Source organism: Gobius niger, assembly GCF_951799975.1.
Source record: "Gobius niger genome assembly, chromosome: 8".
Lineage (NCBI taxonomy): Eukaryota > Metazoa > Chordata > Actinopteri > Gobiiformes > Gobiidae > Gobius > Gobius niger.
Genome location: NC_136859.1, coordinates 14,570,315 through 14,691,511, shown reverse-complemented (window position 1 = coordinate 14,691,511; position 121,197 = coordinate 14,570,315). Strand labels below are relative to the sequence as shown.

Sequence of the window (121,197 nt, the reverse complement as noted above, 5' to 3'; positions counted from 1 at the left end):
TAAAAAAATGTTGCCACTTTTTTGTGGCTTTTTTGGGGGGGTCACTTTTGATTTGCAGTTTCATCGTTGTTTTCTCCTAAAGGGATATTTAAAGGGATATTTCAGGATTTTTGACATAGTGCCTCATTTCCCAGTTATGCAGAGTGTTGCAGTCCTTATATTTGAAGAGTTTAGTGATGCTAGGCTAGTGCTAGGCTAGCGCATGTCTATGGTAACTAGTAGCCTGCAAAAAAAGGTCTTCTAAGTCATCGGGTCGTCCTCCAAACATTGCCATATCTTATTTGTAAAAAGCTCCTTTGTGAATTCCATGTGTAGTAGTAATGCCGGCCGCAGGTAAACAAACTACTGTAGATTTGGTAAACTAGCAGATCACCTCACCGCTGCGTAGCTTACAACCAGGAAGCTGATGCTGCTCAGATATAAGTTCTTTTAAATGCAAAATGGTTATATTTCAAACATTATTCAGGCAACACACACATTTATATCGGTAGTTTGGTGTTATAAGTGATTTGCCTCAGGTGCACTGTACTTGAGTCAGACTGTTTTTAATGCAGGCTACTAGTTACCATAGACATGTACTAGCCTAGCACTAGCATAGCACTAGCCTAGCACCACTAAACTCTTCAAATGGATGATAAAAAAGAAAAAGAAAAATCCAGAAATCAACAACACTCTGGATAACTAGGAAATGAGGCCCTATGTCAAAAATCCTGAAATATCCCTTTAAGAGGTTAAAGCTCTTGTAAACAAATTCTCTCGTTTTAAAATTCATTTCTAGCTTTTACTGATCATGAAACGGTCACAGCAACACAAAATCTACCTCATATGGATTTGCGATTGAAAAGAAAGCTGCACTACACACAGCACATGTCTAGTATAGCCATTAAAACAGTCATGAGTATAAAATTATGCTATGACAAATAAAAAAGGAACAAGGCTTTCAAAGGGATATAAATGAATTTGTGATGCCGATTTCACGGCAAAATCCCAGCCACTGTGGGTCATGAGCCAACAAGAGAGGATTGCATCAGAAAGGACATCCCGGGAAAGCAATGCCAAATCAATATGTAAATCTCTGCACACGTTGAGGCAGAGGGTTCTCTCTGGAGACTCTGCAGAGGGAAAACAAACAGGGGAGAATATTAAAAATGTGGAAGATATAATATAATATAAAGTCTGTACTTTGATTGCACCAGCAGGGCATAAACCAGCTTTTAGAAACGGGTTTAGGATTTTGATTATTGGTTTATATTATTGTTTTATATTCTTTATTATTTCATTTGTCTGTTTATTACTTGATGATGAACAAATATAACAGAATAATGATTAAAAGACTCCCACAGTGTGAGGGTAAATCCCTTCTAACAACTCCCAGATCCAGTGATGTAGAGATTGAATGCTTCTAAAACTGTGGTATGATCAGTGGTGATACACGGGCTGAAATAGGCTCTGACAAATGCTTTTAATATTTTTTCACGACACACGGGCTACGATACATGACATCCTTTTTGTTTTTCACCCTCCTTCCCTCCAGAAGAGTGAGTCAGCACGGCAGAGTTGTCTCATAAGATAATCCATCCTTATGAAGAACACCAAACATGCAACGTCCAGGATTGTTATGCCTTGCAAGAGTGCAACAGTTTGTTTGGAAATGCAGTTAACTTGTCCCAAAAGAATGTTCACTTTGTCACATTCATACAACATTATTGTATTAGTAGTTTGGTTACATAAGTTTTTGTCTAGCCATTCTGCCTGGGGTCCAGTGCATCGATTTGAAACTTTATAATCGATTAGTTGAGTTAACCTCAAAGGTGAACATTAGTACTACTGTAAATATTGAATATCTTATCATCATACAAGTAAATTGGGTCTCTGACAATGTGAGTTTTCTGTTACCGGCCATCTGGAGTTAGGTTTAGGTTTAGGGTTACAGTTAGGATTAGCAATTATGCATATCCAAATCTCAAAGCGTATTGACTGGAGAGTTAACAGCCTATATATAACCAGACATGGAAACTGAGGGCACATGTTGGCTCTGGGGCATTTTGAGTTATTCACAGATTCTGCAAGTATAGTCTACAAAGTTTCCAACATTGTGTAACACTTGGAAATCAGATAATATTTGGAGAAGTTGTAGCCATTTGAATGCAGGTACATCTTCTGCACTGCATATTATGTAGCCACCGAGCCTAGTCGCTGTTCCATTCGAGGGCAGGGGCAAAAACTAAAGGTTAAACCCTCAACTCAACTAACTCAACTAATCTCAACTTAAAGAATCTGCAAAAAAGCGAACATTTGTGACGGGTCACATATGCTGGTGTGATACCTCATTTGAAAGCCAAGACCTTCTAGTTTCTAACCCTAATCATAACCTTAATCCCTGGATCCCAAAGATTCGGCTCCTTTTCAAGGAACAGGCCACCGTTTTTCAACACTGAGATATGTTCTTACCTGAGCTTAGACGAGTTGATGCGTACCTTTCTGGTCTTTACGTGCCCGCTCAGTCATGCTAAAAGACCAAAGATGTTGTTAGCATTTAGCATCTCCTCCTCTACTCTATGGACCCAAATGGGAGTGAAGTTAGAAGCGACCAAGCTCTTCCACACTTTCCCTATTTAAATCCGGTTATGTTAGTTACACGATCCAAGTATAGTTGCACAAAATTAAACATGCCGATTTTCTAAGTGGAGAAAAATGGGTACTATATTGTAAGGCGTAATAGAGAGTTGTTGATCTGCAACCGGAGTCAATCACCAGCTGCTCAAGTGAAGCAGATTTTTCCAGGAAATGCTCCGGGATTCGCTTCAAGTGGACCAACTGTGAGCCCGAGTTTCGATGCGGCGGTGTAAGCAGAAAGCCTTTTTGATTGATACTTGGTGCGAACATTTCGAGCACCGCCAACCTCAACCCCTTTTTTTATTTCTATATTCACTTTCTTTTCCCTGAATGAGTGAATAGTTAAGAAAAGCTGAATTGGTTTCTGCATGAGCACGAGCCTCTACGCCAGTAATAAAGACGTTTGAATACTGAGCAGTCAATTATAACGCAACAAGCTCCTTTTGCGCCCCTGCAGCCAGCCTCACAGTTCAGCAAATCACCTCTCATGAGACGTGCCACCGAGGAGCGACTGACTCTCCTCCTTTAACACGTGGGCGGCTTCCCCCGTGATCAAAACAGAAACAGAAGCCGCATATCAAAGCCGATTCGGGGCGGAAAGGCACTCGGGGGCAGAAGAGGTGACGATTGGTCCGCGCTCGTGCCCTGGCCGCGGCCGCCATTACCGTGATTGGCTCCACTCCGGTGCGATATCTGATAGTCTAAGCAAAAACGCAGGGTGCATTAAGGCCACTTGTGAATGCTAATGAATTCCGCTGCTTCAAACATAGATACAGTACCGTATAAGATCGCGCTTTCCACTGCATAATGCGGTTGATTGATTTCTCAGCTGCACTTGGCGATGTTTAAACGCACTACTGCTATGTTTACCGAGGCCTGGTCCTTTAGACTTGAAAGCAGGAACAAATAGCAACACCGCGAAGATTATCGGCCTTTGGTTTGATTTTCCAAAAGATAAGACGAAAGAAAAGGCCTGTGATGTGTTGGAGGTTATCAGAGAGCGTGCTCCTCGGGTAATGCGCTCTCAAGTACATGAATAACTGCAGCAATTATTCAGGGAGACGCCCGGTGTGGAGGGATAAAATATTAATAATCCACGGTGGAGAGATTTGTTGTACGACATGATTTACTGTCACAGATAAGCGATGGCGCAGATGCTGTCAGATAGGCTTTATGCCGGAGTTTTGAGGACCCAAAGCTGCGGCCGAAAGTGAGTTCTGCTTTTGCCGCAGGGTAAAATGAAAGAGCAAAAAAACATCAGAGGCCCAAGTGCGTTGCAGACACTTACTCTCAGTCTCCTTCACACGCCATATGGTGCTGTGTTTTTACTTGAGGCAATACACGAGCAGCAAGAAGCCCCCGGGCTGTCTATTAGGACATGTTAAGCCCACATCATGAAAGTGTCATGGTAGCTACAGCACATTAACTATGTCTGTGAAGGGCACTTTTTTACCACTTGTGAGGTAAAAGAAAAGAGATATTGGCCACAACCCTCAAGCAAAAAAAAAGGTTGGACTTTAACGAGACTTTTAATCGAATGAATATTTTTTAAATCCACAACCTCTATGCGTAAAAAAGAAAAGTTGCCTCCTGAATTTACTAACTGTGATGATCTGGCGTTGCTGCAGTTGGTCAGGTCAAGGTTCAGCTGACGACCTGAACATCCTGAATGACCAGGTTATTCCATCAATGGATTTCTTCTTCCCTGATGGCACAGGCATATTCCAACTTGACAATGCCAGGACCCATCGGGCTCACATTGTGAAAGAGCAGTTCAAGGAGCATCATTTTCACACATGGATTGGCCACAGAGCCCAGGTCTTAACCCCATTGAGCATCTTTGGGATGTGCTGGAGAAGGCTTTGTGCAGTGATCACACTCTCCCATCATCAATACAAGATAGTGGAGAAAAAATTAACGCAACACTGAATCTTTTGATAAGGCAGAAGCTTATTGAAACAAAGCCAAAGCTAAAGCGGTCCAGCAGAATATTAGAGCAGCGTGTGATGACCTTTTCTTTTGTGTCGACTTTGTTTGTTTTACTTTTTGTGAAAAGCAAAATGCAAGTCAAAAGTGTTTGTGAAAATCAATCCAAAATACAAAGAGCAAGGTTAAAGAGCAGTTATTAATGCATAATGAACTAGTGAAGAAGCAAAGTGCATTTAAAGCAAAGTAAATCATTACTGACTGTGAAGTTTTTAGTAAAAGTGACCAGTGAAAGTCTAAAGTGGACTCAACTTCAAACAACAAAAAGTGATTCAAATAGTATTTTATGAACATCTAAAACAGCAAATGGAGTCGGCCCCTTCGGAAAGTTGGCCACAGTGACTTGTGCTCTTCATGTCTGAGCAGGACGGGCTCTTGCTAGTTTTTCTGTCTGTGCCTGATCTATGACCGCAACGGCAGCAGCAGATTTACAGTGGACCCCGTGCACTGACCTCTACAGCTCTGGAGCTCAATGAGAGGCCTGTAAAGTTAATGGGTCAGATCCAATCTTCACTGTAACAGTGCACTGCCCTCACAGCAGCACTGACAACACTCTCCTTTTTCTATGGCATTTAATTTCATCTCTTTGGGCACTAATTGCAATGATTAAACTAACCGAATCCTGAAAAGGCTGTAAGACTATTGTCATTTCTTGGTTCAAAGATTTTACAATTACAAATGTTGGTTTTGTTAAACATTTTTGCCACAGTTCATTTTAGAAGGAGCATTAAGTGTTTCTGCAAAACCCCTTGGTGCAAAAAGAACAAAACAAATTTGTTCACACTTTATGGAGATGAATATCCAAAATATATACAGTAAATAACTACAGGCATGATGGGGCGACAGTGGTAGAGTCATGATCGGGGGTTAGAATCTCGCCTCCTGCACACTGTTGTTGTGTTCTTGGGCAAGAAACTTCACCCACCTTGCCTCCAATGTGTCTGCGTACAATGGTGTGAGAATGGGTGAGTGGAGCCTAATGTAGGTGGAAAAGCGCTATATAAGTTGAGACCATTTACCATCAGAGGGAGGGAAGGGGAGAGTCCAGCTCCCTGACACGCTGGTGTTCAAAGTCAGTTGGACCTGGCCCACATCGAGACTCCACAGTTATCACCTCCACCTCTCTGCCAACAGGACCGGCACCAGCTATAACATTTGAAAGAAGAAATATAATGTAAAATAAAGATCCTCATAATACTTTGCACATATCAGTGAAACCGTTCCCAGACGTTTCTGACAGTGCAGTTGGTGTAACGCACTGTAAGTCCTGACCTCCGTCTGGCTTTCAAACACATTACACTCGACCGCGTATAGTCCACTGAGCACAGTGCCATATGTCCAGTGCAAAGACATGTGCGGCTGTTTAAAGGTCCATTCATCTGGTTCAAGTGTGGACTCAGGTCAATGATGACACACAACAGCAGTGAATGTGGGCAGAAACTGAGCTCAAAATTTTTACAAGAAATCTCAAACCAGGAACTACAAATCTGAAACTTTTTTTTTTCTTCTTCTTCTTTTTGAAGGGTGGGGATGGTGGTTCACAACATAGTTCATTTTGTCTTCTACCAACAAGCACATTTACAGAGCAATACTACCAGATTTAGACAAGATATAGAATAATTAGTTGAGAAATCTTAATAGCAAAGACGATGTTCCTCCTCACTTTGGACGCACACACGTTTGTGTTGGCAAGCTTGGGTTTGTTTTCCCCATTTCATCTGATACAGTGCCGTGACTGTAAAACATAGCAGTGTAATTGCCCAACACTTCTTCTCTTTTTCCAAACACTAAAAGAAGAAGTGAAATCTGGAAGCAGCACGCCCTGTTCAGCACTTTCCCGTCATGAATCATTATAACGCACAAAATCACTCTTGGCAAGTACCACTTCACTGACCTCAATTAAATGTGCAATTATTACAAATAAGACACAAGTGTGCCGGCTATGCTTTTTCCTCTCTTTTACTTACTTTTTTAAAATTATCTTCTATATCTGATGGCACTTAGTCTCACTAAAGTCCATCAACATGAATTTCTCTCATCATGTTGTGAGGTCAGAAAGCTTTCACACCACTTTTAATCATTGCTATTTTATTATGTAGCAATCTGGTGCTTAACCTCTGACCTCCCGCCTGAATCGAGTGCATAGTCTGACCTCTTCTGTTGGAGAGCAACTGTGAAACATTGGAAAGAAAATTGATTGCAACTTTTTTGTAACATTTGTGAAGCACTTTAGTTTTTTTTTTCTACCCCTTTTCATGACACTTTTTGGTTGTTATTTTGTAGTTTTTGGCTGTTGCTTTTTGTTTTGTTTTCACCACATTTTTGCAACATTTATGTTTCTCTTTTGTTGCCGCTTTGTTGGATTTTTCTCACTTTTTTGTTTCTTTTTTGTTTCTTTTTTGTTGCCGCTTTGTTGGATTTTTCTCACTTTTTAGTTACTCTTTTGTTGCTTTTTTGTTGCTTTTTTGTGGCTTTTTTGTTGCCGCTTTGTTGGATTTTTCTCACTTTTTAGTTACTCTTTTGTTGCTTTTTTATGCTTTTTTTGTCGCTTTTTTGTTGCCGCTTTGTTGGATTTTTCTCACTTTTTTGTTTCTTTTTTGTTTCTTTTTTGTTGCCGCTTTGTTGGATTTTTCTCACTTTTTAGTTACTCTTTTGTTGCTTTTTTGTTGCTTTTTTGTGGCTTTTTTGTTGCCGCTTTGTTGGATTTTTCTCACTTTTTAGTTACTCTTTTGTTGCTTTTTTATGCTTTTTTTGTCGCTTTTTTGTTGTCGCTTTGTTGGATTTTTCTCACTTTTTTGTTGCTCTTTTGAGGCTTTTTTGTGGCTTTTTCGTTGCTTTTTTGTTGTGTTTTCATCCAATTTTTGTCACTTTTTTATCGCTCTTTTGTCACTTTTCTGTGTTGTTACTGTTGCTTTTCCGGCATGTTTTTGTCGTTCTTTTGTTGCGTTTTCATCCTCGTTTTTGCGTAGGAAAAAAAGCCAGAACAATAGTAGGGATAGAAGGCTTGTGTAGCTTAGCTGTGAGTCTTGCCCGGATACCTCCTTGTTTGCCCGTTCTTTTTTTGTTTTGTTTTTACTGCAATCATATTTGTGGAGAAAAGTGATCAAAAAAATGTCAAAAAAGCATCGAAAATGCAACAAAAGAGACAACAAAAGAGACAACAAAAGAGCAACAGAAAAGTGACAGAAATGTGTGATAAAACAGCAACAAAAAGTGATGGAAAAAAATGACAAAAAAGTGACGACACAACACGAGGGGAAAAAATCGGTTTAGATCAAGTTTCAAGTTCAAGTTCAAGTTTAATGGTTTTGAATAGCCCAATATCACAACAGAAGTCGCCTCACAGGGCTGCACCAAACATTAAGGCAATAAGACAGAGCAATAAATATGACAATTAAAAGTTCAGGTAAATATAATGGCAAATATAATGTCCAATAGGAGGTAGTTCCCTGTCCTTAGACTCTCCAGCACGGCAAGGAAAAACTCAAAAACCCGGCAGGAGAAAAGAGAAACCTTGGGGAGAACCACAGAAGGAGAGATCCACTCCCATGGACGGACAGGCTATAGAGACCCAGGGCCGAAGGATCCCTCAGCAGACGGGCCAAGATCACAGACCGTCCAGTCCTCAGATTCCAGAATGCAGGGAATCAGTTTTGTGGGTCTATACACTGGCCTATACTCTGTAATCTTTTAGATTTGGGTGAAGGTGAACTGGAAAAAATGCACTTGGTTAAGGCGGAGGTTAAGAGGTTAAGGTCTGTGAACAATCTGGGTTAATTTTATAAGAATAAAACTAAAATATTTGACCACTCACAGTGTCAGACTTCATATTAGCGCGTAATGAACAGGGTTAACAAAACTTCCTGAACCCACTGTTTAATTACGCCTGTGTCAGCTTGCCACTCCGCTCCCTCTCCCCGCTCCTTCAACAACACTTTTCCTGGCCCTGTTACGCCGCACATTTTTAAAAGCAAGACCAGATTGCTCAATTACTGTCATCCGCTTAGAGGGAAACACAACCCTAACTGTCCCCGCCCCTTATTAAACACACACCAATTAGGGAGGGAAAGTTGCTGAGCGCAGAATGCATGGTGTGGCGTTTGCACAATGAGATAAAGCAGCGGTAATGATCCTCACAAGGGCGATAATGAGACTTAATGGGAGTTAATGGGGTTACTCTGATCGGGAAAAGCGGGTGGACCTCGGGTTAATACACGGCTAACAGTGAGATATGGAGGCGGGGACACACCAGCGAGGCAGAAAGTCTCCTATTAAGGTTATAAAGGGGGGAGACGAGGAAAAACGCCTATCAATAACAAAGAAAGTACCAAAATAGATAATGGACGGTTTGGGAATAGTTTGACTGGACACACACACACACACACACACACACACACACACACACACACACACACACACACACACTGACACATCTGCTTACTCAGTGGAGTTTAGGAAAGGAGGAAAAGAAGCACGGGGAGACATATGATTGCTAATAATTTGGCAAATATGCTTGCTCCATCAACAAAACTCATCTCCACATAAATAAAATACTGCAGTGTGCTCTGGCCTAGCGGGTTTATGCTTCCGAACTTATGCTTTGGCCTTTCTCAATGCTGTGAGTTCACCGCCCTCGTCCTGCTCCCCTGTCCCATGAAGCTTCTGGGCCAAACAAATATTAAAAATGCAGTTGGATACAGTACGAGAAATCAGTCTGTTTGTGTTTTGCTGCTGGTTACTTTGCTGCTTCTTAGATATTTCCACAGGTTTCATTTCCCTAATCTTAACCATTAAGTCTCATTTTCTCCAATTCGGCTTTACTCAAATCTAAACACTGGAGCTCACAGTCTCGAGGTCAATGTAACTCAGGTGAAAGGCCAACAAAACGGATCTAAACTGATCTTTTTCCTGCCATTATTTTCATCACATTTTTGCTACTTTTTCCATCACTTTTTTGTTGCCATCACTTTTCGATCATTTTTTGTAATTTTCCTCACATTTTTGCCACTTTTTCCATCACTTTTTTGTTGCTCTTTAATCAGTTTTTTGCTGCTTTTTCATTACATTTTTCATGTTCTTTTTTGTGCTTCATCCTTGTTTTTGTCGCTATTTTGATTCTTTTTTTCCCAAGAAGCTGTTCGATTTGGATAAAGCCAAACTGGAGAAAATGTGCTTGGTTCACGCGGGGCTTAAGCAAGTAAGCAAGTAAGTAAGTAAGTAAGTAAGTAAGTAAGTAAGTAAGTAAGTAAGTAAGTAAGTAAGTAAGTAAGTAAGTAAGTAAGTCAACCTGACCCACATGACCTTGGAGAACGGGGAAACTGAGGCTCCCAGATGAAACCCGGCTGGCTGCCCTCTGTCTCCTCTGATCCTCTGAAACGGTGCAGCACCTCCTGGGCATGTCCCCGAGCGTGGTGTCCTGCACTGGTCAGCTCCACCAACAGTCTTTGACCATCTCCGCATTTGTCCCTTCTTTGTTTCCTGTAAGCTCCTCTTGTGACGCCTCCACTGTGCCACAGGTGTAGTTATGAGGTTAATACTGAAAGAACCGTTCCATAATGATAATAACAAAAAAAATCCATATACCTTTTTAGAGGTAATAAAAGCATAGTTATTTTCTGTTTTGATTTGCAGACCGGTTTCCTGGCATTGTGGCCGTTCATTCACAGCTGAAGGAAACCTGAGCGTATGGTGGAGCTCTCATGATTGCGGGGGTCTACACTGTTAGCCGTGTACATGCTGTGTGTGTCAGTGCCGTCTTTCAAGTCTCGCGCTCTTAGTGCCGGTTAATGAGATCAGGCCGCGCGTTACCTGCGAGGAGCGCCTTTGATGAAAAATGTTCAGAAAACCGAGGTGGGGATTGTGGGGTTGGGGGTCGCTCCGTGTGTGGAGAGAACGAGAGGGGAAGTGTCAATGTGACAAAAGCAAGTGTGGAAGGAGGGTTTGTGATGTATCGAGTCGGCTGATAGAAAATAGAGAGGGTATAGGAGTGAGGAAGTGGCGCGAGTATAGGTGACAGGGACCAGGGAGACATTCATTTTTAATCGGGAAAGGTAAGGCTCAGCGCTCGCACAGGAAGCCAGATAGATGAGGCCAATTCTCTTTACGCTCACCCACACAACGGCACCGAACAACACAAAACAGAACTTCAAACACTGCGAGTCAACAGGTCCGTCTTTTTGAAGCGAAGAAAAGCATTTGGACTGTTCTTTCATCTTAATCTGGCTCAAATCCTCCACTTTTTAAGCTCTAACTATTTAATTACTGCATGGGAGCTCTTAAAGGGGAGGAAATAAACACAGCGAAGAAGTAAAGACGGTTGAAAGTGGCTTTAACGCACACAGAGCGAAAAGACAAAGGGTTATACTGAGAAGGAGAAGCAGAGGTCACTGTAAAGTGTTGAGGAGCTCAGGACTGTGATGTGTTGTTTAGTTACAGGGAGAGCGGCCCCTGGGAGTGGAGCCCCCGCCTCAACCGAGCACATTTTCTCCAGTTCGGTTTTACCCAAATCTGAAAGTTTCTCGACTGGAGAGTAACAAGGTAATGCTTCATTTCATTTCATTTTCACGTTTTTGTGGCTCTTTTGTCACTTTTTTCTCATGTTTTTGTGGCTCTTTTGTCATTATATTGTCATGTTTTTGTGGCTCTTTTGTCACTTTTTTGTCTTTTAGATTTGGGTAAAACCAAACTGGAGGAAATGTGCTCGGTTCAGGTGGGGGTTAAGAGGTTAAACTGATTTGTTGTTGCTCTTTCCTCCAAACCTGAACTTGCTCTTTGTTTCTGGGTAATATTTCATTTCTGGGTGATATTTAGCCTGACTCCTGATGACATTGTGGTTTCTCTGTGTTTTGAAAATACTGGCAGCTATACTACAGTCGTTCTGATCATTTCAGTGCTCAAATGCCCTCCACCACGAATCAAATCTTGCATATCCTATAGGTTGCAGCAATAGTTATAGACTAATTCAACTAAAGTTTGACTCTATTGTGTGCCAGCAGAAGATGAGTAGAGTGAATACTGCAAAGTTTAAGGCCATTCACTGTACTGAACATCATTAGTCATTTAGTTTTAATGACGTTTGCCAACTTCACCATCTGTTATGCATCGAAGAGACAAATACTGCAGAGGTATATGACAGGAAAATGGTCTAGACTATGCTAACAAAAAGAGCATTGTGTTGTTTGTGAAGGGGAGGACAACTCCTCCACTGTTCAGACTCATTTCAGACATTATTTGAAATCTTTCATCAAAATCAAAAGTACATTTAAACTGCTTTAATGTTGCCCGTAGGTTAAGAGTGCAGTGCATGACGTGTGGTGGGTGCACACAAGTGGAGGTTTGGTTTTAGCTGAATTGGAGAGAATGCATAGAGAAAGAGAATGAGATCCAAGGCACACAAAATCAGCTACTAGTGAAATGTAATGAAGGCCAACACGTCGACTCGCTACTGAGTGTTCGTCAGGGCAGTGAGAGGAGAATGCACTTGGTTAAAGTGGGGGTTAAGAGGTTAAGGACATATTATTAATTGACCAAATCATCTTGAATGTTTTCAATAACATTGATCAAATTTCGTTGAGGAACTGTTGTGGCAGTCATGGCATCATAATTAAGGATGTGCTGATCCGATATTCAGTATCGGTATCGGTAGCCGATCCGGGCATTTTGAGAGGATCAGATCGGTTGTGAAGACTGGACTGGGTCCGATACAGAAGACGGCCGTGAATCTGCAGACTGGAGCCGCTGCAGATTCACGGCCTTCATACTATCGTTAAGCTAGGCTACTATCGCTAACCTGCCGCTAACACCTGCTTCATTCTAATTTAAAATACAAAGCGAAAGCCAAAACCCCTGAAAAAAAAAAGCCAGCTGGTGAAACTACTGTAATATCCATCGGCTATGATATATAATGATATACATTATATAAAAATATAATAATACAAAAAGGCTGTATCGGAGCAGTATCGGATTGGAATCAGTCAAAATATTGGATCGGTTGAACAGTCACCCACTAACCCAAAGGCCAGATATCAACAACAACTGGTATTGTATATAATGTGTCAATTTGTACCAGGTGTATTGTTTTAAATGTTGTAATCTGTAAAGCACTTTGCATTACCTTTATTTTGCAATTTTATAAATATAGTTTGATTGATTGAATGATTGATTGAATTATTCATTCTCTCCTCAGTCACTCAGAAAAAGTCAATCTGTTTCACAATCACTTTCAGCCTGATGTAAACAAGACATCGATCAATCACATAACGCACTATCTAGTGTCTTGCTCATGGACACAACTGTAATGGTGGTGAGGATCACCCTGTTTTGTATCACAATCTTAAAATATGGTTGGAAAAGTTCTTTGGCCAAATGTTTCGCACTGCGATGCAGGTTTTTTTCTGGCTAAAATGCATTAAAAAAATAATGATATATAACACTGTGATCTGATGATTGCTATTTCCATATTCGGTCAAAACCCAGGAGATGTTTTTCTCATATCTTATTTTCACAAACATGAAACCGAATTTGTCCCGCCTGTAATGGAAATCCAACTCAATACTCCGCGGCCGTACAGTTTGTCAGCAAAAGGAGCATGTAAAATAATTACCCACAGGTATTGCCATCTTTTACGCTGCACGCTCGGCAGCATCTAATAACAACTTCACTGACCAGCGGCCCCAGGAGAATCCAGTTTAGCTGGAGCTGGATGTACGACTCATTTCACCCAGACGCTCTGTCACTGTTTTAACATACTGCAGTTTTCTTCTGCAGCGGTGGGCGGCCACAAATATGTTGTACAGCTTCAAAAAGCCTTTCATTAATGACAAAGATGGTCAATGTACTGAAGTAAAGAAGGAAGGTCCCAGTCCCAGTAATCCCAATGTTATAAATCTGAACACATAACTCATCATTCTTTGTATTGTCATATGGCCTCCTTGCTGCACGTCAGTATAAGGTAAAGAAGCATGTTGTCCTCACTCAGCCAATCAGAAGAGATCACCCTACATCACAGACCCCACTACTGTGGCATTTGACCAATCAGCAGAGACTGGTCGCTCTCTCAACTTCCTGTTTTCTCTGAAGTCTGAAAAAGACCCAAGTCTGGCTAAATTCATGGTACATTTCTTTACATAACTTCAAAACTAACCATGGTAAGTTGATGAAACTCACACATTTCATTGGTGAATAATTGTGCTAAGTCATATATATGTGTTGGTTTTGGAGGACATTGTGAAATAAGTGAAGTTACAGAATTAAAAAGGTAGGCACCATATTTGATCATACTACTATGTTCACTTAAACCTCAAGTTAACCAGTTTTGTCCATATTTGGGAATGCCTGTTGCACCTATTATTCATACTGGCAGTATTTTCCTGGCAAAACAAACAAACAAAGGACCATAGGACTATGTTTTTATGTTGCCAAAGGTTAGTTTTAGTAAAATACTTAGTGAAGGAGGTGACTGACCCCGCCCACTGCACGTAAAGCATAATCACATGACAAAAGCTCTTGCGTCTGCTGAGTACCAGCCCGAGACCTGAAAGTACTTTTTGTGTCTTTGATACAAATACCTTAGTACTCTTTTTACCCCTGAAAGGGCAATGAACTAAATATGGTAACTTCGCTCACGTTGATTTTCTGCATGATAATGAAACATTTAAAAATATATATATATATATATATATATATATATATATATGCATTGGTTTTATATAGCGCTTTTCTGGACACTCAAAGACGCTTTACATTGCACTATTATTCGTTCACTCCATACTTGGTGGTGGTAAGCTACTATTGTAGCCACAGCTGCCCTGGGTTAGACTGACGGAAGCGAGGCAACCAGTCTGTGCCATCAGCCCCTTCAACCACCACCACTCACTCACTCACGCACTACATTCGCTAGGCTTCCTGGTGTTCTCAAACGGTCTCCCATCCAAGTCCTGCCAGGCCCCTCCCTGCTTAGCTTCCAAGGTCTGACGGGATTGGGCAAAGCAATATGCCCAATATTACAGATATAATATAATATATATATATATATATATATATATATATATATATATATATATATATATATATAATATAATATAACAGAAATAAACTTGTGTGATGTCCTCTAATAACCCTCTTCAGTTGAAGTGATTTATTTCAAGGTATTTCAATGAGAGCCTAAAGGGATAAAGAAGTAACTATGAACTACTTTTTTGTTTTAAATAGAGTGGAGAAGTGATGTCTTTGTTATGGTTTGTATAGGAACCCCAAAGCAGAGCCGGAGACAAAACAAAGTTCAAAATGTATTTCCGAACAGGAGGCAGGCAGGATGGGCAGTGGAGACAGGAGGCTGGCTGGCCGATAGGTGTTGTAGAAAAAGTCACTCCAGGAGAGGCACCTGAGAACAGGGAACAAAAATTAGAATCCAAAATTAGTTTTCACAAAGCTTTCACTGAACACTGCTCTCTACCAAGCAGACGGAATAATCTGGCAGAGAAGTGGTGTGCAGCCCAGGGTCTTGAAGAATGAATGAAGAATTAGTGGAGTTGATTCAGGTGTGCCTCATTCCCCTGGAGGAGCCAGCCACGCCCCCTGTCACACACGCCCTGCACAAAACAGAAAAAAGGGAGGGGGAGCAGAAAACAAAACAGATCCCTAACAGTCTTGCCTTATGTATTCATCTTTGCTTTAAGTCACGCTGTGGACCATTTCACCCATTGCTTCGACAAATAATGAGCATTTTGTAACATGATTTATTGGTGACAAATACCACAATATGTCTTTACAGTGAACCTTGACGTACTGTAACCTGGAATGTTCCGCATTGCAGCTTTAAGTATTTCCTGCATCTTCAAAGTCTCCGCAGGAAATCTGTGTGAACCCTTGAAATGCATTACTAAAGCAACTGTAACACAGGGAATCTAATTGTAACTCGTTTCAGGCCAGTTTTGGCTATCTCTTACTCTCTCAGCTTTTAAGTTTCAAAAGTCCCTCGCGCTCACACACACACTTATATACAGACGCACTGAGCCCTATTTCAGGAGGCTGACAGCGAGGGGACAGAGGCTAGCGGAAACACAGGATGAATTCTCCTCTGCCTCATTCTATCACGCCGCCATGACACCCCTATTTACCTCCCCCATCTATCTCCTCCCTGACTGTCTGTGGCTCGTCCCGGACCGGCTGTGTAGGTGCTGCAGCGTGCGCCCCTTGGTGTCTATGCGCGCGTGGGGCCTAAAGTGTATCGGAGCATGGGTCTTGATGGAGAGAGATGAATTGGGGACTGTATAGTGTAGTTTACGGTGTTCGAGCGTGCTGAACGGAGCAGAATCGGAGTGTTTTGTTAAGATGGCTAAAATGCACTCTCGGGCTGGTTAGACAAAGGCTGCAGGTAGAAGGACAACAGAGGTGTAAACAATAGGACAGTGTGGAAGTCATGCCAAGGTTCATGTTTATTTATGTTGATTGAAGGGTGTAATTCAGAAGAATGTTTATCTGCTTCTGGATCATCCCGACCGTACAGTCATATTTTTAGGCCCGGCGGCCATCAGGGCAGACTCAGGGCTCTTTATAGAGAACTTCCCATTCTGTTCTAATGGGAAAATGTTAAAATCGCATAACTTTTCTATCTCCTCCCAGGCAGTTTATCTGAATGAGGTAACACTTGGTGCAAATGATGTAAAGAAGTGTAGTAGAAGTTTGGATTTTTTTTCAAACCTAAAACAACAACAAAACAAAAAACATGTAGCAATACCATAATCTAAGATTGAGTTAGAAATAGGGCTCGAAGCACCCCCTTGCCCAGGGCAATCGGCGAGGGCCGATAATCGCCGCTTTGAAGCTATAATTGTGCTTTGTTTTGTTTTTGTTTGTTATTTTGCAAGTTGCACAGTGATCTACACTCTCTGGTCTCACAGCAAGAAGATCTTGAGTCTGATTTCAGACCATAGACAGCCTTTCTGTGTTGGTTTCATTCAAATGCTCTAAGAGGCTTCCTCATGAAGCCAAAAACAGGTGTGAAGTTGATCCACCGACGGTTCATTCATTGTGGCTCAAGACTAACCAAGCTACACACTTTTCATTGTACAACCTGTCGAATATATAATGACTAGTTAAAGCACTCGACCATATGTATTGATTTAGTATCTCTCGAGTCCACCGCTGTGTGAAGCAATATACAATAGGCTAAATATAGATAATACTATATAGGCTAATCTTCAAGATCTGTCCTGGTTTCTAAAGCACTAAATCTCAGAAAGAAATCAAACCTACTACTGAACGGGGATGAATAAAAGAAGTGAAGCATTTGATAGGTGACAAAAACAATTGGGGCATTTCTGAGCGAGAGAGCATGCACATAATGTTTTGACACCTGAGCTCCAATTTTTGCCTCACTATCCATCGTGGCGTGGACGTCTCTGACACACTCTCCTCCTGAATCCCGACTTTTTGTTCCTCCGTCAGCTCTTCATCCTCTTCCCACTCCCCCTTGTGTCCGGCCAATGGCTTGTCTTCACACTCCATATGTTCTGGTGCAAAAATGAAAGCGCTTTCACGGAGTGGAACCATAGAGTTGTGTCCAATTCCCCAACCTCATTTTAGCTGGAAGAAAAATTGACAGTTTTTGTGGTCTCATTCTCCTGCCCACTCTCACACACACGGACAGCTTCTCTCCCTCAAGCCGTGGTCATGCGTTTTCACTTCGTATTAAGTTTTTAGGTTTGTTTTCTCCAGCGCTGTGTGATCCGTGCACACAATGGACCACACTGCACACAGTCAGACAGCACATACAATAGCATTAGGTGTTTTTTACAGCATTATTTTAGTTACTTAACTAAACTAACGGATTCAAAAAGGGTTATTAATACTGCTATAATGTGTTTTTTAATCATCTTAATTTATAATGAATTTCAAAATATCAATAGGCAGTGTTGGTTGGTTACTCAATACACATTTACAATACTAACATGTGAGGGTATTTAGAGTTACTTTCCTAAAACCAAAGGAATAGGCTACATTGTGGTTCTCAATCATTAAATTTGATGCCTCCCTTTTAAAAATCAAAGACCTGTCTCTCCTCCCAAAAAAATTAATAAAGATTTAACCTCTAACTTTTCTCCAGTTCAGCTTTACCCAAATCTAAAAGCTAAACTGCCTCATTTGAAAGCTAAGATGTGCAAAAGTTTTTGATTTTTGTTGCGTTTTGTCTCATTTTTTACACTTTTTTGTTGCTCATTTGTCACTTTTTGTTGCGTTTTTGTAGTGATGTAGAGTTTCCATTATATTTTTTGTTACTTTTTGAATTTTGTCATGTTTTTGTCACTTTTTTTGCATCGTTTTTTGTTGCATTTTTGTAGTGGTTTCATCATGTTTTCGTCACATTATGTGGCTTTTTTGTTTTCATCTTCATTGTTGTCACTATGTTAAGGTTTTGTTTTTTAAGCTTTTAGATTTGGGTGATGCCGAACTGCCGAAAATTTGCTCTGTTTATGTGGGGGTTCAGAGGTCAAACTCCTTGTGTTGCAGTACATGCAAACACGTGAGCACTAGTGTGTGTCGTGTGCTGTGCTGCTCCTGGTGCATTTGCAAAACAAGACTTACTCAGACATATTATGCAAATCAATGTGAAAGTATTCAAAGTACATTCAGAATACAGTACTTTGACTGGACAAAGTAATGGAACATATTATAGAATACATTTTAAGTCCAGTATTCTGTCTGCTGTAACTAAATATAATTTTAAAGTATTGTTGTATGTATTGTGATGGGTACTGCAGTTTTCCTCATCATCCTAAACCATGCATGTGCTTGTTGACCTTAGTTAGTGAATAAACCTAGCAAGGGTTCTTTTACCAAAGTGGCAATGAAGGATGGGACAAGTTTCTCAACTAAAGCAACAAAATATGAAACAACAACACGTTACTGCTGCAACTTTCTTCAATAATTACGCAATGGGACTGTCTAACTTTAAATTCATATTTACGTAGAGCACAGGTTGGGATTAATAAACATTATTATTATAACACTCTTGCTTAAGGGTTCACTTGAAGGCTACACCTCCAGGTTATGTCTTTGTAATTGCGAACTTTATCGGCTTTTTTAATGCACACTTAAAATGGAAATACATGCTGTCAGCTGCCTTATCATAAAGGCGAATACTGTGCCGTATAAAATATTAAATGTATTGTCGGAAAGCACCATTGAAATGCCCATTTATCTTTTAGTGATCCGCCTGTGGTTTTAAATCTTACACCTGCCACATTCACCCAGTGTGACCTTGGAGTGAATGTTGTAATTGTAATTTGTGACAGTGTAAAAATGAAGGACATCGGACCTATATATAAGTAGTTCATACTAGCAAGGGAGCGATTGAATATGGATTGTGTTATTACGTTGTTGTTTTTTTTTATGTATTTGAAAAAGAGAGAGAAAAGAAAAATATCACCATTAGACGACTCACAGACACTTGACAGGTCGGTGCTTCTGCATGTGACTCAAGGACCCATCTGCTTTTATTTGGTTTATGGTCAGGACTCAGGAGTAGGATTTAGCCCATTGTGCATATTTTGGGTTGATGGGAGAAATCAGATCTCCAGAGCAAAAACAAAGCACCTAAAGCAGGGCTCAAAAGTGAGACCATTTTGCACAATAAAATGTCACTCGTGCGACTAAACATTTTTCCTGGGGTGCACCGGTGCAACTGTCCTGATCCTCACCACACGCCCTCATCAGACACCACTGATCCCTGTAAACACTGATCAGGATGTGCACAGCTCTAACGCAAAGCAGAATTTACTCAGATGAGCATTTTTAAGATCAATACAGCTCTGAAAAGAGACAGAGCTCCACCCCTCCTTGCAAAGCTTCAAACCGGCCTCAGAACTTGTCATACGGATTTCATGATTTAAAATAGTTTTCATCATTAGCTGCAGTTATAGGAGCGAGACATGTCATGTTTTGTATTTTTGTATTTTTAGTTTGTTTATTTGTATCGTCAATTTCAACAAAAGGATTCTGAGAGCCGCACCTCCGTAGCAGCCAATCATCGCCCTCGGTCCCGCTTTTAAGCCCCAGCAATCATGGGTTGTTTGCTTCCCAGCTGCGCTGCGACCCACCTCCACCCCGTCTCCACCTCTTCTGCCCACGGCTTCACCCTGCTGCATCTTCACGGGTCTCCTATACCACCACCAGTGTCCAGGCTCCGGGGGAGACATCCTTAACTCCAAACTGTTCATCCATACTGACTTTCATACATACATCGATGTCTACGACCGGGGTCTGATCGCCAAAACTAATATACATGTAAATCCAATATAATGGAAATCTTCCTAATCGCTGCTTTTGTCTGTTTGAGTCTATCCAGGTTGAAACATTTTGACAGTTGAAAACATCTTATTGCTCATTTATTCCTCGTAAAATGTCAGAAATTTTGAAAAACTACAGAAAGCTACAAAGTCTGGCTGGAAATACAGATATTATTTTGAGTTCATCTCGTCTAAAGCATTGTCGGTTTGTGGAATGTGAAACACGAAATGAAGCAGAACTAAACTGCCTCACTTGATCCTTTTTAAAACTAAAGTCACCTGTAATCAGATTACTTTTGAAAAGATCTTACTAGATTACATCAGTTGGATTATTTTTAGGGAGTAATCCCAACAACGCTGTTAATATAAGAGAAAGGATTGGCTCAGAAATAGTTTTAAGGCTGCTTTTTGTCAGTGCAAAAATAAAGCAGGAAAGAGCTTTGTTTTAGTTTGTAACCAAGAAGCAAACCTCAAACAAAAATAGCAAATTAGTGGAGGAAGGTGGCCTCACAGGGGTCTCCACACCCTCTTGTGGTTTCCTCCAGGGCGGATCACAATCTGCTCCACTGGGAGGACCCTGAGCTCATCTGTGAACACAGGGGCCACTAACACATTTCTGATTGTGTTATGGAGATCTATGGCTCTTTACTGTCATGATGCTTACATAAATCTGTATTATTAATAAACAGCCGCATCAGTAAATCACACTGTGGGAAAAGTCTTGCTCTGGAGACCGCTGCTCTTTGGATGAACTTCATTTGCTCACTCTATAGATATAGATATAGATATAGATATAGATATAGATATAGATATAGATATAGATATAGTTATAGATATAGATATAGATATAGATATATAGATACATATATATCTATATCTCCTTAGACTCATTCCATTCACGCACATGCTTTGAAACATGCTTCTTTGTTGGCTATTATAAAATATTCATCCGAGCATTCAGAAAAGCTCAGATTTCACACTGTAAATATAAAGGACATCATTGTTCTCACGTTTTATTTCCATGCAATTGCTTTTGATTGGATTATTTTTGCCGCACTTTGGTATTCACACCGGAGATAACCTGACAGCTTAAACACAGCAGAGTGACAAATAGTGGCTTATGTGGCAACAGACTCACAATGGGTCCCCGCAGACCACTGGTAGAAAATACACTTCCTGTCCCCGTCTTGGCATTAGGCGGCTGACAGCTATATTTTTTATCCGAGTGCGTGTCGGCAGTCTGGTGATGGGCGAACACCTCTCACTTGGAGACAGCCACTGCTCCTGTAGCCTCTCGAGCAGTGGACTACTTCCCTGGCATAGTAAACAATACGCCTCCCCTCCATGCATTCCAACCATCTGATGAACTAAACACGGTGCTGTTGTACTGACGTCACAGAGCAATATTACGGACAAGTGTTAATGTGTGGATTAAAATGGGTACTATATTGTAAAGAGTAATACCTTAGGAGTTCTTGACATTACTGCACAGACGTCAAAGTGCTCCTAAGGTGTTATTACGCTTTACAATATAGCACCCTTTTATCGGCTTTGTGTAACTACTCACGTAACCGTATTTAAATAGGGGAAACGTGGAAGAGCTTGGTCGCTTCTAACTTTACCCCCGTTCGGCCCCATAGAGGAGAGGAGGAGAGGCTGAATACTAACAACATCTTTGTATTTTTGCGTGACTGAGCGTACGCGTAAAGACCAGACAGGTACACATCAACTCATCTAAGCTCAGGTAAGAACATATCTCAGTATGGAAAACGGTGGCCTGCTCCTTTAAATAAAAAGAAATACATATAAGAACGTGTCAATGATTGGATTAACCTCTTATCTTAACGCCCACCTGAGACGAGCACATTTTCAATCAATCAATCAATGGTTTTGTATAAATAAATATAACAAAAATAAAACAAAACAGTACATAAGATAATGTAAAGTCCAGGCAAGGGAAGTATCCAGTCAAACATAAACATAATGTCCAATTAAATGTCAGCAGCAGGTGATGAGGAGTGGCGTGGGCGTCCCCCGTCCTTAGACTCTCCAGCACAGTGAGAAAAAACTCAAAAACCCAGGGGGAGAAAAGAGAAACCTCATGGAGAACCACAGACGAGACCCAGGGCCGACGGAGTTCCTCAGCAGGTGGGCCAAGACCAGAGAACATCCAGTCCATGTTGGAGCATATTCTCCTTGACCGATCCTTGAGTTCTCCTTGACTGGTCGGACCGATCTGACCAGTTCTCCGGTTTGGCTTTACCCAAATCTAAAAGATTCTTGAAGTGTCAAAAAAGCAACGAAAGTGAAAAAAAAAAAAAAAAAAGACAAAAAAGTTATAAAAATGTGGCAAAAATGTGACAAAGACCCAACAAAAAATGGCAAAAAGAGCATAGGTGATTTACAAAAAAGTGATGAAAATGTAATGGAACCCAACAAAAAAGTGATGAAAACAAAAAAATTGACTTTACTTAATGGAGTCAATATTTGACTAGGTTCGGGAGCAGGACTACGCCTCAACCTATCACACTTTGCACACCAACCACTCTTGCTTTCACCTAACCACGCCTCTAATTACTCACGAGCCATTATATGCCAAGCAAAGCCTCGTCATCTCAGTTTGTTTGAAACTGTGTCGACCCCACCCTCCCTCCCTTCATGTCTGTTCCATTTAAGCAATGATTCTCCTGCTTAGAAAGGGGGTCCCGAATAGCTGGGTTCATCCGAGACGGAGCCCCCACCCACAGTCTCACCCAGTTTCACTCTACACTATAACCTTGTGAATAAAGTCTTAATTGCACTTTGTTGTGGCGTGGTCCTTGCAAGTGAATGTGTGATAAATAAGTTCATGTTCCACCAGGAAATGGCTAAAAAGTGGAAATTGTTTCCCCCTCGGCGAAGCCACGTCCCCTTCTATGATGAGATGCCATCAGTATCTATCTGCAGTTCACCAGTTACCACAGTTACCATCATGGCATTTTCAGTTGCTCCACCTCAATTTTAAACTAAGGGTTCTTTATAATGTTGTGATGTCACATGAACGCAACCTATTAAACCTAGTAAACCAAACATGTGATCTATTAGCAAGAGAGGCTTTAAAACTGGAGGCAATTTGAGTGCTGAAGTGATCAAATAAGAGTCCTGTAAAGCTGCCTGGACATTAGCTTTACAGACACATATGGATACCACTTCATTACGGGGCTGAATGTCGCTCAAACAGAATAAAAACACTACAGGTATGTTGTTGTTTTTTAAGGCAGTAAACATTATGCCTTTACTGAAATGCAATGGGAGCAAGAAAAAAATATCCAGAATTAGTTCTTTGGCCTGGCCCTACTGCAGCTGGCCCAGTTGAGGAAAAATACATAAATAAATAAATTAAATGGGGGCTCCGTGGGATCATGCTAAAGGCTTGTTGGTTATTTTCAGAAGCGATAATTAGTGTCTACAGACGTCAACTATTTCTCCCCGGCTATGCAAATTACATCGTGCATGACAACTATTAAACAGCATCAAATCAGCTCAGAGAGTCCATTAGCTGCAATATTTGGACAAAGCTATTTAAAGGCACAGATAGGAGAACGGGGAGAGGAGCTTTCTCGAGCGTCAGCCAGGATTACCGGCTCCCCTGAGCGGCACTGCAAATTGTACGTTATTTTCCTGGAAATAAAAAATGCAAGAGGAACATTATAGTAGAGGATTAGTATAAGTATAGGTCTATTGTGGCCCATCATTTCTTAATAACAGTCTCCCACAATAGGAGCGTGCAATTTGGTATTATTACATGTAGCAGTGCGCTAATGAAAAAGTAGAACGTGCTTTGCGTGCCGATACAGGCTTCATGCTTCAAAAATAAAATAATTATGAATTCGCATCTAAAATACTAGTTCATTTTCTGGACGCTGAGAACACGCTGTTAAAGGGGAACAAACAGCAGAAACATTAGAGTTGTCATGTGGTGTTTTTAAATGATCACTCACTGCCCAGTAGGAAAGAGTGGAATTGCGGTTCTTAATGTAAAAAGGGTTTCAAGTTATTCATTAATATCAAACAGGAGTCGAATATGCTCATGAATAAAAAAAAATCAAAGGGAAGTGGCAATTTTTTTGTTTTGTTTTTTATTTTTTTTTGCAGTACTTTGACATACAATTAATTACAATGAAATTAAACACAAGTAAAATGAAATGTTCAGTAGATGAATGGGAGCTGTAGACCCAAAAAGCTCATTAAAGCAGTGGTTCTCAACTGGTGGGTCTGGACCCAAAATCGGATCATGGAAACATTTTCAGGGAACATTTCTTGAAAAAATGTTCCTTCTAAAACAGCATACAAACGCTACCAGAGTCTGTTCAAATGAATGTTATTGAGTTGTTTTGATCATAATTTCAGCGTTACATCTATTATATTATTATATATTATATTATTAATTATATCTATATATAAGTTTAGGCTTTCCATTCTAATAAAGGACTATTACATTTTTGCTCCCCCAGAGCAATAACAGGTATTTTTGCACGGACCCTCTGGAAGCACTCACTTTCTTCGTACTCTGGCATATCTAATGTTTGTTCAAGAAAAAACCTGATACAGTATTTCTCTCTCTCTCTCTCTCTCTCTCTCTCTCTCTCTCTTTGTCTCTCTCTCTCTTTGTCTCTCTCTCTTTCTTTCTTTCTTTCTCTCACTTTCTTTCTCTCTCTTTCTTTCTCTGTCTCTCTATCTCTATCTCTCTCTCTCTCAAATCAAAAACTCTCTCAATCAAAAAATCTCTCTCTCTGTCTCTCGTGACTTTTCATCCTGTAGGGTAAATTGAGTGTATCACTCTTAGACAATATTTACCAACAACACAATTGTGTTTATGTGACCAAAATAAATCTTACAATTTATTCAGTACAGTTTATATAAAATACTCATAATTGTGTTTGAACAGGTGCATCTTGAAGATGTTTCTCATTTCAAATGTTGCTGCTCCATGATATCTGCAAAGGCTCATAACATGATACTCTGTGGTAGATTCTGCAAGCCATATTTCTATTTGTCTATAGCTATAAATGTATATGTTTCGGTCACAGGGATTATACAGTACTAAAGTAGTGCTTCTCTTCATCTGAATCTGACTCTATCCCCAGTTTTGCCAGGTATTGTAGTGTATAGCTTTGTTTCATCTGCATATTGTTTAATATGGTGAGTTTGTGAGTTATGTCCGGATTGGTGCCAAAACGTTAACTGTGTCATCGATATTTGATCATCGCATTTCAATTGTAAGAAACCCATTGTCCAATCCATTTATGACTCCGTTTGTATGTGTCAAATTACTGTGACTTTTTTTTTCTTCAGGAAGCAGCTACTGGGGTTTAAAGAGAAAAAAACATGCTTTAGTCATGTCAGAAGGTAATATGCAATTCCCACTCAACATTGTCATCTGTTCAGAGAGAAAAGATTTGACTTTGATGTCTGTTTCATTTAGTCTATTCAAAAAAAAAAGAGAAAAAAATCCAATACTTCTCATTGTGATGAAATCGTGAGAAACGGAAATCCCCTGATACTGCAACTGCGTGGTCATTTACTGTCAAGATCCCGCAACACTTGGCTTGTGTTGTGAAAAGCATTTTATTTTCTCTTCTTCCGGCTGGACTCACTAAAACCAAACTTGAGCTTTGGAGCGTGTGTACAGTTTTCACCAGGGAGGATATTAGATAATTGAATTATGCAGTAGATAGAGCGGGTTACAGAGGTTAATATCCTGCATGCACTCTGCTCCTCTCCGGACGCTGTAATTGCTTTAAGCACATTAGAAACTTTATTGACTGTGATGGCCTTTTAAGACATTACATTTGTGCTGCTTAGTGTCAGACGAGAGTCAGCCTGTTACTGCTTACTGTCTACTCCTATCTTCGTCTGGTGCGGTTGTCATGCCCCTCGCTCCACCCGCCGCAGTCTCCCTCTCCTCTCTCTCCGCTTAATTAAAGTCTCCGGTAAATATGATGAGATTTGTATAGCTGCTCCAACCACAGAGAGGAGGGGGCATGATGCGCTGTGATTGGCAGGTGATTAACTCCTCTTAACCTGCAGATTCAATCCATCCTCTGTGGAGCAGACGAGCAAATGCTTCTGTATCAGCCTTCTTAATGTGTCAGAATCTGTAACAAGACAATGAGAAATGTAGTCGTGCGGTGATTCTCACATTTCCCTTCAACAACCCATGAAGACAGACCCAGGCGACATCTAAAGACCTGCTCCTCTTTGTTCTGTCGTCCTGTCATCACTTGTTTAGACCAGATTTAGTCTTGGTTTAGGCCTCATTTGCACAGTGAATGAAATAATCATTTATCACTCAATTAGTTTGTTGTTTATGAGTAAGAATTTACCGTAGTGATGTGACGTTCATGACCAACCAGCTCTTTAAAGGAATAGGCCACCGTTTTTATTTACTAAGATATGTTCTTACCTAACCTTAGTCGAGTTAATATATACCCGTCTGGTCTTTGTCCATGCGCTCTGTCACGCAAACGGAGCCCACTCTCCCACATGTCATATAGCTCCAAAAAAGCTCACGATAGAAGCTATCAAGCTCTTCCACGTGTTCCCTATTTAAATAAAGTTACGTGAAGTGTTTTCATTCGAAGTATATTTACACAGAAATGTAACATGTCGATTTTATAAGCAGATAAAAAGGGGGACTATAAAAAGAGGCGTAATGATACGAGGCTGCGTGTGTGCTTAGGTAAGAACATATCTTAGTATATAAAAACGGTGGCCTATTCCTTTAAAGCAGTACTAAGTAGCTCATGCCCCTAGAGGCCATAGGCGCCACTGCAGGTGTCCCAGCATGTTGCGTTTTCTACTCATTAATTGTGCGTGAGAGTAAATACTACACTGACAGAAAAGACAAAGAGAGAGAGGGATATTGTACATCCAATTACACAATGGAGATATTTTTTTTCACTCAAACTTGGCTGTAAATACTGTTTAAGTGGCAATAGCCCGCAGTTAGCTTTGCCCTTTAGCCTGTTAGCTTCTTCTTCATGATTCTATTAGTACGTATTGGTGGCTCCTACCTGGAGACAGCAAAATTGCAATTGTGGTTTTCTGGCCAGAGACGCAGGGGGAGATGAAAGACCCCCATTAAAACTTGTATTACCCCCAGAGGGACTATGAAAAGGATTACAAGTTACTTAGTTCTGCTTTAAGGTGAACGGTTCGAACTGAATCTCAGTTGTAAAAAAGAGGCGGATCTTTTCAGTCAATTTGACCCAGAAGTCCCCTGAACAAACACAAGAATCAGCCCGACAATGGAGCAGGCCACACAAGTGAAATCTTTAAGTACTAAAGCGGAAGCTAAAGGCACTAAAAATGGTTTGTCAGACCTTGCAGCCTCTTTTTGTTAGTTTTGGCGCAAGATTTCATTCACAAACATGTTTTTTTAAAGCATCAATATCAGTCCCATTGTCATTTTAGATTATTTAAATCCAAAAAAGTGCGCCTTTTAAAGTCACGTCTCGGATAATGTGAGTTATCTAGCATTATTAAAAATGTATGCTTAAAAGAGCCAGTCTTTTGAACGGCTCTTTGAAATGAACAAATCCCAAAGACCCAGTAAAGAGCCATCTATCCCATTAGGATAAGAGGATGAAACCAGGGCCGAACTTGGGCTTAACGGGATTGTATACGGAGTTTAAAAATGTTAAAAATGTTAAAATAAGTATTTTTATCCCCCTACATGTTCCAGCAAAGTCCTAATGTGTAGAATGAGCCCAGACCTGTTCACCACAACTGCCTCTAAAATCCTGCACCGTCACTCAAAAAGTTGTTACTTCGGGTCTGAAGTGCCATCATGCAAGAGCTTAAAATAGAGACTGCAGTTACACGTAAGACCTGAGGTGGCAGTAGTGAGCATAAAATGACCAATTTGCATCTAGTCTCTTTAATACAGTCTGAAATTAGGTATAACCATGAAATTCTAAACAAAGACCCAAAAAAAAGGACATAAAATTGTCTCTCAATTCAAACACCAAAATCTGCGAATGAGCTCTTCTCTCCCTTGTCTTTCGCAAAGATCAAATCAATCCCCTTCGGCCTTGCTAGATCACTCCCTTCTCAACTCCCCCAGACCTCTTAATAAGGATGGAGGTGAAGGCAAGGAGTTATTAAAAAGTCCTCACCCGTCCTCTCGAGAGCGCTAAAGAGGAATTATACGCAACTAAGTGCACTCACAGACCTCCGATTTGAGTCATTTTGCATGGCTCTTGTCGTAAATTCAGCTCGCTCGCAGAAGGGAAACCCAATGATTTTTCAGACAAAGAAAGTGCTGACCCCGTTTTGCTTGATTTTCAGGCCTAAAAGGGGGTCAAGAATTAGAGGAAGTGCATGAGCGGTGAGTATGGAGAAGTATGAGGAATGATCCGGTAAATGAAAAAGGAAGGGAGTTGGGAGTGTTTAGCCAATGGGCAGATGAATGATACCAGCATGGATCAATGTCTGCTGTCCCTCTAAAAGGAGCGGTGTTCATAAATTACAATAAAGCGTCCTGGCTCTTCCTTCTCACCCTCTGCACACATACTCTTGCCAGCCATCTCAATTAGCATGAATTGAGATGTATGGCTGTGAAGAGGGTGCGTCTTGAGAGCACTATGTAAATGTCTTCTTGCAGCTGTCCAGTCCCATCACGGGGCAGATGGTTGGGAGAGGAAAAAGAGGAAATCAATTTGTTAAGCTAGCACTATCCGGCTAATGAGAAATCAAGTGGCCAGACTTCTCACATGAATCCCATCATGTCCATTCCTGTTCAGAAAGAGATGTCATTAGACACTCTGACCACAGCTAAGAGTGGATGGAGATCACAGTCATTACAGCTGTTACAGTGGAGCCCCTGGCCTCGTGGTTCCACCTAGTGGCTGAAAGCGTTACTGCAATCAAGTTGAGGTTTCGATTTTAAGTTTTTGTTTTGTACCAGCAGAGTACTCGAGAGTACGGCAAGTTATTGCATTCATTTGAATAATAAAAAGTTCAGATTTTTTTTTGTCTTTCGAGAAAAGTAAACAAAAAACAAACGCTATTTTATAGACAGACAATTGCCTAGAGATGGCTGTTGCATTGAACAGGTCCATCTTTGCCCCAAATATTTCTGTTTCAGCAGATTCATCATTAGAGATAGACAGATAATAAACACAGGATATGTGGTTTTGTCTTGTTCCTCAGCTCCCCCTAACCAAAATATCTTCCCACGGCTCTGCATGTTTGATGCACTTGTGTCGCTGAGCTTGCACTGCTTATGCACAGTACACGTGTCTAACCCGTGCACATATATGCCTATACTTGTAGAATGGACATAGTAAGAGACTGATTGTGTAGGCTGATATTTAATCACTTTAATTCATAAATGCATCTCTCATAAACCATGTTCTTCATCAGTCATGGCTAATACCTACATTTCAGCAGAAACTTCCAAAGTGTGAAGCCTAAGGGTAATAGACAAACTGCATTTAATATGGGATATGTGCTGCACTTGCCAGTTCCTAAGTCTGCAAGTATTAAGTTACAAATAATAGTAATAAACACAACTTATTTCTGAAAACACAAACTTTTCTCATAAAAACAGAAACTTTCATTATTCAAATGAATGCAATAAGTTGCCGCAACTGGGCAACTTAAATGAAAATGTCTGTGATCGACCACTGTAGAATTTAAAAAAGGCTTACACTTACCTTTCAAGACTCAGACTGCTTCACATTGCCATATTTATTCATTCTGCTCACTTCGCTTCCGCCACAGTTGCCCCAGTGCAGACTCACAGAAAAGCAATCTGCAATGACCTCTTCCATCTCAAATCACTTAATCGCTCACTACATACAGGGCATGGTGACTGACTGCCTAAGGGCATCTGATTCCATGGACAGTTCATTGAAACCTGCACCTTGTGTCAGGAGAGGCTGGCGTTAAGTAATTCAATGATCAGAATGGGGATTATAAGAATAGCCTACAAGCTTTGCACATGTTCAAATTGATGGGCGGTCATTTACACACTATAACATTGAAAACGTATCTTACGATCTTTGGTCGAGCGAGTGCACTTATTTTGATTTATCCACTTCAGCCAAATGATAATAAAGTTTACAGCCTGGACTTGATCCAATTTGCTGCAGCTCTCAAACACTGAGTAGTTGCACACAGCACTTTGGCGCTAACTTGGATAATCACCAACACAATCTAAGAGCGCACTGGAAAAAAAGGGCATATTTTATTTGCAAGCCAGCACCAAAGTACACAGGCGGTTTGGGAGCAGTGACATGCGCAGTAAAATGAAAGGTTATCCATTGTGTGGTGTTTGCATAGAATTTTCAGAGTTTCATAAAAGTAATGACATCTATTTCCGTGATGAATGTGTCAGTCCGGAATCCTGTGAAAGTACCGTGGGTTACATAGCTCATACTGACAAAGTGAAACCTGCTTCAGAGCACAATGAATGATGCCTGTCTCCGTGTCTGCTGTAGTCGGGAAATTGTTCATCACTGTTTTCATCGCAGGAAGTACAGCCAGGGCTCCTGTACAAATGGCTTTGTGGAGGATTTATTGAACTATCTTAGTGAAGGGGGTTGTCTGGTGAAACACAGACATCGGGGTCCACTTTCAAAAGTTCAGACTGGAGAGGATTTAGAAGCTGAGGCTCTATACGAATTCTGCAAATTGTTACGGGGGTCATACGCAGGTAAAGCATGTGAAAAGGTGCATATGCTTTACCTGCATGCGAAGAATTAGGACAAATGAGTCAACACAAGGGGTCAGAACAGAACACAAGGTGAACACTTCAATAAAGGTTCTGTACCCATTTCTTTTACCCTTCAATCAGTGTGCATTTCTTCCATGATGACTTTGTGTCTCACTGGATTAAGCATTTACCCCTGAACTAGAACCATGTTTTGAGTAGGTTAGCCTATAGCCCTGGAAACGGCCATAACTGCGCAGAGAAAATAGATATAGCAAAGCTTGCCCTGTGGCTCCATCTGCTGGTGACAATGTTACAGCAATTCTCATTCATTAACTTGATTGCGGTCAACCTTTTTCGAGATGCACTATCATCGGATTAAAAAAAAATACTTTTCTGGCCTCGCTTTACATTATCTCTCACTCCACAGCTGCCCTGGGGTAGACTGACAGAAGGGACGCTGCCAAACTGGGCCATCGGACCCATCACAACAAACCACTTAGGCATGATGTGGGGAGTGTTTTGCTCAAGGACCAGAGGTGGGTATAAAAAAAAGTGCAATATAAGATAAACTATACTTTCAAAATACTTTTACTCAAGAAGAAGTAAAACAAAAGAATTACTAAAAAACAGTTTGAGCGTAAAAGTCTGATTTACCATTCATTATGAGAAACTGGAAAAATCTAAGTAGGCTACTGTATATCCAAAGGAAATGCCAGAAAAATATACAGCAGTGGGTCTGATCACAGCTAACCCTTCTCACCCTGGACATGGACTATTCACCTCTCTCCCCTCAGGCAGTTTTTCCTCACCGCCATCAGACTCATGAACGATAGAGAGACCTAACAACTCAGTACAGACTGTAATCTGCTTTATTGCACTATGTCCACACTTAGACCCGCTGCTATCACTTATCACTTTATACACCTACACAATATGTAAATCCAATTCCGTTGTTGTTCTATGTCAATTGTTGTCGTCTTACCATATTTTATTTTTTTCTATTTATTTTGTATCTTATTTATTTTAATATTCTTTATGCATGCCCTAAAGCCTTATAGTTTAAAGTTGTATAGCTTATTGTTATCTAAATTGTGTGTTATATGTTTTTATGTTTAATGTTGCACGTCTGACCAAAAAAAAAAATCTAGTTAGTGAACCTGTTTACAAACAATGGCAATAAAAACTATTCTGATTCTGATAAAGATTTTTTTAGTACATGAAACATAAACTACATCTACTTTATGTATTAAGGTGAAGTTTTCCCAGTTAGAGATTTACAGTACTCCCTGTTGTAAGAGTACAAGTGGTAATTTTACTCTAGTCATCGTGGTTGGCAATCAGCTGTTTGTAACTCCGCCCACCTCCACAGAGTGCCTTGAGGCTCCATTTTAATTGATATTTAAGTAGGCACGGTTCCAAACAGCTGATTGCCAACCAAAAGTCACATGACATGAACCATATGGTAAAACTACTCTAAGAAGTGCAATTACTTCAATAAAGTCACTTCATATAAGTACATATACTTAATAATGTACTTACTTAATATACGTAACTGAGTACTACCCACCTCTGCAAAGGACACAGCAGTCGGCACTTGAGCAGTTGTCTCCCTGGTCATCTTAATTTTGAACCACTTTTTTGTATTTTGCAGAATACTTAAGCTGCTTGTGTCCTCTCACTGTCTCCTATTGTGTCTTACAGTGCACCCTGACAGAGCAGATTGTGTGCCCCCCCTGCTGCTATGAGTAGCACAAGCCTTCTCTTCCATCTGTCACCGGTACAGCCGTATATGGGTTTACGTCTCGTAGATATGATGTCATCAGTGACCTCATGGGGACCCCCTCAGCAGTGGGTTGTCTTAAATATCTTCTCTTGGTTGTGAGCACAGATAGGCACAGCATGCTGCAGAATGAAACTAGTTCCTGGGGATCTTTGGTTATTAATCTAGTTGGGAAGGACTGAAATGAAAGCAGCTGTTTCAACATATCAGGAAGCAGAGGCAGCAAGGCAGAAAGAGAGAGAAGAAGGGTTTGCAGATCTAACACCCGCCCTCCTTGGTGGCAACAACAATGGGGAAGTCAGGTAAGGCAACAATTCACCCTTAGGACTTTGAGCTGAACAAGCTAAAACCAGCCACATGTGAAGCCTTTTCAAGTTTTGTTGCATAATAAACATCCAAACTCTTCACATTCGCTGGTTTGAGAGAAGTGTTGGTCGTCTTGTTTGGAGCAGTGTAAATAGGTTCATTGTTTCTGTGTGAGTGACAGGCACCAGTGGCAGACAGGGAGTCAGCGCGTGTCTCTATTGACAAATCCGTGTCATTTGTGTGTCACAGCCTCCAAGCAGTTTGCCGGGGAGCTGCTCCACTCCCATAATGAGTACAGGAAGAAACACCAGGCCCCTCCGCTGAAGCTGAGCAGCAAACTGAGCAAAGAGGCAACACGGTAGGTCCTTCAAATGCGCAAATACGGCTTTGTGAATGTCAGAAAAAAAGGAATGAATGCTAACATATTAAGTCACACTAAGTTATTTTCTGGTATTAGTATTTGTAGAGCAAGATAGGCCTTGATATCGGATCTGAACATGTTGAGCACAGGCAGGGACTCCACTGTCTTGCACAACAATAATCCATGTAATGTTCGGTTACCAATACCCACCATTTAAAAAGCAATGACATAAGCCTAGTTGAGTTCCCTGCCATATATATAACATCACATCTCTCTGTTTAGTTATGCAGAAAGTTTGGCAAGCACAAGAATCCTGAAGCACAGTGTTGACTCCGCCAGAGGGAGCTGTGGAGAGAACCTGGCCTGGGCGTCCTATGACCAGTCAGGTACAACATTTGCACCTTTAAACCGTGTGTCCAATGCTTTTACTGTGAGAACCTATAAAGTGAACAGCTGGGTCCGATTTCCTTGTTTCCACAAAAAAAAAAGAAGCTCTCAGACTGTATGAGTCATCGTGCAAATATGTTGACTCTAGACTTGAGTGTTGTGACCATAAAACCTCTCACTCTATGTGATGACAAGCACTCACGAGGTCTAAGCTATAACGGTGATATGAATGTGAGAGAAAGTTATTCAGTCTTTGTATGTTTCAGGTAAAGACGTATCAGAGCGCTGGTATGAGGAGGTTAATAAATACAACTTCAAACGCCCTGGATTTTCTTCAGGAACAGGTGAGGAACACTTTTTGAGATTTTGAGACACAATGTGAACATTTCTTCAGGAATTTGTCACTAAGACATTCCCGAGACACTTTAAGGAGAGTTCTGCTGCACCTTTTTTGGCACCGAAAAGAAAATACAGGTTCAAAAATGGGAAAGACAACAGACTTAACTGTAACTCCTGAGCTTCATTCAAGCACAAAAGCTATTACATGCACAACAGACTAATCCCCCAGATTCTATTAACAGACCTGTTGGGGGTTAGGGCAGAGGGTTTCAAATGCACCCCATCCCCATAAAGGAGCCCCTTTTCTGTTCAAAATAATGAAAATAATAAAGATTATTTCCCCACCTGTCACTCGCGAGACCTAACCAAGCCTAGCTCAAGATCTGAATATGGGCCCCTGAGAACTGCAATGCCACTGCTCCTGCACAGAGCACCGGCAACATAAAAACACTGGACAAATGCAGAGAACGAATATATTAATGGCAAAAAAACAAAAAAAAAGAAAACTTAATTTGTTCCACACCGCAATAAAAAAAAATTTAAAAAAAAGGACATTTGTCTTTGATTTCTGGAACTACTGTTCAAGAAATCTCTCCTTGAGTCAACTTTTTGACACTTAGATTAAGGAAAAAGACTAATTAATTAATATTTTTAATGACCGTTTTTTCCGGACTATAAGTCGCTCTGGATTATAAGTCACACCAGCCAAAGAATGCATAATGAAAAAGAAAAAAAAATATATAAGTTGCACCAGCCTTGGCAACTACCTGGGCATGGACGCGTAACTGTAACGTTGACAATCGGCAGCACGTTGCTCAAGCACCGATTTGTGAACTTGTTCCTCTAGCTGTAGCCATATAGCTTTTAGCCCGCAATTAGCTTTTTGTGTTTTCTTCATTACAGTAAGAGTAACCCCCGCTTTTTGCCAGTTCCCCAAAGTTTCTCGCTCACTCCAAACTTTCTTCCTGCCATTTAATTTTCAGTGGTGCAGGAGAAGCAGATACTGGCATAGATATATATAAAGGCTAGATGTCTCTTATGCGCTTCTGGCCAATGGAGGGCGACGTCCGCACACGACGGCCATCTTGCCACAGGGAGCTCGCTCACTCGTAACATAATGGTTTATGGCGCATATACTTATATATATATATATAACCATAACTTGCAAAATTTTCTACCGATTTTCAAATGGTTTGGTTTGTTATAAATGTCAGAGATGTAGTAATGACACTGCATACATATGAATAAAAAAGAAAATCTTTATTTCAACATGTTCCAGCATTCAGAATTATAGCCATGTTAATAACGTTTCTAAGAAACCAAACCGTTTGTAAATCCGTGAAGATTTCAGCGAGATAAGTGGATTTGTGTTAGTGCTAATCACTCACTTACTTGAGCTCGCCAGAAAGCTTCCCTGTGGCAAGATGGCCGCTGGTAATGTCGGAAGTGACTCTGCCTTAAGACATCTAGCCTTTATTATATGATATCTATGGCTACTGGTACACAAGCCGAGAGCGCCCTCTAGCGGCTGTCAATGTGAAAATAACAAACAAACTTCACACAGCCAAACTACAAAAAAAGTGCGACATATAGTCCAGTATATGTGTGCATCATTTATAATTTTTTCTTGTCACGTGTGGTTTAGATGATAAAAAATTAAACTCTGTCTTTAAATCTTCGGTCTTCAGAATTACCAAGTCACACATGTAAAACTATATTAAAAACTCTCCACTGGCATTACTCTATCCAACCTTATGACAAAAACATGAAACGCTGTCACATCTTATCTTGATTTCACCAGTCTCCCTTCATTTCATTCCAAGTGACATTCTTCTCAGTCTGTTTAGCTTTAGCTCCTTAAATTGACTCAACGCTGTTTCATTGAAACTCACGCAGACATAAGACTGAAACGGGTTCTTGAAAGTCTAAATATTTAAACAGCTGAGTGGGTTGAGCTCTAACTCCACTGGCTTGTCTGCAGGTCACTTCACGGCCATGGTGTGGAAGAGCACAAAGAAGCTGGGAGTGGGTAAAGCCACTGCTGAAGATGGGTCGACGTTTGTAGTTGCCAGATATTTTCCTGCGGGGAACATAACGAACCAGGGCCACTTTGAGAGTAATGTTCTGCCCGCAACACACACCGCCCCAACTCCTTTAGACGTGTAGCTGGCAACCACACTGTGAAACTACGAGTGACCTTCCAAAAAGGAGTTTGGGGGACTGCATTTTCTAACATTTCTAACGACGTTGAATAGATTTTACATTACAAGAAAAACCCTAAAATGCAGCTGCTTTTTGTATTTGCTCTTATTGTTCCTTTGAGTGTAGCAGTGGAATAGCAACTTGCAAGATAGGAAAAAGGTGGTCATGTAATTTCTTTGTCCTTTATAAATGTCACTTTTTTTTTCTTTTTTTTTTAAAGAACACACTTAGTTCCCTTGTAAAAAATGTGCATTCTTTTCATGGGTGGACTCTGAGTGAGTGTAACCATAAGTGTTTGTGTATCAAGTGTCATTAACATATTGCTTTAACGTTTTAAGATTTGTAATAATGTTTTCTTTCGTAATGTTTACACAGTGTCTACTATTAATTTAAGTATGCATACTTATGCTGTGAATGACTTTTTGACCCAACATTTTGTCTGAATTATTGCCACCACATGTTACAGCCGCACCCTGCACCAAACAGTTTTTGTATTCAAGGTCTAATTTAACTCGTTTTAAAGTTTTGCACAATAAAAAAGTACCAAAAGAAAAAGTGCGACTCAAACAAGTGATCACCCGCATTGTGAACCCAGTAAGAGTATTTATGACAACCCTGAGTTTCAAATAACTGAGCACAAAAATCATAATGGGTTGTCAATAATGTCAATAATATATCTATAATATGCTATGAAAATGAATTATACAAATTCTTCTTCTTCTTAAAGGTAACATGAAGCTTTTGTAATGTGGTATTAAGAGAATTACATTTTTGCTCTGGTATGAGTGCCATTGATACGCTAGTTAAAGTAACTGCTGTAAAACGACTTAAAGCTGCATTATGTAACTTTTTATGTGAAAAAAGAGTTGATATTTGTGTGTATATGACCTCGTAGTGACCCAGCAGCTGTATGCGGGGTCAGCATGGCGCCTTTATTTTCCATCGCAGTGGTCTCTAAGACGCTTAAGGATCAATTGTTTTTACTGCTGATGCCAGAAAATCTACAAATGAATTGATCCTGGAGCGTTGTAGAGACCAAATGATCAAAAGTAAATGTCTAGCTGACCACGTACACAGCCACTGGGTCACCATGAGGTCACAACTTTTTTTTTTTTCTCCACATAAAAAGTTGCATAATGCACCTTTTAAGGAAGTACAATTCCTTACTCAATAAAAGTCCTTAGATAAACGGAACTGATCACTACCCAACCCTGTCTTCAAATGAAAAGGTCTTTATAAAGAATACAAACAGAAAACAGTGTGTAATTCCTTTTTCCATTATTAACTGCAAACCTAAGTGAATAATAGGATAGAAATCTCAAAATTATCCACAATGAAACCAGTTTTATTAAGCAGATACTGAGGGTGCAACACACAATAGCAGCAGCAGCAGCAGCAGCAGTAATACCAAACAGAAGAGATGTGTTTAGGTTTTTGGCTCCAAGAGTCCTCACATGGTCAGCTCCTGTCAATCAAAGAAGAAAGTCCAGTCAATTTAAGCTTGGACCGTTTCATCAAATCTAAGTGTGTGCCGCCCTCTACTGGGGACAGGCAGTACAGCATGACTAAAAGGTTATGGAGGGATTTTCTACTTGTCATGTGCTCCTGTATGAATCACTACTTGACATCTCTGCCCTTCCTTTTGTCGGCCAGGGCTCGACAATAACTTTCTGTGCTCACTGGCATTGCAAGAAATAAGCAGGGGTTTATCATTTGTCGCCGCCAGCTGAATATTTACATCCTGTTATCCTATTAGTTTGATGGAACGGTGCATTGGGCACATTTATGCTGCATAGGGAAGGGTTGATAACGTGAAGCAGGTTAATTTGGTTGTATCAAAAGACTGATATTTTTGAGGTGTCTTTCAAGTCTTCTCAAGTCTCACGCTTTAGTCCATTTTATCACGTTCATTCTCAAGCGGTCAAATTAGTGACTTGAGTCTGACGTTCAAATTACCCACATTTGTCGGCTAAAATCTAGCCCTGTGTTTAGCCCTGCCTCGGCCCTCTGCGTCCGCCCCCCTCCTCCCGGCTCACCATGATGGCATTCACAATGTCATTCTTGTTGTGTTTGAGGGCGCGGACGGCTTTGGCTCGAGATACGTTCGCCTGAGCCATGACCAGCTCTATGTCCCTCTGCTCCAGACCGGTCTCATCCACCTGGTTAACACACACAAAAAAAACATTCATAACATCATGGCAGCAGCACACAGACTCAGGAGTTTATGCTACTCAGATAAAATGGGGACAGGAAGAATGCAGTTTTAAGAAGTAATAGAATCAATGTAACAGGGTTTCTACAGGTGGCAGCCAGTCAAATGTAATGCTTTTTAATGCCTAAATAATATTTTGTTTTTGCCACAAATTTGGCATATTCATTTTGTAAGCTTAACAGTCAATCAAACAGGGGAATGAGGGGAGATTTTGATATTTAAAACTAGAATGGCCACAACGGGCAACTTCTGAACAAAAGAGTGTTTAAAATTTCAGTCAGGACTTTTTGTTTTTGAAACATTTATATTTGAATCTGTTTGGCCCCGATTAAGTAGTTTTAAGTCCTCCCTTGAAACCCACCTGTTTGCACAGGCTTTTCAATAAGTTGTATTTTCTGCTTCATTGTTCATTGTTCCTGATGTTAAAGTTTTGTATTCCTAGATTGTATTATTATCTATTTTATGCGAAGCACTTTGGGCTGCTGTGGTTGTTGTAAATGTGCTATAGAAATAAAGTTGACCTTGTTCCAGTTTAATGCTTTTTAATGACTTTTAAAGCCTAAACTTTTGACATAATTAATTTACTTTTAGAAACCCTGTGTAAAGCAACCAAGTAATTCACAAAATGAAGTATCTCCTAGATTTGAACTTCATCCTTAAAGGGACTATACAGAGTTTAAAAATGTTTTAAAAATATGTATTTTCCTACATGTTCCAGCGATGTCCTAATGTGTAGCCCAGACCTGTTCACCACAACTGCCTCTAAAATCCTGCACTGTCACTAAAAAACGTGTTACTTGGGTCCGAAGTGCCTTCATGCACAAGCTTAATATAGAAGCTGCAGTTACACATAAGACCTGGTGTGGCAGTAGTGAGTATAAAATGACTAACTGGCATCTAGCCCCTTTAAACTTTCTACCTTTTTCATTTAAAAATATGTTATTATTTCTCTAGCATAGATAACATAGATCTCCTGTTCAACTGTAGATTTGGGATATGTTTTTGTTGTGTGTGTTTGTTTTTGCATTCAGTCAAACTGTTTGTTGTCTATTGTAAATAGAAACAGTAACTAGTCACCTCCTCTTCCTCCTCCTCATCACTCTCCTCTTTGATGCTGAGTCTGGGAGGGAGGGGCGGGGCCAAGGGAGTGGAGGTCACAGGGACTTTGAACTTCTCTGCTGCAGCTTTGTGAGCTTGTTGAGATAGGTCCTCAATCTGTAGGAAGAAGAAATGTTACTATTACTACACAGTATGAGGAAATTGGGACCATGGGGTAATGTGTGGCACATAAGAACTTGCCTTAGCTTCCCCAAAAACTATGTAGATGTCAGAGGCAGGACTTTTGAAAACGTCTGGTCTACTGATGACAAACAGGATACTTTTGGACTTCCTGATAGTGATCCTGGTGACGCCATGGACCGGCTTCAAACCAAGTTTAGACATCGCCTTTAGCGCAGACAAAGAAGCCTCAATTAACATGCTGGAAAAATGACAGTAAAAACAGTAATTTGTGCTGTGTTTGACCTTGCGCGCCTTCTTCTCACTGCGGCTCTGTTTGGGTCGGCTCAGCCCCTCACTCACAGACGAGTAAGACTGACAAAGAGCAAAGTGTTAATTGCCTTGATGGAATTACTAAGCCTTACAGTAGAAATGGTGTTTCCTGCATGCAGCAAAACTGTATTGGCAAAGAATAAGATAAAAAAAATCCAATTATGGGCAGAGTTTTGACAGGGGACTCACATGGTGCTCTGGTCTGAGTGGCTCTGCGTCCTCCAGCTCTGGAACAGACTCCTCACTCTCAGATTCATTACAGGACGCCAGGCCTCAACACATCAACACAATAATTATTTCAACAAGGACTCATTCATGTTCTTAAATTTGATATCAAAATCTTAAATGACCACCTGATCCCACTCCTCCCACCTCATTTCCATGCCCCCCAGCCAACCCCTCCGTCACTACATTCTCATTTCTTCAGTCTTTCAGGTCTGAGCAGATCATTTTCTCAGAAACAGCCCCCAACAACTTATTATTATGCCTGATTGTTATTATTGCATGATAAATACCATTTATACTCTTCTCTATGTACAGATTGTGCTCTACATTGTCTTCTGCTATGGCCGATTGACACCACCACTTTTTGGTGCTGTAATGAATAAAGACCACCTGAGAAATCAAAGTGAGGAAAATGTTGCCAAAATTGAATCTTGAAATGATCATCCACGCTTTCATCTCATCTCGCATTGATCATTGCAATTCTGTTTGTGCTTGTTTTAACAAGGCGACTTTAAACAGACTTCAGATTGTACAAAATGCTGCTTTTGACAGGTGCACCCAGAACAACCCACATCACCACCATCCTGTCAATTCTTCATTAGCTTCCTGTCAAATTTTGCATCGAGTTTAAAATTTTAAAAATATTAGTCAGGCCCCTCATTATATCAATGACTTGTCATGCCCCCACGTCTCAGGGCGCACCCTTCGGTCTTCAGGCAAGGGTCACCTGAAGATCCCAAAACTAATTTTAAAACCCGGGGAAATCTGGCATTTCAAGCCGTAGCCTCCAGACCTGCCCCTCAGTGAGCTCTGTGGACTCTTTCAAAAAGCAATTGAAGACTTCATTATGCAACAATTTCAGTTTTCTGATGTTTCATATTGTTTTAATTCACCCATAGTTTGTACAGCACTTTGTGATTTGAATCTGTGAAATGCACTTTATAGATAAACCTGCCTTACATACTTACTTCTGGTGACAGAGAAGACTGTGAACTTGGTTCCAGTTTCTATTTTATGTGAATATATAAAAATCTTAAACCAAATGAAACACAATATGACCAACCACTTAAGTCTGACATGCCCTCAGTCTCAGTTTTAAAGTTTAGTTTAACCAGTGTTTCTCAAACTGTGGTATGTGTACTACAGGATCCTCTGCAATTTTAGACAATCCATTCAATCAGTTTTAGTTAGATATAATTGCTCATATGTTTTAGTGATGAATACACTTAAAGGTTCTTCTGGAGAGACTTTTGGTGTATTTGGCTGTTATTTTATTACCCTAAATGCTGCAATCGTCATCTGATATGTCCCCTATCTGCTATTTTTGCCACTTCATTGAAACATGTAAGGGAACAAACTAACAGCTTTGCTATGCCTAATGTCTTTCTAGAAAAATCTTTTAAGCATATTTAACACAAGAGTTGTTAACAACAAGCCTAGACATGATTAACTCCAAGTTCGGACAAGACAAGACCCTACACATTTTTTTTGTAGGTCACATCACAAGAAATCCAATTTAAGGTAATGCGTACGTTGCAAACAACTACCAATGTAGTAAATATTCCAAAAAATGGAAACAACAAACAAGCAGTTATGTTCATTTGATGTGGTCTTGTCCAGAGACAATATTGGGCAAAAATGTGTGGAAATGTGTAAAAAATTGTGGAAAACTAATCTAAAGCTTGGTCCTCTACAGGTGTTTTGGGGTTACCCACTGAAGACCCAAAACTAAATTAATATCATTACTACTCTATTGTGCTAGATTAACTATTTTACAACACTGACTAAACAAAACTACATCTATAGATTCTGACCGGCTAAATAATGTACTGCAAATGTTTTCATTGGAAAAACTGACATGTCCTCTGAGGAAATATTAAAGCCTGATCGTAATTAGAAGGTCAAATATTTTATAAGGTGGTACTTAGTGTGAAAAAACCCCACTGGTATAAAGTAGCCCTGCATGAACGCAGCCTGTTTACAGAGAGAGACTCACAGTTGCTTTTCAGAGCCAGGTCACATGGGTCTCTGTTACTGTAGCTGTGGTTGATGGAACAGCCTCCATGTCTGTCGATCAGCGAAGTGTATGGTTGGATTGCCTGTTCACTGGAGTCATTATGCAGTTTCTTTCCCATAATTCCCTTTGGCTGTGGTCTATGTAGAGGCAATCGACTGTCGTCTTCGCTGTCTGTGTCCTCCTCAGCCAGGCAGGAATCTGAAAAAAAAAACGGGAATATAAATATATATATTGATGTACAGTCGGTTCAGAAAGTAATTTTACACCTCCATTTATTGCTATGTTGTCTCATATTGAAAATGCTCTATTTTCAATTTACACACTTATATGGTTTATACTTTTGTAACTTTTTCTATCACAGGCAATGAATAAAACTTTTTACAGACCAAAACTATTATGAATGTTCAAAAACAATCATAATCATTGTAGATTTCTTACAAATAGAAAACAAAATCTAAGTATTAGACTTGTACATAATAAAATAGAAATAATTTAAAGAGGTGTGAAAACCTTTTGAACCCACTGTAAACGAACAATAATAATATAATTCAAATGAATATTTCTCATACTCACCTATGAATGTGACTTGATCTTGCTTGATTTGTTTATGAACCTCTATATCTGTTGTAGCATCGATGTGAGAAGTGAACGGGGAGTCACAATGAGACGTTGGATCGGCCGATGACTCCTGCGTTGGTTGTGAGAGGTTCAGTGGTGATAGTGTGGGCGATGACGATGATACATTGTCTTCCTGGTAACCGCTCAGTGGAGGGCTTTGAGGGGGGGTAGTGCATGGATCTGAAATGAAGGGCTGGGATTCCTGGATTGGTGTGGGGAGATTGTCTTCTGGTTTAGACGATGAGGAGTTAAAGCTTGACGAGGAGTGACTTGTGTCTACATTGTTGGCATTGAGGTCCACCACGTAAGCCCTTCCATTGCCAGAAAGTGGATTGTCAACTGGTTCCAGATCTTGATTTGAATACAAAGAGCTGTTTTCTGTTTTACTTTGAATGTTCATGTGAGAGCTTTCTTCCATGAACGTATGTGTATCTTGGGCAGCCTCAGGACTTGGGTCAGTACCACCTGCCTTCTGAGATGCTTTGTTCCTTTGCTTTCCCCTCCTCCTGTTTTTTGCAGGTTTGTTGTGACGTTCAGGGCTATCCTGTGATTTTGTGTCATTGTTCAAAGCTTTTTCTTGTTCCTCTCCAACACATTCTTTCGGCTGTTGTCCACTTTGGGAATCCATAGCCTTTTCGATTTCTCCCTGAGATTTGCTATTATCAATCTTGCTTTGCTTTCCTGACCCAGATTCAGAGGACTTACACATTGGGGTGTATGAACCAAATGATCCTTGTAGCAAATACACTGCTGTATTTGACTGCTGGGTTGGATTATTCTGACATCTTGACTTTGCCAGTGAGCATGTTTGTTGGCTTTCAGTAACCACTTCCTTTTCACTAATGGTCTGGGGGTTTTCTTCAAGAGGGATATTGGAAACGGACTCTCGTACATTCACACTCTGGGGTCTTGCCTCTTCTGATAAAGCATTCAGCCCCCTACACATAGATATTTGCAGTGGTTCAAAATCATTGTTATTTTGACCATCAGTCCAAGAAAAGGTGCTTTCAAAATTAATATTACTGGACTCTTCTTGTGTTTCAAGGCCACCATCCTCTGCATTTCCAAGTTCGGATATTCTTCCAACAGATTTTGGGCATATCAGGTTGAACTGACTAACCAAGCTTTCATCTGCTTTGTCCCTTTTCTGAAAGAGTCCATTATTTTCATCGTCATCCAAAACCGTTTCAAAAACATTGTAATTTCTCTGTGCTGCAGCATTGATGCCGAGATCCCCAAAGCTTTGTTTCCCTTTGCCACACAGGTTCATCCCGAGAGAGTGCCCCGTTGCCCAGATACTGTAACCATCCCCTGAACCAAACTGTAAGCTAATTTTCTCATCGCACCATGTCCCAGCTCGATGACTTGTGTCTGTTTCCGAATTTTCCCGTTTAGGTGAGATAGCTAAAGGCGAAGAGCACCCGACAGCTCCTAGAATCCCTTCATCAGTCATCAACAAAGTGTTTTCTCTTAAATTCTCTTGAGTTGAATCCTTAGACTTATGTTCAGGGGTTAAGGATGGGGTGGTTACCTCTGGAGATATGGCCACAGGGATGTTGCTTGGGTTCGTGCTGGTGTCTGTGGGGTTGGATAGAAGTAGCACTCTTTTGTTTAAATCATTGGTGGCGGTTAATGTTAAGGTCTCTTCCATAGTGTTAGCACATTTCTGATTAGCAAAGGACCTTGACAATAAGAGCCTTCCCGCTTCCACAGCCCGTTCTGTCTGATATTGGCGAGGTTTGATTAGTAACTTGTAAGAATCTCTCTCTGGTACATCTGCAGTTTCCAAACGATTGTCAATAGTTTGTGGATTTACCATGCAAGTATTTGCGTCAACTTCTTCCGGCTTTGCCTCTGCTTGAGATTTGTTTGACATCTCTGTGCATGTTGGCGATGACACACCAAGTGGGATGGGACTGCGTGTACAAGCAGATATTGTACAACTATTGGTGGTGTTTGACAGGAGAGTTGGTTTAACTGATTCGGAGATATCGGTTTCAGATTTGGTTTCGCTTTCATTTTTCTGGGTAGAGTCCGATTCACATGGCAAAGTGCTCAACTCTTCAGCACTCGAAACATCGTTGGGACATGTGTTTGTTTGCAATGATTCACCAGGACAAAGTTCCGGCTCGACTTTTAATGCTTGTGTTGCATTTTCTGTTTTGTCCTCTTTATTTTCAACACCAATTGCACATTCTTCTTTCTTGTCAGGATCAGAGTGGTTTGAACACTCCCCTTGTTGACAACATGAGGCGGCAGCAGGCTCCACAACTTCCACTTTGGGGAGATTGGGGTCTTCTTCTTGAGTTGCGGTAGGTTCCGGTGCCTTTGCGTGCTGCTCCGTGCTGTACTGTTCCTCGTCTCCATTGAAAGAAGCTGAATCGAGAGAGTCATCAGTATCGTCTTGGTAACAGAAAGACTCGTCCAAGCCTTCGTTTAAAGATGTTTCCGAAAGCGAGTGGAGAAAGGAACTGTCCTCATCTGTTGGATACTCATGTACTCCTTTGCTGTCTGAGTCTTCTTCGTCCTCATCCTCCTTTTCTTCCTCAGAGTCAACACCATCTTTGGCGCCTTCAGCTCCCTCCTCCACCACTTCCACTTCTACCTTCACTTCTTCATTAAGACCGTTGTTCAGATCATTACTTTCAATCTCTTCATCGTCCTCCTCATCATCTTCAATGTCTGCTTCCTCCTCGCCGGCTGCATAAGCGTCTTTCCCCTCATTGATGTCTTCAGTTTCCTCTTCTGTTGGGAAAAGCGTGATCTCCATTGAATCTGCCCTGAAGATGAAATTGGTGTGAGGCGGGAACCCAAGAAGGGATGCCGGAATCATTTGATCTTCATCCAAAATGTTGTTGGCGCAAGCGGCCTGGGAAAGCATGGACAAACCGGAGCTAAGTCTTTCGAAGGCGTCCAGTGAGATGGTTGGGGAGTCAGGGCTGAGGTTGCTTGAAGTTATCGTTTCGGGGGTCAGTGCAAAAGATGCTAGATCAGGGTCTTTCTGTTCATATGGCTCTTCTGATAGACACGCTTCTAGTTGTAGTTTCAAGCCTAAGGATCTTGAATACTCAGCTGATCCCATCCTGGACATTTCAATTTCACACTCACCTGCATCATCCTGGGAGTCACTGCTCCGACTACTGCTGCTTCTTAGAGGAGATATATCTTCAGTCACCCAACTCGGGCGGCAACTTTCTCTTGAAACCTTAACCTCTTCCTCAGCGTGACCCTCTTCCTCCTCCATAATGGCCGTTCTGGTTATATCTGAAATAAAGGCACTCTCTTCGGACCTGCAAAGAAAGAAATCCCCAACTTTGCTTTCTCTGTCGGGCATAGAACGGACTTTATCCTCAGCATCTTCGTCTCCTATTTCTGATAAGGATCCCACGAAGCAAGCAGGTGCCTCTTGTGATTCCTCAGTGAGGAGAAGATTGGGTGAAGTTGAGGGAGAGGTGGAAGAAGTGTAAGATGATGAGTGGCTATCTCCCTCTGCAGTCATATAAGAGCCAGAGGAAGAGGTAAGGGGGGAGCACAGGTCCTCACTATCAGAAGGGGAACCAGGGGAGAGTGGGTAGGATGGAGACCCCGGGTACGAGTGGTGCTTGAGGTGCGAAGAGCGCATTTTGGTCGGGGTCGACGGAGCGGTGTAGTACAAGTCAGGGTCTCGGGAGGAGGGCACGCCCACTCGTAAAGGGTCTACCGCAAAGACCGGTTCAGAGAAGGATAACGTGACGGGGCAGACGAGCTCAGAGAAATTTACGGAAGGCACTTCGTCTGGAGAGTGATCCTGTTCAGCCAAACTGTCATCTGGGGCATCGGTCTCGGGGCACGATGAGGGGGCAGGAAGGAGAGGGGTGAGCAACGGGGAAGGGAAAGTAGTAGGAGGATGCAGATCACTTTGGTGGGACTGGTTTTGGCTTTCAGTTGTGTTTGTCTCAGTGTGAGCTTCTGTTTCATGTGAACGACCTACAGGGCCAATTTGGTGACGAACTGCATTTTGAGGCGTCTCTTTTTTCTTCTCTGTATTTTTGAGCAATGACTCCTGACCCATCACCACCCTTGTGTCCATGTTCTGTGGTTCTTGATAGTCACTTTCCACTTCTGAACCAGTAAGGACCTAAAAAGGATATTACACATGCAATACATTAGGAGAAGAAAAAACAATCTTTCTATCATTTATTTTAGTCACATCATAATTAATGAATTATTCACTTATTTTTAATTTGTTTAGTGTAGTGGCATATTAGTATAGAAATATACAGTCAGAGACTCACTGAACATGTATTTGCCAGGCATCGAGCAAACTGACACTTCTAAGTCCTTGACTGTTAGGGTTATTATTAGATTTGAATGTAAAAGGGATGGGAACTATTAAGTTATACTTCCTGCCACTCTTTTTCAATAATAAATAAACAAACATAAAAGTCTTTGTTAAAAACTGCACAGTGGCTTTTCAGTTTTTTTACAATGATTACAATGATTGCCTTTGCTGTATTTGGGTTTTAACGAAAAACAATAAACATATTTAAAATATATCTATAATCAGCACTTATTTTGTTTTAAATTGGGGTAAAAAAAAAAGTATTGTTATCGTAAATCGAGTATAGTCTAGTATATATGAATGTATGTTCAAATGTCATGTATATTGCGTATATGTAAACTGAACTAATCAATCAATCTATCATCTGGTTGATTGACAAAGGTTTGCTAGCACGTTTCCATCAGTCTTCCCCATGGCCATTGTGACATTTAAGATCTGGTAAAGCTCAATGTAAGCATTGTTATTATCTTTAAACTGGCATCTGTAGAAGCCTATACAGACACAGTCTGGAAAACTAACCCTGGATCTTCTGTGGGTGAGGTGAGAGCGCTACCCACTGAATCTTACATAACATTTTCGTTTTATCTTGACCTCTGCTATAATGTTACATTAATCACACACACCTTAATCCTCTCCATCTTCACGGGAATGTGGCGCCCACATGGTCCATGGCCTCCTAATTTCCCGGACAGTCTGGGAACGGGGCGTCGGTCTGAGCCCTCAGGCTGTGGGCGGGGTATCTCTGAGGACCTATGGGTCACATGAACTAACCTGGGGCCGAAAGGAGAGGTACATGCTGGGAGGAGTTTCTGAGGAGTACTTGGAGACGGACTTGACCCGGTGTCACTTGGGGAGGATCCACTGTCACTCGGTGAAGAATCAACCGATGGGTGTCTGGTCATGTCTAGGAGAGAAAAGGGTCAAGCCACGACTCTCATCAACTCTCAATACGCACAATCATTTTCAATAAAGTACAATTAGCTACAAAAGTGGTGCTCAAACTATGGTGCAGATACCCCTGGTGTTATGGAATACAATGGAATATCAACTATTATAGGCCATCCCAAAAAAAGCTAACCATCCAGAGCAGCTTCATCACTGTCCACAAAAAAGAAAAAGATGGAATTGACAGAGGGAGAGAAAAGTGGGTCACTCAGAGACGGTAACACAAAAGTGAAAGGATTTGCAATAAAACACTATAACCTAAATTAGATATTGTCCCAGGGCTGATGCTAAAAATGTTGCCATTTTCCATGCTTAAATTGATTTGTATACTACACACAGATCTTTATGTCAGTCTATACTTTATATTCAGTTCACTGCAGTAGACAAATAACAGTACCTCCCTTAAAGTGGGCCTCATGACCTCAGTACAAATGCTGATTGACAATAATGACACAGACATCAGGAGCACATTTTAATGCTGGCCACAAATGCACATACTGTATACAGTACTTCCTATTCCCTGCAGCGATTGCTTGATAATTCACTTTCTGTTCTAAGACGCCACACTCTCTGACTATAGATGCATTATGCAGCATCCACCCTTTTTGTAATCTCCTTTTCAGTTTTTGCAATGATGCGGTGCCCGTAGTGAAGGGAAAGAGAAAGCATGTTGTATTCTGAGCTGGCTGTATTTTCTCAGGGGGAGAGCAGTCAAATCAGGCACACTGCTTGCTGGAATAAAGAGCAGGATGCAGAAAATTGCACAGGCCAGAGCTGCGTCACTCACTAGCTCTGCAACTCCAGCCCAAAGGGAGACTCGGGTTTAACTGCAAGGGAAAACGCTACCGACTGTGGTGTGAATTATTTACTCACTACAAGCCAGGCAGTTTAAGAGGGTCTTTTGATACATAATCTGGACCGTGGGATAGTTAAATTCTGCCAAAAGGTTATAATAATGTTGCCATTGTGTGAGGACTCAACAGGACAGCTACGTCCAATACGATTCACAGTAAAAACACTAAAACTTGTACAAGAATCACAAAATGGATTTCATTCAGGACATGTTTGTAAGGGTGTAGATGGCAGGGTCAGCGTTTTTTATAAGATCCCATCCCAAGGAGACACATGGAGTTTTACCTAAGTAAACACAGCCTGGATTGGAGATTTTTGATTTGATTTAAGCTTTATACACATGGAATAATAATAAATAAAACTGATGAGATTTGTTTTGCCCAAATAGGTAGTCAAACTCGATTGGGTCACATTCTGACTTATTTAAGAGGCACTATGAGGTCATCTTCCACAATACGATTGATAAAGCAGCAAACAATAACAACAGCCCTTAGTATCCCTGCGTGTTTGTACAGTGCACATCCAAGCTGCTGTGTCATGTTCCTAGAGAGGGCGGAAGGGAGGGAGGGAGGGGGGGTTTGTCAGAACGCTGCCCCAACCCGCCTACGAATGAGCTCTTGTGAGGAGGTTAGGGATGGGGCGAACACATAGGAGGAGTAGTTATGTCAGCAGTCGGTTTAGGCATAGCACAAAGCTGCCAAATGCATGAATGATTAGTACGCCACGGGGAAAGAGTTTGGGACCAGGGTGGAGACTTGTGATGAGACGACTGAACCTGCAGTTTTAGCGACGATGCTGCTGCTGCTGAATCACGCCGCTATGTATGTCAACACAATAAGGGCATGCTTCAAATCATAGAGACAAAACAACTTGGCATCAGTCACCCCCCCGATGTCCTACCTGATCTGGGAAGATTTGCGTCCTCGGCTCCCAGCTCGAGGTGCTTGTCGGTGGATGGGCCAGATCTGTGGACGCTCTCCCCGGGCATGCTTTTTGTTTTTTACCCTGCGTAGCACTGACGCACCAAAAACAGCCGCTGCTGGAGGAGAGAGGGGACTCAGAGCACGTGTGAGTCCATGAGTTTAAAGGGGAGCCGTGAAGTGTGATCCGAGGAGGAGCTGCTGGTCTCTCCCTGTGTGATGCTGCAGTTGTGATGCTGAGTCCATTGGAGTGTGTCTGAGGGGTCGAGCCGCAGTGTGCCCAAAAGCTTCCCCCCTCCCTTCCCTTCTCTCCTCCCTGTATGTTCTCTCTCTCTCTCTCTCTCTCTCTCGATCTATCTCTCTCCCAACCCGGCTAACTCTGGATCTTGAGAGATGATGTCAGCAGATTTGCACTGCCCCACACTCTCAGTGCTGCCCTCAACCTTGGAGGAAAGCACAAGTACTGCAAAAACAAGACGGACGTGAAATAAAGAAAGTAAAAGAGACCGCAGTGTTGAGAGGAAACGAAAAGTATCATTTTAGAAAAGCCCCTTTAACCATCTCCCAAGGGGGGAATCAATTAGGCCCATCTAAAGTTTATAAGGAGTAGCAGCGTCAAGACAACCCTTGTTTCTATGGCAACCAGAAACTTATCATCATCCATTGTTAGCTTTGAAAAACACGGTTTAAATGCGTTTTACAGCTTTTCCATTTACTTATGATTCAAGTTAAGAAGAAATTGTATAAAGTAAAAAAAAAAAGTTGTATGTTCTGAACTACCGTAGTATTAGTTGCATAGGAAGAGGGAGGGTACCAATCCAAGGACAGAATTGGGACTCGCTCATGGCCCATTGTTACAGTACCTCTTTGTATCACATCCTGTGCCTGTGTCCAATGAAGATGTAAAATGTTTAGCGAAACGCTCTAACATAATTCTGTGTAACACTGGCTAAACCTGTAGTTTAAACTGTCCGCAAAACTGAAATTTCTTATTCCATAACGTCTGTTTAAATCAAATTTAACGAAGGTCTCTTGGTATTTCTAATCCTGTCCCGGGCTTGAGTCTATGTAATGCGCGCCTGAGCGACACAATGAGGCACACACACCTATAAAAGCATCACTGTGAGGGACCAGCCGGCTGCACCTTCAGACTGATGACCCAGCAATAGAAGATGCCATGATTAAGGAGTTCAACACAGAAAACGCTAACCGGGCTGATGGTCAGCTGTCCATCTATCGACCTAGTTATTCCTGAGGGAGGAGAGAGGCAGGCAATGGTATCCTGGTTGACGTAGGGATTTAGATAATTAACTCACGCTTTTTCTCCTCAAATGTGCCTCCGAACTGTGCTACATATACAGTAAAGGGGGCACAAAGAGAGAGGCTTGTCCAGAGTGTAACATTGTGATGCAACTAACAGAGGGGGAAAAAAACATTGAAAAGGTGGATTCAAATGCACTCTTTCCGACCCTGAAGATCCCGGCCTCCTTGTAATTTTCAGAGCCACAGAGCACATGCTGAATCTATATAAGCAGCACAGACCATGTCCAGCTTCACAAAATGCAATAAAAATGTTTTAATGTCCAAACAATTGCTGCAGACATGCTCACATTGATAATTTAAGAATCCAACACAGAAGACAACTTTTTTTTTTCCCCACAAGCAACAACCTACACGTTTCTCAAGTGATGCGTGGCTTTCAGGAGTTGATAACATAATTTTCACTCACGGACTTTGTGTTTATTCCCGTCTCAGCTCTAAACCTCTTGCTCATCATCTCCATGGAAACAGGGAAAGCCCCACACGTTGCCAAGGGAACCAAATTCATACATATATTTATATAATTTTCCCTTAACAAAATATGAGCCGTTTTTTTTTTTTTCTGGAACGCTGAGAACGTGGGCGTTAGTGTTCGTATTCCCCGTGGTCCCATTTAGTTGGGGAAGCTCTCGTTTAGCTGAGTTTGCACTATTGCCGTCCGTTTCATTTGGCCATGTCCTCCGCCACTGCTTTCCCAATTTTATCCTTCAGATATGATACTTTTTGGTAGTTGCTCTTGAGCTGGAGCCAGTCAAAGAACGGCACCTGCAAATGAACAAAAGAAACAACATGAATGACCACTTTGTTCTGTTTGGACTGAATGCATGATGATGAAAAGGAGCAGAAAGAAAGAGGGAGCGAGAAAGAGTTTGGACTGGCCTAGATGAGGCTGCTGTGAGCTGCTCAGGGCTCCATCTATAAAACAGACTGCACTGGGACCTGCCTGACTCCCAGCTCTAATTATATCTATTGTTTGCATGGCCTTCACACATCACATTCTGCTGGTACATCTCCGTTGCAGTAGGCAGCATATTAAAGGTATATAACACATGCTTGAAAATTAAAAGTGAGCTCAATTTTGACATAACAATACGATCAGTGAGCACCACAGATTATAAATGTAATCATCAGTTTGTGGGAGATTATCGCATCTGAATTTTGAAATTAATTTGTATGTGGCTGCCGGCGTGTTTTTTAGCTAACACTTTTGCAAAATACAACATTTTAAGCTAAAAACAAAACAAAAAGATAACTTAATTTGGAGTAAAACGGTTTAGAAAATGTGTGTATCAAAGTCAAAGGTAACAAAATAATGATATCAGTCATTGGCTCATTTGTCCATTGGAATGTATGGGCCATATGCATTGTGATATGTGATTTCTTCCTGGACATTAAGATAGGTGCTGTACTTCCTGTCCCATATCTTTTACATTCACGGTTAGCAGGGTCCCAAACAAATGAAGAGACAGCTCAGAATGTGGTGAAGGACAACTGTAACGTCACCTGCAACGTTTTACAAACATCATGTTCACTGTCAATCCTGCCCCAAAGGAAACGCCGATTCTTTTTTGCGCAGGCTCGTTCAAAACTTTGCGCTAGTGTGAGAGGGTGCAACGTTTGCAGTTTTTATTTTTAAAGATTTGTTTGTTTTTACTTGCATGTTTTTAATATATTTATGTTTTTAATGTCTGCATGTTTTGCACGCCTCATGCTGTATGCCCGAGACCCAATCAAGCCAGACCCAATCCGGAGCGTGCGGCAATCAAGGCACCTGTGGCCAAGGAGGCGTGGAGGACTTAAAAGGGGAGCACACGGAGCAGGAAGGGGGAAGCCATGTGGCCGCATGGCCCGTTGCGGCCACCGCCGCAGTCACGGCGGGGAAGAGAGACGTATTCGAGGGGCCGCAGCAGCCACACCAGGAGTTCGGGACGGACGGACGGCGCAATCGAGGGAAATGCGGGGCTGTGTGACGCGGTCGAGGCTGGACGAGCAGGCGGCTGGCAACGGGGGCAGGCAGGAGCACAGCAGAGGAGGAGGCGCAAGGAACGACCCGCGAAAGAGCACCACGACGCGAAATACCAGCAGCGGTGGAGTGAGGAGCTCTGCCTGCGCGGTGGGTACTATGTACTTGGATTAGGCTAGTGGTGCTCCTAAAGTTGGCCTATGGCGACGGGGTCTTGGGGCGCGTGTACTCTGCTGTGCTCTGTCCATCTGCCCAGGTACCCGGAGGTGGACGCCTCCCGCAATGGGGAGCGGTTGAGGTGCACCGGAGGACGACCCGCTGCGCTACTGGAGGCCGGAGACGCACCGTGGAGGACCTGCTGGCGCGCCCTCGTGTTGGGACGTATGGAGGCGCACAGGAGATGGCTCGTGTCCGTCCTGGATTTTACTTATCTTTTAGTTTATCTGTTTTTATAGGCCTTTTAGTAAATAAATGTAATTTTATACCCTTTTTTTTTTAGTCTTTCTTATTGGTTACACCCCATACAGCTCCCACATCAACTTTGTTATTTTCTTGTTTCTTGTTACTTTCATCATTGTCATATCCAAACCCCTCCATAAAACTCACTTCCACCTGTGACACTAGTTTGAATTTATTGCCTTATTTTAAGCAGGTCCAGTCACATCTGAACTTTCACTCACTGTCCTTTACAAAATCTTGAGCCATGGCTTCATTGTGTGGGACCCTGCAAATTTTGAATGTAAAAGATACAGGACAGGAAGGACAGAACTGATGCTACTGTCCAGGCGGAAATCACGTGGGGTCACTGTGCATATAGATAATTGCTTTTATGAAATATTATTATTATTGAGGTAATTAAATTAAAGGTTTGAATGACACACACTAATATAAATATATGCTGTATATATAATATATAATATACTTAAATATATAGGATATATACAATTATAAATATATAGGATATATATGATTATAAATATATAGGATATATATGATGAACATATGATGATATGATGAACTCCTTTGAAACGATTGGATCCGATTTTCGCCAGCTTTTGGTCGTGACGTATGTAATGCGCCCGAGTGAGTGAAGCAGCTATTATAACTCTTGGGAGCATTCCTTGCGCATCCCAAGGCTTCAATTTCAATATTTAGATATTTGGAAGTCAAGCCAGGACGGACGCTGAAGAGCTTTCTTTACTTTCGTATCCGCCGCCATTGCCAAACTACAACCAGCAAATGCTTGACATCCCCTACAACACCCACTGAGGTCAGACATGTAGGGAAATCATAATTGACCGGAGTTTACGGATGGCTAAGGCCAGGCTAGGTACAAACAGATTTTACTATGAATGAACTGAATTAAAAGTTTCCAAAAGTTATAAATCAATTATTAAACTGACATTCTGTGAAATTTCTGGAGCAATGCTTAGAAGTAGGCCTATAAAGACAACTTTTCACTCACAATTATGCCTCATACAATGTCATTGTCACAAAATGACATTAGCTAAGTATTCATGTATATCAGCCGGGTAGTCATAACATGATGATCCAGATGGCGTGTTATTTTAATTAAGCCTCACCTCCACAGTGATGAAACCCGCAAGCTGAAGGTGCCTCTTCATCATAACATACCGCCCCAAGAGGTCTTTACTCTTTGAGACAAAGTTGGGAAATTCCCAGGCCACAAAAGCAATTCTATAAAACATAGAAAAAATGTTTACAGTACTTTAACTACATTTTTTTGTTTTGAACAACGTGTTATGCTGGTTGTCACATGGCTCACCGTCGTGCTCCTTCAGGTAGAGGCTCATCTCCCCCTCCATTGGACAGATGTGGTGCTTTGAAAGACAACAGGGTCACTGGCTTGTTGTCACTGTCCACAACCATTTCACAATCTAATGTAATAAAACAATGTGTTATTTTGTTGTACAGAGCAGCCAAAATGTCCATCCTAAATCTCTGCTACTTGCCAAAAGTCCAACCGTAGAGTGTGTCAACACCAACGCGTAGAGCATCTGTCCCATTATCTACCAGAGAGTGCAAGGTTTCTCTGAGGCTGGTCTGTATGGGTGTGAGAGCGGGGCTGGGGCCATCGCGTCGAAGTGCAGCCAACGCAGTTTGAGAGGTTTTTGTGTTGAAGGATCCTGGATGCTCTAACTGAAGAGTTGCAGCGATGTGGAGGAGCTTCAAACGATAGTTTTCTCTTTGAGACGGGGCGCGTTCTGTTAAAGTTTCAAATGGATATTCAAATATCCATGCATAATCTTTCTAGCAGTTGAATCAGGAGTCTTGCTCAAAAAAGTGTGGAAGAAACATTGAAACATAACATAATATTGAAATTTTATTTTGCGGAAGCAGCTTACCTGCGAGAGTGGAGATGTGCTTCTCTTGTAAAAGAGGGATCAGATACTGTGGCCTGGCCTGCTGTAGTACACACAAGGACCATGCCACGTCTGTCCGAAGGAAAGGTTCAAGTTTGGAGAAAGAGTCCTTGAGGGAAGGGTGAACCTTTGTGAAATAGAACAAAGGCATTTCTATTGTTATCCTGAATCATGTCTAGGTTATAGGTAAAACAGCTGAACAGAAACCAATTTTAGTAATACCATGGTATAGAATGCATCTCCTTTACTTGGCTGGAAACCAAGTCGAGCAAATGTCATTAAAAGATTGGAGAGCTGATGAAGGCTGTACCTTGCATTGTTTGAAATATAGTGCTGTAAAAACAGAGAAGAGAAATTAATAAAAGGTATTAATTAAGACAAATACAAATGGAGGTCATATTTAACCTCAGCAAAGGCCTCAAACAGAGGGAAGTTGAGCCATTTGAGGAAACCAAATGACTTGGCGAGACGGACGACTTCTCCAGGGTAGAGCTCAGGAACTCTGGGTAACAGCTCTGAGGCCAAGCGCTGAAATACCTGAGTTTGGTGGAAATTCAGTTTTCCTAGGATGAAAATATATAAAATGAGAACTGTATCACTACCGTGTGTGCTGAGATTATGTTATATATGAGTACTGTTTACTCATTTTACCATATGCAAAAGCTATATCCAGCATCAGTGGAGTGGTGAAATCTAATGAGGATTTCTGGAGGAGGTGGTATGACAGAGCTCTGAACAGAGGAACAGACCGTCGACTTTGAGCAGCCAACGACACACAGACTTTGCGAATATCTTCTGCGGAGAAGCTTTCAGCAAGCTCCAAAGCCTAAACATTTTACAGCATTAAAAACAAGTTGCGCCTAATGTGAAAAATGAGTGTGCGTCACTACACAGACCTTATCTTCTAGTCTGTCAAGTAGAGTAGGGGGCATGCGTTCTCCTTTAGGCATCAGTACACACAGTGTTTTAACATCAGTGATTTCAGTCCAACGTAGTTCGAGCTGCTTTAAAGCAGCATTGACAATGGCCACATCTTCTTGTTCTTTCCTGCCAGCACCCCAGTCAATCAGATGTCCCAGCTGTTTGACACTAAGTCTGCGAATACGCCACAGCGTCTCTGTCTGAACAGAATTTAACACTGGGTCTGACGGAGGCCGGTTTATAATCCACAGACCTTGTAAGGCAGACACCAGATTGCTGTTCCACACTAAAGACACCTGCAAAAAAGAATGAGATGGAGACATCAGGACAATAGTCACAATTTCACAGGTGACATATATCATTACCTCCTGTGACAAAGTGTTCAAAATATCCTTCAGTCTGGGATCTTCCAAAAGTTCTGGAGGTTGCTCCTTAAACCTGCCTTTTGTTTTTATCACCAAATAAGTCCATCTTTTAAGTGCAGCGGCTGCTTGGTTGGCAGTTCCTGAAACTTCTGCCCACGCCTGCAGGATGTCCTCCGGTTCAGCCGCTTTATCTAACAGCTCATCCAGCTGGGTTTGTTTGGGCATGGCCAGGAAACCATCTACTGTCTTAACTGTCCTTCCTTCGCACATCAGTCTCTCTCCCACAGTGGGCCACAGAGAGGGCCTGTGCACCTCTGCAGACACATTGGGCAGCCGAGAAGTGACGGCAGGAGCCTGAGAGGAGGCCCTGCACAGCACCCGCAGACATCTGACCAGAACACGGCTGGCCATGGCTGTGGGACGTGGGACGAGGGCAGAAGAACCACAAGCACACCTTACTCTTCACAGGGACTGTCCCATCTCGTTGTTAATCTAAAATGGAGACGGAAATAAGTGTAAACACAGTAGTGTAAAAAAAACAAAAACGTTTAAGTGAAACCGACATGTAAGGGTTTTGAAAAGCGAAAGCTGCCTTTGATCGGTCAGTGTCCATTTTACCATAAAAGACACAATCCACAAAGCTTTGAAAGGACAGAAATTGAGCTCACAAGCCACAACTTTTATAGTAACATGTACATAAATATGACGTTATCTAAATTTGGCATATCGTGAAAACATTTAAAATTGTGTTGTTTCAAGTGAGGTTATTTCCACCTGACCTTGTGCGTGTAAGGTACCGTCAAAGAGGTGTAAATATCATTATATAAAGCTAAAGAGGTGTAATGCTGCAAAGACAATTTACGTCTTCTGTTCAGTAAGCAACGAACATCTTAGATTCGTAAATATTTTACCTTAGTATGAGAGAGTTTTTGCTGAAACCGGTTCACATGTTGGTTATGTGACAGCTCCAGTCGCAAGATTATGACGTCAGGCTTAAAGTCACGTGACTTACCCCTGCGACAACATAGAAATATACTGTTTTAATCCAAAAACCTTTACTTATATGTATTTATTATTTGCTAGCAAGATACTTATGCATCTAGGTTTATTGCGAATCAAAAACGACAAGTCAAGAAAAATATTTGCAGCTATGTTATCAGCTCAATTATTTAATTAATTAGTTTTTGCATTTCCAGCCTTATCTTTGTAAGCACAAAATATGGTCATTAGGCCCACACTCATACTACACTTAACCTGCGCTCCTCTTTTCACATAACTTAAACATAAGAACAGAGCGCAATATTTACAAAAAGGTGTTTACCGCCCACTAGTGACCAATGGCCTCCATGACATTTACAGCAAACGCTATGTATTTGTGCATTAGGCTCGACACCTGTTAATGAAGTGTATGGCTTTTATGTTGTGTGGATTTTTAGATGTGGTAAAAAGCAATTAAACTTGTATAGAAGTCAGCTATAAATCTGATACCGTTTCTTATCTTGCCTTCAATGTGTTTACCCTGCTCTGAAACTGGTTTTGTCCTACAGTATTTAAGGTGAGTGTGACCTTCCATCCATAAGAAGCAGACAGCAACGTGACTCTGCCAATGTTGCATCTGAAATAATTTGACTCAACTGAAATGACAGTCAGATCTCATCACTAGAAGCGCTTAACCTACTCATGGTCAGGGATGATGTATCCAGAGTTCACATTTTCGTGTGGCTCTTCCTGATACTTCAGATAGTATTATTGTATTTTTGCACAACCATGTATTTTTGTAACCTTATATTTTAGTAGGTTTGCTACATTTCATTGCGTTTTCTCTCATTTCGAATTTAAGATACAACTATGTTTGTATTTTATTGATAGACAAGAGACCTTCTTGTAGACAAGCAAGGGCTGCTCGATTATTGAAAAAAATAATAATCACAATTATTTTCGTCCTAATTGAAATCACGATTATTCAAACGATTATTTGTTGCCTTTAAAAAAGTATTTCTTTTATTTATATATTTATTAGTTAAAAAAAAAACTATGCTGAATATGTTCTGTTTTCTGAACAGTCATACAAGTACACATGATTTAAAGTATGCCTCGATTAAGGAGAGGTCTCTGTTTCACACCTGCCCCCTGCTGGCCAGCCCTCACACCTGCGCAACTGAGCAGCGCAGCCCCCCCAAAAAATCGATTATGCTAATTTTGTAATCGTTTAGTGTAATAATCGAAATTGTAATCGAATTCCGATTAATTGCACAGCCCTACGACAAGCTGATGACCATAACCTGGCATTGCATCTGTGTTAGAGATGAATCGACTGTGGCACCAGGTGGGACAAAGGATTAAGGCACAGCACACAATGACTTCCAGCTATAGCAACACAGCATCAGGTAATTCTCTGTCTGCTGTTCTGTACTGTCTCCAAGCTGTGGCTCAGGAGCTTAAGGCTCTCCAAAGTCTTTCTACATTTTTGCATAAGCTCAATGCGTTTCAATTTTGTTTACTGTTTTGGCAAAACTGCTCCAAGTCACATAATATAGATGCATTTTCTCTTGTCTCTGCACCTTTATGAACCTTTAAAATATTTTGCCACAGAATATTATGCACAAATGTCACCCTGTTAAACTCTTCAGTCAATGTTTATTGTATAGAGGCTGTAGTTTATTGAGGAGTGACATTGTACCGTTTTAACCTTGTGTTCTCCGCTCCAATCAGTTTATCACAAAAACGTGCAGTGGACAGATAAGAAATGCCAAATGCTTCAAACTGCCCATGATATGAGAGGCTGCATACGTGAATAACCTGTCTAAAGGTGACATTGACGGGGAGCAGGTGGAGTTGGTATAAAAGAATAGACTCCAACATTTTCCAGCTCCTCACATTGTCTTTGTTAATTGAGAACAACGGGGCTGACAAGAAGTTTGCCAAAATTTCGGGCCGGAAAAAGGATCGCGTGGTCTGGACCTCCATTGATTTGGGAGACCAGAAACCAGCAACCATGTCTAAAAAGGTAGTGATTGCCCATAAATGCATAGATTTGTGTTTCAGTCTATCAAAATCTTGTCAACACTCTTTCTACCTGTAGGAATCATATGACATGTTTGAGATGGATGGGGACTTTGATAAGAAGAAGAAGAAGAAAATGAAGAAAAAAGAAAAACTGGAGGGCATGAAGAAAGAAATGGACATTGTAAGACCTAACTTTTCTGAATGTAACAGATATTTGGTTCAGTGACAGTCTCTTTTTTACATATTGGATAATTAGATTTGTAGTTTTGTTCTTTTATAATATTAACCAGCTTATTTCATTTATATAACTTTTTTTTAACTGACTATAAAGTAAAATTATAAAATCCTACTGAACTGATTGACCCCTTTATACATGGGGGCCCCGTACCCCATTGCCCACCCCTTTGACACTTCCCTGCATAGGACAAATAAACGTTTTCTTGAACATTTTCTCCATTTACCCCTTTAGGATGACCATGAAATTACAATTGAAGAGCTCGAAATGAGATACAACACAAGCGTCACGAAGGTAAGAAACTTCAAATAATGCTTTTCTTTGCGAAGCCTCTGAGATGTTTAACCTTGTGGCACTTTTTCACTCTGCGCAGGGCATGACCACAACCTTTGCGCGTCAGATTTTGGAGCGGGACGGTCCTAATGAGCTGAAACCCCCCAAAGGCACTCCGGAGTATGTCAAGTTTGCGCGGCAGTTGGCTGGAGGTCTGCAGTGTCTGATGTGGGTGGCTGCTGTCATCTGCTTCATTGCTTTTGGGATTGAAATGGCGAAAGGAGACATCACCAGCTTCGACAACGTGAGTTTGTCTTTCTCCTATCAATGAAACCGTCTCCAGTGCTTAAAGGTAACTTACCAATTAGGGATTTACTTGACGATGTTGATGTTTGTTTGAGAAGGACCATAGACTGTAAAATAACAATGGACTTAATGCGGCCGACTTCTTCCTGTAACCGTAAGGAAATGGGGGCTGGCTCTGGAAGTTCCTGGATCCGAAGGACTTTACATTGAAGCTTTTGGCCTCTCTTTAAGTCATTTTTTCCTTTTGTTATTTAAAATGTCCCCACCTATTCAATACAGGGGAGCTGGCACCAAAAACACTTCAAATTGCTAGCACGGCTGAGCTTCATTAGCCCGCAATGAACGCTATGGGGCACCCTTTGTCCATCACTATTTAACTTCATTTATTTATTTATTTAATATGGACATAGCAATGACAGATGCATTGTTTAAAGTGTTATAGCACATGTGCTAATTTTCGACACTTGTCCATAGGCGGCTTTTAGGTTACAAAGCTAAAACACATTATTAAAGAAGGTTACAATAAAACAGATTATTAAACAAGATAAGGCACATTTTACACATAAAATGATGTCATTCTCGCATTAGTCTAGCATTTGATATTTAAGTATTCTCTCCTATGTTCTTCTGCAAATACTCAGGAAATTGTGCAATCAACAAAAGAACAGGATAATGTGCAAACGAGTAATAGTGAATGGGGTATCTTATGTCCAATGAATAATAATAATTTTAAAAAAACTATACATTATGAATTATGAAAAAAAAAATAGAACAGGCTATTATTAGACTAGGTATTAAAAGTATCAAAATGCCAACATAGTTAAAACTTTACAGTCAAACATCTAAATTATCCATGGATTTCATTGATAGATTTAGTGTTGTATAATTGTGTTAAGAATCCTGTGACAAGGCTTCTGTCTCATGACTTCACTGTTTATGGACCCAGTTTTGAGGAATTTGGGGGATTGAAAAAATAGAAAGTCTTTAATTCCCATGAAACGGCAAATGTCCCGATTTTACGTCACTTGAGAATGCGATACAAGGATCCAGCCGGTCTGATAATGACGAGTGATTGAAGAAAAATGGCTGTAGCCAAAATGAAAATCCAACAAGAGTTGGTTTGGCACCGTCCTCCAGTGAAGTCATATGTCTTCCTTTAACAGCTATATTTGGCCATCACCCTGATCGCTGTCGTGGTGGTCACTGGTTGTTTCGGTTACTACCAAGAGTTCAAGAGCACTAACATCATCGCCAGCTTCAAAAATCTGGTGCCGCAGGTCAGTGATCATTGACTTTTCACTTCCCTATTGCTTATCCAAATGTGACAAATGTGACTGTGTCTTACTATACATTTGAAACACAATCTCAGCAAGCTGTGGTGATCCGCGATGGCCAGAAGAACCAGATCAACGCGAACGAGCTTGTGGTGGGAGATCTGGTGGAGATTAAAGGCGGAGACAGGGTTCCAGCTGATGTCAGAATCATCACCGCCCAGGCCTGCAAGGTGCACTTTATTTACTATTATATTATTATTTACCATTTCCTTATACTGTATTTGTTTGTTTATTTGATACTTCATTTGTTTTTTCTAGAAGTGAATAAAATGTGTCTTGTCCAGCTATAGTTCTTGTTGTTTATCAGTAGTTTCTACAGTATTTGTTTGTTGCTCATGAGATAATATTAGAGAGCAAATAAATTGTGCAAGTCTATTCTTTAAAGGTGCATTATGCAACTTTTTATGTTGAAAAAAATAAATTAGTATATGTGTTTACTTGACCTTCTAGTGACTCACCGGCTGTATGAGTGGTCAGCATGGCACCTTTACTGTCCATCACAGTGGTCTCTACAACACTCCAAGATCACTTGTTTTGTAGGTTTTTGTAGGTTTTTTGATGAGTCAGCGGTGAAAACCTTCCAAAACAATTGATCCTGGAGTGTCACTGTGATGGAAAGTAAAGGCGCCATGCTGACCAAGGTCAAATACACTTTTTCTTTTTTCACATAAAAAGTTGCATAATGCACCTTTAACCTCTTAACCCCCGCCTTAACCAAGTGTATTTTTCCCCATTCGGCTTTACCCAAATCTAAAAGTTTCTCAACTGGAGCTCGTAGCCTAAAAGGCCAGAGTAGCGCCTCGTTTGAAGCCGAGAGCTACAAAACTGATCTAAGCTTTCAATTTCTTTTTCATCTCATTTTTGCCACTATTTTGTTGAGTTTTTGTGACTTTTTTGCTGCATTTTCATTGCTTTTTTGTCACATTTTTCTCTTTTGAAGCTTTTTTTTTAGTCACTTTTGATTTTTTTTATGTGTTTTCATCCTCGTTTCTTCTCGTTTTTGTTGCCATTTTGACGCTTTTTTCAAGAAACCTTAGGTTTGTGTAAAGCCAAACTGGAGATAATGAGCTTGGTTCAGGTGGGGGTTAAGAGGTTAATTCAGCCCCAAATATAAATGACTGCAACTGTTCTTGTAAATGTGAAATAAAATTGCAGGTGGACAACTCATCATTAACCGGAGAGTCTGAGCCACAGACCCGGAGCCCCGAGTGCACTCACGAGAACCCCCTGGAGACCCGAAACATCGCCTTCTTCTCTACAACCTGTCTGGAAGGTACAGACAGTAGGAAGAAAATAAGCTTCATCGCAACACGTACAGATGTTTACTAAAGTTTCCTATGTTCTTGCTCTTAGGTGTAGCCACTGGCGTCATCATCAACACCGGCGACCGCACCATCATTGGTCGGATCGCGAGTCTGGCCAGTGGAGTTGGCAATGAGAAGACGCCCATCGCCATAGAGATCGAACACTTCGTGGACATCATCGCTGGACTGGCCATCTTCTTCGGCTTCACTTTCTTTGTTGTGGCCATGTTCATCGGATACGCATTCCTGGAAGCGATGATCTTTTTCATGGCTATTGTGGTGGCTTATGTCCCCGAGGGCCTGCTTGCAACTGTGACCGTGAGTAAAAACGAAAACATTTGTTATAAAAAGGTTTCTATCAGAGCTATTGACCGCACCAAGAAACCAAATGATGGGTCAAAGCCTTGAACACATTGTATGGTTTGTACACGGTTCCCAAAGCGTTTCTCTGATGTCAGTTCACTGGGAACATTCTTGCGTTTTTTAACCTCTTAACCCCTGCCTTAATCAAGTGCGTTTTCTCCAGTTCAGCTTTGCCCAAATCTAAAAGGTTACAGCCTATAGGCCAGTGGAAAGCCTCATTTAAAAGCTAAGACCTACTGCATTTTTGTCACTTTTTCACCACTTTTCTGTCACACTTCTGTTGCTTTTTTGTCACTATTCTATAGAGTTCAGGAAATTCTACAGTTACCATGGAGATCCGCCATCTTTGCAGCTGTTAGCATACATTTCCATTGACTAACATTAGCTATAAACAGTATAAAAAGTGGAGGAAAAAAGCTGTGGAACAACTCCGTTTGTTGCTGAGTTACTGCTGGTAAATACATCTAACTCACTGTGGTGTCCAAGTGTTAATGTGAACAATGACTCCAGTATTTTAACTTTTAAAATCTCCATTAGTTTACTATTGCTGCTAATCCCATAATGCTTAGCGACATGACATCACATTCCCAAAATCTATTGCTCTTATGTGGCTTTTTTGTTGTGTTTTTGTCTCGCATTTTTGTCACGTTTTTGTCGCTCTTTTGTTGCATTTGCAACCTTGTTTTCATCTTTTATTCAAGAAGCTTTTAGATTTGGGTAATGCCAGACTGGAGAAAATGCACTTGGTTAAGCTGGGGGTTAAGAGGTTACACAGCGGACGTGATTTTTGTACTTTTGCAGTGTGTTATATCTGCTTTTTTTTAATAATGAAGTTTATATATTTTTCAGTGGAACAGTGTCCTATCTGTTACCAAATCTTTGTTATATTCGGAGCCACTTGTTTTGATATTATAAAGTTAACCTGCTAATTTCTCAACAGGTGTGCTTGTCGCTAACGGCTAAACGTCTGGCCCGAAAGAACTGTGTGGTGAAAAACCTGGAGGCTGTCGAGACACTGGGTTCGTGCAGAGACTGTAGAATAGCAGTTGTCACTATAGTATTGTTGTATATCACTGCTCTGTTACTTCAGGCTCCACATCAGTGATCTGCTCCGATAAGACTGGCACCCTGACCCAAAACAGGATGACTGTGGCTCACCTGTGGTTTGATAATCACATCCACGCGGCCGACACCACTGAGGACCAGTCAGGTACGCTCAAATCAAGAACTTTGGGGGGAAAATCCTACTGAGAACTAAGTGAGATATGTGTTTGATGATTAATGTATTCAGACCAACAAAATATAGAAAAATGTATCAGTATCAGTGTATAATTGAAATTAAGTCAAAATAATATAATATTATGATAACAGGGGGCGCAAAGAAACAACACAACCTTTGAAATCTTGTCATATATGAACTTTATTTGTCACCTGTATACTTACACAGGGAGGAAAATCATTTTACTCAAGTACAAGTAAGACGTATGATTTGATAAAAAATACTACAATACTACGATTTCTTGTAGTAGTAGTAGATGTACTTGAATAAATGTTTCTGGCCATTCAAATACTGACCCTGTTCCTTTCAGGTCAGTCTTTCGATCAGTCGTCAGACACTTGGCGCTCTTTGGCTCGAGTGGCTTCTCTCTGCAACAGAGCCACATTCAGACCGGACCAGGAGGGAATCCCCGTCCCACGGGTACAGTCAATATACTGTACAACACAAGTGGGCAATATACTGTCCACTGTCAATATAAGTGCGTGCTTTGACTTGTTGTTGTTTCTGTTTGTGGATCAGAGGATTGTGGTGGGAGATGCTTCAGAGACAGCTTTACTTAAGTTCACTGAGCTGACCATAGGAAACATTATGGAGTACAGAAACCGCTTCAAGAAGGTGGTGGAGGTGCCTTTTAATTCTACCAATAAATTCCAGGTGAGTTGTTTTACATGGACACAAGTGTCTGTCTGATTACAAATCTAAAACTAGTTCTTCTGTGTAGCTGTCTGTCCATGAACTAGACGATCCCTTAGACCTGCGTTACCTGTTAGTGATGAAGGGCGCCCCGGAGCGCATCCTCGAACGCTGCTCCTCCATTTTAATACAAGGCCAAGAGCTGCCCCTGGACCAACAATTGAAGGAGTCCTTTCAGACGGCGTACATGGACCTGGGCGGGCTGGGGGAGAGAGTACTGGGTAAGAGAGTCAGTTACTCAATAGGACTGTTGCTAATGACTACTTCAGTAACTAACATTATTATTAAGATTACTTAAAGATTGCTACTGAATGAGTAAAATGTCTACGGGAAATTAACAGAATACACAAGAGTTTTCTGACTGGTTCACTTTGTTATATTCTCTTGAAATTGTATGAAATGGGAGCAGGACCAGACAGTTTTACTCTGAATACATGAAGTCAGGCAGCGGGCCAGGTTCTTAATGGAGATTATATATAATTATACATTGTTCAAGTTCCTTATTTTCTTATTGATGATTTAGGAGTGCTATAGTCACAATTCATCTTTTTAGTTATTGTTTTTCTGACCTCTTTTGGGATTTTCCTCTAAAACTACTTTAGTCATGAGCTAGTCATACTTTTGACCTTGAAGGTTACACCTGACTAGACGCTGTCCTGTCATAGACTGGGTTTAGATCTGGCGGGATTGTTACTGTTTGATGTGATTAACTGGTCCCTTCACTTGTTCTTTCCTCTTAGGTTTTTGTCACGTGTATCTGAATGAGAAAGAGTTTCCCAGAGGTTACAGCTTTGACGCAGATGAGATGAACTTTACCACGTCCGGACTGTGTTTTGCTGGTTTGATCTCGATGATTGACCCGCCCAGAGCCACGGTGCCAGACGCTGTGATGAAGTGCAGAACGGCCGGCATCAGGGTAAAGCTCAGTCTGACACTGAAAATGTTCAAATTACGGTTTTATTCTTTTAAAAAAACACCTGTTATATAGTGTTCATTTTCAGTTTGTGCATAATAAAAGAAGTAAATTTAAGTGGTCTGAAAACTTCCAGTATCAGCCCTGTTGATACTCGAGTAGCACTATGTCACAAACCCCATCTGAATGAATGAATGAATGAATGAATGAATGAATGATAAACCATCTGAATGATCGGTGTTTAACTTTTCAGGTTGTCATGGTAACCGGGGATCATCCCATTACAGCGCGGGCGATCGCGGCCAACGTGGGCATCATCTCTGAAGGCAGCGAGACGGTGGAGGACATCGCACAAAGGAAACGCATTCCTGTCGAACAAGTCAACAAGAGGTACCGAGTCGCCGACCTGGCTGTTAATAGTAAACAAGGATTTTTTATTTTATTTTTTTAACTTAAAGTCGGATATGACGCGTGCACTTTCTGTCTGTATTCAGGCATGTTATACCTCATACAAAAAGCCTTTGAGTTTGAGTCCTGATTCATTGCCAATGGACAGTCCATATCTTTTTCATATGCTTCAGACACTTGATATTCACTACAATTCTTTATTATTGGTGAACTGTGCGCACATTTTTAGACGAAGTAGGAAATGACCAGAACAGACATTTTCTTTGCCAAGTTTTATCATGATGATTCATATGCTCATTATGACTAGAATGGCTGGAAATGGTACAAGGGTCCTGAAAAGACATTCGTATATAGGGCTGGGTACCATTACACTTTTCCCCATACTAAGATATTTGTCATATAGAACCAGAAAACAGAGCAATAATGTTTGGAAGATCTGTAAACGTACAATATCGGGTTCAATGTCAGGAAATGAGTGAAATTGTGGCAAAAAGTTGGAAAGATTGTGTGAAAAATGAACAAAAAAATAAGAATAAAAAATGGGGGGAAATTTGGAAAAAATAGGAGAAAACATGGAAAATATTCGTAATAAAAAATGGTAAAAATTATTCAAAAAATATTGGGGAAAAATAAGGAGATTTTTTTGTAAACCAAGTCACTTCCTTTAATGCTGACCCTGTCAACAGTGTCAAAGCTGTTTTTTGTTTTTTTTCTCATTAACTGCTTTCGATGCTTTTATTTCTTCGATCCCAGTAGTACCTAAACTTTTATTTCGATACCATACCAATATCGTCTAAAGGGACTATACCTGATTTTGAACCCTTTTAGTCAGAATGTGACGAAATGGGTATTTTTGCCGTCACAGCCGTCCTTCAGAGTCAACATGTGACGAAAAACATATATTATTAAGAATATTATTTAAAAAATACTGTTGTTTTGATGCAGGGACGCCCGGGCTTGTGTTATCAGCGGTGGTCAGCTGAAAGACATGACCAGTGATGAGTTGGACGAGGCGCTCAGAAACCATCCCGAAATGGTGTTTGCCAGAACGTCTCCGCAGCAGAAACTCATCATCGTGGAGAGCTGCCAGCGCCTGGTGCGACACAAATCTTTTCACCAAACTTTTGCACTTCATAAAAACACCCACACACTTGTTTACCTCATTTCTTCAGGGCTCTATAGTTGCAGTAACAGGCGACGGTGTGAATGACTCCCCGGCACTGAAGAAAGCCGACATCGGTATTGCTATGGGCATTGCCGGCTCGGACGCGGCTAAGAACGCGGCAGACATGATTTTACTGGATGACAACTTTGCTTCCATCGTCACTGGGGTGGAGCAAGGTATTATTCTGATAGCAAGAAATTCATTATTAGATAAAACAAGACCTTAGTTAGTGGCGCAGAGTCCACAATGCTGAACGTGTCTGAATGAAACTGCTCCTAAAGGTTGTATGAACATGTCTCTGTAGGTCGCCTTATCTTTGACAACCTGAAGAAATCCATTGCGTACACTCTGACCAAGAACATCCCTGAGCTGACTCCTTATCTCATCTACATCACCGTAAGCGTGCCTTTGCCTCTGGGCTGCATCACCATCCTCTTCATCGAGCTGGCCACGGACATTGTAAGCCCATCGTCAAAACATATTGCTGTATAATACATAATGAACAATGTTTTTGTGAATGTATTACTGTTGGCCCCTCCATGAACCGCCACCTTAACGTGGTGGAGGGGTTTGAATACCCGAATGATCCTGGGGGCTCTGTTGTCGGGGGCTTCGTGCCCCTGGTAGGGTCTCCCATGGCAAACAGGCTGGAATCATGAGGCCATCCTTCCGTGGACTCACCACCTGCAGAAGGAGCCATAAGGGGCTGATGCAATGTTATTCGGGCAGCTCCAACAGTTGCCCCCACGACCCGGGAACGGAAAAGTGGAAGAAAATGGATGGATGAATGGATGAATGGATGGATGGATGGATGGATGGATAGATGGATGGATGGAAGGAATGGATGGATGGATGGATGGATGGATATTACTGTTGGGTGGTTTAGGATTTTTACCAATCGAAGAGACCTAAAAAGTGTCTGAAACCACTTCATCCCACACAGTTCCCCTCGGTCTCCCTGGCCTATGAGAAAGCTGAGAGCGACATCATGCACCTGAAGCCTCGTAACCCACGGCGCGACCGACTGGTAAATGAAGCTCTGGCCGCCTACTCTTACTTTCAGATCGGTAAGCAATACGGCATGAATTACTGGAGTCTTATACAAGTCTTATACTGTTTCACACTAAAAGTCCTGTGACCCCCACTTTAGGAACCCCTGACATAGAAAATACTCTCCATGTTTCCTGGTAATGAAATCTTAGGGTTAATTAGGTTAACCTCTTGCCCTCCATCACAACCGAGCACATTTTCTTCAGTTCAGTTTTACCCAAATCTAAAAGCTTGTTGTCTGGAGAGCAACATGTGAAAGACCTAAAAGTGATTGTAGCTTTCTTGTCACGATGTCGCCACCTTTTTGTTACATTTTTGTCGTGGTTTTTGTGGCTTTTTTGTGTCATTTTTTTTTTAACATGTTTTCATCTCTTTTATTTTTTTATGGTCACTTTTTTGTTGCGTGATTTTTTGTCATGTTTTTCTCTCTTTTTAAAAAAAAAATTTTGCGCATTTTTCTTGCTTTTTGGCAGTTTTTTTGTTGCTTTTTCATAGCTTTTATCATTTACTTTTGGTCACGTTTTGGTTGCTATTTTGAGTATGTTTTTTGTTAAGATTTTCTGTGCTCAGTTCAGGTGGGGGTAAAATTGTCTGCCCTCTTTACCATAGAATGAATGTCCCATAATGACCATGATCTAATGTTATTTCCATCCTAATACAATCCTAAATTGCTCATATATAACAGTCTCCGAGTCTGATTGTCCTTTGGTTTGTTTTAGGTGCAATCCAGTCCTTTGCAGGTTTTACCGACTACTTCGCAGCCATGGCGCAGGAGGGCTGGTACCCGCTCCTGTGCGTCGGTCTGCGCTCCCAGTGGGAGAATGTGCAACTGCAGGATGTACAGGACAGTTACGGGCAGGAATGGGTAAGAGCATTAATACATTGGGCTCAAAGACGCTGTAATAGGATCAATTCAGTTAACAGGTGGCACTTCACTTTACAGCACAGTAATACCAGGGCAATAGGATATACTGTAGGCCAGAGGGTCAGGTCATAAATTATATTATTTGAGCAAAATAAATGGTCTAATATCATCAAATATGACTGAGTAAGGACTACAGGTGCATTAAACACTCCAATTTCAGTTCATGGCCCGACTACAGCTCACGCAGGGGGGGCTTCAAGGAAAAAAGGTTGGGGACCACTGCTGTAATGCAATATAACACCAATGTAGCGCAATGCAAATGTAAATTGTTGTTATCACAATATTAGGTGACGTAAAATCCATATTACTAAGGTCAGACAATATATCGCAGATAAAAGTTAAGTTTAAGTAATGTTTTTCCAAATTTTGTTCAGTTTTAGCCATGTTTAGATCCTTATGTAATGTTTAGTTAGTTTAGTACACATCATGCTGAATGATGTCTAAATGATTGGACTGTGTTGAGATGTAAAATATCACATTAAAATTCTAATCCCAATGTTCAAGGCAGTTATCGAATATCACATGTTTTGTTCTCACATTGTGCTGCCCTACTATCAAATCAATGACCCTGTCCTGTATTGCAGACCTACAGTCAGCGATTGTACCAGGAATACACCTGCTACACAGTGTTTTTTGTCAGTATAGAGATCTGCCAAATTTCAGATGTGTTGATCAGAAAGACCCGGCGCTTGTCTGTGTTCCAGCAAGGATTATTCAGGTAAAAACCTAAGAGTCTGTGACAGTGATGATACTATTTATAGTTTAGGCAAGTACACAAAAAAACTAAACATAAGAGTAGATGATGCAGCGGAAGTAATAATATTACTATTAGTAAGTTTAACAGTAAATTCAAGCTAAGTTAATTACATAACTAACAGGTGTATTAATTGGTGAAAAATACTCCTCTCATTACACAAAACAAATAATAGAAATAGCATTGTTGGCTTAGGATGAGGAGCATGTTTGCTTTTGCTGCCATGTTTTATGAGTAAGTTGTGTATACTGTATATGTTATGTGTATGTGTAGTTTTACAACAGTTTCATGTATTTTGTGACAGCAATGTGTAATCTGGAAATATCTGCTGTGTGGCTTTAATAATGAGTCATATTTCCATCTGAAGGAACAAGGTTCTTGTAACAGCCATCGTCTTCCAGATCTGTTTGGGAAATCTTCTGTGCTATTGCCCAGGAATGCCCAATATTTTTAACTTCATGCCGATAAGGTACTGCCCAAAGTCAAAAAGCAGTCATGTAAAACAACATCTACACAGCAATGGTCAAGTTAAAAATGTTTTCCTTCTTATTCAGGGTTCAGTGGTGGTTTGTTCCCGTTCCATACGGGATTTTAATCTTTGTGTATGACGAGATCAGAAAGCTGGGAGTCAGGAGAAATCCAGGGAGTACGTTTTAAACCTTTGACAACATAAAAGTATTTCAGTAGCAGAATGTAATGTGTAATGTTTTTACTGCATCAGGTTGGTGGGACCAGGAGTTATATTATTGAAGAAGAAGTTAACCATGCAAGAAGGTAACAAGCAGTGAAGACGCAAAGATAAACATTTACATGTCATCTGAAACTCAAATACCAATGTTATGTTTGCATTGTATTTTATTGTCACATTAATAAAATCACCTGTGGCCACAATGAAATGCAGTGTTCAGGTATGTCTAAGATTGTGGTTGATATCTGTGTTGAATGTTAACTTTTTGGGGCATCTTAAGGCAAACCGATCCTTTTAGTAAAAGGGTGTGTGACAGGGTACAATGTACTTTTTCTTGAAGCCTCCCTGCTCGTACTGGAGTCAGGCTGGACCCCAAGAGTCCAAAAGCACAAATGCAACAAATGAATTATAACAAAACAATAATGGCCCCCAAGAAACTTGACAGCAGAAGACACAGCATAAAGGTTGCAGAAATTTGAAGTACATTTTGTGAAAATTACCATTTACCAAAAAACCTCAAAACAAAGGGCCTGAATTACTAAGCATTTGCTCTCAAGCAGCTTTTATTGTGAAAACCCACCTAACATTTTATTTCATTCATCTCCTTGAATAAATAACCAAATATAACAAAAAAACAAAATGCTTGTAGTGTGTGTGATCCTTCATGATGCAGTGACCATCTCAGTTTTATTTAAAGCAGTACTAAGTAACTCATGCCCCTAGAGGCCATACGCGCCACTGTAGGTGTTGTAGCATGTAGCGTTTTTTTACTCATTAATGACAGAAAAGACAAAGAGAGAGATATTGTTCATCCAATTACACAATGGAGATCTTTTTTTTTCACTCAAACTTGGCTGTAAACACTGTTTAAGTGGCGCTAGCCCACAGTTAGCTTTGCCTGTCAGCTTGTTAGCTTCTTCTTCGTGATTCCATTAGTGTGTATTGGTGCCTCCGACCCGGTGGCAGGAACGTTTTCGGACCAGAGACACCAGGGGGAGATGAAAGACCCCCCAATCATCCAATTAACACTTGTATTACCCCCAGAGGGACTACGAAAAGGATTTATTAAGGTAAACAAGTTACTTAGTAGTACTGCTTTAAATTTGCCATTTTAATCTGATGACTTTTATATTATATATTTTATATTATATCCATTATATGCATTTCTCCAAATGTTTCATAGTCATAATCTATCTGAGCATCAGATGTAGGGCTCAAATGGATTTTACTGACAACTATGATTTATAAACTTTGATTTATACACAATTTTGGCAAAAAGCAGAACACAGTAAACAAAAAAGGTTAATCTCAATCTAAAATGCTTGATCCCCAATCAAGTCCTAATTGGTGCTGCTGGTTTAGGCCAATTCAGGGAATGAATTCGGTGTGAACAGGACCTACTGAGGCGCAGTCCAGTTATGTAGTGTGGGCTTTCTAGGTTTTCCACACTAACGACTGGGAAAACAAAGCGGCACGTCCCCAGCTCTACTCGACTTTCCAAATGGCGATCTTGCCATCGCCGCGGGCCGAGCCGCTGAGCACGTACCGGTCCTCGGCTGAGCACATGGTCTGGATACAATCTGTGTGCGCCTGCAGCTCTTTGTCCACGCTGTGTGTCTCGGAGTCCAGCACCAGCACTTGACTCCTCCCCAGACCTTCGCCAAGATCTCCACCGCTGCTGGCAGCCCGGCAACCAACCCAGATCTGAGGGAGGGCAAACATGAGGGGTATTAAAGGAGCTATACCTGATTGTACAAAGAAACAGGGTCACTCACATTTCAAATTGCTATTTTCTGGTCCATTTACAACATCAATATTTGTCACAGGGACTGAGTTTAAACCAGGTTTAACAACTTTCAGAGAGGAAAACTGTCACTTCCCTGTAAAAAATGCCTCCTGACATTTTATGACTGTTTAAAAGGCTTTAAAACCAGTGGTTTTTTTGGATAAGTGTCTGCTTTTACCATATACTAAAGGACAAAACAAATTTTATTCCAATAACAGAAAATAAAAAAATCAAGGATAGCTCCTTTAAGTGCTGGTCGAGTCTCGAAAGCAGTAGGATGTGTTGCCTTTACATTGCATTCATGTTATAGACTTGTTTTGATAATGCTTGATAATTCTATATCTTAACTTTACTTGTGTTTATAATCTTAAATACTTGTTTTGGCAAATGGAAATCTATAGAAGTTGCAAGCTGCTCACAAAAAAAAAGACTCAATGTGACCATTACTGTCTAATTTATTACATTTTATTCCAAACCCTAGAGAAGAAGCTACAACAATAGCGACATGGAAAGTGATGACCTGGTTCTTGACTTGGATCATGCAGGTGACACTTGAACTTCCAGGGAGGGAGATTCGCTTCGTGGAGCGCCGGCTGTTCATACTAAAGACGAACAGGTCTCCGGAATCTGCGCAGCCCGCCCACAGTTGTCCCTCCTGAAATCACCACACAATCCGGAAATGTATTCGGAAATCCCTAACCAGTTACTGTATCAAGTCTTGTGAAATAGTACTATTACTCATGAGTTATATCTGAATTAATAAAAGCATTTGGCCTAAACTTTTTTACATGCTGTTCATTTACCTCCCAAAAAATAAAATATGAAACATGAACATCGGTTTGTCTACCTCCAGCATAACAATGAAACAGCTGAAGCTTCGGCTCCGGAAATCATCTGGCAGGACAATCCTCCTCTGTGGAGTCCCACTCTTTTTCATTTCAACAATGCTGTCAACACAACCTGCAAGAAACACATTATTTTCCGCAGTAGTTGTTGCAGTAGTGTTAGTAGTTTATTTTGTCAGGATCGTGCATGTTAATAAAAAAGCGCTATGCTAAACTACGGTCAAGGGCTATTCTGCTATACATACACAGACATTGGAGGCAAGGCGGGCGAAGTGTCTTGCCCAAGAACACAATGACACCATGCACTGGCTGGAGGTGGATTGTAACTACTGACGATTGAATTCCTGGGTGAACACTTTGCTACTGAGCAACTGTCGCCCAAAGCTAACAACACCTGGTATTCCTGAACTATCTCCCATCCTGGAAATAACCAGGTCTGACCTTCCCAGATGCAGGAAAGCAGGCTCGAGACAGTTGTGTTGTAGTTAGACTTACCGCACCACAGTGAGCCCTCATGGATCTGGATGGAGGAGAGTCTGGTGCAACTGAGGTGAAACTGACGCTTCACTTTGAGACTCAGAGAATCCCACAGCAGGATAGTGCCATCACAGCTGCACGAATACATCACCTGACTGGAGAAAATCAAACATGTACAGTATTATGTGAGAGATACTGGCACAAATTAAGAAATGTATCATTTTTTTTATTATCTAATACAGTGGTTCCCAATGTTTTTTCCTTGAAGCTCCCCTGCACGTACGGGAGACAGCACTTGCAGGGGAAACAGCAAAGTGAGTGCCATATCCAAAAATGCAGCACTCACAAATACAAGGATAAAAATAATTGCCAACATGTATTTTGTGCATATGTAGACCTTTCTCAGTAATGTAATGATTATTTTACCATTTAATTGCTCAAATATGACTTGACTCCAGGGACCCCCCGGGTTCGGAACAACTGATCTAAAGAGTAACAATTTGACAAGATTTTTTGCAATCTATCAGAAATGTTTGAGACTTGTTTTAAGTTTCTGGGACCTTCTAGCTATAAGGCATGAAGCATTTTTAAGAGTACTTAAAGTATAAATGTAATTTTGACTGACTATAGCCAAAGCAAAGCTGCAACATCTCCATGGAGACGAGCTGGTGCAGCAAAGGTGCAGGAGGTCTTTTGGCTTGTTGCATTTTGAATGTACATTATAATTAGTATTTTATTGCAGTCTAGACATGACTATATTTCCACGCCTGTTAGAAGTTGGGTTACCTTCTTTGCTCCCTTGTGTCCGTAGCCAGACCGGTCACCTCCTGTCTGTGCTCAGCGAGCTGCTTGTTGCACGACATGCTGTGTGTGTCAATGATATAGATGACCGAGTCCTTTGAGCCGATCCACACCTGCTCCTGAACCAATCCCAGCATGCAGTTCTGCGACACATAACCAGACAGGAACAGAGCGCAGCTCATCATAACCCCTCGAAGTTCTTTCGACAAATCTTAGGTTCACATATTGTTTGTGAACAGATTAGTGATGAGCTCATACAAAAGAGTACATTTTCTATTGAAATGTGTGAATGAATGGGGCACGTGTGAACACGGACAGAACTAACTTTGACGTAAATACAGATGAAACTAGGGCAGTCTCGGGTTGACCCAAAAGGCGATCCAACATGTGTGAAAACGCTCTATGTAAAGAGAACATCTAAGAGAGAAGATAATATGGTCCGATTGAGGAACTCCTTTGTTCATGTGTCAATCCAGAAAACTAAATGAGGAGCTTAACTCATAAAAAGTGTGTCATGGTGAGTGGACAATTGTTTATCATGTCTTTGTGAAATGTCCTGTATCTATATGTCTTTCTATTTTGTGTTGATATGGAGCTGCTGAACTTTGCAAAACGATCTATCTAGAACTAGCTTGAGGCTGTCTAAGGGTCAGATGGAGCTCTGTCTAGGGGGCAGCCACCTATTGGTTAGAGCAGAACTCAACTGATGGGTCATTCAGCTAGTTGGCTAGTGTTAATGTCAGGCCCTGGACATGAGAGCTAACTGATGGTGACAAGATTTTTAAATAACATTTTTATCTTATACAAAATTCTCATTGTCTCACCAGCTGTGCCTCTCCCACCATGATACAGTCCTGAAGTATAGACCAGCTGGTGGCATCGAACACCACCACTCTGCCCCCACTGAGAGCCACCCACAGCTTTGGGTTCATCTCACTCCCAGAACCGCTGCACGTCAACTGACCTGTGAGAGAAACAAAGTGCAGTTACAAAACTATTGCAACCAAATACAACTATTCAGATTGTAATCTTGATACTACTTGGGGTCAAGTGTTAGACAGCACTGTCACTGCTCTTAATCACGGATGTATGCACTAAAATGGCTGTGTCTTGTGAGAGCGTAACAAAGTACAATAGACACAGTGCTGCAAATAGGAACACAAAGCTTATACTGAAAACACAGCACACATGATCAAGGGATAAGCATGCTTCCCATTATTCGTAATTAAGCATACAATACACTGCATTATGTTGGGCACTTCATATTACACAACGTTCAGTTATACAGGTCATTCAGTCTAAGGCCACACAGTGTAATGTTCCTGGTTCTATGATGCAACATCACAAGAATTAGGTTAAAGGAGAGACGAGACGAGTCTGTTCTGGGATCATGGCGGGGGAAGGTGCTATCCTTTGAACGTCTCTGTACGTCCTGCATCTCTGTAGAGGCACAGCCACATCCACCTTGTATCCCCCTCACTCCTCTCTCCTCACACAAAGTTTGAGCAAACTTCAGTAAATCTGCATCTGGTGACAAGAAACATATGTCCAACATTTGACCAATGATACGGATCTCGCTTTAGTTCTGCTCACAGTCGGAGCTACACTGTGGGACTGACAGATGCCCTTTCACTTTCTGAACAAAGCACACAGCCGTGTGTATGGTCCCGCAGAAATAGGCGTGGTTAGTATCACTGTCATTCTCACTAAATTGTGAACGATAAAAGTCCTGACCACCTGGGCCTCAGACAAAAGTGTGTGGGGTCCCCACAGTCAATTGGGGTTAGCAGTATCTACAGTACCTGGTGTATAGAGCAGCACATGCACAGTCTGTGGTTCCGAAAGCTCCTGGGATGGGTTGATCTTGTGCTTAAGAGTGTCAGAAGTCACTTTGGAAACCATCATAGGCACTAAATATAAGAAGAATGCAATGGAATCACATGCATGGAAAAAATCTGAATATGTTACAGCTAGGTTAGAAGCAAGATTTGCCTTCATGCTTGATCTGATCAAAAAATGCAAGTTTTGAGGCTGCAGTGATGGACTTCTGGGTTTGCAGGGATCCCACGACAGCATCCATCAACAGGACATTGGTCAGAGCTTGGTTCATGTACTGGGGATCCTGCAAGTATGATAGAATGTAAATAAAATAAATACATTTGGCACTATGTTTTCTATCAAATCAATTAAGACTGGTACCAGCTCTTATTAATCTTAGTTTTTATTTTGGAAAGGTGTGTCATTATCCAATTTGGGAGTCGACCAGTATTGCCACAATGATGGTGCTCTGTCCCTAAAGTTGTTTCACTCAAAATGTTTCATACGTCCAGTGTGGCCCCAAGAGGTGTTCACTGACTAAGTTGTTTATGTTTATTTCAAGCATTTTAGTTCCAACAAATGTCCAAACTACATAAAGTTGTCACAGGCGTAAAATGCTCTAGCCATGCTCTAATCATGCAATTTGAAAATGACAAGGCAGTGGCTTGTTTTGTGTCTCATAGATAGTTAGGGATAGTTAGTCACAAACTGTATGTGACTATTTATAATTGATGTACATGCACCTTGTGTTGATCGGCCATCTTGCGTCCCGTCCACATCTCCTTCACGATAAGGTTCCAGAGTTCAGTCTCTGTTTTGAGATTGGCCTCAAACACCTCAGGCCTAATGCTGCACTTTATACGAAGAGAAGGGATCCGCAGGAGTAGAAAGGGGGCAGAAGAAACTCTCACTTCCTGCAATTACAGAACATAAAAAAAGCAGAACTATTTCAGAATTATGCTTGACTCATATCTCCTTTTGCATGTAATGTGAATGCTATACTTACACCATACAGGGGTTTTTGATGATAGTTCCGGCCGCCATTTTGAATACCGAAGTAGAATTATGCAGTATTACAACATGTAACAGTATCTTTACTCAGGATGAAAATGAAAGACAACTGATTGACAGTGGCATTTTTATGTACTCGTAATCATTGCTCAAGAAGAAAACAGTAAAAACACGGCTCCAGAGACAAACGTTAATGTGATGAAACATGGCACAGATGTAGCAGCTCTGTCTGTCGAGCTACTGCAGGATTTACTAAAGATCTGCATCACTCCTCGGATTAAATTAACACATCAACAGAAAACCTTTCTCTGTGATTTTTACAGTCAGTGTTTAAGCTGCTCAAGACGTTAGCATGCTATCGGTTAGCAACTGTCAACCATTGACATCCGATAAACACATAAACATATTATGTGTGGCTCACATCTAGGAACACTGAGGAAATACTACAGTAACAGCTCAGCTCTGACCTGTATCCAAGGCTAGATGTTTGGGGTGTGGTTCAGGGCTTTCTCTTGGAGAGGTTTAGAGCTGAGCAATTGAAATGCTAACCAGTAGCAGGCTAACGTCTTGAGCAGCTTAGTCACTCACTGGTTTCTTAACATGAACGTGTGTCTCTGGGGCCGTGTTATCTTCTTGAGCAATGATTACAATTACATAAAAATGCCACTGTCAATCAGATGTCTTTTATTTACTATATGAGTAGAGATATTGCTACATGTTGTGGTAGTAGCACTTCGGTATTCAAAATGGCCGCCATCAAAACAAGTCACATGACTTGGCACGTAGGCACATAGGTATGGTGGTTGTTGTTTTAAAATGTGTGTAGATGTGTGTGAGGGCCCTTGGTTCAAAACTAAACAAAACCCTCTAAACAGTCTCTCCTCGTTAACAGAAATTGAAATATCACATAAATAAAACTGTAAACATTACCTGGATGTCTCTAAACTTTGTAACTTCCATGAAGCTCGCCCGGCCTTCAGGAAGCAAGAGGAGGCGTTTTTGTGTCATTGCAATTTTTCCAACTCCATGCGAGGTCTTTACGCAGGAGGAGAGCTTGTACACACATTCGCTGTTGTCCAGGTGTTCGATAACTTCCGACGGCAGGTTCACGTCTTGAGCTTCAGCCTCAGTTTCTTTCCAAAAAGTGTAAAAGTCTCGAAAAAGGTCAGGGTCCACTTGTTTTGTCTGGTCTGGGAGACAGAAAACATCCATGGCCACCAAGCATGACAAACACGACAAACACTTTATATAGAAACACTCATGGTTTCCGCGTGTACTGCAATCATTCATGTTACTAATTGACAATCAGACATGTATAGTGCCCGGTCACTGCCTTTAAAGTTAATACTGTTAAGCCATGCAGCAAAATGATGAAAATAGAACAGAGCTTTCTCCGCAGTACCATCAGTAAGAGCTCCAAACAGGCGGTGGATAGTTGCTATATCCTTGACAATGCCACACTCCTGGACACAGCGCACAAAATCTCCCAGAATAAGATGCTTTCTGGGCAGCTCAAACTTCTTCACGTGGTCATTGGTGGGACCCAGTATTTTTTCGTTTTCAGTTTTTACCTAAAAAAAAAAGAAGAAAAAAAAGGAAGATTTACAAACCGATTTGGCAGGATATAACTCAAACATGAATGAAACAAAATGGTTCAAAGCTCAAATTTGAATATGTACAAACTTTAAGGATGAGTCGTTTGAGCTCTGGCCGTCTTTCTGCCTGCTGCCTCTCATCGCGATGTAGAGAATCCACCAGCCATGTGACCAGCGGCGTGGGGAAGATGTCTGTGTCTGTTTTAAACAGGTTCTGGAAGTCACTCAGTGCATCCACTCGTCGTGAGCACAATGTGTTGATGAGGCCACGCAAATAGTAGAATCTACAAAAGAGGAGACGCAACATTCACATGTGCACACTCAATATAAATGGGGGAAAAATTAGATATATGTATTAGGCCATACCTGGCAAGTAAAGCAAAATTCTCATGCTGCACAGAGAAGATCGCCTTGCTCAGGTGCTGAATGAGTTCGGTATAGTAACTTTGGACTGAATGGAAGGACAGTGAAGTTGGAAAATCTGGCAGCTTGAAAATCCTTGCTGGTTTGGGAGGTGATTTGAGCGCTGGTGGAGAAACAAGTAAATAGCATTTTTGTTTGCCGCACGTCTTAGATATTTAGTTATAAATTGAATGACAAACCTAGTTCAGGGATTATTTTGGGTAACAGGCTGTGTTTGTGGAAGTTCAGAGTGTGGTGGTCTCCGAGATTCGGAAGACTCATCCCCTGCCTCTTCAGCAGCAGGTTGTCTGTCACTGAGCTCTTCCTGCGCGCCTGGATCTCCTGCATGGTGGGTCTGCGAAAGACCTCCACTTTAGCTTTCATCCTTCAGCACAAACACACAAATGAACTATTAGATGGTATGCAATCAGAGCATATACTGTCTGTTAGTATGTTAAAGTTGATAGTACATGCAATAACTTATTTCAAATCACTCGCATTTCTGAGCGGGTGCTGAGTTCCATGCGAGCAAAGCTGTCCATTTTCTTATTGAGACGATCTTTCAAGAAGGAATGAAAGATGTGGGTCTCCAACACCTAAAACCAACCAGCGATATTTAAATATAAGGTTCACATCCGACATGTTATTTTTTAACTCCATTTTAGTGCATACCTTTGTGTAAAACAGTTGCTCATTTGGCTCTCTTGTTTTAAGAAACTCTTTGCTGTTAAACACTCGGTGCTCATAGTTAAGATGACTGCACACATCTCTGTTAATTACACATGTACACTCAGTTTATGTCTATCTTGAGATTTGCTGGAGCTGCACACAAGGTCTGACCTGAAGATATTGACGATGAGTTCCAGAGTGATCTTCTGGATGTCATGGTTGAGGAAGTGTTGCCACATTCGTCTCTGAGCTCTGTGCTCGTTTATGTCTGTGCTGCTGGGACTGTGACAGTGGCTCAGGTCGAACTGCAGTTGTAAGGACTGGCACCTGCCAAACAGAGACATGGATATACATCATTTACTCTCATGAACCAGTGACTTTGGCACATCATGTAGTGTTTACCTCTGTGAGAAGCACTCAGCAGCAGACGCAGGAATGTCCGGTAAATCAACAGTCTCTGAGCAGGAGGTGGACACGCCTCCATTATCAAGATTAATAAGGACAAGATCATCGGTTTCCTGTTCAAATCAACAGCTCAGACTTAAATATTTCAGTGCAGTAGAAATGAAACACTGAATAAAATACAAATGTTGCATTAAGTTACAATACTAATTGTACAGTTTTTGAAAGTCACATACAGATGCAACTTCTTCAAAATGGCTGATGTGACAGCCCATAAGGAACGCTGTGGGTGCCATGAGGAAGTCCAGCATGCCTCGAGCCAGGACTGGGACATAGGGATGCTGCCAGGACAACGGCTGAGAGAATGGACACAAATGTACATTAATAAAGGTACGGTTTTATCAGAATTGACTGTATGGTATTTATTGATTCAGAGTCAATGGAACAGACCCACAGAAAAAGCAGTAAGCTCTCCGCTACAAGAGTGAGACGAGCCCAGTCTGCAGAGAACAGCACCACACGCTGTTCCTGCAGCAGACATGACAACACCTGCACACACGGTTCACAATGAGACAATAATGCACACAGGTGTATACACGGAGTATCTTTGAGCACGTAGTTGAGTGAGCGCAGTACCTGCAGTAGCTGCTGTGGCCTGAGGCAGAGGAAGGGCAGGTGCAGCTCCAGGTCTACAGTGGGACTGTGTCTGTCCTCTGCTGAAGGCAGTGTGATGGTCAGAGGTCTCAGAGTGAACATCTGCCACAGATTTGTATGTGCATTTGTTAAAACACTCTTGTCACATGACGCTCTACTCTTCCTTTGAGCTCACCAAGTGTACGTTTCCAGGAGGCGGTGCCGGCACCAAAGCCAGTTTAGCAGCAAACTCCTTCACTTTGTCCTCCAAGTCTGATATACGACAGGATTTCAGATGAGATAAATAACTAAAAGACATAATTTTAAAATATTTTACTTGAACCAAATATTGTCAAAGATTTTTAGATGTGAAAATATACAGGATTATATTTCTGCTTCTCACCATGACAAACTGTCCTTCAGTGCGGTGAAGTATGGATACTTCGATATAACGCAGAAACTAAAGGCAGAGAAAAGCCGCGGGCCAGTTCCATTTTGATTTGGGAATTGTGAAAAGTCTTCCTAAAAAGACACACAACCATAAATATTGTCTTGAGTATCCCAAACAGTGCAGATTAGTATTCAGTACCGATACTGCTTTGAAACACTGCATGACAGCACTGAAGGTCTTATTGCCAAAAACATCTGTGAACACCAAAAAGTGAAACCGCTCCTCTCCTGGTTCACTGGTTACTTGAAGTCCACCTAAAGAAACAATGTCAATGTCAAATGTATTTCTTCAGCACTTTTATAACTCGAACAACACAAAGTACTTTACAGCTTTACGAGAGGCAGAGAATTTGGCTTGAGAGGAAAAATGCAATGTCCGAGGAACTCTGATTGTATACATAAAAGTCCACAACGGGTGTGTTAAAAAGCAAGTGGGCGTCATGTGAGACGATCATGTGATCCACTACGAGTAGTGAATAAACAAGAGAATATTGAAACTTAAAATTTAAAAGAAAAACATCTCAAAGTAGAGCATGTAATAAAAAATACAAACGTAAAAACAACATGCACACATTTCAAGATAAGGGCTGATTGAATATGATAAACTGCATTTAATAACCACACAGTATGACACACTGAACGGTGTCTGAAGGTCTCACCGGGGAAGCAGAGTTGAGGTAAGGCCACAAGGTCGATGTCTTTGGGAACGCTAACGTCTTCACTTACTCTGTGCTCTGCTGCAGTGCGACCTAAACAACCACATATTTAGATAGGTTTAACTACTAAACATGCTTTAGATCAGTGGCTCTCAAAGGGAGCAGCACAGGTCTGTTAAATATTGATCATTAAGTTGATAATCAAAAGTTAATGAACTGTCATTTTTGGCTTGCAAACCACTGCCAGTTGTGAACCACTGCTTTAAATTATTTATTGAAGCATTATTGTTGGTCCACCTTGAACAGAAGCAGCTGCAGCTGAGGACAGGTGCTCTTTCTTCTTCCTGATGAAGGATCTTCTCCTGCGGCCGTGGGACCTCACCAGCTCACAGTCTGTGTGCAGTCGACTCACAAACGGTGGAGCCAGCACATGCAGCACCTCAGGCTCCAGCATCAGAGGGCCCTTATCACTGACAGGGCTTTGCAGAGAGCTCTACAGACACAAACATGTACTAGTGCACGCACAACCATGAGCTGACATTATATCAACACAATATATGATGATGAATTACCTGGTGGACTTCTCGTAACTTCTCACTGGAGGCTCCAACCACCACACAGGCTTCAAGCAGTGCAGGGGGAAGATGCTCACCCATCCCAGATGTCAGGTCAAAAACAGGCTCACAAACTAGAAAACATACACTGAAACTGTATCTATGGCGATGGCATAAGCACAGAGAGGTTTTATGTTTTTGTTCATTCCTGTGTGTATCTTTGGGTCAGTTGTTATGTAGCTATTAGCTATCCCTTATATAGACAGACATCCATCACTAACAAAGTGTAACTAAACAGATTTTCCACCACATTATCGCTGCTATTCCTTTAAAAAAAAATCTGGAGAAAGTAAAACTTCTGCAAAATTACATCAAATATAATTGTTTGCTTTCTGCTCTAATAATCTAATAAAAAGAAATGTGGTCTTTTGATTTACAAAAACATACATGTTGCATATGCATACCGTGGGCAAGTGATAGATACTGAATTAAAGATTTAACATGGTATGAAGCAGCATTTTGAAATTACATTTGGTAAAATGTATGAATATGTTTCTCCTCTGCAAGGACAGTATGAAAATTCCAGCTTCAAACTTCCCAACATGTGACAGCAGCTGTCCTGTTGACTGTATAGGTCAGAGGACGTGACATAATATACTGAACCATCATATGATCTTTGACAAAACAGGGAAAATTCCACATTAAACCATAACACTGAGCTCACTGCTCTGGCTATGGCCAGACACACCCTCTCTAGGTCCCTGTTCAGTGGTTCTCACAGTATTATCACCTTAGTACCACCTCGATAAAAACAAACAAACAAACAAACAAACAAACAAACAAACAAACAAACATCTACACAAAGTATAAATACATAATGATTTGAACAAGTAGCTCAAAAGCATAAAAGAAACCAAAATAAAAAATATTCAAGCACTTCCTCTGTTCACAGTAATACGTTAAAGCTTTGTGGTTATGCTATACACCGCACACATCAGTCACTATCAACATATTTTCTTCACAGAATGCACATTATTACTGACGCTATGTGGCAAAGTCATTTACAGATCTGTCAAACTTTTGTAGTGGTGTGTCAGGTGACCAGGAGTCACGTGCAACAGGTGAGAGATGATGCTGAAATTGTAAATTGTCAAAACAATGAGAAAATGTGTCTCTTACCTTTTGGTTGTCTCAGTCACAGTTCTGTGCCGCTGTTGACACAGAAGTGGACAGTGATCGGCAGTAGAGCGAGCCCTCGCTCCTTTGAATGATCCTCGCGCTCTCATGCTCATTAAAACTCTGCTTCCGGGTTCTGCTGGTGCGAATCTAAAACATGCGCACGGCCCCAAGCAGGAGTAAAGCAACAAAGCGTGTCTCAAGAATGCGTAGCATTAAAGGGGGTTTTCCTTTTATTTGTTTCATTTTGTTTAGAGACAATGTAATGTCTTGGACTTACCCGAAGATGGCGCTGAGAAACCTGCAATAAACAAGTTTACCTCACGGGCTGGTTGACCTGTTGGAGCGTTATACCATGGGCATATACCGCATATACCGCATGTTTTTTCCTGGTTTAAAACCAGAAAACAAATAAAAGTAATAAATAAACGCTTGCAGCTTAGAATTACCCTCGCGTTACAGTAGTGTGTAAAAGGAATTAATCCTCCAAATAGTCTGGATTTCAATAACAGAGAAAATGGCACGCTTTATAATTATGCCCCTTATGAGCGAGATATAGGCCTTTTAACTTATAAATTACAAACACCAGCTGTTATATATTTAAAACAGGGAAAAGTGACTTGCTGTGGAGATATGTAGAAGCGGTCAAAGAGAAATATCTGAGGCATTTCCGTGTACAAAAATTAAAAGTCCTTTATTCTAACATCTGGACAGCCATTTATGCATATTTAATTTCATTTTATTTTAGTAAAAAGGAAAATAATGGCACTTGGAGAAAAAGTTATCCAAATAGATCAAGGAGTGCACTGCAGGCATAAGGCAATCATGTTCAGAGACATATTGTGTGGCAAAAAAAAAAATCAAATACAAAAAAAAGGAAAACAAATACAAATACAAATACAAATAGCGAGCACTAAAAATCAACAAAGTAATCACCTAATATTCAGAGATGGGTTTGTTCAAGAGGAACAAAGCAACTACACTGAAATGACAGTTTCTGCATTACTCAATAAAACCCCCAAAATATGTTTTCATTGTAAACTGTGTTCCTTGGCTTCATGTTATTAAAACATACAATTATGTTATATATACTCATAGAATATTTGCTTTGAGGTAGCGGTAAATTACGTCAAGTGCATAAACTTATAAATGGTAAATGGTCACATTTATATAGCGCCTTTCTACCTGTTTAGGCACTCAAAGTGCTTTACACCAAGGAACCACTGACCCATTCACACTCTCATTCACACACCAATGTTCGCAGACACTGGAGGCACGGGGGGTGAAGTGTCGAGCCCAAGGACACAACGACAGTGTGCACCTGCAGGATTCGAACTGCCGTCTTTCCGGTGAACAATCCGCTCTACTCTCTGTGCCACTGCCGCCCTAAGTCAATAAGTCAATATTAAGCAACAGCCTCTGTTTTCTCAGCACCTTCACAGTTTGTCAGGTCGAGCAGTGCCAGCCTTTTATTTCTTTCCTCGTTTCGGTCTGTTACTTCAGAAACTTCCTGCTCCGAGCTGCTGGGCTCCATGTCCGGATAAATGACAAGGAAACAGGCCGTGAGGAAGCCCAAGAAAGAGCCCCCTGAGGCCACAACAGGAATGACACGCACCGAGCCCACAGCATCGACCACTGACCCCAGCGCTGAAGCAACAAGAATCTGGCTGATATAAACCTGAAGCAAGCAGCAGAAAAACACAAGCCTGTCAACAACTTGAAGTCAAAATGGAGTAGGATTTTTGTACTTCATACATATTGCCTATCCACGTCCTGAAGTATATAACATATCTGAATATAATATTATTAGAAAGAAATACATTTTACAGTCTGTAAGAGTTGTTTATATTTTGTTTCGTGTCCAAATTAGTGCTTCTGCCGGCCTCCATCAGTCACTGTAAAGCTCAGTAACTGAATTCTGGAGGTTGTAAATACTCAGTGAATCGCTAAAGCTTGTGTAACTGTCCTCAATATGGAGCTGGGAAGTCCCAAGTTGAGTTGTGGGCCCATAGAACATAGAACACTGCATTAACAACTTACTTGGCAGGTTAAGATGCCACAGTCAATTCCAAAGCCTCGTCTTGTGTTGGCCGGACTGTGGTGAATGTACTGAATCACAAAAATGGCACAAAAAGCAAATTAAGATAGAAAAAAAATTATTAACATATAGATGTGCTTTTGTACCTACTTCTTTGATTTCATGATATTGCCCCAGTAATGCATAGGGACAATAGGAAATACTCATAGAGATGACACCCATAGTACTGATCATTACCATGGCAACATAGACATTAGGGAAGATGGCCATCACAGCTGTTCCTGTGGCGAGGAAAAAGTACAGACATTTGTGTTGTAAACCAGAGGTCATCTATTGACTTAAGTTATAATAATACATTTCTACTGTCACCAACTGACCCACGGAGAAAGACAGAGTTCCAACAATGTAGATAATCTTAATACTCAAATTTACAAATTTATCAAGGAACTTCTGGAGGATTGCTGAGAAAAAAATACAAACAAATTAGAGAGGCCAATGTATTTGAATTGTACAGTATATATGAGGCCTTTGCATTTACCAGAACAGATAGCAGCAGTGATAGCATACACGACAAGTCCCCAGCACCCCATCTGAACTCCTTTGAAATAATTGGCTTGCTCTGTGGAATTGACGGAGGCCTAAAAACACACTTCACTTAAAGTCACTCTTAAAGTTAGTATTTGATAATATGTTACTGTGTTGGTGCATGCAGAGTTTGCTTGGATACAAGGGAACTTACTGTGGGGTCTCCCTGGAAGATGACTTGCCCCATAAAGTCAGTATAAAACACAGCTTGGCCGATAATTGAGAACCACGTGAGAAGATGACAAATACACAACCTCCACAGCTGCTTTGGCATCTAGAACACATCATAATGATGAAATAACTGCAAATAATGGTAGGCTGTAGAAAAGAGTGAAAGAGTAAGTAAAAGTTATTTGGTGCGATTGCTGCAGAATATGTGTCTTTTATTGTTGGTAAATAATTCTGTACAAGTTGATTCCCTTGAAACATGAACAGGCACAAGTTACATCTACAGCACATATGTTCATATTTGCTGGACGGGAACCAAAAACATCAGTTATGCAGAAAAATCATTAAAAACAGATGTATCGTCCTGATTTATAATAGCCACTGTTTTATGACTTCATCAGGTCTGTGTGGGTGACACAAGCTACACAAGATGTATCCATGGGTGTGACACATGACTTTGCACTGATGTTTAGGCCACCTCTGCCAAATTCTACTTCAATCAACAAGATCCTAAAACATCCAGATAGATCAATAATAAAGTTCATTCAAGGGAAACAGCAGGACCATATTGACTCTTATAATGTAACATTTATGATACGTAGCATTATGTTCCCTGCATTTGAGTTGCTGCCCTCAGCATGTGCTGCCCCAACTGCAGGAAAGGACTCAACTCCCTGACCCTACCTAAAATTTTATAAAAATGATACAAAATTGACTATTTTTGCTGCTATAAACAAAGCACTTTATCACTGTTGCATAATGAGTATTTATATTTATCTGTTTTTTGTGGGTGTGTACTACTCTACTCTTCTTTTAATTGCTCCAGAGGAATAAATATTATTGTTTAACTGATTAGAAAAATCATTAAAATACAACATTGTATTGAAGTGAAAATCAGAATGCAATTTTATTCAATATTAATGGATTTTTAGAAGATTAATTTTGCATCTCAAGCTTACCTTGAGCATGGACAGCCAGATCTGGCGAACAGTGGTGGCGCCGTCTGCCCCTGACACATTGCTCGACCCCTCTGAAGACAAACTGCTCACAGATAGCAGCCTCTCTCGCCTTTTCGACTCTTTCCGGAGCTCCGTCAGATCACTCAGGCTGCGGGACGTGGTGATTCGACGAGGGCTTAAAGGTGAAGCTGTATTTTTTCTCAGCCTAACTCTTTGTGATCCCACCCGTCCATAGTAAGAGAATGTGAAAGAAGGCTAAAAAAGAAAAAAGGGTCATTGTTGCTACATTAAACAAAAGTAAGTAAAAGGTTACAAAAGTACCTGTCTGTAGAAGGAGTGTCTGCGCGGTCGGGAGGAACTAGAGTGGCGATTTCCCAGCTTAGGAGAGCCAAGGCTTTTTAGTTTGTTGGGAGACATCAAACCATTATTGGCACAATTGGCTACCTTCACCTGCAATCAACAAAGAAAAATAAAATATGCAAACATTTTCTGAATTGAATCAGCAATGAGAACAAAGAGGAATAGCCTGACCATGCGTCCAATAAGTTGATTAATATTCAGGGCTTTGGTTCTGCTTTGTTGACACTTTTCTAAGAAGTTCAAGCGATACAGTAGCTTGCCTGTTGGACATTCAGGAGCCAACCTTCTTTCCCTCGATATGTTTTCTGTGGCTGATACTGAACACTTTCTTGGAAAAATGTATTCCATTCAAAAAACATTCACATTATGCAACATTTCAACATTAATTGCCACGATTCTCAACAGGTTTAGCAACAGGTGTAGTTCTGTGTTAAGCTCTTCCTGACAAGGATGGCTGTAAATAACACATTTTTGGTAACCCACAGGAAATGGCCCTGGGACTCACTTTTTGGGTGCCAAACCCATCAGTTGAGAACTGTTGTGTATGTTTTAAAGTCAAGACCTTACCAGTGATTTATTCTCCAGTGAGCCAGAGTCTGCCTGACGTTGATGGCTGCAGGCACAGCTTTTTACATAATTTGGCAAAACTGTATCATGACAGTTGTTGGGATCTTCAGGGAAATGAAGACACGTTGAGCCACTATTCCCATTCGATTCCAAAGGCTTGAAAACATCTTCTAGATCTTCCTGTACTCCAGGTAAAAAGTCTACTTCTGCAAAGAAGAGCTGATTGTCTGGATGGAGATCAGGATCCAGCTGGATCGTTGCATCTGGCATCGCCAAAATGGAGTCACTTTTACTCCGCACCTTGTCCATCCCCCCTTCTTCAGAATCAGAGTTGTTGTCTTCTTGGCAGGAGCCCTCCTCTGTAATGACATCAAGCTTGGGGGAAGCCTGTCCTACATGTTCAAGAGATGACTGGGAGTCAGAGTCTGAACTTTCTGTGACTCTGGGCTGGCGGGGAGTGAAGGGTTGCTCAGGAATACTGAACATGTGTAGCGTAACTGATATTATAAAGACTACCCCAGTGAACAAAAAGAGAACCTGCTCCTGTGACTTAAAAGCCTGACCAAGCGCTGTGTTGGTCCAGTCTAGACCTCCCAGCATGTAGCCCACAGCTCCACCAAGCCCTGAATATAAGAGAAATACATGAATTTATGTTAAATGTTGTAGACTTGTCAGTTTCATGCTTGCACTTACCAGAGGAAAAGCCGTGGATATTTAAAGCCATATCTTGCTCCTCGCTGTCAGCCACATCTAAAAGGTAAGCTATGATTGGTCCTTCAGCAGCATCAGCGCTAAAGTCCAGCACAATGACTCCTAAAACAGTGAGTGCAATGCCAATGGGCTGGCTGCCAGGGCTATCACCAACAGAGAGACCTGTAGCACCCAACAAGATGTCCAATTAGGCACCAGGAGTTCACAGCAGCTCTCTAACCCTTCCCAAGAAGTTCCCCAAAGACTTTTGATAGTTTTACATTCAAATTTACAGTCAAATTTGCCTTAGTGAAATAGCTTATATTTATACAGTCTCATCGTTACTCAAGTATCCAGCCAAAGCATAAATAGCTCTCTGCCTTTTCTATTACATTAATGTAGCTCAGGGTGGTGAAGGCAATAAGATAATCTTTCATTGATGCTGCTACATAGTGGTCTGTTTACCTATCAATGCTCCGTTTAAAAAAAGAGCTACTCCAAGTAGCACCCCCACGCACAGTGCTAGGATGAAGGGTCTCCTGCGCCCCAATCGTAGTGTGCAGCGGTCACTAGAGGAGCCAAGCACAGGGGTGAAGATAAGGCCCAGAACAGGACTGAGAAACCAGGTCAGACTGTAGTACTGCTCAGGCAGACCTGTGTGTACACAGAGGAGGATCATGTATAAACAAGTGATTTAACAGGGAGGAACCTGAGAGTGAACAACCCAATCTTATTTTATGTAAGAGGTGTTTGCATAAACTATACAATTTAACATTTAGACATTATTCAGTGACATCTAATAATAACCTTAAGTTGATAAATTAAATAAAACAAAGTGACAAGATTCTAAAACACATGGAAAAATTCACAAAAATAAGAAAAGCAGTGATGAAAGTTCCTCTAACAGTCCCTTAAACCCCTTAGGAAGTCCAGTTCCTAATCAGTACAGTCCAAATCGGTAAATATCTTTGTTTTTAGAAATGAAAATAACTCATGAATTTAAAATCTGACAGATGCCTCTGTGACATGGCCCGTTCTCACGGGAAAATATGTTAACCATTTTGCCCTTGGACAACAACTACTGCTCTCCCTTGCTTTTACTCTGTCTCTTGTATTACACATGTTGGAATGGTTTTCCATCGCAGCAAATCAACGTAGTTTCTAAGAGATGGGACATTTGTGGGTGACTGTACAGATAGTAGAACACTGAAATAACAATTCTATTATACATGGGGCATGAACTTCACACAGAGGAATGTGCAGTGTTATACATTCTTGTCATACCTAAAGAGGAAAAACCTTTTGTTCTGTTTGCGCGTTGGTGGCAAACTTGACATGAAGCTGCACTGCCCCAGGCTGAGATTACAGACAACTTATATTAGTGCTTTCTCACAGTTCAAGCTCAGAAGGATAGGCATTGTTATGCTTTGGTAAACTGGTTTCAAGGATTTTTATGACACTTATCTGACTAAAACAGCCTGTGGTTGTCACGGAGTAAAAGCATACTGTAATCTGTATGTGGAAAGAGTGAATAACAACCTATAACTTCAGAAACAAATTCTCTGTTTCCTGTTGCTGGGCTAAGTAATGGAGTATGGCAGGCCCCAGTTAAACACTTCTAATCTAATTCAAAATGAATATTCAGCATTTACACAGTGACAAATATTGAGGTGTATTTGATCACACGGCATGTCCTCACCAATGCGCAGCAGGACTGGAGTCACCAGGGCAGTTTCCATGGCGTAGCAAAACTCACGGCCAAACATGACTGCCCCGTTCATGACCCAGCGATGACGTGGGATGGGCACTCGCCTGCAGACCTCCTCCTCGTCCTCACTTTCTCTGTCACTGTCTTCTGTGTTCCCTCTGTGGTGCCTGTTCTCCAGACTGTCCATCTCCGCAGCTTCACCATCCATTTCAACTTGTCAGTAACTTCAGTATAATAACTTGTGTTGCATGCTACAATGGAAGAGCAAATGAAGTCAATGGTTTCATCCTAATTACAATTTGAATTGTCCAACATGTCCAGTATATGATGATGAAGCATACATTTGCTGTGGACATAGCTTAAGTACAACAGGTTTACACTTTCTTCTTCGTGGAAAAATCCAAACTTTTCAGACTTGACATGTCCATTTTTAAACTTGACGAGATCAGCAGCACTGAAGAGAACAGTATTCCAAATGCACTAGCCATCAGCAGTGACGCCGCAGGGTTCCTGTTTATTTGACCTGTGCAGTTTGTGGATGTTAATGGTACATCTCCTGTCTTTGCTTTGGGCCTTTTCAAGCACCAGTGAGTTTATGTGCTTTTGGATTGTGCAAGATATCCGAGTGCAGCGTGGGAGAAGACGTCGTCACCCCTTACATAAAAGAACCTGGGTAAAGAAAAGCAAACAGAAGCAAGACATAAAGCCAACGATTTCAGCAGCACAGTTGTTAAAAAGCTAAGTTTTAATGTTCAGGTCAAATACCACAGTGTTCCCAGCAGACAGCAGAGACCAAAAATAGGAGAAGTGCCTGCCTTCCTCTTAAAAGGCAACAATTGATGCAACCAGCTTACTCAAGTTACACACATGTTTAGCAGCAAGGAAAGTTACTAGTAAGCCTAAACAATAATCATTACCTTTGCTCGACACCACAGCCCCGCCTTAAATGTTTTAACAGTACTTACCCCTGACCCCAAACACCTCACTAATAAAACTTTTTAATCCAACGCTACATCCACGTACTTAGGAAAAACATTATACACATGAATATATTCTGGAGGTTTCCCCATATAACTTACCGAGTCATTTCTTTCATCAAGTCCCAAAAAGAGGCGGGGCTGTCTGTTAGTTAATGTTTAATAACGCGCACACATCTAGAAAGGGCACGGCGCATCATCATGGGTTTATGGAGCGAAAAAAATATCCTGTGCCATATCCGTCCGGGACATGAGTTTGATCTTGCCTGACAGTCCTGTAAAAGGCACAGGAATGCATCTAGGGGCGCCTCGATCCTGTCTGGACATGACGACGATGACGAGCAATGTCAAGGTTTGCTTTGCGAAATTGCAGGTATCCAGCGCCACTCTTGACTCGTTTTGCATACATAACCGAACAATGTCAATTTCTCCAGTCTTTGTAACGTAACTGGGAGGGGGGGAAAAAGCATGTGTGTCTGTGAGCTAAATAAATACAGGAAGTAATTCAGATAGAGTTAGGTTGATAAAGTGCGCTCATGCATAGCTTACTTTTTAGCATGTTGAGCTAACGTTAGTAACACAATTAACTGGCTGCAGGAGCACATGTGGATTAATCTTACCTGGGAAATACGTCAGTCACAGCAACGTCATAAACCCACTGTGCGTTCGGAGTTACGACAGAGCTTTAAAAAAAAAAAAAAACGGTGTCTGCTTGCTTATTAGTCTTTGGGAAACCTTTGACAGCTAACAGAATGTGGTCTTCTGCCTGCACTCCAGCACACGCATCTGTGTCATTGGTTTCCACAGCAACGATGCTAGCCCACGTGACAACCGCTGTCCATTCACCATTGGCTTACTATTTCTATCTTAGCACTACTATGGAAATATGGTAAATATGCTGGAAAGGAAAAACAAAATAGTAACAAAAACATAAATTTGTTTGATTTTTCGCAATATTAAAACTTCATAGCAATCATTTGATGGCGCCTTTCATGACACATTAAAATCACAAAAAATACACATATAAAAACATGAAACATTATTGACATAGCCTATTATTATTATTATTATTATTATTATTATTATTATTATTATTATTATTATTATTATTATTATCATTATTATTATTATCATTATTATTATTATTATAATTATTATTATTATTATTATTATTATTATTATTATTATTATTATTATTATTATTATTGGACAGTCAGCTTTTACCGTCCAGGGTGCTAAACTTTGGAACTCTTTGCCTCCTGAGCTGAAACAGGACTTAGATCTGGGGGCTTTTAAAAATGAACTAAAACATATTTTAAAAAGAGATCAAGTATGCAATCATTTTTAGTCTGCACTCAATGCACTTCCTTTGTGTAATGTCAGAATTAATTAATTAATGTTACTGTAAATGTATTTTTTGTACTTTCTGTGTGAATTTGAAAAGCCCTTCTAGGGACGGACATTGCAAATTAGCCTTGGCTATAAATGTTGTAGTGTGCTACATGTTTATTGTTCACACATGTCCCTATCAAATAAATAAATAAATAAATTATTATGACACAATAATTAATTTAGTGATTTTTTTTATTTTTATGTTCTTGTCAATTGTCCTTAAATTTGTATATGATGTTTTTCTTCACAGTGTCTTCCTCGAAGCAGGAATCCTAGCCATTGTGATCCCATTATTAGTGACAGGGTCTGCTGTTTTTCCTGAGGCTTTGGAGCTGTGATGCATGCTGACTATGCCTCCGCTCGTCACCTCCGGCTCTGCGCGGCGAAAGAAATGTCTCACAGTTGCCTACAGAAGAAGACAACCAGGACATTACTCATTAATGGTAGACCGAGCAACATGTGTAAGGAGTGTAACAGTGAGGAATTATTTTAGTTTGTATACTAGTTTTTTTTTTTTTATATATATATATATATATACCTGAAAGTTATTTGTGACAAAGCAGTAAACCACAGGATCCATACAACTGTTCAAACTGCTGAGAGTGACCGTGAGGTGGTAGACAACTGCGTGATGAGGCATGTCCGGGTAGAAATACACAACGACCTGGTGAAATTATTAACAGATTTGAGTTAGTAGATCTAAGATTGTTTTTGTTTTTGTTTTTTTAATTATTTGAGATTTTTAGGAGGAAAAAAAAAAAGACTTTACCTGTCGGACGTGGAAAGGTGTGAAGCAGACTGTGAAAATGATCAGCACTGTGATTAATAATTGGACAGCTCTCCTTCTCCTCTCTCTGCAAAAACAAACAAAACAAAATATATAGAAGTATGCACTGGCCGGAGCTGGGATCAATCAAAATGCTATTTGTATTTGGTTGCAATTAAGTTTGGAGCCACTCTTTGATTAATGACTGTTGAATTGTGTTTTATTCTCATAGGTACATTGCATACCGGCTCTGTTGCATGAGGCGTCTGTCAGTCAGGGCACACATGATGCGCAGTGTGAACACCGCGATGATTAGAAGAGGCAAAAAGAACTCTGTGATGGTCAGGAACAGGAGCCTGGAGATGCAGTCGGTTTGCTGGAAGGCCGTAGACAGAAGGGAGTAGGTGACTACGATCGCAAAAAGCCACACGGACACACACACGCCTTTTGACACATTTGAATTTCTCCACTTGCGAGATGCTTCAACCTGGAATTAAGAAAAAGTATGAATGAGTCTTACACAAAGCTTTTATAAAAACTTTACGGCCGCTTTACAGTTTGATGCATCATTCCTTCACTTTTCAGCACACAGTATGCCCTGGTGGGATGGAAGCGTGACTGTGTGTCAACAATAAAAAAATACTTTCAAAGCATCAAAGCTGTGATTGAGCCAAATAATTGAATAGATCAGAATCAGAGTGGTGGCAGAAGTGGGTATAGCCATAGACTGTATGGTATAGCTCAAAGGTCCCACCTGAACAATGGCCAGGTATCTGTCCACACATATGCAGGTCAGGAACAGGATACTGCAGTACATGTTCACGAAGTAGCTGACGATGTGGAGGTAGGAGCAGGTGACACAGCGCCCCCTGCTGTAGTACAAAAGGACTCGCGTGGGTAGAGAGAGGTTGACCAGCAGATCCGTCACAGCCAGGTTTATGGTGTAAGTGACGGAAGTGGTCTTTTGTTTAGTGCGAAAACAAAACACATAAAGGGCCACAGAGTTGAGGACCGTTCCTGCCTATAAAGTAACAAAAACAATAATCATCACATGAAAATAGCTTAGCACAAGGAAAACTCTGTGCAAATCAAAAATCTAGTCTTTACCAGAAATATGATGGAGTTTATGACCATTAGGGCGATCCACAAAGGATAGAAGTCATTATAGAGGCCCTCGTCAAAATATGCCAGTCTCTGAAGACATACCTCCATGCCGCTCTGGCTGGAGTTTTCAGGGATTGTGGGAAATGTAGTGTTGACGATCCAGGTGGCAGTGCTGTTAGACTCCATCCTCAGACTTCATCATGAGAACACCTACAAAGATGGCTGTGGATTTGTAGAAAACTGCCAAACACAAACAAGAAAAACACAACACAGATGACAAGAATTGATAGATCTGAATGTTTATATTTCTAAATTATTTGAAAGAACTGTTTATTACAATTGATTGTTTGTGTAATATTTAGCATTAAGGGAAGACATTCAGGTTATGGGCCAGTTTTTTTCTCTTAAAGGAACAGGCCTCCGTTTTTCCATACTGAGATATGTTCATACCTGAGCTTAGACGAGTTGATGTGTACCTGTCAGGTCTTTAGGCGTGCCTGTGGAAGAGCTTGGTCGCTTCTAACTTCATTCCTTTTGGAGCTACAGGAATGTGCTGGGAGAGACCAAATGCTAATAACATCTTTGTCGTTGTGCGTGACTGAGTGTACACACAAAGACCAGACAGGTACACATCAACTTGTCTAAGCTCAGGTAAGAACATTTCAGTATGGAAAAATGGTGGTCTGTTCTTTAAACTAAGATACATTTTCACCTGGAAACAAATACATTGCCTTACAATAAGGTCGATGAGTCAATGTTTCTGTAGAGATTTACATGAGATATTGTAACTGTGAGGCCAGGGCCAAAATACATTTGTCTGACATCCAGCTCATAGCTTACATTTTTCAGTGTAAACAATATATATAGTTGTAATAGTTTTATCAGAACAATTTTTCAATATCTAATTCCTAAACAAAACAAGATAAGCCCGTGCTCTATTCATTATTCAGACTTTGTTGCTTCAAATACTTTTGTATACCAATATCGTGTTATGTTATTATCATATGAAGACATTCAGTGTTGGGCAAGTTACTTAAAAATTGCAATATATTCTATATTAGTGATTGCAGCTTTAAAAATGTAATATGCATGTATTGCATAGTACTGTTTCTGAAATGTAGTTACACTACTTTGAGTTACTTTTGAGTTAATTTTCACACAAAAAATAAACGGAAAATAGTAATAATGCCACAGAGCAAAAGTGCAGTCAGAGATTTGTTTTTTCTCCTTCCCCCATTCTCTGGTGTTTTGTTTTGATGACATTAGCTACAGACTGCAGATCTTATACACCAGTGTCCAACTTGATCTGGTGCTGCATTTTTTCGTTCATACATTTAAATGCACTTGTAACTCAAGTTACATGAAATGTAATGACTAATATATTCCTGTATTTTGTGTAAGTAATATGTTATATTCCTTAGTTACTGAAAAAAGTTATATATTTTTGTAACTCATTACTTTTGTAGTATACGTTACCCCCAACACTGAAGACATTAAAGAAACTTGCAACTCATCCTTTCTTAGATGTCAGTAATTAGCAACTAATGATGTCTCTATTTTTCCTCCATTCACCTTCTGTCTCTCTGCTTTAATAAAAATGTCTCTTTGGTCTTCTACTTGCAGACATAAAGTATAGGCTAAAATATTAGTTTGACCACTGGGCAATGTCTAATTAGTGAGCTAAAAAAGTAATTGCTCCCAAGATTCCTATATCAAACAGAGCAGGAAAATCAATTTGGTTAACCTGAGGGCAGCTTGCTATCTATGATCATTTTGAGTAGCATGCTCTATCTTTATCTGACACCTAAACTAATCTCTGAAGTCACTTTAAATTTATCTGAAGTCTGACAGGAACATTCCTTCATCCCTGCAATATTGTTCTGTGCACGCTCCTGTCTCCAAAAGCATCAGAACGCTCACTGGTGAACAATACCATCATCTCCCACTAATGACGATGAATAACATGAATAATGGGCTCGACGCATTTACAAGACCATTGAAGCCACACCCCATTAAGATTACATGGGCAAAATAAATATCTGCACTCGCACTTACATCCCCTGATATGAGTCAACTTCGCAAAGTCAGTTCATCATCATTATCCGCATTAATGAGTGATGTTGCGGGGCTGGCTGGGGAAATCGTGTGTTGAACTAAGTCTTCTCTTCTAAAATCAGAGTATCATACATTATTGTTAGATATGATCGTGATGTTTTGCATTTAAATTTGATTACTACTAACTCCCAGAATGCACCAGCGTTAATTGAAAACACATTAGGGTTGATTACAGCTTGGTGTGACAGATGATATAGTGGCAAGTCTGATGAATTGGACTTGGAAAGCTGCAGTGATTCAGTGTGCGTAAAGCGCTCAAATAATGTCCTTCGAATACACTCAGGCAGCATGGGATTCCTCTGTGTGGGCACCCAGAGATACAAGCAAAGTCTTAAAATGTGTCGTAGATGGAGTGTCCACCCAACATAATGCATTTGGTTTAAGCTGAATAATGTTTCGGAGACAAAACAGGAAAATGTGGAGGTCAAAGGAATGTAAGTTCATCACAATAGCTGCTATAAAATCCAAAATCCAAAAGTTAGTCACCTTAAAACATAATTTCTTGATCTATACAGTTCCTATACAGTCCTGTTTCAAAAGGATTGAGAACATCAAAACAACTGAAGATCTTACCTCATGATCCCAAGAATCTTACCAGGTTTATCTTCCTCGCAACACAAGTTTCCTTCAAAACCATGATCAAAATAACAAAAAATTGCATTCTAATTGTATTAATCTCACAAACATTGAATGGAAACTTGTCTTTGTGATCCTTTTCCCATTAGTTGTCTGTTCACTCTGGACCCTTTTCTTTATGTTTAGAATAATTTCTCATCTTTTCCCTCCCTCTTGCTCTGAATCTCTCAGTTTGGGTTCAGACAGGAAGCCCTAGACAGAGCATACTGTTAATGTCATACTCGTGTCCACTATTATGTGTGTCACTACAGTACTTGAAACAATTAACATATGCAAAACTTCAAAATGTTTGGTTGGGACAAGTTTGGAAGATGCATTCTGGACTCAATTAGCTATTTCTAGTCTCTCAAAGAATGGCAGAAGTGTGATGCTGTAATTGTGAAAATCCACAACACAAATCAAAGCTTGGTACACTATTCAAACAGGCTCTCTACTTTCCGGGGGAGTGAGTAAATGTAGTTTATAAAGCTATAAGCTCCAGTCTGTTGCAGTATAACTCTCACTCTACTCCATCAGTCTCTCACAATGAGACAGGTTTGGCGCTGACTTCCTGTCGAGAGCTCATCATCACTCAGGGCCTGTCACAGTTTCTGGAATAATACAGAATAACGGATGTCGGGAAGAGAAACATGGATCAGCCTGTAACTATGGATGAGCAGGGACATAGGAGCAGGCCTGGGACAGAACATCAGTGAGTGCACTGAATATGGCCTCTTGGTATATGGTTCTATAAGCATGGTTTCATTTTCAGATGCTAGGGGACAGAAGACAGTGTTTATGTATAAATAATGTTGTATTTTCAGTATAAATAAATATAAATAAGCCAGATCACTTTGAGTGGGTTTAGAGCTTTTCAGACCTCCTTTAATTAATAAATATCTTAATCTGATACAAAACAATGTCTTCTTTACTATTTATTCAAAAATATATGTTATACCTTCTAATGATATATTACAGAAATAGACATTTTAAATGTTCTGAGAAAACAAATGTATTAAAACTTCACTGTGATTCATATTCATACAATTACTGCTGACCTAGTCCACTGCTCTCAATCATAGTTGTGCTTTTGCTGAACTAAGTTTGAGCCTTGCTCCACAGACTTGGCAACAACTATTTACATACAATATTTAAAAAAGAAAGAGGCTGCAGAGGAGTCAGTTACCGGTAAACACAGTTCACACTGTAGTGCCAACTGCTTTTATGAATGTTATCTCTAGTATTTTACATTTTAAAATGTTTTTTGGCTTAATAGAAAGCTCCCTAACAATTTGACACAATCTTAAGTGTAGATTTTTTTTTTTAATCACTCTCAGAGGAGGCCCAGGAAGCGCTTCTTCCTTCCTCTTTTTGATGAGCTTGAGTGCAGATTTTTATTGAAATAAAATTTGAATAGAATCAAAGTGGAGCTTTATCTGCCTTTCTGTGTGGAGTTTGCATTTTCTCCCCGTGTCTGTGTAAGTTTCCTCCGGGTGTTCCGGGTTCCCCCACAACTAAAGCATGTACAATAGGTTCCTCTGGGGCCAGGACTGCCATGAGAAAGAGATTCTTAATCTCAGTGGGACTTAGCTAAATAAAGGTCAAAAATGAAGTGGGGAAGAATAGAAAAACTGCAGTATGGTGAAAACCCAAAATCAATACTCTGAATAATCCAGTGGGTGGACCAACATTTTTCTATATGCAATATGCATCGCTTTGGATTTTTCTTTTTTTTTTTTTGAAATTGTTTGGTACCTTTAGTTTTGAGGATATATTGAGGATTCAGGAAATACTTTATTGATATCCTTTGGGATTTTTGGTTTGTTCATACTGTAAGCCTAGTCAAAAATCTGAATTCACATTTGGAAAAAAGACTGAAATAGAAACTGCTGAACACAAGGACAACATTTCAGATCATGTTTGTGGAGATATGAACTCCAGGGCTAGCAGCTTTTATTCAGACTGAACGGAGAAAAGGGAACAGTAACATTTTGTACCTCTGCATGTGGTGATTTACTTAACACTTTATTCAGGTCAATTACTTCTTCTCTTCATTGTTTAAACTAATGTGTGAAGCGGCGCAGTCCATCTGATACTCTGTGTTGAATGTACTGTCATCAAGACATAAACCAGCCACAGACCAGTCATCACAGTGAGCGTTGATTCATGCACAAGCCTAGATCACGAGATAGCCTGCAAAAGTAAATTGAGCACCCCCTGTATTCCCTTCAGGTGCTCCAGTTTTCTCCAACCTAAACTAATGCACAATATAAGCTTCTCCAGCTATAGGTAAGAAGACCTGGAGGTGCTGCAAATGCCCACTGTTCCTGACTGGTTACCCCATAGTCTTTGAAGGATGGGTCAAGTGCAGAGGGCATATTTATGGGTATAATAAAGTATACCATAAACTTAATCCAAAACTTCAACAGTAAATGGTAAACAAACATGATGGACAAAAAGTGAACATATGAAAAAACACAGTAAAGGCAATGCTTAAGTAAACCTGTTTATTTCATAACAGCTCATGAACGATAGCAGCCCCAATGTTTTGGCACACAAAATAGAAAAAGTAATTAACAATAGTCAAACAACATTTAATACATTTTTCATAGAAATATATAAAACATACAATCCTGAGTCTTTTAATAGTACCAGGTGCATTACCTTCTTCACAATACATTGAGAACTCATGAAATTTAAAACCTTCCCATTAAAAACCTTTCATATTATTGTCCATAACATTGTACCAAGTGTCCATATCTCTGGATTGAAATGGCGTGCGCCCCGAGGAGACATGGATCTCTTCAGCATTGGTTCCGCGGTGCCCCATCGATACTGATCGACCGATATGTTCGATGGATACGTTAGATCAGTCCATGTCCTGTCTGTAGTGAAGGACGTAGTAGTCGTGGACATACATCAGAACGGCGAAGGGCTGACCGACGATCAGGGAAATCCACACCGCTGCATTGCCATAGTTACCGTGCAGAAAGTTACTGACGAACCAAGCCAATGGAAGCTGAAAGACAGAAAACAGAAGATTAAAAGGCAAGTACATCTACATTTGCTTATTACCAACCTTTCAAATCATCTAAGCTAATGTATGTATTTACAGAATACTCTGTATCTACCAGGTTTTTCCTGATGTAAACTCTACGTAGAACAGATCATTTTGTCAAAGTTACCTGAGCCATCATGCCCATGAAGGCCCATAGTCTGAACATCCTCAGAGGAATGCTCACCAGGTACTACAAGGGGAGACAGGAAGAGCTCATTATCAGTAATGATGTATTTATTTTACTTGATCAACTAAAATGCATATCAAAGAAAAACACAATCTTTTTTGTTCACTCTTACCTCATGAAAGAAGGCTGACAAAAAGAAAACTGCTGACTGGCTGACGATTTTGCTGAACCCTCTTCTGAGCAATGGCTTATAAAAGTGACTGCAATAAAGAATAGTATTGACTCAGTAGGCACATTTATTTGTAGTAAGAATTAAATGAAAAGTTAGTTAAAGTAAATAGTCAACAGGGAATCTTAAATTACCTTTCAATTGCATTGTCACAAAACCAGACAGCAGGCACTTTAGTAAGCTTTTGGAAAACACAATGAATCTTTGCCCATATAAATCTGTGTGCCTTGTTAGCTGTGTCTCCCTGCATCAGACTTAATGTGGTCCCCAGTGTTCACTTCTCTGAATGGTATTGTTCCCTCAGTGTGGGAGCGTGTGGATAACTCACCGTAAACACCACTTATGAACGGGGATGTTCCAGTTCTGCCAGAAGTAAGTCACTGTCTCCGCGTTCCTAAAACGCCATCAGCAAAAGGAATAGTCAGACTTACAGAGTATTCGGCCCGGCAAATATGGATTTGTGGGCTCCGATACCGATATGAAGGGAGTTGGCATGGCAGATATAGAGGCCGTTATTTTAAGTATTTCAATTTGATATTTTTTTGTATCTCTCAAACTGCTTACAGTAACACACTAACATTTATCATTATAGTTTCAAATGTGGAAATAGAATAGAGGTCGACAGACGTGAGTTTTTCTAAGACCGATGCTGATATGCACTTTTGGTGCTCCTACCAAGTCTTTACAATGTCTCGTCTATAATCCTGTGTATGATGTTAGACTGTGACAACAGGGGGCGCTGTATGAGGGGATGGAGCTGATTTATTCAGGACATTCATGTTTAGTACTTCAGATGGAGCTCATTTGAAAGACAAAAAAACAGTAGATTCCAAAAAAAAAAAAAAGAAAGTCTCTATCTCTTATGGTTCTGAAATTCTAAGCAAAAGTCTACAACATAAAATATATACAATAGGGTGCAAACTTGTGACCAATTTTCACCACAATGTGTCTTCGCTTCCCTGAGACCTAGGAAGTTGTGGGAGGGCTTTTAAAGCTCTGACTGAGCTCTTTCCAATAAAGTCTTTGTCACTGTCAGTTTCTGAGATATTGGCCTTTTAGCCGATATAGTAAAATACCTAAATATACAGGATATGTGTGTGCAGAGTGTGTACAGAGTATACACATAAATGATCTAAGGCTAAATCTCTATGTTCTGAAGACAGTAGCTTCATTGTCTTATAACTTGACATCAAAGGTTTGCTGCACACTGGTTTGCACACTGCCTCTGTTTCATTGTGCATGCATGTTTTAGTCGATTGATTGATTAATTGTTTGTTATTCTATTGCTCCGATTATTTCTGTTTAGATTGTTTGTACTGACTGCTGTTTTGTTGTCTTACATTGCAAAGCAGTTTTCTACAACTCTGTGTTTTTTAAGCGTGCTAAATAAATAAAGTGGCTTGGCTATACTGCTAGAGTACAGTACATAAAGAAAATGCAGAAATTGTAGTCTTTCTAATGAAAAATTCATGGCGTACACTAGCTTTGTTTTGTAAGTAAAAGTGAAAATTTTGTGGCATTTCCAGAGGCCACTGCACATCAGAGCATTTATAAACAAGGCTGATTCTTACCACCAGTCCTTGTAAAACTGCCGGTCACCGAAGCGCAGCAGCTCAGCAGTGAAGTTCAGGGAAGAGTGGAAGAACCAGTAGAAAAACATGAGCCACAGCAAGTGATTAGGAACCTAAAACAATAATAATAAAAACAAATTTTAAAAAAACATGGAGGACATGGAGTACAAGTGTGTGAGGTCGTCATGTAATACAGTCATTTTATTATGTACACTACTCACTGCTAGCCGAAGGAGCCGCTCCATCATTCTGGAAAGATCCATATCCTATTTAACATTTAGATGTAAATACATATATAGATACTTTCAAGCATACTTCTTGCATGTACAACAATACTATGTGCAGTTTATTTACCTCTAGTGGTTTCATTGAGCTTTGTATGATAGGAATCATCCACTGGGAACAAAAAAATAAACTTGCAAAATGTTGTTTGATTCATTTTCATGTATTTTGCTTAGAGAAGTACAATTACCTGTTGAGTGAGGGCGACGAGCAGCTGAGTGAAGAACAGCTAAACAAAGTCAAATCATATAAGGGTGTCAATGTCTTGTCAATTATAAATACCAATACACTGCATATACTAATCTATGTCTAATTTTTGCCTTCATGCCTCACCATTTCAACCAGTCTCCTTAAAAGAAAACCCATTCGTATCTTGGGAGACCGGGGGAAGTTGAGTTCGTAGCACAGAGTTGGTGCGAGAGCAAAGTAGTACATGTCTAGAAAGTAACAACAGTTATGAGAGAGACACTTCTGTATTATTCAGTAACGACAGACATTGAATCAGCGTTTCCTTTACCTTTTATTGTAAGGTTTCCCGGGTAACACACTTTGGAACCATCTCCGGATTGTACGGCGGGGCCTTTATGAAAATAAGTACCGGTAACATGAGTATACAATATTTAACTCCTACTTAATACAGGCTCATGGCTATAAACTTTAACCTCCTAACCCCTGCTTTAACCTAGTGCATTTTCTCCAGTTCAGCTTTACCCAAATCTACAAAACTCATCTAAAACGGATGATCTTCTTTTTCATTGCTTTTTTTTAATGCGTTTTCATCACATTTTGTCACTTTTTCGTCTAATTTTTTTGTCACTATTCTGACACTTTTTTCCAGACGCTTTAAGATTTACTTCTAAGAGTGATGGTTCATGTTTTTAGATGATTTGTTTGTGAATGTTTGGGTTGTATAAGACATTTTAGTAAAGGATTCCGCACAGGTGTTGTGCAGCTGGTAAGAAAATACACTACAGCTCTTGTATTGAACTGAAGTAGCCTCGATTCACCATTAGATGCCACTATAACAGCATGAGCAGCAGAGTACGGTGTAGCAGTGAAACTTACAGGACAGGGAGCGGGACAGTTTTTTGGCCTTGGCCCTGCTCAGATCCCTGCACCACATGTTGACATCTCGGTAGGAGTACAGCTTCAGGAAGAGCATGGTGTAAATGCCCAAAGCAAATGTCCCGCCAACTAAAGACAAAACAAAGAAAATAGCATGGAATCGATCAGCAACAAGCATTTTCACTTCACTGATGTTGCTTTATGTGTGGTAGAATAATAGACGGTGAAGCTAACTGAACTGATATCAACCCAAATGTTGTATTGTCTGGTCATCATTATGCAAATAAACACTGAAATGATATTGTTTTGTCAATATGGCCTGTGCCTGCCTACCACAGATTGGCTGAATAAAGATAGAGGTTAGCGCACCTGGCATTCGACCACTGCAGATCCGATCATAAACCATCTGTTTTCCTGGCTCAGTGAGGGTCTTATCTGGCTTCAAGTCCAAATTCACCACAGCATCACACACATATTCAGTAGGAGGTAATCTTCATGAACCATTTAAGTGCATATGACAGGTTCTAATGCTTTTGAAAATATGACTTATTTAGAAGGATAACATCAGTTGCATAATTATCATTTTATTTCAGTGAAGCAGGGCAGAAAGTTATTTGTATTTGAATTTTAAAGCGGCTGACAGGAAGCGATATATTAAAAGGTAATGCTCCAGAGCGGACTCATTTCCCATTGACGTAACATGGTCGGCACGGCAACAGTTTGAAATTGCTTGCCTTCTTCTATGTCACTTCCTGTCGGTGTCCAATCAGGAAGTGGAACTATAAACATCAAAAAAATGGCCTAATTAAAGAAACCTGGGTACAATCTTTCGCAAAATCTTAAATATAATTGTGTTAACTGTGTTTTAGCAAAAATTAAGTCTAATTTGTCATATGCACTTTAAGGATCAGATTAAACATGACACATTCTCCTTAGTCCGGTGTCTAGCGAGTGATTGTTTAAGGTGTATTTTATTTCTCTCTCTTAGTAAAACGACCGTAAATACATTTGTTTTTTTGCTTCATGGGATTTGCAGCAATAATAAACTAATGGAGAATTTATTTTAAAAGGTAAAATACTGTGAGTTAGATGTATTTACTAGTTGTGACTCAACAGCTATAACGAAGGTGTTTCACAGCTCCACTTTTTATAATGTTTTGAGCTAATGGAAACCACAAACACAGTAATCTCCATGGTAACAGTGAATTTTCCCGAAATCTATAGCACTTCAAATCCTATTACTAATTGTAGGAGAGATACAGGGCACACACACACACAATTAAAGGCACTATGATCAATCTTATATTTGTCTAGAGACTATGGATTGTTATTAGTTCATCTATACCTATAATATAAACCTGTTGTTTGCAAATACACCAATAATATATTCGACCTTGACTTCTTTCTATTATAAAAATAACACATAAAAATTGCTCAATCAGAGCAACAAAAACGGTTAACTCTGTTTTTTCTTTGCCAAGCCCTAAGATTCAGCCCCGGTTTCTGTCGAGCAGGCTTATCAAGATCATAGAGTCCGTGACCCTTGGACGACCTCAGCGTAAGCGCACCTCCTTCTCTGGGCCAACTGGAGGTGATCCAGTCGTCATGACCAACTGCTCCATTACCGCTAACAGACTCTCATTATCGCACAGATATGGGACGTCTTCAGCGCGCTCCACAAACCCACCAGTCATTTTTCTTGTTTTTTTTTTGAAGGGCGAAGAGATGGACGTGCATGTAATCTTTGTGGCATTTATTCTCTTGTCTTGTTTATTGCACGTGTTGAGGTTACGAGTGTTCAAGAGATTATTCGGTTTTACTATTCCTCAATATTCCGTTCAGAGCCATTAGCATTCAGGTGTGTTGCGATATACATAAAAAACCTTTTACCTGGGGTGACTGAGGGGACTATTAGGACCACCGCCACAGGGAAGGTTAGTATGACAGTTAGGTTAATGCAGTGGATCGTGAGTCCAACAAGTTCACTGAAAGAGCCCTGAAGAGAGAGGAAAAATGCTGTCTGAATAAAAAAAAAAAACACATCACCCCGGCTCGACTTGTACAATATTAACATGATTCAAACGTACTGATGTGGAGACAAAAAAACAAACAAACTCACTTTTGAGAGTTGTCTTTCCGTGTAGAGGGCCACCATTATGAAAAGGTTGCATACTGTGAAAAGATATACAACTTATAGTTCAATTACCAGACTCATTACAAAGACTATGCACATACACTGTTTATTATTGATTGTCCAAATATTTAGACTCGTGAAATTCTTGTGCATTTCCGACAGGTCTGTGCTCTGACTCTCTGCACACAGCCAGAGCTTCCTCGTGATTAAACAGCAACACCTGATGAAACCGAATGAGGCGGCACCAGCACAACATATGTGTCACACGGCACACACCAACTGTCGCGACACTCAGAATGCAAAACACGCACAGTCACACATTTCATCCTCGTAGTAGCTGCTATTTCTGCTCCATTGAGAGATTCATTTTGTTTTCAAAGATGAGTTAAAGATTAAACACAAATACAAAATCTCACAAAGTACATTTTATTTACTAATGACTTTTTGTAAGAGATACTTTATACGTTCAGTCAACAATGAAGCTCAACAACTCGCCTCGACACCCACTCTGATTTCTACATTTCAAAAAAAAAATTTAAAAAAAGGTAAGTAAAATAAGAGTCTATGTAAGAGTTTAAACAAATTATGTTTTGTGGTAATTCAGGAGTCACCACAAGCTGATTAGCCTTTAAGCTCTTTATTTATCTTATTTAAAAGTCTGTGGAAAACGAGATTCTTGTTTATGGAGCCAGGGGTTTGAGGTCTGTGGGACTGTTGAGGGTTTTCATCTGCCTATTAGTGTGCAGTGATTTTGAAAATCTAGATTAGGATATCTTGATGCAAACTTCTGAAGGTCTTTTCAGGGGTTTGAAAAGGGATACTAAATCTTTTCTTATATTGTTTGCCACTGTGATTTGTATTCAATTTGAAAGTCGAAGATCCCTCCATATTAAATGAATAAACAACTCAAAAGCATCTCCTGGCTTCACACACAGATCCTGCACAACTCCTGAGTGAGTGAACCGTATGTCCCGTGGTTCTGTGCTCACCGTCCTTTGGGGATTTACTTTATTGTCCACTTCTTCTGTGCACACACTCCCTATACAAGGGCAGGGCCACACACAGGCCCTCACCTCGACCTGACTTTAAACACTGTTATCCTCCTGTTGGCTCTTTGATCAACTCTACCTCGCATCACTCTTTGTCTTGAATTTAACTCCATCCACAGCAAGGTTTACACCCCTCCCTTTCCTCCTGTCTGTGTCCTATTCTTCAGTGCTACAGTAGCAGTATGTGCAGTATATGCAGTATATAGGGCAGGTGATTGTGCCTCTGGAGACAGTAGGCGCTGCATTACTGCAGACTTTTACTGTGATATACCATAAAGGTAAGCACTTACTGAAGTAAACACACAAGCAACTTTGAATATTACAAATTCAGCAAGAACCGAAGCTAATCTACAGCCTCTTTAGTTGTTACTAAAGAGTCAAATAAACGTTTTTCTATGCTGTGGTGCCCAACGAGGACGTTAGGGAGCTTTGTCCGAAGTTTGCCAATTATATTATATAAAGACTTGTCATGAATACATTTTAGCTAATGCTGCATTTGTGTGAGGTTTGGACTGAGGGCTTGGTCTGCCTCGGGTACAAGTGGGCTTCAAGACAAAAAAAGAAAAAAGGTTAGAAACCACTGTTCAAAAGTACTCACCTATCACCACACAGGCAGCTGGCCAGCTGTAAGGGTCCTTCAGGAATAATGACACCACCTGAATGGGATCGACCAAAATCCCGTGTCTGAAACGTCACAACATGTTCAACTCAATTCTATTGAATGTTTTAAGATACAACAACTTTATGTCTTTACCTTAATAGGTTTTCTAAAAAGAGCCGAGCATTACTGAGAATCTGTAAAACAAAACAATTTTCCAACTTTGACCAACTCTATTTGTTCTTCTCGCAGAATACCCAGCCTTATATTTAAGACCCACATAAGTAGGAATTTTGAAGTTCTTGAACTTTGACTTAAATCATTGAAATAGACTATAACTAAACTGAAAATGTAGCCACTCATTTTCACTGGAGAGACAAATGTCATTTAACTTAATCATTTGTGTTGCAATTTTATTCCAGACTTGTGTTCTCTTACCAGCATCACCACACACCAGTTGAGAACTCCCCTGTAGTTGTTGTAACCACTTGCTGAACTCAGCAGAGACTCTTGAGTCTTGTGACAGCTAAAACCAATGCAAAACATGTGAGTGTGGATATAGGACTTAACATCAAGAGTCACATTGGAGCCATGTTACACATGTCGAAACCCTGACTATAGTTTAATAAAGCACTAGTAAGAGTGGTCAGGTCAGAGAGCGGTCAGTGTGGCCTCAGGTGACCTGAGGTCCGCCTGTAGGACAGAACCACACAGCCAGAGTGCGGACTAACGTGAAAAGTAACGATCTCTCTCTGACCCTAAAGAACAATGAGCTAGTTCACCTTAGCATGTCGCTAGGTTTGTCACTTCTCCGTTTGTGTTTGTCACTTTTGCTGTTTACTCTCGCGCTCTCCGGTGATCCGTGTTTCTGTCCGGGGGTGTCTCCACTGTGGCCCGCGGTGTCCGCGCTGGGACATGCCGCCGCAGAGGCTCCGTTCATGGGGACCAGACTCCCTCCTCTTCCCGCCGCAAAGGTCGCCCTTCTCCGGCGTGTAGCCCCAGCTGCACCCGGATCCGCCATTTTAAACTAAACAATAATCTAGTTAGTTTGTCAGTGTCAGCAGAGCCTTTCTGACAGTAACATGATGCCTGTTGTATTTCGCTCCCACAGACAGGGAAGTGGACGCACTGCGCGACTACGCCCCACGGCCACGGCCCGCCCAGGGTCCACGTCTCCGCGCTGCTGCGGGAGGCGCGCGCTCATGACGCCGCGTGAAGCAAACAACAATGCAGTGGCACAGGAGGACAGTAGTCCAGGTAAAGGCTTCGCTTCTGTGCATAAAACAACAGCTTCTGCAGCTCCACAAAATTAGTGGAGAAAAAAGTTGCAAGACGGAGCCTAAAGCAAATGTAGCCCATGGTATATCTACAGCCTAGTCTTATTCTTATCCACTCCACACATTAGCGCAGGTTCTAATCAGATGAATCGATCTGGTCTTATCAGCTCTGTATGGAGCTGTCCGTCAGTAAGAGTAATGGATCTGTCTGAACTTATTGTGATACAACACTGGATTGGAATCAATAGGACAATCCAGAACATTTATCTTACCTTTTTGGGGGGTTTGTGTTAAATTTATCTGGGAGGTTGGTTTTATTTAATAGCTACTGCTTCAATCACTCTTTCAGTTCTTTTATGCTTCTGCAACTTGTTGTTTAGTTCACAGTCTATCAATGAAATGCACCAGTAGATGGAGAAGAAGACTTTTTCAAACCTCACTTGGCCACACTTGACATAGTTCAAGTGCTGTAATTTCACTGACTTTTTACCCATTCTTCTTTGCTCGAGTCTTTTAACCAAGAGCTACTGCTTTAAGATTTCGAGAATACGAGGTTTTCACTCTGCATTATTGATGCTCTTGTCGGGCCTCAAAACTAATGCTACAAACTCTTGAAGAGAGCTGATGGTGTAGAGAGACTCATGGTTGGGCTCGGTACCATTACATTTTCTTTGATACCGATACTTTAACGATACTTGGTTTTTGATACGATACCTGAATGATACTTTTTCCGATACTTACAGTATACTAAATTATTTGTCATATGGAACCATAAAACAGATAATAATGTTAATTTATTTCTTTTCCTTCCATGTCTTTTTTTTTTTTTGCATTTGTTTGAGGTGAAACAAAAATTTGCCATATTTTTTCAATTGAAATTTCCCTAAATTACCCCGATTTTTGTAGGTGTTTTATCCCAAATTTCTCCCCAATTTACCTAATTTTTCCCCCTTTTTTCATTTTTTTCCCAACTTTTTTTACTTTTGTTTTTCTGTTACATTTTGATGACCAACTGCATCAAAACTTGAATATAAAGATTTTATACTTCTTTTCAGTGCCTGCATGAAGAGAACCTTGGCATTGCTGTTTTTTTTTAAGGATTTTTGGCATAGCCTTTATTAGACAGGACATACCAGGGTGACGGGGTGAAAAGGGTGTCTAAGGGCGGGGAAAACATCACCAGAACCACAACACTGAGCAGTGTGCTCGTACACGGCAGCAGGCCTAACCACTCGAGTATACTTTTTTTTACTTGATTCTAAAGTCACCTGTGCGCAAAGGAGGCTGTCCAGTTGAACAATGTCACATGATTGAAGATATAAATACATCTTGATAGATTCAGTGCTAAATATAGAATAGGAGAGCGAGGAGGCGAGATGAGTGGGGGGTCTCACATTGTGTCTATATCTCAGTTTCTCGCTCGTCCCTCGCTCTGAGGGGGCAGAGAGACAGTGTTTGCCCTTGTGGGTTGTAATGAAGCCGTGGAAGGATAGATGACTCACTTTAACACAGGCAGAAAGGAAATACACCTCCGACATCACATCTGACCAACGCAGGGCAAAGTTCTACAGTAAAAGTCAGGTTTTTGGGATGAGCTATGTACCACAAAATAATGCAGAAAAACAGCCAAAAAGAAGCAAGGACCCCCCCTGCCAGCACTATGAGGGCTCCAGAAGGAAGACTGACTGGTCTCTCAGCAAGAAAGTCTCATTTATGACTTCCAGACTGAGTGGGACCTCTTTATGGTATTTGCATGTTGCTGTCTGTTTGGATTGATGGCGGTGGTGGTGCTATACCTGTTCTTGCGCTCACATGTGCATAAAAAAAGCACATAGAGCAGTAAAATATGTCCACATTTGTGCACCTGTGTGTCTTTATAACTGGACCGCGTCATGGAGAGAGCCATGGAGGCGTCAGCGCGCTGTGAGAGGGCTGCAGCCACGTCAGCACTCTGCAGTTCAGCCAAGGACTTCTGCGCACTTTATCTCTCCACATGTCTGTCCACGCTGCAAAGGATGGGAAAGAGGAGAGGAGGAGAACGGCAGGGCACTTGATGACTGCGATATGGATAAGAAATGATCTCAAGTATGTGCATTTGGCATTGATGAGGATGATTAGTCGTTCACCAAAGCATGCAGTGGTTAAGGGGATTTTAAAACACCTGTAAGTAATGCCAAAATAAAGAAGCTCGATATAAGGACTTACGGCAAGACACTTATCCTGTCAAGCCTCCTTTGTCTTTGTACACAGCTGTGCGAATGCTTGGTTCCTGAATTGAAAAGTTAAGGAATAGGGGAGACCAGGGCTATTTGTCAGGCGGGGTAATTTGTCACATTGCTTTTTATAGCCACACTAGAGGGCGCAGTATACGCTGGTACCGTTATATAATATGTGTATTGGTATTCCTACTCTCTTCCAATAATACTTTTACAATACATTTGAAGGTTTTTTTATGCCTTCTACCGAACTTTAATGTTTGGGTTATTTCTGTAATGAGAGCTTTCCTTTAGTTAGTTCCTTAAACAAAAGACACTGATCTGAAAGACACAGATGTTAGCTTTGATTTGAGTCGTTTTAAAGCTAACATGCTAAAGACGTTTGTTAGCCATCGTTGGTAAAGTGGACACTCGGGGTTATTTGTCACAAAAAACGAGGCGTCATTTGTCACATGGAGAATAAATGGTGGGACATTTTTTACGTTTGTGTCTAATATGTTTTTCTGATCACTTTCTTTTAACATTATAGCTTTTATAGAGGCCGAATGTTTGGGTTATTTTACACCTCATAGAGCATTTTGCAAAAAAATCAACAGTTTGTTCTAATGAGTGTTACGAACACATGTGGCTTTGCATTTTATCTCAAAAAGCAAAAAGTATAACAAAAGTTTATAAAATTTAAATTTAACATCAAAAACTCCATAAAAAACAATAGTGACAACCAACCCCACGCATTGTGACAACTTGCCCTGCACATGGGGCACATTGTCTCAGTTGATTTTGTTGTGTTTGACGGTGACTATTTATTGCAATATGACAGAGAAAAGAGAGCGAGGTCTCCTTCAAGTCAAGGGTTTACACTTTCATTCAATGCAGGTCTGACTCTTATGGGATTTTCTGTTGATGAGCTGCGGACTCTAGGAAAAAAAAGGGTGACAGATAGCCCCGGTCTCCCCTAAATAAGACAACGATTTATATGCGTGCATTGATCAATTTGATTACATTTTTTTTTCTTATTTATATGGTTTGTGAATGAAGATAAGACAGTCCTTTTAAATAAACCTCAGCTTAAACAAAAACATACATATGATGCCCTATAATGTCTAAGCTAGGAATTGCACAAATAAAAGTCTAAATGTTCGAGATTGTGTTATTTCCCCACTATCGCCCACTCACATAAGCCATAATATTAAAAGACTTCTCTCCCGCTATCCCACAAAATTTAAAGATCTGCCACTTTTATTCATTTAAAAGGTCATACAATCACAACTGTTTCCCACTAGCCTGACACGTATTAGACTCCAGATGATGTTAATGCCACATAAAGTAGTTTGACTTGTTTCTGGATTGCAAAGAAAGGGCACAAATGGGAGCTTACGCCGTAAAAAAGGAGCTGGAAGCGATGCGATTATGTGTGAGTGTGTTGGACTGATGCTGACCATGTTTAACAACTGGCCTGGGGAAATGCCATTCACTCTCTGTGTGAGGGCCACGCTGGAGACACGAGGGCGCGCAGGACAGTGTGTGGATGGAGGAGAAGCATTTTATCTGTTTCATTTGTAGCCTCAGTGTTTTCCCGAGCGTGAAATAGGTGAGTTTGTTCGGCCCGCTCTCGGAGAATTTGACTGCGTTTGGTTTTACTGAAGAAAAGCGCTGTAGGTCGTAAAGTCTGTAATGGTGTTTGTAAAGTCTGCGGATGTTTTGGGGAAAGTTTAGAGTTATTGGTTTAGTATTAAGGAGATATTTATTTATAATGATGTAGCCCCCTTCTTCAGATATGACTCGATAACAGACCTGTTGTTCTACTGCTGCTCTACTCCTTCCACAAAATGTAGATTTTTGCCCATGGATTATAGTATTTTGCATTCACCTTGCGCTTTTACCGTAAAACAAATAGGTCCCGGGTTTAATTGCTGGACTGTATGATCTTTTAAAACACATCAAGATAAGATTTCATTGTGATCCAGGCCGTCTTCCACCAGAATTTGGTTTCCAAATGTTACTTCAACTCAAGCAACACTCCAATCAACTCCGTATAATTGTCACTGAAAGATCGTCACTCATTTGCACTGAAATATTTAACCATTGAAATCTGATAATTTTACGCTACATTTTTACAGATTATGGTTTTATTTAAATATTATGAATAAATACAAATCAAGATCTGCAGCCAATGAAAAAAGATGAAGATTTGTTGAAAAATGAAGTCAAATACCGCAAGATTTTTTTAAATTAAAGTTCATAGCGATGGCAAAATGGCACGAATCTCACAACAATAAGAAACACAGACAAATCATCATGCAGTCCACCACCTGTTTACTATTATTTTTACTGATTCATTGAAGCTATTTTAAATTCAACTTGGGGAGAGTGTAAATGTTACGGTATTTTTTTGTGTGTGTGTGGAAACTTTGGCACTTATTTAGGAAAATATCTTGTGGTGAATTGGGAGTTGGGAGGTACGATCAAACACTATTGAAGATCTGGTGACTCTTCCGGCATCTGGTGTTCAGGCTTTTCACCCTGAGTTCTAGTCATGCCACAAGATTTGATTCACAAAGTAAGTAAGTTCTGCCACTGAGCCGTGCCACGGACCCAGAAGAAACCTGGCTGACTGCTTTCAGTCTCCTCTGATCCTCTGAAACGGTGCAGCGCCTCCTGGGTTTGTCCCTGTTTCCGAGCGTGGTGTCCTGCACTGATCAGCTCCACCTCCTCCTTCCTCTTCCTCCTGCGCAGCTCCCTCCGCTCCACAACAGTCTTTCACCATCTTCCGAGCAGAGCTTAGCAGTTCATCTGTTTTATTCTCCCGTGAACGTCCATTAACCAGAACAATAGTGGGGATAGAAGGCATGTGTGGCTTAGCTGTGAGTCTTGTCCGGATACCTCCTTGTTTGTCCCTTCCTTGTTTCCTGTTGCGCCCCTTGTGACGCCTCCACTGTGCTGCAGGTGTGGGGGGCTCTTGGTGCCTCTTCAGTGTTTCAGAAGAAGAAATGTGTAGGTCTCAAATGTCTTTAAGCTAGTTTGTTATTTTTAAAAAGCAGGACCGTTATGGACTCTTTGCAGTAAAAATCTGATTCCGATGGGCATAATTGACAGGCAGCTCAAAGAAACTTTTCCAGGATGATGTATTCAAATGTATTATGTTGATACACTCAATATAAATGGAGGAGAACCTTGGTGATTAAATGATGTACAGCCAGCGTGTAGAACATGGAGCCCTGCCTTTGTACTCTATATGTTGACATTGTCTTTATCCCACTGCGCCCCCATCAGATTGTGCTGTATATTTGTGCCTCCTGTGGGTAACCAGCTGTTTTCCCCTAAAGAGAGCTGAAGGGTAAACTCTTAAAATGGCTAAGGTTAGAGAAGCTGGCTGTTCCAAAGGTTACAGTAAGACCGGAGGGGGGGCAGTGCTTTAGACACAGGGTTATGAGGCATTTTATCACTGCTCCTGGCTCACTCGCTCCGCACCAAAAAATATGACATTATCATCTTCAGACTTTGGGAAAGCGAAAAAATCCCCCCAAAAAGACTTCCTTCAGTGCTACCTTCAAACAAATGCCTCAAACATTTGCACATTTCCAGCATTTTGTACCCAATTGTCTTTGTATGCAAATCTGGGATCAAGTGTGTTTTGATGAAAGAGGGAAGTTCAGTCTGCTGTTGTTTACATTGTGTTCCAGTTTTTAACAGCTTCATAATCAAAGGCTTTTCTCTCTGTGCACCGCGCTGAACCCCCGGCTCCGGCGCAGGAATAAATTGAAGTGTGGAGATTTCGGCATACAATTATGTTTTATCTTCTGCTCATTACTCCACTCTGTGAATCACTTACACCCGGCGAGTGTACAGCGTCTGGCAGAGGGACGCCGTCTCAGCGCGCTAACACACACAAATGCTTCCCGTCCGTGGAATAGGATACTGATACTGTTTTTCTGTCCCGAAAGCACAGTGAACCGGTTGGCTTTAACCGTCCTGACGCAATTCACTCCAATCCGCAGATTTTTGCCACGCTCAGCTCTTTGTAATTACATGCGTTTGCTGCAGACCTTAATTAAATGAATTCAAGTTAATGTTGGGCTGTTGTCTTTGACTGTGGATAAATGAAGGAGCTGCCTACATACCGACCCTGTGGCTTGAACAGTGAAATACAAAATCATAGCTGTTTTTGACCTGAATTCGGGAAAATACTTTGAAATTTGTTTGTAAAATCCAGAGAATTTGGCAAAATATTAGCCTGGCTTGCCATTCCTACTTAATGTGAAAAAGCAGGAGCGTCTGAGATCCTGCTCACAAGTGCCATCTGTCCAATTTTATCATTATTTGAATGCCCTTTTTTTATTTGTAGCATCACTAAAATGAGGACAACTCTCTAAAATCCTGTATCATTTAGAAAAAATGTATTCAGAGTTAGTGCCTGTTAATTTGTCATTTCTTTCTACTTCTTCTTGCATTTCTTCTGAACCGAGCGCATTTTCTGCAGTTCGGTTTTTACCCCAATCTAAAAGCTTCTCGACTGGAGAGCAGCAGTGAAATATGCCTCGTTTGAAAGCGAAGACCTACAAAAGTGATTGTAACTTTTTTGTCAAGTCGTCACTGTGTTTTTGTCACGTTTTTGAAGCGGTTTTGGTGCGTTTTCGTCACTTTTCCGGCACATTTTTGTTGCATTTTTGGCCTGGTTTTGTCACTTTTTTTGTCACATTTTTGTTTGTTTGTTTGTTTATTTATCAGGACAGTGTACAATTACATTATGCTCGAGAGCAAAGATGACCAGACTGTAGCCTCTCAAGCTAATTTCCATCTGTAGTCCTTTGGGTAAAGTGTGGGTAATATATATACAGTGCAGTCAGGGGTCATTCATCAGCATCACATCCATAACAGATCACTCAGTCTCTTATTACATCATCATCACCATCACCATCACCATCATGTGGCTTCTTTGTTTCATTTTCATTGCTTTTTGGTCGTGTATTCATCAAGTTTTTGTTACTTTTTGTCATATTTTTGTTGGTTTTCCGGCACGTTTTTTTGTCACATGTTTGCTTCGTATTCATCCTTGTTTTTGTGACTTTTTTTATGCTTTTTTAAAGGAATAGACCACCGTTTTAACATACTGAGATATATTCTTACCTAAGCATATAGGCGAGTTGATGCGTATCTGGTCTTTGTGCGTGCGCTCAGTCACACAAATGTTGTTAGCATTTAGCCTCTCCCAGCTAAGGTATAGCTCCAATCTGGGGTGAAGTTAGAAGCGACCAAGCTGTTCCACGTTTTCCTAATTTAAATACACCTAAGTGAAAAGTTAACTATCCAAGTCTAGCTACAGTACAGTATTTAAATAGTCGACCAGACAAAGACCAGACAGGTACGCATTAACTCGTCTAAGCTAAGGTAAGAACATATCTCAGTAAGTAAAAACGGTGGCCTGTTCCTTTAATCTTTTAGATCTGGGTAAAGCCAAACTGGAGAAAATGTGCTTGGTTCAGGCGGAGGTTAAGAGATTAAGGCGCCTTTCAATCTACGCTCATCTGAACTCACGGAAATAACACAGACGACCCCAGAGTCGGTGTCAAACAGATTTAAGAAAACTTTCAGAAACTACTTCAGTCTAATGAACTAATATATCAGATAATTAGACAACACAAACTAATGCATCGCAATGATTCAATCTCGTTGAAAAAATCACTTTAGTTAAGCCCAAATATTGCTTGAGCATTTACTTTTGATATTTCTCTCTCCTTTTTGGCAAACTAGGATTGGACGTGATCCAATCAGAAGTGGACGGGGGAGGGGCTTGATTGACTCCTCATTTTGCAATCTTACAGACTTTCACTTTACCGACTGCGGCAATTCCGAATCTATGATCCACAAGCCGCCGAGTCTTATTGTTCAATCTTCAGCACGGTTATTGCAAATCACATGCTCACTGTTATTCACACGTCTGTATGCAAAAAACACATAAAAATTAACATTTCCCAGTCTGCCTTCTGGGATGATATGCATATTCAAAACCTTTAATGAATCCTTGTTATGCTCCCCCTCATCAGCCTGTATATTAGCCATGTTGATTTGGCTATACGTCTATACCTCTCCACGTCAGCCTCAGCAAATCTCTGGGCTTTTAAACGCCATGATGTGTTTGTGTTAACGAAGGCAGGAGACGCTGTTTATTTGGAGCGGCTTAATTAGCAGCAACAGTAATGACGCCACATGGGAACGGCCGTTGGGATCGAGATGGCATGGATATCCTGATTATTGAGACCGCGTTTGTCCGAGAAGCTGTCTTTTTTTTTTTCACTCTCAGACATAATATACATAGCGCACATGCCAGCTTAGCTCTCTTGATCTCATGCCAAGAGTGTGGGTTTCCTCGTGTACTTGTGTAGCCGCAACACCAGGCATTTGTGCAAACTGTTGTCATTTTGGCAAGAAAATATGTCAGAAATACATGCTTGTTTATACATTTTTTAAATAAGAAAACGTAAATATGGCTTTTACTAAAGTAGTTGATGGGATAGACATTTTGAAATCAATCTCAGTTTAAGCAACAAATGGATTCTTTCCACTCCAGTACCAAATGTTTACATTTTATTCCGCCAAAGTCTAAAGCTTTTTTTTTCTTGTCATATAAAAAAAAATTGACAGCTTTAAAGCCACTCTGCTTAGCATTTCAAACAATAAATAGGTTGAACTATAAGCCTTTATTTTACTACAGTTTATTTCAATTGTTGAAATACCTAAGAAATTAACAAACAAACGTGTGTTAGGCACATTGAGTTGCCTTGGGTTGTATAATTAAACATGGCTTGCCTTGCCTTGCTGTGAGCGGCTCTCCTCTCCTCAGACCTAACTGTGACTTCACAGGGAGCGGGACGTCTCCAGCTCGTCTCCATGGAGATGAAGACTAAAGGCAGGCAAATATTATAATAAAAAGGTTAGATCCGCATCCAAATCCATTTTTTGATCACCCACTGCAAAAACAGCATTTTCTATGTGTAGCTGGTCATTAAGAGCATGTTTTGTATTGGCAATAGCATTATCCAATTTATTACTGAATGTGCCTTTAAAATGCAAAATCTAGTTTCATTCAAGATGTTGGAAAAAGGAAAAACCCCACTGAAATGTGAAACAATTCTTGAGTGAGTTAAGTAGTCAGATAACGCTTAAATCCACTCTCTGTTTCAGACTGATCCATCAGGAAATGCATTGCTAGGTTGATGCAGTGCCTAAAACATGTATAATAGGTGAATCCACCAGCCATGTGAATCTGACCATCACCCTGTCCCTACATCTGGAGATGGGTCGCAGAGTGTGGCACTGCTGTCGCCCACTGCTCCTTATGGGTCGCCCCAGTGGCATCGAAGGAGACCTTAAGCAAGAGCCCATCATACATTTTGTGTATTTAGTTAAAAGTACAAATTCTGTCTTGTTTGCAATGGTTTAGTTCAGTTCATTTCACACTCGCAATCAGGGATTTTGAACGTATACACTATCAAGTAATGTAGTGGTGATTGAGCATAGATTTAATCACTATACAATTAAATTTGATGAATTGCACACCAGGCACATTCCTAGCGGTTATTGCCATGTTGTTTTAAATTTACATCGAGTTTTATTGCAGCTGAAAATGTCCCATTAATTGTGAACCAGCTGGGAGTAATGTAGTCTGTTTAGTAACAAAAATTAAGTTTGGCTGTTTGCTCAAACCGTGTTGTGGTGGGTAGAAACTCAATCATATAAAGTGCTTGTGGAAACACGGGAAGTTAATTTGTGAACAGCAGCAAGTGCAGTTTGGGATTGTTAGAAATAATGCTTGTTTATCTTGAAAAGGGTGATAAAACAAGAGGAAACAAAAACTCAAACGGTAGTTTTGTCCCTGTTTGCAAATTAGTCACTGAAGTAGAATAGTCCAGAAATTCAAGAAGGTTCAGTAAAAGGACCAAAGAACAATGGAGGCTAAGTTTACGGTTTCTCCCTGATTCAAAAGGCAAGATACTCCAACCACAAGAATAAATGAGTGGATTCAATACAACGGGGATGTTTAACTTTCTACATTTATCTGGGACTGGGACTGGCACAAATAGTTCCTTTCAATTGTGAGATAAATGGGAGTTATTTATGGCTCAGTGAATAAAGCGTCTGTTATTTTTTCAACTCAAAAATCCACAGTTCGATCATCGTCTTTACGTGTGTGTGCTTCCCAGGGCTCTCTTTACGATGTGTTTATGTTAAAATGCATGTCTCAAAACACTGAAATCTCGTAGCAAAGAATGCGGTTCCCTGCGGAGCTTAAAGTCTACGAACAGAGACTTTGTAATGTAATCCAAACATCAGTCTCGCGTGCGGCGTCACATGCATAAGAAAGACGTCTTTTACTCTGAGACAGAAAATCCCACTTTTACATAAGTCGTTTGGCATCGCCCCCTGTTTGTGTGTGTTCCTGCTTTAACCAATTGTGCTTCTCCCCTCTGCGAGCGCGTCCAGGAAAATGCCAGTTTCAGCGATTCGTCCGACACAAGCTGACAGTGAAGGAGCGCAGACTGCAAAGAGACTGACATGTGCACTTCCTCACCCCCCCCCCCCCTCCCCTTTTCTCTCTCCGTCTCTTACCGTTTCTCTCTTTCTTTCACTCGCTCCTATAATCTGATGCACACGACCATCCATTACCTCCAGGGATTCACCAAGCGCTTATATTTATTGCGTGCGACGAAAAGATATGGGATTTATTGACTGTTTGTGACTGTTAAACATATCTACATAGTATTCCATAACAGTGCTTTCGCCGGAGCCGTTATACATCTCTGTCCGCAAAGGAACCGTGATCCGATGGCAGTTTTCACAAGAACATGGCTCCGGATGATGTACAGCCCTTTACAGTCTTGTTGTAAAAATCTATAAATCATGTCTCTTTGATTTTATTATAGGAAGGGGCTGGGGAAAGAAGATCCCGTGGTCAGCTACAGAGGGGGCTATTGAGCTCCGCATCTGTCACGGTCCAA

The 121,197-nt window shown here is 40.7% G+C and overlaps 8 protein-coding genes across 8 annotated transcripts; 2 read left to right on the top strand and 6 right to left on the bottom strand.

Moving 5' to 3' along the window:
• The first annotated feature begins 32,361 nt into the window (after positions 1-32,361).
• Positions 32,362-35,972, top strand: glipr2l (GLI pathogenesis-related 2, like). Its single transcript, XM_079561270.1, has 5 exons — positions 32,362-32,673; positions 32,927-33,035; positions 33,321-33,424; positions 33,692-33,769; positions 35,746-35,972. The coding sequence occupies exons 1-5, from the start codon at positions 32,661-32,663 to the stop codon at positions 35,928-35,930; spliced, it is 489 nt and encodes a 162-aa protein (XP_079417396.1). The 5' UTR covers positions 32,362-32,660; the 3' UTR covers positions 35,931-35,972.
• Positions 35,973-37,267: 1,295 nt separating this feature from the next.
• nacad (NAC alpha domain containing) lies at positions 37,268-49,959 on the bottom strand. Its single transcript, XM_079561782.1, has 10 exons — positions 49,608-49,959; positions 47,534-47,814; positions 42,545-46,706; positions 41,951-42,169; positions 39,919-40,001; positions 39,703-39,771; positions 39,478-39,624; positions 39,256-39,393; positions 38,003-38,125; positions 37,268-37,431 (listed from the first exon to the last, which is right to left on the bottom strand). The coding sequence occupies exons 1-10, from the start codon at positions 49,693-49,695 to the stop codon at positions 37,417-37,419; spliced, it is 5,325 nt and encodes a 1,774-aa protein (XP_079417908.1). The 5' UTR covers positions 49,696-49,959; the 3' UTR covers positions 37,268-37,416.
• Positions 49,960-51,214: 1,255 nt separating this feature from the next.
• Positions 51,215-57,536, bottom strand: tbrg4 (transforming growth factor beta regulator 4). The gene is made up of 11 exons (XM_079562084.1): positions 57,492-57,536; positions 56,581-57,072; positions 56,191-56,511; positions 55,946-56,120; positions 55,700-55,857; positions 55,517-55,627; positions 55,277-55,421; positions 54,884-55,135; positions 54,697-54,808; positions 54,494-54,608; positions 51,215-51,712 (listed from the first exon to the last, which is right to left on the bottom strand). Exons 2-11 carry the CDS (start codon positions 56,989-56,991, stop codon positions 51,611-51,613), a joined length of 1,902 nt encoding a protein of 633 aa, XP_079418210.1. The 5' UTR covers positions 56,992-57,072; positions 57,492-57,536; the 3' UTR covers positions 51,215-51,610.
• A 2,011-nt stretch (positions 57,537-59,547) lies between these two features.
• On the top strand, positions 59,548-71,338 carry LOC306967244 (potassium-transporting ATPase alpha chain 1; the record flags this gene model as incomplete). Its single annotated transcript, XM_079562187.1, has 24 exons — positions 59,548-59,587; positions 59,663-59,767; positions 60,056-60,115; positions 60,195-60,398; positions 61,564-61,677; positions 61,770-61,904; positions 62,890-63,007; positions 63,088-63,356; positions 64,342-64,420; positions 64,492-64,611; positions 64,991-65,100; positions 65,200-65,334; positions 65,402-65,594; positions 66,114-66,289; positions 66,540-66,676; positions 67,640-67,790; positions 67,867-68,035; positions 68,164-68,318; positions 68,803-68,926; positions 69,629-69,774; positions 70,419-70,552; positions 70,956-71,057; positions 71,143-71,234; positions 71,310-71,338. Exons 1-24 carry the CDS (start codon positions 59,576-59,578, stop codon positions 71,336-71,338), a joined length of 3,069 nt encoding a protein of 1,022 aa, XP_079418313.1. The 5' UTR covers positions 59,548-59,575.
• A 1,292-nt stretch (positions 71,339-72,630) lies between these two features.
• Positions 72,631-83,477, bottom strand: LOC306966493 (DENN domain-containing protein 3-like; the record flags this gene model as incomplete). Its single annotated transcript, XM_079561259.1, has 27 exons — positions 72,631-72,980; positions 73,583-73,717; positions 73,910-74,022; positions 74,403-74,539; positions 75,171-75,328; positions 76,010-76,149; positions 76,988-77,095; positions 77,178-77,307; positions 77,747-77,917; positions 78,945-79,204; positions 79,417-79,585; positions 79,698-79,893; positions 79,976-80,135; positions 80,212-80,398; positions 80,506-80,607; positions 80,684-80,780; positions 80,852-81,007; positions 81,083-81,198; positions 81,319-81,438; positions 81,533-81,631; positions 81,719-81,838; positions 81,912-82,023; positions 82,119-82,237; positions 82,305-82,420; positions 82,825-82,914; positions 83,119-83,314; positions 83,394-83,477. The coding sequence occupies 27 exons, from the start codon at positions 83,475-83,477 to the stop codon at positions 72,762-72,764; spliced, it is 3,810 nt and encodes a 1,269-aa protein (XP_079417385.1). The 3' UTR covers positions 72,631-72,761.
• Positions 83,478-85,944: 2,467 nt separating this feature from the next.
• LOC306966179 (solute carrier family 45 member 4-like) lies at positions 85,945-93,272 on the bottom strand. Its single transcript, XM_079560841.1, has 13 exons — positions 93,224-93,272; positions 91,618-92,295; positions 90,384-90,572; positions 89,922-90,101; positions 89,229-89,851; positions 88,623-88,751; positions 88,302-88,556; positions 87,329-87,448; positions 87,128-87,227; positions 86,967-87,050; positions 86,740-86,870; positions 86,592-86,660; positions 85,945-86,229 (listed from the first exon to the last, which is right to left on the bottom strand). Exons 2-13 carry the CDS (start codon positions 91,832-91,834, stop codon positions 85,957-85,959), a joined length of 2,370 nt encoding a protein of 789 aa, XP_079416967.1. The 5' UTR covers positions 91,835-92,295; positions 93,224-93,272; the 3' UTR covers positions 85,945-85,956.
• A 967-nt stretch (positions 93,273-94,239) lies between these two features.
• gpr20 (G protein-coupled receptor 20) lies at positions 94,240-95,973 on the bottom strand (the record flags this gene model as incomplete). Its single annotated transcript, XM_079561535.1, has 6 exons — positions 94,240-94,401; positions 94,534-94,659; positions 94,765-94,849; positions 95,007-95,248; positions 95,516-95,782; positions 95,869-95,973. 6 exons carry the CDS (start codon positions 95,971-95,973, stop codon positions 94,240-94,242), a joined length of 987 nt encoding a protein of 328 aa, XP_079417661.1.
• A 5,491-nt stretch (positions 95,974-101,464) lies between these two features.
• On the bottom strand, positions 101,465-109,847 carry LOC306966465 (diacylglycerol O-acyltransferase 1-like; the record flags this gene model as incomplete). Its single annotated transcript, XM_079561232.1, has 17 exons — positions 109,491-109,847; positions 109,147-109,234; positions 108,865-108,905; positions 108,709-108,794; positions 107,047-107,099; positions 106,818-106,923; positions 104,928-105,056; positions 104,380-104,442; positions 104,196-104,299; positions 104,053-104,091; positions 103,935-103,976; positions 103,802-103,846; positions 103,581-103,693; positions 102,338-102,403; positions 101,953-102,040; positions 101,781-101,843; positions 101,465-101,614 (listed from the first exon to the last, which is right to left on the bottom strand). Exons 1-17 carry the CDS (start codon positions 109,727-109,729, stop codon positions 101,465-101,467), a joined length of 1,515 nt encoding a protein of 504 aa, XP_079417358.1. The 5' UTR covers positions 109,730-109,847.
• Between the last annotated feature and the right edge of the window lie 11,350 nt (positions 109,848-121,197).

Excerpts from the sequence above, each read along its gene's own strand:
- LOC306966179 (XM_079560841.1), bottom strand. The coding sequence starts at position 91,834 with ATGGATGGTGAAGCTGCGGAGATGGACAGTCTGGAGAACAGGCACCAC. Across the intron at positions 88,557-88,622 it reads GACACTCCTTCTACAGACAG|CCTTCTTTCACATTCTCTTA; the intron begins GTACTTTTGTAA and ends TTTCTTTTTTAG. Across the intron at positions 86,661-86,739 it reads AATATCATGAAATCAAAGAA|TACATTCACCACAGTCCGGC; the intron begins GTAGGTACAAAA and ends TTTGTGATTCAG.
- nacad (XM_079561782.1), bottom strand. The coding sequence starts at position 49,695 with ATGCCCGGGGAGAGCGTCCACAGATCTGGCCCATCCACCGACAAGCAC. Across the intron at positions 47,815-49,607 it reads CGCAAATCTTCCCAGATCAG|ACATGACCAGACACCCATCG; the intron begins GTAGGACATCGG and ends TTTCTCTCCTAG. Across the intron at positions 46,707-47,533 it reads TGAAGATGGAGAGGATTAAG|GTCCTTACTGGTTCAGAAGT; the intron begins GTGTGTGTGATT and ends TATCCTTTTTAG.
- tbrg4 (XM_079562084.1), bottom strand. The coding sequence starts at position 56,991 with ATGGCCAGCCGTGTTCTGGTCAGATGTCTGCGGGTGCTGTGCAGGGCC. Across the intron at positions 55,858-55,945 it reads GGATATAGCTTTTGCATATG|GAAAACTGAATTTCCACCAA; the intron begins GTAAAATGAGTA and ends TTTTCATCCTAG. Across the intron at positions 55,422-55,516 it reads GAGATGCATTCTATACCATG|GTTCACCCTTCCCTCAAGGA; the intron begins GTATTACTAAAA and ends TATTTCACAAAG.
- glipr2l (XM_079561270.1), top strand. Across the intron at positions 33,036-33,320 it reads CTGAGCAAAGAGGCAACACG|TTATGCAGAAAGTTTGGCAA; the intron begins GTAGGTCCTTCA and ends CTCTCTGTTTAG. Across the intron at positions 33,425-33,691 it reads GGCGTCCTATGACCAGTCAG|GTAAAGACGTATCAGAGCGC; the intron begins GTACAACATTTG and ends TGTATGTTTCAG.